The 143,297-nt window shown below is 46.0% G+C and overlaps 2 protein-coding genes across 5 annotated transcripts; one reads left to right on the top strand and one right to left on the bottom strand.

Annotated features, from left to right (window-relative positions):
- The first annotated feature begins 53,381 nt into the window (after positions 1-53,381).
- Positions 53,382-105,626, top strand: PRDM11 (PR/SET domain 11). 4 transcript variants are annotated; one of them, XM_037393887.1, is made up of 8 exons: positions 53,382-53,882; positions 72,439-72,557; positions 73,110-73,213; positions 74,138-74,400; positions 75,389-75,456; positions 91,315-91,502; positions 94,630-95,232; positions 96,046-105,626. In XM_037393887.1, the coding sequence occupies exons 2-8, from the start codon at positions 72,442-72,444 to the stop codon at positions 98,208-98,210; spliced, it is 3,507 nt and encodes a 1,168-aa protein (XP_037249784.1). In that variant the 5' UTR covers positions 53,382-53,882; positions 72,439-72,441; the 3' UTR covers positions 98,211-105,626. The 4 variants fall into 4 exon arrangements, with proteins under 4 accessions (XP_037249784.1, XP_037249783.1, XP_037249785.1 ...); XM_037393886.1 differs by lacking the exon at positions 53,382-53,882 and adding an exon at positions 53,896-54,375; XM_037393888.1 differs by lacking the exons at positions 53,382-53,882; positions 94,630-95,232 and adding an exon at positions 53,896-54,375.
- Positions 105,627-114,363: 8,737 nt separating this feature from the next.
- SYT13 (synaptotagmin 13) lies at positions 114,364-130,104 on the bottom strand. Its single transcript, XM_037396082.1, has 6 exons — positions 129,604-130,104; positions 124,260-124,482; positions 122,232-122,366; positions 120,283-120,596; positions 116,123-116,252; positions 114,364-115,848 (listed from the first exon to the last, which is right to left on the bottom strand). The coding sequence occupies exons 1-6, from the start codon at positions 129,784-129,786 to the stop codon at positions 115,544-115,546; spliced, it is 1,290 nt and encodes a 429-aa protein (XP_037251979.1). The 5' UTR covers positions 129,787-130,104; the 3' UTR covers positions 114,364-115,543.
- Positions 130,105-143,297: the final 13,193 nt, after the last annotated feature.

The following is a 143,297-nucleotide window of genomic DNA, read 5'->3' as shown; positions in this document are numbered from 1 at the left end:
ACTGCCAGGACTATGCAGGCTGCTCTCCCACTAAGCAACAAGACCACTTTCGGAGGCATAAATCCCATGGCATCATAAATCATCCCTAGACTGTAAAGTAACCAGTTTTCAATACAGAGGGTGATCAAGTTTTTTGTTTTTATGGTCTGTCTCATAGGACCTCAGGATACTCTCTGGGCTGGCTGCCCCTGTAGAATACCTCTGTGGTTTGAATGCATGTTTCATTTATATATGCAAAGATAACAGCTGCCTTTCCCAGGCTTTCTTCCTCTTTTTTGTCAATGTAGAATTATTTTTCTTCCTGAAGAATTGCAACGAGGAAGAAAATGGCCAATTTAGGCTCCTTTCATATTTTTTTTAACTGTGACATACATATAGCTTCCACCAGCACCTGCTGTATGGTTGTGTTTCTCCTAAATGTGCATCTTCTCAGACATGTTCGTTCTTTTGGGAAGGGAAGAGAATAATAGAAAAATTATACCAATGTGGCCAGGAAACAGGAGAATAAACAAGGTTATCTCTGGTTCTCAGCTTTTTCTCTGCTCTCCACACCAGGGAATGCTGCCCTTTAGACCACATGCTGAGGTCTGTGGCATGTGAATGCCATTCAGAGACAGGGACAGGTGACAAGGATAGGCCAGGGGACAGGCAGAGAGAAGGGCAGTGAAAGAAATGGCAGCACAGCAATGACCTTCAGAAAAAGTAGATTTATTTGCAGCTTAAATGTAACACCAGTGGGGAAGATTACTTTCTCTGCAGTTCTTAAAACTACTCACCTGCTGCCTTGAAGAAAACACTTCAAAGCATGCAGTAGGTCCTGCCTTTTCTCACAAGACCACCCAGAAATGCCTGTTGTGGTTTGACAAGGCAGCATGTGTCCCTGCGTCACTAGCAGCTCCATTAAGGGTTGAACTGCTGGCCACCAAATTGCTCTTACGTGGGCTAACACACAGGTCTCCGATGCAGCAATTTATTGCTGTTATTTATTCTAGGCTGACTTTGAATGAACCATCTTTACACAAAAAAGCTTTGTACTTTGGCCTCTCAACTGCTGCTCCGTAATAGAAAGCCAGGCAATACATTGAAGTGAGCAGAGCTCAATCATGCTTTAACTTTGTGTAAAGCCACAAATCTACAAGGGCCAGGGCTGGCAGCAAACCCAAGGTTTCCCAATATGTAAGTCTGCTTTGCCATCTCCTGCCATCTGGAAGACTTTTTTTGCTTTTCCCCTGGTTACAAATATTCCACAGATTTGGGTTCTGGCTCCAAGGAAACTGTCCTCTTCCCCCAGCTCCAGTTGTGGGTGAAGGTTTCCTCAGCACCAGCTAGCACAAAAGCTTGCTTTATACTCTGGCATTAACTCCAGCAGTCACAGTGCTGTGCGAGAAGGCGTGCAGCCTGGAGCAGCTCATGTCTCTTAAATTAACTGGCCTCATGGCTTTACTTTTCCTTTCCTGGTCTCTGTACTTTGTCTCTTTTTGCATTCCTGTCCCCAGGCCAAGATACTCTTTCTTGTCAATCTGTATATTTTGGGTTTAGTTCAACATTAGACACACACAGTTTGTCACTGGTGAAGCCTCTGCAGGATGGGTTACTCCATTTAGAGGAGTCTCCCGGGAGACAGAGATGAGATTTATTTCTTGCAATATCCAAACTTGTACCACTTGTACTTTGATCATGAGGAAACAATCCAGTAGCAACGAGTTTGATGCTGACAGGTCACAGCTGAAGGCTGCTGACTGGGCAGGCTCCCAGCCCAGGTAAAGCAAGCAGGACCCTCAGGTATAAGCCCTCTCCTGCCTTTCTCAGCATGAGCTCAGATAGCAACTGTGAGCTGTTTTGGTTCATACAGAGAACCAGCAGAGGAATCATCAAGAAAAAGAACATGAATATCTAGAGACAGTTGGTGCTCATCACATTAAAATGCTGTATTTGAGGAAGATGAGTTTGGAGGTTTTCCTATCTAAATACCAAACCTATTTGAAGATCAATTCCAACTTTTTTAAATTAAGCCCCCTGAGAGTGGACAGAAAGCTGCAAACAACTCCTTGAAGGCTGCCTTTCTCTGCTTCTCCCTCCTCCTCCGCATCCTCAGCAGACCACCAGGACTTCCCCTCTAGCAGGGACATGGGAATCAGCCCACAGGGTGCTGTCAGCTGGGGACTTTCAGCTGCAGGTTGCTGAAGACCAGCAATCATTACTAACCCAATTCACATCTTTGGGTTTCTTTTTTCTCCCTTCCTGCTTCTCAATGACACAAGAAAGAGGTAATGATATAAACAATTAAAAAATAAGTCTCCCCAGTACATCCCAAATAAGTCTTTAAGAAGGTGCCAGGTGGAGATGGGGTTGACAATTAGTGAAGGATATAAATATTTTACCTCTGGGAAGGCCCAGCCTGGACAAGGATGTCATACAGAGTGTCTGCTAAAAGTCCTGTGCTAGCCCTGTGCTAAGCCAAGGTCAGCCTGGGCTGGCAGCTGGCACCTATCAGCATGACCTGCAATTCCCACACCTCTGGTGGTCACCCCCGTCCCCTGATACATACCAGGACCCTTTTCAGCTCCCCAAGCACCTCAGTTATAGTTTTGTAGCTGCATTTTGCCTCCTGAATGGGCTTTTATGGAGAAAAGCTTGTTTTATAAAGGCCCCATAGGTTGCAAGCACCTGCAGTATGCAGTTCCCCATTTGTCTGGTGTGGTACCCTCACAGCTTTGGTTGTACCTGCAGCAATGCCCCCAAGCGCACCGGCAACGCTTCAAGCAGCACACGGGCAACCTAGACCAGTGGGTGCTGAAACCCCCATACTGCCTGATGACACTGTGCGGTGTTGCCACAGCAGGAAATTACAGACCCTGTCACTTGTTCAGATTTTTAAAAAGGATTAAATTTTTGCATGGATGGGATTTGCATGTGAAATGATACTCATTAGGAAATAATTATGAGATAAGGCCATTGTGCTTCAAGGCAAGGCTGATTTCCATCTGCATCAGGAAGAAATCGCTGCCCTCCCACTCTTGGAAACACTCTGTGATGGTAAGGTCATGCTTTTGTCACTGGTCATTGAGTCAGAGATGGGATGTCCTGATTCAGCAGGACCTTTGACTTGTCCTTAAACAGAAGTAAGACATATGTGAGGGACCAGTGCTTTCCTCTGGTTTGGAGGCGAGTTAAATACGGGTAGCGTTGCACAGTCTCCAGGCTCCAGTGCCTGTGGCTCTAGAGCTCCATGGGTAATGGCTTTAAACTGAAAGAGGGTAGATTTAGATTAGCTATTAGAAAGAAATTCTCTACAATGAAAGCTTCCCTCTCCCTTTCAGAGGGCAACCAGAGGAGGCAAGCCCCCCTCTGCCCAGCCCCATTGCCCTGCTGCAGAGGGCAGAGACATCAAGAAGGAGCAGGCCAGCTCCTCTGGGTCTGCTTTGGCAAATGCATGCACACTCCTGGCACTGCAGTGTCACCAGGGACTGGCTTTACAGCTCCCTTATCCCTGGGGCAGAGCCAGCCACTGAGAATGATTCATCTCCTGCTTGGCCTTGCTAACAGTAGAAATGGTAGCCAGCTTGATGGCTGAATCAATTAACATTTCCATTTTGATCCCCATTAGGATCAGGGTCCTGGACACATTGGGCAGGTATGGGCTTTACCTGCACCTCTTAATGATGTGCCTTCCCCTTCAGGCTCCAGCTTCATGCAAGAAGAATGTAAAAAACTCCAGCTTCTCCCTGGCAAAGGGCTATTGCCTGCCTTTCACTTGCTCCCCAGGTTTGCAGCTACAAGGTTGCCTTGAACAAAGATCTCCACGTGTGCTTGCAACAGGCTTTCATAATGGGATAGATGATGGGAATGTGGGATGAGAGAAATAAAATCTGTTTTTTCCCTGTGTGTTTGCTAATGATCGAAAAGCCAGAATCTGAATAATGTCCAATTCAGCAACACTTCAAATGGCATGGGATGAACAATTTGGCATGGGCTGTGAATTCCAGGTCTGATTCATGAAAACTTGGATACAGAAGGTGCACCGTGCAATGAAAGCTAGGGAAGGCAAGACAGCATTACATCAGACAGTGAGCTGAGCAACAGGGGTGGTTCACCTCTGCTTTACAGAAACATCTGCTAAGAAACACTCTTTTAATGTGACTGACATTGCCAACGGCCCTGCTCTTCTCTTGTGGACATTACCTGCGTCTTTGCAGCAAAATGCAGTTTAGGTATAAAAAATTTCACCTTTTGTGCTAGTGGCAATATAAAGAGCAAAGCAATATGGAATTTGGTATGAAGGATTCATTGAGTAATAAAAAAATGGATTGCTTTTCATTTGAAGCAGATACATTACCATGACAATGCAGCAATGAGGCAGAGGTGTAGGAGCAGCCTGACAATGCAGAGAGGATCCTTCTCTCTGGAAGAACTTCCCACCCAGCATCAAAGCACATGGCTGTATAGTGAACACGAAACCAGGTTCCCATCGCAGTGGTTCGGACCATGGTGTCAGCACCCCTGCTCCTTTCTCTGCCACCTCTTTTAGAACAGCCTAAGCTGAGAGTGTTGAATCCCTGCTCTGCCAGGGAGTGAGAGTCAGGGCAGCTGTGGTCGTTCCGGTGGTTATGGGGTCAGTGGGATGGTCACCTTTTGCTCCAAACACATTACTTCTGCTCAGACACAACTGGAACAAGGCCAGGCAAAACTAACATTCCTTGTAATGAGAGGAAAAGTCTTTGGGGTGAACCGATCCAGGACCTTACGTCACAAAGGGAATTAACTTGCAGTACTGGGAACAAGATGCCGTGAATGACTTCTTCACATATTTGAGACTTTGCTGTCAATAGGAACCTGCCAACAAGCAGTCTGAGAAGAAGTAAAATGGTTAGGATGTCTCTAAGAGAAAAGCAGATCACAGCTTGGCATGAAGCTACTTTGGTTGGCAGTGCATAATTGATGTGAAATACATTACAAGCCAAAAACCAGATAAATCAGCCTGTTCTTTAGGGCACTGACTCTAATGGGGGTTGAACACTTTCTGTTTCTGGCTGAATTATTCTGATGTGTGAAGTGTGACAGATTGAATTGCTGCCCAGTATCTTATTAGGTTTATTTACTAAAAGGCAAAAAGCATGGGAAGACAAGATAATCATACCCGAAGTCTGCGTACCCCTCCCTACTGTCTCCCTCACCCGACAGTGCACCAACATGCTATTAATTTTATTAGAGATCCATGAGAAATAGGCGGCGGGGACTCCTGGCAGACAGACCATTGGACCATGACACTGCAGCATTGCCAGCACATTCCCTGTGGCTGTCCCAGAGGCTGGTGGCCCCCACACAGAAGCTTGGGGCGGGAAGCAGCCTGTACCCCATAGTGTGACTTGGGAGGCACAGCCAGGATGCTGATGCTCTGCCCTGCTCAGGCGCTGGGTCTCGCACTCTCTTGGGTAGCGCTTGTTGAAGCACATGCAGTCGCCTTTGGGGGAGGCAGAGAACAGGGAGGGGGCTGGAACACGACCAGCTTTTCCGCTCTTTGAGAGAGAATTCAGACTAATCCCTTCTAAAGGGGAAGCTGTTCCCCTACATACTCAGCCCTTCCCATCCAGAGAGTCCCCAGGCATTTCAGATGCATTCTCACAGCCACACTCTGCACATGAAATTATATCTGTATGTGAACCCAGAGCTCCAAAATGAGGAAATATGCTTATTAAAAACATATTTATTACTTTAAAGGAATCCTCAAGCAGCATTGTTATTAGCCTGTAATACTGCTGTTTGCTCCCCATTGCCTGTAGTGCTCTTTCAGGAGTCAGAAAAGAACATTTCTTTCCCTGCCAATTTTCTTTTTTTTGGCTTCACTAAAAATTTAAGGGCTAGTAATGGTTCTGTTCATGCCTGCATTATTTTTTAAGAACTCAGCACTGCAACAGGAGCAGCACTTGTGCAAGTTCTCAAGTGATGCTCTTGGCAAGTTTTGTTCCAGGCTGTACTGAAAAGAGATCCTTAGCCTGCAAAGAAGAGACAGGGGTTTTCCTACCCTGTTTACAGCTGCTGTAACAGGAATATCCCCAAGAGTGACTCCTGGCAAGGCAGGCCACCCAACCTATGCTTTAATCCACAGATGAATTGCAACTGGACCTACTCTGTGTGTGTAACCTGCTGGCGGAACAGCAACCCTAACCCCTGATTCACCTCCCCACCAGAGATGGGAGCGGAAAACAGGACTGCGCATCTTTGCACTCTGCAGCAGAGAAGGAAAAGAGCTGGCAAGAATCTAACCCAAAAGAAAAATATAGGATCCTTTCTTGAAAATATAAAAAAAATACATTAAAATGTTTCATCTACTCAAGACTTGCACCCCTGTGCTGTTCTGAAAAGACTCCATCTTACATAGCTAATGAAATTCTGTTGCTCAGTGTATGTGCTTGTCTCAGGGAGACTAATGCATTACCAGTGTAACTGAGTTTTCTTCAGTTCTTGGATTTACAGGCTCAGATCTGTCATTTCATCCCAGTTATGCCTGCTACAGGATTCAAGTGAGCGTGCTTTTGGATGAAAGCAAAAGAACAAAGCTGGCTTTTTCCTCCAGCTGTCCTTCAGCCCCTGATCCCCTAGTAGACATCAGATCTCAGGTTGCACTCAGCCTATCCTATGCCAAAACAAATATAATTAAAAACATCGGCCACATAATGAAGCAGAAAGAGTAAAGGTCTTAATTCTGGCTTGCCCATACCTGAGATAAATGCTGTAAACACTGGGCTGCTTTGATACTTTTGTAGGATTTATATTTCCTGGCTGTGGGTCGTCTGGGGGAGGGGGTGGTGTTATGGGTTTTATTTTATTCTTTAAAAAAATAAATAAATCTTTCAACAGTTCTACATTTGTTCCTTTTTTAAAAGTCTTTCTTCCTGGTCACCTCTATTAGATAAATTGGAATTCTTCATTATTAAGTTACAAAAAAACCCCAGAAGAATGAATTAAAGGGAAGGTTAAGGTGAGCAGTGAAAAGTAGCAATATTTTTAAAAGAAGGGAGAGCCCATTTACATCAGTGGATTTGGGACTTTTGGTCACTTTTATTTACCTAAAGGTTAGGAATGTAAGTTTAGATGCCTGTGTTCAATCATCTTTTTAGCATGCATTAAGAATATTCACAGTTCTCTTAAAAGCCATGTCATCTTGATATGACATCAGAGCGCCAGAGAATAATTTGGGTTGGAAAGGATGCCTGAGAATCATCTGGTCCCAGTCCCTGTTCAAAGCAGGGCCAGCTAAGGTCAGGTTATTTGCCCTTTGTCCAGCCAAGCTGTGTGTATTTCCAAGGATGGAGATTTCACAACTATTTCAACCAGGCAGCCTGCTCCAGTGCTGCACTACTTATCACTCTTGTGAAACAGCCACAACAGAAGTTGTGCATTCACCTCAAAAATTCAGCTCTGGTGCTCTAAATGTAATCCATTTAGATTCATTTAGGATCCAGGCTACCAATCCCTCCCCTAGGTCTGGGAAGCTTAAATCCCAGGAGACTGCTGTTCAAATGCCACCACTAAGGAAATATTTCAGGCAGGTACAGAGGATGATGTCCCAGTCCATAAGTGACATCTCAAGATGTGCATGGGGTGGATTGATTGTGTTTGGTTTCCTCCGTCCCTGTCCACCCCAGAAGCTGATTCAGGAGCAGTGACTGCGTGTGTCCTGCTGGCAGCAGGGCTGGTGTTTGACAGCCAGAGAGTGACCTTTGCCTACAGCTGGTTCAACCAGAGGATTTCTGGTTGTTTAAAATTCCCTGTGACCCTTCCTGCATTTAGAACACTCTCTTCTCTTGCCAGAGACTGGAAAGCAGCTAATGGGCACTATCACATATTAAGCAGCAGGAGAGTGGGATGCAGCTGAAGGCTCAGTGCAAGCCTGTCTTGATTGCACGTACAGCCAGCCCATGTCCCAAGAAAATACGAAATAATTTAGCTGCCGGATGGAGTCAGTGCCCACCACTACAGTATGTCTAGCACAATCCAGGCATCCAGCACAATGAAGAAATAAACAAGTGTTTAAAATACTGTGCTACCCTGGATGGTCTTCGTCTGTCCAGAGAGAAGGCATCCAGCTAAGCAACCAAGAGATTCCCAGTAAATTCTGTTTTGCATTGTTCTCTATTTATAGCTAAATATAAGGTCTGAGGGAGGAAATTCTCCAGAGATCTGCACCTACTGCAATGAGTTTGGCAGCTGGCATCCCTTGTGCCTCATGACAGTGTTGTCATGAAGAAAGGTGACTGATGAGTAAGCCAAGATCTCAGGATTGTGAGAGCTCTTGAACTGAATCTACAAGCGTTTGGGCAGCCACTGAAGTTCAGAGAGGAGGAAATGATGCTTTGTGCCTCTGTAGCACTAGATAGCCTCTTCCCTCCCTGCTAACTGAAACTTCTAAGAGACCTTCAAAGTCTGAAGTTGGGCACAACATATTCATATTACAACCCAGTAGCCTGTCTCAGCCTCACTGCTTTGAGGGAGGCAATTGATTTGGGAATAGAAAGGGATATTTGAGGGTCATCTTCCCTGCTCTGAGTTTCCACAGGTTTCCAAACTCAGGAAACTTGACATACTGTCTCTGGAGCATCCCAGTGCATTCTGTTTATGAAGAGAGAACTTAAACTGCTCTGTATGTGTAGTTATTGCCATACAGCCTTGTCTGTAAGGGCTGGGGAGGCAAATCTGGAATCTTTTAAACAGATTTTGCCTTAAACTTACATTTCTACTATGTTAGTTTACCCACATAGAGGCAGTGTTGATAACACATTTCAGATCTGCCACCTATCCCCACATTAATGTCTCTTAGCCTTTCTGGTAATATTTTAAGAGCAGAGGAGATCAAATACCTGCATATAACTATGAAGCTAAAAGCCCACAGGAAAAAAAAAATCCACAAAATTACTCTACAACATTGTTGGTGGAATCTGGATTAGATCCGAGTGAAACTGTCACATTCACAAACATATTCATTCACTAGTTTTGTTGGTTGTATGTGCAAAATGGTGGGGTGGCAAGGGGAAGTAGAGGGCCATGTTATCTGGTCTCACTCTGTGAAAGACCAAGTAGCTGTGGTTATTTGTCCAAATGTCTTTCACATGGAAAAAGCAAGATCAGGACTCAAACCTGACCCCTTTTATATTCACACAGCATCGCATGGGTAGGCAGCACTAGGGGCATTACTGTAACAGCATTTTCCAAAGGTCAGGGTTCAAGCCCTGCATCCAAGTTTTGCAGCTTTTTTGCATGCGGGCACACGTAGGCTTAAGATTACTTTTCAAACCTAAGAGCTGAGACTGAGTAGAGACAGCCAGTGATATTTCTCCAGCAAGGAGTTACGCTCCGTTTTCATATGATTTTGTGAGCCTGGAGAATTACCCTCTTCCCAGAACAGCTGCCACTTCATACACCAGGAAATATTTCTTAATAATTTAACTCAGTTAATGCGGCTTTTATAATAATTGAAAGCTATGGCATAGGTATCCACCTGAAAATTATATTCACTATGGGTCCCCCATTGTATAGGCTAATTCCTCATTAAAGAAAGGAACTGAAGAAAAGCAAGTGCCAGTGGTTGGGGATTGTGAGCAGTCAGCACACAGTGCAAAAAAGCAGTCCTTGTAATTACAGTGCCAGCCTGCACAGCTGGGGAAAGATTGCTGCTACTGCAGACAAATAGCATTAGTAATATCTCATTTCACACAACGTGGTGAAAGGCTGCTAGTGACAGAGTGACAAATACAATTAAAGCCTACCTCACCTTATCTTTTATGATCCACCAACAGCATATGATCTGGTCCTCAACACCGACAATGAGTACATTGATCAAGCCATTTTTCTTGCGGGAGACCCAGATTTACCACTGGCTGAAACTAAAGGTTGTGTATCTTTCTTGTGCCAAAGGGGAAAACTTGGATCACAAGGATAGCATTGTTATGAACACGTTGAAGCATTCTTAACAGAAAAACACCTTGCATAAACCATATTGTTTGCTGAGCACTTTGTTACTGCAATCCTGAACATATTTATGACAAGTCCTTGGTTGGGGTGATGGTGGGAAGCAGAACTGGTGGGAACCAGCAGAGTCACCAATCAAGGAAACTGCAATATTGTTAAACCTGCAAGGGCTCACAGTCTGCTGACCGCTTGAATATGCCCTAACCTGCACCTGAAAGTTGGAACAGTTCTTGCAATGGACTCTGAGGACCAGGAAAAAGTGACCAGAAAAAAATTAGAGGTAGCGGATCTCAAAAAGATATTGCTGTTCTGAAACTAAAATTGTTGGTAAGACCGTCTGGCTAGGCTGCTCAAACAGGTTGTCAGGCTGAATTGGCCTTTGCCTTCTGGGTTTAAAAGCTTGGAGTCTATAAATATAGAGAACAAACAGTGTAAGAATTATTTCAAAATCATAGGTTAAAATTAATTATCCTTGTAGCAGAGCAATACTTTGCTGTCTTATCTGCCGCAGTCTAATCAGATTACTTGCATAAGAAACTAGGCAATAAAATGGCACAGGGAAGCAGGACCCAACGTCGTGCAGAACAGTATGGACTCATTCCAGAAAGCATTCAACTGGACATTAGGGCTAGAGTCAACCATCATGGTTATTAATGCTGCCATAACTTTTGCTGAGCCTAAGAACAGCTCCGGCTCTGAGAAAACCAGGCATGTCAGGGTTTGTATGAACCGAGGTAAGAGTCTGCTTTGACTTCCACCAGCCCATTTTCTGAAGCAAGTGCCAGCTGACTGCAGACAGATTTTCTTTGCCTGCACTTGGTTCAGTCCTGTTCAGTCATCTCCCTGCCCTGAGACACCTCACCCTGGGAGGTATTTTTTGCTTTTTCACCTAAATCTGCTTCTGTTGCTATGGTTCTCCCACTGCCCATTGTACTGCTTCAGCCAGCCTGCTCTCCCTCCTCATTCCTTATCCCTATAGCTTGCCATGGCACATTTCTCCTTCCACTATCCTCATGGAATTTTATTATGCAAACTTCTTTCATCTTTCTTTCCACTTACCCAGCTCACTGATTTTTGTCACTGCTCTTCTCCAAGGAGCATGAGAAATAACTGGTTTGCTGACAGGGCCATTATGAGCTACTGTGAAATTTATTATTTTTAAAATCAAGAAATAATTTTAATCATAAAAATTCTTTGATGTAAGACACTTCCAGAAATAGTTATGTCAATCCCCTCGCAGCAACACAAACAGGGAGGAATTCCCAAAGCTAAACAAACAGCCAGCTGCCAAATGGTGCCAAATTTTAAGGTTGCCTCCTCGCAGCTCCACCCCAGCTCCCCCAGATGTGTCCCTGCCCATGCCGTGGTAGAGCATTCAGCACAGCCAAGATGGGGCCTCATCAATCACCTGCTCAGCTGCTGCATCCTCCAGGGTGTAAGGAGCTGCTTCAGCATATCTGATCTGCCCAGGTTTAAAAATTATTTAGAGTATCTCTTCATGCCTCTCCTTTCCCCCCACATGCACTTATTCCATGATCTATTGAATCAACCATCCTGCTGGATGTTGTTAGGATTTACAGAGCAGCACTGTTAGTATGCTGGGAGAGCTGTGAGCTCTGGAAAGAACAAAGGAAATGGCTTGTGATTGTGGGTGCTGCTTTGCAAAAGCCCCTGAAATTGTTGCTACTTCTGTGCATGCAGCCAAGCTCCTAAGGTCTCCTGAAGTTTGGCAAAACACTCACCCCATCTGCAACCCACAGATGTGTTCGGGTGAATCCATCCCCCATATATACAAGCCGCAAAAACCTGTTCATCGTGAGGCAGTTCAGTGTCTACTGGCAAATTAAAGAAGAATCTTGTTTGCTGCAGCTGCTGGTCTGATGGAGGGCTTAGAAATGTCATCTTAGGTCTCTCTCTCTGAGTCCAATGGTAGGGTCTTTCTGCTGTTCCCATGCCAAAGATAAAAATGGACTTCCTCACACTGTCAGAAGGTTCCTGCTGGCAGAGAGGCCCTTTAGGCAGCCATAAGATGCACCCCTGCTTTAAGTTCCCACCAGCCTCGAGCAGAGGCCTGGCTGCCAGTGAGGTAAGGAGAAGAGTCTGGCCCCAGGGTGCTGCTGGGGCTCAGTGCAGAATTTGTTTCAAGCTCTTCCCCTCTCCTGCCATTGCTAGATCTCAAAGGCTGTCATGCTCCAGGGCAGGTAAAAGAATTTAAAGAAAACAGTGACCCTTAGTGTCAACACACACCAAAGGTGCAGGCAGTCTTTTTTCTTTCTGCAATGCCTGTAATTATTTTAATCACATTAAATATAGCATTTGCTGAGCACGGAGTCTGTGCCTCGGTTGCTGTGATTATTCAATGCTGAAGTCCTGCTGAGCTCTCCAGCTGAAGCAGGGCCAGCACTGAGCTCCTCCAGATCGATAGGCTTATGCCTGGCCAGTGTCACTTTGTGCCAGAATCCTTAGCACAGGGAAAACCGACGGCAGTCCCTGCTGTGTTGCCAGGATTGCACCAAGCCAGGCGCCTGCCCTGCTGTGATGCTGTGCTCTGCAGGGCCAGGCAGCCTGAGGGGTGGTATGGGGCAGCAGTGAGGAGATGTGGGGCTCTTCTGAGTTATGGGGACCCAAATTTGTGAGCAAGACCTGTGTGATGAGAAGATGAGCTGATAACTGAATGAAACCTGCTCCACACAGCACAGAAAAACTCAGACAATTTCATGGAAATAAAGGTCCAAGAAGCCAAGCATGTGCCAGGAAGGGATGAACCAGAAGCGTTTTCTCAAAGGAAGTGGAAGGATGAGTCCCCAGGGTGAGCTGGAGTTGCCTTTCTCCAGAGAGATGCTTTACTATCTTCCAAAGCTGACAGAGCCAACCTGCTACCCACCCACCCGTGGCTTACACTCTGCTCTGGGTGGGTGAAAAAATTCCTTCACTTATTCTTACGTCTGGGGCCATGTAAGAGAGAGCCTGTGTCGGGGGTTCTGCTCAGGATGTTTCAGTAAACAATCCCTCTTGGATCAGGGCAGCCAGCGGGAAGGGGACTAACCAGATGAGTACAATGAGAAGAAGCCTTAGCTGCCACGGGCTGAGTGTGGAAAGGGACGCCAGCCCCACCAAGATGAGTTTTTCTGACCTTAACCAAACAAAAGAGAACAGAAATTTGTAATTCCTAGAGATTTTCCCTCTCAAAACAAATTGCACATACAAGTCTTTTCTGCCTGCGGTGCAAAACACCCCTCTGGGTGCTGCCTGCAGCAAGGCTGCTGGAGTCTCTCCCAGGCGGCAGCAGCACGGCCACCCCAGGCAGCTCGGCTGCACTGGCTGGCATGGTGAAGTCCAGAGGGATACATGGTCCTCACGAGGAAAAGAGAGCAAACGCTGCAAGGATGGGCCTAAGGAGGCCGAAGGGAACCACCTGCATTGCTGGGAATGCAAGAAAAAAATGGCAGAGACCAAAAGAGCAATTCTAAGCTAAGCTGCTGAATTCCTCCTGGGGAGGATACGCCTCCCCAGGAGAGCTGGGCCATAAAATATGTTTTGGTTTTTTCTCTTCCAGAAGGTACTGGCTAACGTTTGCCAGCAGGAAGGCAGCCTCCCAGATAATAGCACAGCCTGAATTCACACGGAGAGCGGAAGCCCAGCTGGGTGGTTTCCCTTTTCAAGCAGATTTCTCTAGCACATGGATATTTTTTCACCACTACCATCACTGTTTAGCAAATGACAGATCTGCTGGAGTGCTTCGCAGACAGTTTTGATTCATTCAAGGCCCAGCTCTGTTTCCCAGAACCATAGCTGCTAGGGACAGAAAACTCCATTTTCTCCATCTGTTGGGCACAGAAGGACTTCTTTTGCACCCAAGAATAAAGTCTTCCAACATTTAATTGCTTTGTTTTGTAATTGCTAAGTTTTGTAAGTGATGAGGATGTCCCTACTCCCCTGTGGTCTGTTGTCAACACCTCAGATGCATCTGGCTTTGCCTAGCCCTAAAATTTCCAACTTTGGAGAAGTTCCTCAGCCACACATTTGTGCCCCTTCAGCCAGTGCTGCTCTCACCAGGTGCAGTGCTGACACCTTTATATTGTACCTCTCTAATTCTTTTGCACCCCCTAAGATTTCAAAGTGTTTACTGGACTACAATTACATGTAAGCCACTTGTGGATTGTTGAAGTAACGGTATACCGTAACTCTTTCATAACATTTTTCTGTATGTCCTGCCTCCATTTCAAAGATGAGGGTGCCAGCTCTGTCTTGAAGGTGGTGAAGTTGATGCATAAAGATACCAGAATAGTTTTCCTGAACCCACACTGTCAAGTCCAGTTCTTTGAATCCTCCAGGCACGCTCTGTCCCTCTGACCCTTCCCCAGGCCTTGGGGACCTGCTCGTCCCTCATGCTAGACCATGATACTCCTCCGTTTCCTCACTCTGTGACAAATGGTGCTAATCTTTGGTGCTACCTTTGCCCATATCATACATAAATTTGTCCCAGTACCAAGCCTGCTGTTTGCACAGGCCATTCATTAGGGATAAGTAGAACAGGGAGCCATGAATGTTGCTAATTGCATATAATTACAGATCCTAATTCTCTTCTTATGCTGTATGTGTGTGTCTGTTTATAGGGCAATTAAGCAGTAAATAGGATGCAATTAGAGTGATCTATGCTGAAGGGCTGCACTTGTCACTGAGTGCTGAACTGGATGGACTCCAAATGGGGATGCCAACTCCTTTCACTGGAATTCCCCCAGAATCAAGATCTTGTCAGGTTCTTCAGCTTCAGCCCTGACCATCAAAGGTAATTTTCACAAGTTTGTCTTGTTCTGCTGCCACTGTGGCAAACAAATGTCTCAGTAACGCACTGTCACTGCTAACTAGCCCCTTCTCTTAGTTTTCCTTCTTCTTCCGTTCCTTTTCTCTTGGCTTAAGCATATGTACTACCCAGAAACGTGTCACAGCTTTAGGTCAGGGTCCTACTAAAACAGGATTTTGACAGCAGCCTGAGTAGGCGGTGAGTGATTAGCTGATACCAGATGTTCACACTGTTCCCTGCATGAAATGAGTTTCTAGGTCTTGGTCTGGACAGGAAAAATCCACTGTATGTAGCTGCAGTTAGACTGGGAGCCTCAGGGGAGTGAAAATTGCTTTACTCTCCTGGTCCTGCCTGCTAGAATGGAAGACGTTATCTATTTTTACAGTGCTCAGCAGAGGGAGTGTAAACTGGTTGGAACACCTGAACACGGCTTCTGTACAAAAGTAGGTAATAAGAATGAAGTTGGCAGGGAGTGCTGCAGAGGAAGCATTCCCTACTGCTGCCTTTTCTCTCAGTTCAGTGAATAAAAAAACCTCAAGTCCCCACAGTTGTCAGTCTAGTACTTTTTACCAGAACTGGCATCTTAAGCAACACAGATTATGTTGGGTCAATAAAGTCACTGCTAAGAATAGCTGTACAAATATTGCTTTGGGCTTTCTATAACATTTACCTGTGAGCTTCTCGCATCCTGTCTACAGAGGTTACTCAAACAGTCACATTGTTGAATACAACCAATTTTTTGTCTAGCTTTGAAAGCAAAATCTGACTTCAAGTTAGACTTCGTATGCACCAGGTAAATGTGTCAGATGAACTCTGATTGTGAAACCTTCCTGGCTGTTCCTGAGGTTGGATAAAACCATGACGCTGTTTCAAGAGATCTTGTTTTCCACTCTGAACGTTTACTGTATAAGTCAGTATCTCATTTTAGTTCCTAGTGCAGAGGTGCTACTGCTGGAAAACTGAATGGCACTGAGATTTGGAAAGCCAACTATGACAGAAAATAAAACATCACATTTTGATAGTTTTCATCCACAGCTTGCTGGTTTTGCAGAGGATTTCTGGGTTGTTCGGTGCAGTCAGTTTGGGACTGCTTAGCACAAACAGTTCTTTAATGACCTCCACAAAGAGGATCAGGAGGAAAAGTCCCCAGTTCCTAACATCCCTCAAGTCAAAACTAGCCCAGAAGGTCACTCAAAGGAAAGATCAGAGATTAAAAAGCCTTTAGGCAGGCCTATCCCTCACCTCCTTTTCAGGGAAAGTGAAAGTCACACCAGAATGGGCAACAGCATGGGAGACGCACAGGTATTGCTACTTCTTGGGTACATCCATGCTCACCAGGCAAAATGAGTTCTAGATCTCAGGATTTTCAGCTTTTACCTTTAAATGTTGGACAAATAAATCCATACTTCCTTGAGCTTCTCACCAGGCATAGAAGACCTCTGCTCAAGTAACCTGCATGTCCTTCCCTCCCATCGGAAATGGGAGTGGGACAATGCCATGCCCATTCCTTCATGGTGAACTTGTGGAGACTTCCACCTTTAATGTTCCCTTCATAGGAAAGGACTTGAAAAGGAGAGAGGTCCCAGGGTTGTTAGCCCTGGTGATGACTGTCAGACTGGCCTACATTTGGTCTGGTGAGAAAGCAAAATGACAACGCTTGGCAGAGCACCCATGGACATGGGAAAATCCAAGACTGAAGGAAAGCAGCTTTTCTGTTAGATGTGCAAGTGGTCTCCATCTCATTTTCCATTGAAAAAAATACCTGAATGATGCAGCCTTGCCTGAGTCCATTTAAAACCCAGGCATCAGCTGCTAACTTGGGACTGCTAGGGACACCCTGGTTCAACCACTTCATCTCTGGAAAAAGAACTGCAGAGATGCATAATGTCCCCCAGGCATAAATTCAGAATTTGATCACGCGTGTAAAAGCTAGAGCTGGACAAGACTAGCACCCTTATACTTTCATAGGTGTGAGCAATCCCAGCTTCTGGGAGTGAACACTTTGAAACTGTGGGAGCTCTGAAACACCTGAACTGGAGAATGCAGAGTGACCTCTTCAGATCTGCACAATCTTGACCTGAGTCAAGTCTGGCACAGCAGCTTGCCATCTTAATTCACTAGCTTCTCAGCTTGTTCCTTCCTGCTCCCATTTGAAAAGGGCTTGTTGATCTTAATCCACCTACCTCAGACAGCTCAGCACAGCTGGAAACTTCCACCACACACCCTGCTAGCCCAAACGAAACTGCCTGACATACTGAGATTACCTGTGAGATTGCTTTTAGCAACTAAACGGCAAGCCCCTTCCTGCCCAACAGAAAGACAGTGCCTTGCTTTCCACAGGGAAAGTTTCTTTCTTTTGTAAGCATGAATGGCTCTTGATGAATGGCATCATTCAAAGATTTTCCTAGCAGGAGAGAAAATAAAAAGCCATGAAGGATTGCATTAGAGACTGAGAAAATCCTACCAAAGATACTAGGAGCAGGTTCACAGAAGGACACTAGTGCAGCTCCTGTCATTGTGTATTCAAGAATAGGAACTGGATTATTGTCACGTTAGACCAGCTTTTCTCCTTGAAACTCTCTTGACTGGAAGTTTTCTATCCCCATCCCGGGTTGAGTTGTTGTAGGGAGCACTGAAGTTCATCTCTATGATATCGTGTCTAGAAGAGCTGGACATAGGCTCCATGGATGTGAAAGATTTATGCTTTAGCTGGCAAATGTCCAGTGGGGGTGTTAGTCATGAAGCCTAAAGCAGCTAATATCCTTTTCCAAGGAGCTTTTATTCACTGGTTATAGAGGGATGCTGAAGCAGCCAGCTTTCTTATCCCACCTGTAGTGTCCATGCTGTCACGATTTTAGTGATTCAAACACTCATCTCCTACTGCAGTGATGCCTTCTCCCTTGCTGCACAGACAGCAAATAATTATCTGATCAGAGCCACTTTGACACACCTCATCTAGACTGGAAATGGCAACTTGGATATGAAAGAGTTCATTGCTCGTGCCCAGCAGTGCTACTTTCAGCCCTGGTGTGTGCCCAACGGCACAGGTGAGCAGAGCAGGCTGGCGCGGAGAGGCTCAGTGAAAGAGCTGCAGTATCGCTGTGATGGTGTTTTCCTCTGAAAAGAGTTAATTCCCTACCATGGCGTTCCTGATACCTTCATCTTTTTCCCACAGATATTTGAAGCACATAAAGAAAAGTTTGTCCACGGAAAAATGTCATGCATCTATTTGTGCAGGGCACATTCTCACAGCTGTTCTAAAAACCTTGGGATGGGGGGGAGGGGAGTGATGTGGGCATCATGCTTGCCTGGGAAGAAAACCAATGGCACTCCCACATTCCCACAGTGCAAGTATTTGAAAATCATTAATTGGCACGGTTAGAGACCGTCCATTTGAGATTGTCCCCACTGATGTGTTCGCAGGACCCATTTAGCAAGCATTTCAAAACAGGGGGAAAAAGCATTTCATTTTTTGGTGTTTCACAAATCCAAAAGGAAACTAAATCCTGCCAATAAATGGATCTTAGAAATTACCTTAGGCTGCTCTAAGCCCGTTCAGCTTTCTGAGTTTATTATGCTAGGAGGTTAGGAAGTGCCTATTTCACAAAAATTTCACAATTTTGGAAAGAACTTAGAAGAGACAGATTTGACAGAAAGGGCTGAATACAGTCACCCTGAAAGTGAAGCCCCATGAAGCTGTGTTTGCTAGGAGTCCTCACATTGTGGGTCCCTCCAGCAGCGTGACCCCTCTTTGCACACCCAGCTTTGGCCACCCACAACAAACAAGGGCAGCAGCATTTGCACTGCATCACTGTCAGAGCAAGCCTCAAACCCACCTCACTGGTGAGCGTGAAGGGAAGCCCCACAGTGCCACGGAGCAGCCATGCAGGGGTTTGCACCTGGAGTGCAAAACCCTTGCTTGGAAATGGCTGGTGGGGAAACTCCCTCCCACCCACTCTCAACTCTTCAAGATTTCTCACAGATTTTTCTTTGCCCTGGCACTGGTGCTGGCAATTGATCATGTCCCATGTCTCACATGCTGGCCCTGTGTTTAATTTTAACTCTTTTAGTGGGCCTAAAAACAGTCAAACGTAGCACTGTATTACAGAGGAAAGTGTTTATAATCACTAGAAATAGAACATTATATGAATATGAGTAGTGGTTTACCATGAATGAGGAACTATAACAGGCATCTTACATCATCTTTGCTCTAGTTAAGCTATGTGGAATTTAAGTGATGTACAAATACTGGAGGTGAGAAGACAGAGATGAGTCAGGACTTTCCATGAGAAAAATGTCAAAAGATCCAGCTTGCTGGCAAGGACCAACAGACATACTATTCACCTTACTTAGACTAAGATAAGATAGCAGGAACATATTTAATTAGCTCATCTGGAGTGCAATATTTTGTGTTATTAAGATCATAAAAAAGGGGTCTTATATTGAGACTGAGTTCCTCTGACCCATGTCCCTGCAGAGGCTCTCATCTGCAGCAGCTGATCCCTTCCTAAAACCTCATCTCTGAGTGTAACTGAGGTAAGCCTTTCTTCCTTAACAAGGAATCCCTTTTATGTCTTTGAATTAAACCTTGCTTGTGATTATTTCTACATTTCTTTCTTATTTTCATTATACAGCCACATAGTCTGCATTTGCATCTATTCCCAACAGACAGGCACGTGAATTCGCTGTATCACATCCATGGTGTGTTGTCCTTGGCTCCTCAGCGTGCTGTGTGGCCGGACCACTAGCTAATCTTCTACTCACCTGTTTCCATGAAAGCCAGTTCTCTTTGAGGTGGCTTACATGAACTTTTGTAGCTTTCCAGCTAATATCTGGGGGTTAACACATCTCTCCTCTGGAATGCCAACCTCCTAGAGGCAGGAGACGGGTCTTAAAACACCAGAGACTGAGATAAGCACACAGCTGCATGTTTCTATTCATACAGACATTCTGTCAAATACAGATAATTGGATATTGATCCATACATTTGCATGAGGAATCAGAGAAACTGTCTACAGAGACCCTGCATTTTAGGGGCTAGCTTGGATCCCTTCTCCCTTTAAAATGTCGGTCTCCAGTCACTTCCCAGAAGGTGACTCTGTACCCAGAGCAGTTATGGCTGCAGATTCAAGCAAAAAAAGTTAATTATGAATAAAGACAATGGAGGAAAGAAGTCTGTTCTCTGTCCTTTTGGCCTTAGGCAATTGCTGCCCAGCTCATTTCAGAGGTTTACACTTTTTTTCATTTAGCAGTGCCTGGCTAATTTCTCCTGGTGTGGAACTAGAGCATCATCTACTACCAGTATTTACCTTCTCGTTCAGGAGCTCTCTTTTAAACCTTGTGCTTCGTGGCTGCCTCTGGTACATATGTTTAATAAATATTTAAATTCTGGAAGGACTTTATACTCTGTGCATCTTTTAAAACCATGTTGTCAGAATGCCCCTCCCATGAAGTGCTGGTGGCAAAGTGCCTTATCTCCTCTGAAAGCTTTTTTGACTCTCAGCTGTACTCTCTCTTGTTTTTTAGCCAGGCTTTGAAAATGACATACACAAACAACCAGCTGCTAGATATTTATGTGGAACATTAGCATTGCAATTAAAGGGAGAGAAAAAGAAGCTCTACTTTGGGGTCCTTCAGAGTTTCATTACTGCCTGTTCTGCTCCATTATTGCATTTCTTTGAAAAGTGAACTGCATTAGGGGGCCCAGCTGCAAGCAGGTCCCATTGATCCCCAGCTGCCTAAGGAATTATCCATGCTAAGCCAAACGACTATAGTCATGATGAAGGTTATGAGTGACTCCCCATCCCTATCCATGGCTTCTTCCCTCTGGTCAAATAAGCATGGTGAAAAAAGGTCCCAGGCTGGACGTAGATTCCATCTACAGACACAGAGGCTACACTGTCATCATTGACTTACTAGCAGGTTGCTTACTATGTCCTAGGCAGGAGAAGCCTGCAGTGTTGGTGCCTCCTGCTTGGGTCGGACTGATCCATGCTCCCAGTCCTGCCATTTAAGCCTGTATTTCTTCTGGACAGGCTTTAGCTGGCTAAATTTCAGCCCATGCTGTTGAAAGCACTTTTAAAGTGTTTATCACTCAGTCCTAACCAAGTTCTTGTGGTCCCAGCAAGCAAAGGTGGAAGGAATGAACCTTGAGGACAGAAGATCCTACAATCTGAACTGTATGCCAACCAACTAGGGAAGGCTTTTTAAAAAAAAAAAAAAAAAATAGATTGTAAGGATTAGGATATTTTTTAATAATCTTGTGGTAACTGTATTTGCTGTGATGCTGTAGCTGAGGGATCAGAAGCAAACGCATCCCAAGCAGTGGAGTATACTTTGATTTCAGAGAAAGCTACTGGGAGAGGGAGTGCTACTGCCCTGCCAAATACACTGTCTCCAGTTGGTGAGCAACCAGAGCTAGGGAGGAAAGGGATCAAGTTGGCAGAAGATCTCCAAGTTGGCAGAAGAGCTCAGCCTGCTGTTGTGCATCTAGCAAGCAAAACGGATTCTCCCATCTGCCACACAAGGATACTGGAAAGGCTCATGAAGCATTTGTGGCTTAATAGCCTTGTGGCTGGCAGGAGTTCATGGTGGCCAGTAAAAGTCAGAAATGCTAATGACACATTTCCTTAGGACAAGAGACTTGAGGGAGCATTACTCTTCACTGTGGTCAGCAGAGAAGAGGAGCCAACACAAGAGCTGAGGGTGAGGAAGGAAATGTTTTCCTTCCAGCCTTCCAAAACATTTCACCACCAAAACCTCACGATGCTCCTATGGTAATTTTATTATTTCCATTTCACATATGAGGAGAATGGAGGGCACTGTGGCACACAGAGTGAAAAATAAGTTTCCCAATTTCTATTTCTAGCTCTGTGTCTAGCCATTTGTCTGATTTCCAAACCAGATACTTACCCTGATCAACAGCACTTCGGTTTATCTCTGCAAAATAGGAGTAAAAAAGAGCTGCTTATAGGGGGACTGAGAATATTCCATCACTGCTTTTAAAGCAGTTCTTGATCTGTTTTGAACAATGATGTGTATATGAAAATAATGTTACTATTATTAATTTACACTTTGTAACTAGAGATCTCACATGGCAAGTAAATGCAGTCAGAAAGCCCTATACCCGCACTCAGGATCTCACACCCTTTGACTGGCTGCTCTCTGCCTAGATGGAGAAGTAGTTGACGTTTGCATTTCAAGAGTTTTGCCATCTGACAGGATTTAATTAAAATCTGCTTCTACCCATCAGGGTGGCTGTCCCCACCCTGCCAGCACCAGTCCTGGCCACAGTGCTGGTAGGAGAGCTGGCTGCACAGGGCCGTGCTGGGGCTAGGGTTTTGGCTTCCCTTTCTCCCTTGGTCCAGGGCCAAGATGTCTCCCAAAATGCCTGACAGCTGCTGAAGAGGTTCCTCACCTGCAGCAAGGCTGGCAGCACTAGTCAGGCTTCCCTCTGAGCTGTGGATGGACAAATAGTGTTGACAGCACAGCATCAGAAAACACTGCCTCACAAAAACTGAGGTATCTTGGGGGAATACTTGTGTCAGTTTTAAGAAAAATGTTGACCAAAAGGGTTTCATAAGCAACTTTATGATTTCGTTTTGGTTTGATTTTTGTGAACTACTTTGCTGTCTTCAAAATGTTTTGGCTATTAGTTTATTTTGATTGCATACACATGAAACAACACATATGAAAGTATATTAAAAATGACATTACATTTTTACCTATACTATGATATGTGTTTACATTATAGAAACAAAGTATTTTGATTATTTTTTTTTAATTAAAGATATTTCTGTGGTTAGAAAATGGGACAGCTGGGTTTTGCCTTTCTACAACAAATTTTGAAAATATGTTTTGCTCCAGTCCAGATCTCCAGCTATAAAAGCTTCCTCTGTTAGGTAGCTCTGCATTTAACCCTTTGTCTTCGACAGGTGGGGCTTTCAAAAGTGATCTGTGATTGTGAGGGTGTGACAAGCACAAATCAGGCATCCAAATTCCCACAGGTTTTACTTCTACCTATCTGATCTACCCTCTTGGCTACAAAACCTTTATGCATGTTGTGATGCTTCCACATCCCTGGCCCACTAGCCATTCAGCTGGGGCAGAGAGACTGCACGCCCTCCAGATAAGACTTTGGTGAAAAGCTGAAGGAGTTTTTAGCAAGTGAGTTTCAGGACAGAAATTGTTCTGTTTGGATTCCCTTCACTTTCTTTCGAAGTGATTATCTCCAATTTGTGTGTGGAAGGCAAAGCTTCTAATTATACACTGCAACGAGTGCATTTTTTATAAATAGCACCAATTGTTCTGCTGGGACGTTCTCATCTGAAATCAGCTCCTATTCAGCTTCACAGCTTCTGTCTTCTGTGTGCAAGAATATTTTTTACTAATGAAACCCAAGTGGATTACATGTGACACAAGGGCTAAGGCACTAGGATAGGATTTGGGAAATCTAGATTCTGTTGTTGGCCAACAATGGTTTCACCTGCTGTGTCACCCTGAAGTTGCTTCACTTCACTGTAATTCTGCCCCTTTGACACTCGAGTCCCTGGCACAAAGCCCTCTGGATTAGGGTTTCTGCTACCATGACCAGCCTCACTGCACCTGGAAGCATTACTTTAATACAAAAAAAATAACAATTTCAGAGGTCTCTTGACTGTGCTCCCCAGCTGTGTCATCCAAAAGCAGAAGTTCACATCAGGGCTGGTAAGCAGCAGGCAGCCCTGAAAGATTTGAATTGGGGGGTGCTTTGCTTCTCACCCTCCAGGAAAGAACATTTTGCATGACCCCTCGCCAATTCTGCCTGCTGAGAGGGATGCTGCTGAGCTAGCTGGGATCCCCAAAAGTGTGCAAGAGAGGTGGCCACTTTGAAGTGGAGGGATAGGATATGAGAAAGAGGATCTAACCAGGACTAATTTGGGAGATAATTCAAGACAAGATCACAGAGATATTCGTGTTTGTATTTTGTATTAGTATCTTCCTTGCCTACAACCTTCTTCTGATTTAACTAGCTGCATCCTCAGCTGTCATCCTCAGCTTTTCTCAAGAAAAGCCTCACGGCTCCATGCAGGGAAGAGGGGGTCTGGACACCCACCCAGCTACACACAGGTTATTAGCAGAGGGCTTCTTGCATGCTCCCATGGATTCTTCTCAACCACTGCCTGAAGGCAAAGACCCTGGTTGTGTTCTGCTACTGTGTGGAGCTGCAAAGAGAAAAGCACTTCCCAGCTCTGGTTAGAGGGGACACAGATGCCTGTTTTCACAATAGGGACTGTTTTCACCCTTTCCTCTTCTCTTCCTCTCCTCTCCTCCCCTCTCAGACCAGACCAGACCAGACCAGACCAGACCAGTAAGGCCTCAGTGTATATAACTGCTCTGGGCTTTTTCTCTGAAGATTATGGATAAGGTTCAAATGCCAAAACAGACAGAAGCCCTGGATGCACAGCAGTAAATGTTAGTTACGCTCTCCTCATCAGCCCCAGAGCCTCACACCAGCTCTGGGGCCCAGATCCAGCTGCCAGGGTGGGAGCTCATCTGCAGAGGTCAAGCCAAGCTTCCACCAAGAGTCCATCACATCCCTCCGGCCAGCCACCGTGTCCCAGCTGGGTGCTCAGCAGCACCCATCCCAGCAGCACACCCAGCTGCACAGGTAGGACTTGCCCACAACTGGCCATGGCAAGAGACTGCATGTACAGCAGAGGGGACACATGTCTAGAGGACATCACCCACGCCCCAGCAGCCACTGCACTGCCAGGTGCCAGCTCTGCCCCTGCAGCTGAGGGCAGGGGGGAATTGCCCAGCCTGGGGCCAAGCCCACCTCACCCTGGCAGGTTCCCAGAGCAGCTCTGGAGAGCCCCAGCTCTGCTTGGAAACCAAACCATGCCTGATGCACTCCAGCGTTGGAAGCTGTGTTTATGTGGCAGTGAATATGTCACGGAGATGAAATCTCAAGCGTGCTTGGGGCAAGCAATTCGCAAGGCTGCTCAGCTTATGAATACAGCTCAGCCAGGAGCGCGCGTTTAATTGCTCAATGTACTGTAACACCCATCGCTTGCTACATTATCCACTTGCCCCAGCACTAGAGCTGCCACCTTCTCAAAACAGTCATTTCATAAAGTGAATTGCCTTTCAGTGATTATATTTTTATGCAATTAATATTTTCTCAGCAAATCACATATCACTCTGCTTCCTCAATATCTAAAGCAATTAATGAGCCCCGGCTGGCAGCCATGGCTGAATGAGTCATTCTGCTGGAGAAAAAGATATCATCATTGCATATTCTCCCCTCGTGCTGCCATTTGCTGGCTGGTATTTCGGACTGAGTGTATTTGTCTGTCATTCCTGTGATGGAGCTGACCAGTCCTCCAAACCTCCAAATCAGGAGGTTGCATGTTCAGAGGGCTCAGTCCCCTCTCCCCACCCCTCCTGGCCATCACCGCTGCCCCAGCTGTGGCTGGTGAGAAAACAATGCTGCAGGCTCACTCCTGGCCAAGCAATAAGTGGGGAAGGTGTCTGCTATAAAATTCATAGTCCACTTGACTTCTCTGATAGAGTTTATGAAGTTCAGAGATCTGTTTTGTGCTCCATACTTTATGAATTGAAAGCATTTTTACATCTTTCTTTAAGAAATCCAACTGGGACATCCCTGGGGCAAATTCTGAGTAATTTTTTTAACTTACATACATCAGCTTTACATGCCTTTCAGCACATTCTTCCATCCCATTACTGTTACAGCCTGCCACAGTTAGCTTTGCTGACCGAGGTCAAAAAGGCTTTTTTGAACTGTCTGCAATGACACCTTGGTATCTTCCCTATCTGACAGAGCTAATGTGGAAACTTTTACAGTGTACAAATAGTTGAAGTGCCTTCCTGCATGAGCATTTAAAGAAAAAAAAAAAACCACAACAAAACCACTGAATTTCTTTTGTTGCCATTTACCCATCAGATTCTACATGAAGTTGTTTTGAGTCTCCTTTCATCTTCCCCAACTAGAGAGACAGTTTGTCATCAGCACTTTGTTTTGTCTTTCTGTTCCCTTACCATCTTTCCAAACAGCAAGAAATGTGATTTGTGGGGGCCATCTGAAGGAGATGAAGGCTCCTGGCTTAGCTCAGGAAAGCAATTGTATATGTATCTCAAGACAGCTGGAAACATTGTACATTTGCAAGAAGCAGACAAGCAAAGTGTTTAAGCCAGCATCGCCAGCAAAGAGGACAGCCAGCCTGATAAGTTATGGTTGCTGATGAGTGGGATAAACAGAAGCATCAGAAGCCCTGGAGGTAGGGGTCAGGATTAGGAATTTGCAATGGCAGAAAACGGGGCTGTGGCAGGGAACAGGCAGCAGGCACAGGACAGAAGAGGAAACTAAGTGTGTCTGGAGAGTCTGGGGAGAAGCATCATGCAGGCATTAGTAAAGCCTGAGAAGGAAATGCAGCCAGAAGAGACATGGGTTGCTTGGATGGCAATTTAGCTGGCAAGCAGAGGAAAATCCAGAACCAGAAAAAAATAACAATGGAAAAAAACAGAAATCCAACTAATGATGGTTCAAGTTCCCTTCCTGACTCGGTTTTGTGTAATTTTTCTCCTAAATCATAGTGACACCTCTCCAAAGTAAAAATGGAAGACATGCACATAAGGAGGAGGTGGCAGTGAGCAAAGCACCCTCAAAAATCTACTGAACTACACCATTCATGTGCCGAAGCTTTGTTTTCAGTCACGAGAATGCTCCAGATCTGCCAAATTGTTGCGTGGCCTTTAATCTATAACTGTAGACATTATTTTAGGCAGTAAGCAAAGAAATTCCTCTGGATAGTTTGTAGAATATTTTTGCAGATGGGATTAGTGGTAAATCCAGCTATATTATGGTTTCTTCCATTTGGGAAGCTCTCCTACAGACCATCTCTCTGTCCTATACACAACAGGGCTCAGGAGGCCCTGTGATGTCCTTCCCCACATGCCTTTATTGCTGTCTATTGAACCAAAGACATGTAAGAAAGATGCAGACCATGCATTAGCCTCCTCCTCTCCCCAGCATTGAACAAGATCCAGCAGAACAGTACAGACTTCTACTTCCCACATGGCCCTTCCAGTTAATGTTTCTTTTGGGAGGGGAGAAAATCAGCCCACCATTATTATTTATTAACAACACTTCATGCCAGATCTGAATTTCTGACCTACATTGTGCTTGAGTAAAGAGCTCATTGAAGAAGAATTTTGCCTAGAGTGAGGACTTCAAGTTTAGGTCTATTAATAATTAATTGCTCTATTTATTTATTCAAAAGCCCCGGTGAAATGGGAATATTAGCTGTTTTCCTTCCTCATGAATTCATTCTCTTGCCTGGTTTCATCTGGCTTTGCACATGTTCTTCCCCAAAGAAACAAATCTAAAACTATTTTTGTTTTATACATACAAAAAGTATATTTGTGGAAGGAGAGGGTCAGATCTTTTGCCAGGCAGGTCAGGGCACAGTCACACTTACTCTTCTCACACACTGCTTTGTAGAACAACAAGCTGGCAGATAGAATGAAATATTAGCTTCATTTCCTGAAGATCTGATTTTTTTAAAAAGCCAAGGATGGAAGAAACTGAGTTTAGAACAACAAACGCCAAAGCTACAGAGACTCTGCCAATCAAAAACTCTTTCACTGTAGTGATTTATTAATTTAGAAGATGCTATAGAAAATCGATCCTTTTCCATCAAGACTGTTCACCTATAAGCCTGTTGGGTTGTTCAAGGTTTGGATGATGTATCTGTGCCAACCAGTGGCACTCATGCCTTCCCAGTGTATTCTGCACCCATTGTGTTTTCAGTTTCTTGATAACCCAAAAGAGCAGGAGTCCATAACCTTCCCTTTTGTGCTTTTCTTCACATCTGCAGCAGGTTGGTATGTCCTACAGCCAAGCCAAGGAGGTAGTGGGGGAAAACAACCCTCTTCTGAGCTGCAGAAAACAGCCATAGAGAAAGAGCCTCTTCAGCCCAGGTGGGACTGGGAGCAAACACTGGCTGGACATCTCTGTGAGCCCAGTGCTCCCACTGAAAGAGCCCCCGCTGTGCAACTTGCACACTGAAGAGAATAAACAGCTGCTTCTGAGCCAAGGATTCAGGGACTACTATGAATATACATCACAAAATAAAATAAAAAGACCACATAGAACAGGGGTCCTCAAACTTTTTAAGCAGGGGGCCGGCGCGGATGAAGTGGCAGGCAGCCATCTGCGGCTGCTTGGTTCCCCCCCCACCCCCCCGTGTGTGTGTGTGTCTGTAAATACCGGGGTCCGGATTGAGGACCCTGGGGGGCCATATCCAGCCTGCGGGCCATAGTTTGAGGACCCCGCCATAGAAACAAAAACGTCTGGGCACTTTCAGGTAAAAGGTGCAAAACCACACACCTTGACAGAGCTGTAGTCAGACCTGCCAGGCACCCAGGTGTGAGTATTCAGATGGAACATATTGACATTTGCTAACTTAGACCCTTGACATCCACAGACATTCCTGGGACACAAGTGTTATATTCTCGTACTGCTTAGTGTCACCTACAAATCCAGGAAGAGTAAAGAAACATTTCTGTGTCTGACTGAGTGTAACTTGATTTGTTTTTGAGGCAGGCAACCTAGCTGCAGGCTGCTGGCCTTCTGACACTTGTGACGTTGCAGGCATCAGTCAGAATCCTCATCTTTCTTCTCCAAATGGCTCATGAAACATCATCCAGCATTTCAGCCCAGCATCACATATGCTCCTTTATTTTGTGTTCAGCAGTGAACAATTGAGGGCATAGACTTTTATTTGAGTGCACTATATTTCCCTTCCTGTGAAGGTCTAGATATTGATGCTGCATAAATCTGTCCCAAGGGCTCTCCCTAGCAGCTCCTGGGATAAAGTTATTTTCTTCCTCACAGGTGTTCCCACACTGAAGAAATAAACATGAGGTTTCTAGCCACAGCCATTTGCTTTTTTTTTTTTTTTCTTTTGGGGGGGTGGGGGGTGTTCTGGCAGCTCATAAGAGAGGAGTTAAGAAAGTTGTCCTCTCCTCACTGTGCTGCCTGGCAGCCTGAACTTCTGTCTTTCCTCTCCCTGCCACGTCCTGCAATGTTCTTTGACCCCAAATCCCACCAACTGCTCCATGAACAAGCTGTTTGCTGCCTGTGGCTCAATGTGTCACCATGTTGTTAGGAAAAAAAGGTGGAGACACATCCCTTTAGCAGGCTGCTTGTTTCAGTGTTTTAGCTGTGCACAGAGGTTCCCTGCTTAGGTTAAGGGATTACATCCACCACCCAGCAAGAGTGTGGATAAAGCCAGAATTGCAGGTAGTGGCAGTGTAAAGAGGTGTGGACAGGGCAATAGACAGGAACTCCATTCTCTGAAAGCAAAGCAGGCTAATAATCTTTTGGGGCTACATCACAGCTCCAAACATTTGCCTTTTTTGGAGGTAGGTGAGGCAAGTGATGTGGTGGGAGCAGGTCTGGGAGTAATTGCGGCAAAATGCCTCCAGGAGAAGCATGTTTTAGAGGGCTGGCTGGCAGCCTGCATGCTACCCACCCGGGCAGGACCAGAAGCACTGTGTGTAGTGGTGGCAGGCCTTCTCCGTGATGGGAAAAATGAAACATCAGAAATCTTCTTTTCTTGCGGGGTTTCCATTGTTTTGCAGAGATGTATCCATTTGAGCCAGTTCGGGGAGATCCAGAGAAGTCTCAGAAGCAGATCCTGGCTTGTTTAGTGTCTAGGCACAGAGCTTGTTCCCTTCCTCAGCTGCTGGCTGAGCAAGCAAGGCTGCCGCGGTTGAATGTCTCTGCTTGCTGAGAGCTTGCTGAGATACAGCAGGGGACTGTGGAAAGGGCAGCTACCAGCCATCTTTCCCTCCCACCCACCTCTTCCCCACCCCTGCGTGCCCATACCTTCTCTCACGTGTGCAAACTCAGTTTCTCTCTTGATCAGTGCAATTTCTCCCTCTACCCAGAAATCCCCATCAGATCCAGAATGCAATTAGCAGTATGAGGGAGCAGGCAACTCACCCAGCCACTGAGTATGCAGCTGTAATAAACTGCAAACAGAGAAATACAAGAGGTATCATCCATCAGAGCAGACAAGCCCCTAATGCCTGATGCAGGCCTGTGCTTCTCTGCTTTAAACCAAAGGCAGATGATTAAAACATGTGAATGGCAGTTCCAGTTCAGACCTATTCTTGTTTCTGAGAATAACAGCACTCTGCATAAGCATTTGGCTGAAGAATTTCCAGCCCATCACTTCTCTTCAGATTGTCTTGCTTCCATACATTGGTATTTGTGACTGCGGATGTCTAACTGGTCAGTAGGTGTTTTTTCCTCTCGCTGATTGTATGCTTCAAATGTTTAAACTGGAGAATAATGACTAGCAGAATGTAAATATTGAATCTCGTGCCTCTGGTATCAACTTCCAGGCAAGTAATAACTCATGCTAGATATAGTGGATCTCCAAGAATGTCTAAGTTTTTTCACCACATTATGCTCAAAGATAGAATTGCTTGGGCTTTGGGAGTTTTGGTGGGGTTTTTTAGGGGTTTTTTTTGTTCTGAGGCATCCATGTTTCACTCAGTAGTTTTCAGGTGGAAAGCAGAGGTTTGGAGTTTTTCTCACCACCACTACTACACAGGTCTGATTGCACCTTCTACAAACTAAATCTAGAAAAATTCCAGATGAAAGTAAATTTCTTTCACAGGATTTTTAAGGTAAATTTATGAGCTGTTCTCTATGCATGCACATGCGTGTGTGTATAAACATGCAGGGAAGAGGCCAGTGGGCCATAGGAGCTGTGGCCCATGTTACATGCAGTGGTCCATGTGCAGTATAACCATGTAGGAAAGCAAATGTGATGGGGACAGGGAAGCTGAGTTTGCTACACCTCAAATGCAATTTTTCAGCAGGCAGGTGTTTGCAGGACTCAGTGTGGGCTACAGGGAGGGGGAGCCAGGGAGAGGGTCTGTCTGCCTCTGGGGAACACCAGCAACCCATGGGGAGCTGCGCTTTGCCAGGGGGCAGGGAGTTCCTGGAGAAGAATGGGCTTCCTCCTGTATGGCATTAGCTCCCAGCTCTGCTTCAGCGGCCTTGTGTCTAAGGAGAGGCCACAGAGTTTCCCATAGCAACATTTTTAGTAACAGGCAAAAAGAGCATCAGCTGCCCCTGAAGACACCAAAAGAAGGTCAAGCTACAGGAAGAGTCTTCACGCTTCACCCACCTCACCTGTAACTTCTGCTCTCACAACAACCCATGGCCCAGCTCTGTCTCTTGTCCTGGTTCCCATCTCATCCCTTTACACGACAGCGACAGCAGTGTGTCAGTGTCGCTGTGGAGGGGAATGAGCCTGGCTCCTCTGAGGAAGGAGAGCTTCTTGCAGTGCCCTTCTGCAGCCCCAGCAGGTGATGAGGAGCAATCCTGCAGCATGAGCATTGCTGCAGACACTTCCTCTAGTGCTGGGTGCCTGAGGAGGATGTGGAGGAACTGTGCACCTTCCCCCAGGGCAGGGTGCAAGCCTCAAAGCACTGAGGTGAGACACTTCCCTTCACACTTGCTCCACCCCCTCCACCTCTTGTTCATCCCCTATTTCTTCCATGGCGTATGCTCACTCCTCTTTCAAAGGGAAACAAGGGCTGAGCTCAGTGCTGACGTGTCCAGCACTACCCTTCCAGCCAAGCACTTGCACTCAGGGATTTTCTCACCCTTATTTTTGGTGATGCCAACACTGGCTGGCTTTGTTGAGTTACTGCTGGGTGGCCCTCAGGGACCAGGAAAGAAGACACCAGGCTACTGATGCCCATGGGGCAAATGCCCTGTCCCCCCTAGTCTGTTTCCTGCAGCTGTTCTCGAAGGCAGCAGAAGCAGGCTGCTGGGTAAGGGCCAGAATAGCACGTTAGATCTGGATGGTACCATGGGGAAAATTAGGAGAGTAATTGCAACTGCCTGGGCTGAAAGAGAGCAAAATATAAACCTCTTTTTGTTCTTCCCTTCTCCTTGTATATGTACTTTGCATTTTTAATAAAGACCGACTTATTAGTAATTGTCTTCTATTTGTTTACTAAGCCTAAAACTCTACAGAAAAAAAATATGTTATCCAGACAAGACTACGAAGTGCTGTCGGCTGTATTTATAGCCCTACTACCTTTTGCTGAGATATTGCTTTGGAATAGTCCTGGCCCTGAAGAAGCTGTTACCTTGCCCAGCAGTTGCAAAGGCAAACTTTATTGTGCCTCTGCCTGGAGGTGCTGGCACTTGCAGAGGGAGGACAACTGGCATCCCTGAAGAAGGATTCTTTCCCTAGTCCAGTCTGTCACCCATATACACGTGCCCTCTTCCTTTTCCCCAGGGAGACATTGTGCAGACATTGAAGGTGCTGGAGTGGATGCAAGAGCACATGGAGGAGAGGGAGCCCTGAGCAGAGGGTTATTAGATGCAAACAAGCATCTTGCAGTGGCTATTAAGTGCTACTAGATGAACATATAATCACAAGCTTGTCAGGGCTCGATTTATTTTGGTTATCTGCCTGATGCTAAAAATATATACATCTGTGTCTGAAATCACCACATGGTAAAATGCCACTGCCCTCACCCCTGATCTTATGGGAAAACTGATTGACCTCTAAAAAGAAACTCAAGGCAGGCAGAGACCACGTCTTGCAAACTCCCTCCCCCTGAGCTGCAGTGGGAGGCGAGGGATGTAAGGGTGAGCAATCCTCAAGTGCACCCAAGGCTGATGAGATTGCAAGTGTGGATTGAAGGATATGATCTTTCCAAAGTCCTGGCCTGTCCAGGGGCCTCCTCTGCATCCAGACCCTGAGGGCAGGGCAGTCAGGTGCTGCCTGGGACCCCGAGGGTTACAGGACTAACATCCATTATATTTTATGCATTGGGTAGGAATGGAAAAACAATCACAGAGGAAACCTACTGCATCAGCATGCAACCTCCCTTTGTCAGGGACTGAAACTGAGACAGCCCTACTAGGTCCCTTCTGGGCCACTTCCCTGAGAAAAGCCCGCGGGGAGGTTATCTCTTCCAGCCCATTTTTTCGGATGCTTTTTCAGTCTTACTTGAAATCTGGCTTCCCACCTTATCCCTGTGATACTGTCTCACAACCACACATCCAGCATCCATATGTTCCTTCCTAAACTTCCTTTTACTTCCCTGCTTTAGCTCTGTCATTTCCAGACAGAGGTTCCCCTTCATTTCAGCTAGGTGCTCTCCCTCCTCCCCGCTGTACCATAGGCTGATGGATGCTGCACTGGCACTCAGCCATAGCTTACACAAGCGTTGGAACTTCGCCCCTTTTCATGTCACTTCATATGTCCATCCCTGAAATGCTTTTGCAGCTGCTCTGTAAGCTCAGTCCAGGTTGCCAGAATCCTTCTGATGCCACATGTCTTGGTATTGAGGCAGCAGCCCTCATTCTCCCTTCCCTCAAAACAGTGCCCAGAGGCTTTAATCTGGCTAAGTCTAAGGAGGAGGATCTGAACAGACATGCATTAGCCCTTCCCATGCTGGGGGCAAGGCAATGGGAATGCTGTTGGCTGCCAGACTGATGTGACACATAACCGATAAACCCAAAGACTGAAGACATTATGAGCAAAGGGTGTTAGCTGGAAAGAAATCCTTTATGGACCGGAGGCTGCTCTGTTTGCCTGTGTGTGATGTGTTCTATACTGTGAGATCCTGCAGATATACAGCTTGTTTGCCACCATCTAACACTCACAACATAGACATGCAGTTGCTGCTTTGGGCAGAAGGAGCCCAGAGCCTCCCTGAAGCTTGAGGAGGGTGTGTTGCTCCTCATGGAGCATTGCCTCTTAATTACTTCTGTTAAAACAATTTAAATGAACCCTGCCACTTGTAGAGGCAAGAGGCTCCTAAGGATGCTGTGATGCAGACGTGGTCAGGGAAATATTAAGATAGCAGCAAGGAGAAATGACACATTCCTGCCTGGAAGGGAGAGAAGAAAATAGAGAAACAGAGCTCCTGGAGGCAGCTGTGGTGTAGAGGAGAGGCCACTGGCTGTGGGCACACACACACCCTGCAGACAGAGTCATCACCCATCTGAGGGCAAAGCATCTTCCCTCCTGTCAACCCTGCAGGAACAAGGCAGGAGGTGCTGACAGCCAGTCACACCTCCCCACTGCTGCCACCGACACTGCACTTCACTGTTAGATGCTACCAGGCACAGAGCCGGTCACCTCTCACCAGCGCAGCAGAGGGAGGTAGAATTGGAGCTTTGATAAGTTTCCCCTAAGCATAGTGAGGTGGGGCAGGGACAAGGACCACCGCCAGCAGTGCTCCTCGAGCAGCACTCCCTCACTGCAGGCTGCCTGATCAAGGAGCTTAATTTTTTTAGATGAATCAAGGCCTGAAAGTTTCAAAGCAACCTGGGAATACGGCTGTGTCTCATGCAGCAGTTTTAATGGTAGCTGTGCGGTTAAATCCCCTGGACCACTTTGAATATCAGAAGAAAGATCTGGAACAGTGAATCATCGAAGGGCTTGTTATATTTCCTACAAGAATTAATTGTCCACTGAGAATTCCAGATCAAGAAACTACATTTTGCTTCCACTTGTCATGTCAGCCACATGTGAGATCTAACACATGCTCTGCTCTGAACCTCTGCTGGGTATTGTTAGCCAGCTGCTGTGATGTGCTCCAGCTGCAGAGGATGAAATAGTGCTGAGGTATCTCTTACTTTCCCTTCGGGATGCTGAGGCTTTGTTCTGGCAGCCTTCTTCCCACCGGTGAGCAGTTCCACTGAAGTCAGTTTGACTACCCAACTGCGGCAGCAATGCTCTTGCAGCTCAGCCCAGCTCAGCAAATGACTCTAAGCTTCTTCAGGCTAAAAACTGCTCAGGAGGGGGTAAAATGCATTGCTGTTACTGCTGCAGGTATTTTTATGAGTTGCTTCCGCTAGAGCCCCATCCCCTCCTATTATAGTCTCCAGGACACTGACAGCAATAAATGCCTCCCTTTCCTTCCACCTTCCGCAAGAGTTTCACTCAGCAGGAGCAACGCAAAACTGCTTCTAAATCCCTTTGCTGTTCATGGAAGTGGATTACATCAAAGATAACCTTCCCCTCCATTCCTGAGAAGGAAATACTATCACCCTGCAGACTGGCTCCTCCTTGCAGTTCTTGAAATCCTCAAAGAAAGGATCACTTTTCAGTGCTTTCCACACAGTGTTTCATGTTTTTTCTACCAGACCTGATCTGTGGTCCCTAAATATCTTCAGTTGCCAGGGCAAAGAGCTGCACAGAGAATATAGGCACTGCCTTGGCTTAATTTTCCTTTGCTTCCTTTCAAGGGTCCCAGAGAACTATGAACTGCCACCTGCTTGCAGACTACAGGCAAAAAGGTAAACTATCCTTGAATGCAACAAACGGTAACTTGGATCATAACATTAGCAAGCTTCTTCACATAGCATATCCAAGCCTGTTTCTCAAATAACAGGGCACTGTAAAGGCTAAAATTTATTTCCATTTTAATCCCATCATAATTCCAGTAGGAGACTGTGAAGCAGAAAAGAATGGTTTTCTTTCCATTATGGCAAGCTGAATAATTCAGACACCTTCTTTAGGTCTCCTCCTCTCTTCCCAAAATAATAATCATCCCACATTTTAGGGCTGCCACAAAACCAGCCACACAGAGATTCATCATATTCACTAGGCTTTGTACTGACAGGAGGAGAAAGCACAGATCCTCTTGCTGTTGGAGTGAAAAGAGAATTTTATTTGATTGCTGGAACATGAGGCTTGTAATGTATTTGTGCATTTCTGCCTCCCTTGGAGGATGGGCAGGGGTGGGTACCCACATGTACGGATATCTGCTCACACATCAGGGAGGATGTTTATGTAGCCCAAGACTGGGGACTCAGCTGAAATGGGAAAAAATCTTGCTGCAGATTTCCTCTGTGATTTTGGCCACATCAATTTGTCTGTCTGTGACTCATTCCTCCACCTGCAAAGAGAGCAGTGAAAGGACTGCCTGCCTGCAGCTGGCAGTTACAAGAAGCAGCATATGCAATGAGTGTCAAGGACTTGATGATCATGGTGACAGGAAGTGTTAAAGAGTTATTCTTCATCCTGTGTAACTTGTCCCAAAACCTCCAAACAGCATTGCTGCCCTCCTTGCTGAGCCCTGCCTGCAGCCCGCACCGTGTGGATCAGGCTAGTCAGGTTCTGCAGTGGCTGCCCTCACTCCTGCATCGGGCTTTAAACCTGCATGGCTGGAAGTGAACACGGTGGGCTCCAGCCCGGTGCCCTGTGGTATACCTCTCTATATCCCTGAAATGGGAAGCCTTGTTCTGAGAAGTACGGGTTAATGTAGCTGAGGAGATGACAGTTTAGGGGCGGTCAAATTATCTGTGATCAGAACCAGGTTAAATTTGTAACAGGCATACAGACTACAGTCTTTACCTGATAATTTCAAAACAGGTGATGCCTTCAAAAGAAAGCAATTATGAGGAACAAATGATGAACAAGGGATAAGTGGTAATTTAAGACAAAAGCACACCTTCCCTTGATATTACAAAAGCTAATAGCTTTACAGTAACTAAACAATATTTGTTCCTTTAAGAATATCCTGACAGAGGGGAGCTCTACAGACAGACAATTTCAGTAATACATATATAGGGAGTCTGCGAGTACCTCTGCAAATACATAAAAAAGACATGAAAAGGCTCTAAAGGGAGCTGGAAGAAGTGGTGAAAAATCTATGACTCAACACTATCGAAACAAATAATGTGGATAAAAATGTTCTGAGAACAAAAGAAATCATAAAATTGTTATAGATCTTTTATCAGATGAAGTTAATGATTTAATATTCCTGCCAAAAAAAACCCCAGCATTATCCAACAAATATTTATCTTCTGTATTCTGAAAGAAAATGGATGGCATATTAGTATCCTATGACATTAAAGCATTATTCAGCACTGCTGAGGCCGCACTTGGAATACTTGTGTCAGTTTTGGTCCCATCACTTCAAGAGGGATGTAGAGTGATGGAATGTGTCCAGAGAAATGCAAAGAAGCTGGTGAAAGGTCTGGAGAACAAGTCTTATGAGGAGCGGCTGAGGGAGCTGGGGCTCTTCAGCCTGGAGAGGAGGAGATTCGGGGTGGTGACCTTACGGCTTTACAACTAAATGAAAGGAGGCTGTAGGCAGGTGCGGGCAGGTCTCTTCTCCCAGATAACAAGTGACAGGACAAGAGGAAATGGCTTCAAGTTGCCCCAGCGTAGGTTTAGGTTGGTTATTAGGAAAACATTTTTCACTGAAGGGTGGTCAAGCATTGGAACAGGCTGCCCAGGGAGGTGGTGGAATCATCATCCCTGGAAGTGTTAAAAAAACAGGTGGATGTGGTGCCTAGGGACATGGTTTAGTGGTAGACTTGGTAGTCCTGGGTTAATGGTTGGACTTGATGATCTTAAAGGTCTTTTCCAACCTAAACAATTCTATGATTCTACTCTGCTATGTTAACAACAAAAGTTGTTGAATGAGAGAAGTATTTCTAAATCAGGACACCTAAATAACACTCTATGAAGACCCCTGTAGATAGTTAATATAAATTTCTTAATACAATTTGGGAAAACTGAAAATTGCCTGCAAACTATAAGGGACGCATCATTCCATTAGCACTTTTAAAGTATAAATAGGACAGCAAGGGAAGACAGAGAGAGAGATAAGAGGGGAGATGGAGGTTGTCTCCAGCCCATCCCCTAGGCCACTAGCCCACTGCTGGGGAAAGGGATGTGAGATGGAGACAGAGGCACATGCAGCTGGGTTATTATTGCACAGGGCAGTTTACAGAAGAGAGATTGCAGATACCATGAAGTTGTCTTTGTCTGAAGCCATTTGTAGAAGGGGGAATCGCAAACGTGCTTTTGTCATGGAGCAGTGCCCATAACTAAACTGGTTAAATTACACCCCATCACTGGTGCTGACATTTCTTGCTTTGCAAACTGACTAACTGATAGACCTCAAAGCATTTTCATAAACCAGGAATGGTCAACATGATGTCCACTATCTCAAGAGGTTTCACAGAGCTGCATGCCTGACCTACTGCTCTCCCATAATGCAGCAACAATCCAGAAGGAAACCTAAATTCTGTGCCTGCAAACTTCTCAGCTTCCCCTGTCTGGTAGGCTTGTAAACAATGAAGATGACTGCATATTTACACAGGTAAATTTTGGTTACACTGGCACAGAAAAGACTGTGGTCTGGAGAATAATATTCCTGAACAGCATAGTGGGAGCATGAACACACACAGTGTAACAACAGTGGGCTGCCAGAGCACTGCTATGACCAGAGGGAAAGCACAGTCTTTGATACACAGGCATGATCCTGCCGAGCAGATGCCCTTGCTGGTAATCCTGCATGTGTCTGTGCAAGATGCTGGCCAGGCCTGCAATTGCTGGGAAATGTGGGCATCTGAAAAGATGGTAATCTTTCTCCTAGACCAGCTCTTAAGAAAAGCTCTCCTTGCCTTAAGATGTTCCTGAGGTGAATTTGAAGACGACAGATTTTTTTTTTAAGCATTGAATGATCTGAGCCAGCAGAAGAAACAATCTGTGTCTTGGGAAGGACACGGGAATGCTGACAAGTTGGGAATTTGGTCCTCTATTACCAAGCAAAGCTTAAGCAGCCTGTGTTGATGTGCACAGTCTGCTGGCTGGAGAGCAACCCGTGCACAAGCACCTCTTGGAACTGCCATAAAGTTAGTGCTGCAACTTCCTTCAGTATTAAGACTTCCTCTGGTTATTGAGACTGTCTACTTCTCAAGCCGTTCAGGGGTCTTTACCCTTTCACATGGTCCTTCTCTTCTTGCAGCCACCTTTCTCATAGGTATCTGACCTTCCATGCTCCCTCATAAAATGGACTATCTGGACCTGGGCCCAGCGGTTAAACCAAAGATAAATACAGGTAAATATATTACTTTTGATTTCACTGCCTAGCCTGCAACTCCAAACAGGTGAGATTAACCCTTGCCTGTCTCTGTCCCACTGTTTGAATCCCTAGTGACCATCCCCTCTCCTTACTCAAAGGTTCTCAGATAGCATATGGCTAGCATGGATTCTGCCACAGAAGAGGCAGAGACTATGCACTCAGACATGAGAAAAAAGATGGTCCTCTCCTCATTTTTCTGTGATGCCAGAAGTAGTTTTTGCTAATGGAGGAAGAGCTAGACACTTGAAAAAGCTACACGTAGAGGTATACTAATGCACTTGCACAGAAAAGAGAAAACATCAAGTTTCCTAAGCACTGGGAGGGGTGCAAAGAAATCGTGTGTGTGTGCGCATGCATGTGCGCGTGTGCGCATGAGTGTGTGTGTGCACGTGCATGTGTGCACGGCACTGCCAGAGAAGATGCATTGCTGTCATGTATGTGTACACTTTCTATTTCTTCTGATACTTGCTCTTCCCAAGCTCCAAATAGTTTTTTCCTTCTGAATGCAGTTTCCCTGCTCCCTTCTGGGTATGGTATGAGAACTGACTTACCTACCTGTTACACCAGCTTCCCCAGATGGAGAGATAAACACAGGCCTAGGGAAAAAACTTTGTCAGCTTTTGATGGAAAGATTAAACGCAAGCCATTACTGAACCTAAGGCAGCACTGGTCCCCAGCACATGAATCTCCATAAACAACACAAATCACTCAATTTCGGAGGCACCAGTTGAGTGAGAAATGTATCCTACTTAACAGTGGCAATTGGTCTGATTCCCGGGGAGTGAAGCTCAGTCAGCAACAACACTCCTTATTCTCTTGCCCTAAGTATTGTTTGCACGGTCTCTCCTCTCTCAGCAGTTGCTCAGGAAGTTGCCCTTTCTGGGGCTCTGGAAAAGTAGCCATTTGGTCCAAGCTATCTCACCGATGGGAGAGAGAAGGGTAGGCAACACATGCCTGTGTCCTTGGATTTGATGCTGATGCTTTCCAGTGCAAATGGGTCACCAGGGAGCTGGAAGGACACAAATCAAGTTAAAACTGAAACAAACCTCCCACAAAATGTTGCTCAGAGTGGGAACATCCAGAGCTTTCACAGTATTCACTGGTATCACTTTGAGAGGGACTGTTGCTGCTCAGAGGCTATGGAGGGCAGCTTGCTGCTCAGAAAGTGAGAGGAAAGATATCATCCTTCACTACCAGTGTCTATGAAATTGTGCTTAAGATACAAATGGGATGTGTTATGCCACCACAAGTACGCAGGAAGCCTGTAAATGCATAAACGGTAATGAAAGAGGAATATGTTCTTTTCACACTTGCTCCAAATTCAGCGGTCTTTGATCCAAACTGGTGTAAATGATAGCATGGGGGTAGCATCAGAGAGCAGCCTGTAGACGTATCTTCAGCATTCATTTGATTCAGTGCTTCTAGGTGGCTCAGGGATGCGCAGAAACATGCACACACCGGACTTAAACAAATAGCTTTGCCAAGAACCCAGCAAGCCACGGTGCAGTAGCTTCAGGCTTCAGCGGAAGATCTCCCGTGCCCCTTGCTGGACAAACAGTGCAATAACAGAGCTCTGGGCAAAACTAAAGTGCAGAAGAAAAGCCAAGTACATCATTAATCTATTTCCCCATGGATAAAAAGGTTGTCCAAAACTCATTTCCAGTAGTAAAAATTAACAAATAAACCCATACAACTTAAAATGTAAAACATCAGGGGCCTGTCATGTTTTGGCATTATATGTCTGATGAAAATACAGTGCATATTCTCCTGTTTTTACAACCAGAACACCACTTCAGAGATTATGGTACATGGGAAATCATATTAAATGTTCATATGACATAGAGGAAGATGGCACAGAATGACTGTGCTGTAGCATAAAGGTACTGAAATTATCTTCAAAATAACTAGCTAGTGATCTGATAGCCATTTAGTGGTCGGCATCCTGTTAGCCCACACTGGGCTCTGCATTGTCACAGGCTGTTTCCATTGTGAGTTAGCAAGCTCCAGGCCAACTCAGGATCCTTCATTTGGCACGGTGTGTAGTACTGTGACTACAGCATGGAGATACCCAAACCTTCCAAAAGGCTCTTGCACAGAGCCAGCTAGTGGCAGGAGAACCATAGAGAACAAATTTATTCAACAAAGACAAATAAAAGGTTTTGCACCTAGGAAAACATAATCTAGGAGTGCAGCACAGGCTGGGATCTACCTGGCTGGGGAGCAGATCTGTGGAAAGGGACCTGGGTGGACAAGCAGCTCAACATGAGTGAACGGTGTGCTGCTGCAGCAAAGCAAGCCAACAGGATGCTGGGTTGCATCAAGGGCATCACCAGCAGAGATAAAGAAGTCACTATCCCACTCTACTCAGCACTTGTCAGGCCACACCTGGACAGGCTGGAGACAATCCAGGGAAGAGCCACAAAGATGATCAACTGACTGGGAAGCCTGCCGTATGAGGAAAAGCTGTGAGAACTGCATTTGTTCAGCCTTCAGAAAAGAAGGTTTAGGGGAGACCTTATCACCATGTTCCAGTATTTAAAGGGTGGCTACAAAGAAGGCAAAGACTCCTTTTTTTACAAAGAGTCACGTGGAAAAGATGAGGGGTAATGGGTATAAGTCACTCCTGTGGAGATTCTGACTGGACACCAGAGGAAAATTTTTCACAATGAGAATGCAATAATAACTCCAGGGAAGTGGTGGATTCCCCAGTATTGGACACTTTTAAGATTTGGCTAGACAAGGTGCTGGGCCATTTTGTCTAGACCATGCTTTTGCCAAGAAAGGTTGGATCTGATGATTCTTGTGGTCCTTTCCAAACTGGTATTCTATGATTCTATGACCTTTAAAAAGAGAAATGACTTTGACTTGCTGCAGTTTTGTAGAAAAAAATAATACTACATTAACATGAGACAGCTGTCCATGTGGGCAGTTTCAGCTCTGTAACTGCCATCTGGAAGGCTTTGCCATTAGTTGAAGGATCAGCAGTGCTGTGTAGAAAGGAGCTTCACAGGGTTCAGCATTACCATGCAATGTGATGTGATAGTTTTATTTCCACACCCTACGCTCTCCTGTCTGTGCTGTGTTTCCCCCTCTCCTTCGTCCTGCACTGTTTTCTCACTGGTACAGTGCCAAAACACCTTCCTGACAATTCCCTCTTACTCTGATTTGGTTTCCATGCTCAGGCATGGAAACACCTTCATTGGAAGCAAACTTGGGTAGGAAAAATATGGAAGATCCCATATTTAGGGACAAAACTGCGTTCACAGATCAGTTTGTACCTGCTGGTTCACCAAATGTAAGAGAAACAACACCACCCTTTGCAGAAGGAATACTACACTTTACTTGCTGTGTTTCAGGTGAAGAAGAATCTCCAGAGAAAGCCTTGCAAGACCCAGCTCTAAAGCTGCTGTTCTGTCTGCATAGTCTTCAGGAAACCTGAAGTCCAGTTTTGTTTAAAATATCTTTCTTTTTTTTTTTTCCCAAGCATTTAGCAAACATTTAATGTGTTCCTAACTGAGCATGAAGTGGACTCATCTTTTAACATTTCATTTCCTCCTTTATGCTTTCCTTGTTGGTAGTGACGGCAACTGAATGGCCCAGAGGGAATTGGTGATTAAATTTCTGTAGCAACCCAAACCAAATTGTTTGTAACCTAGGTCCTGCATAAACGAATGACTAATTTTCTGACATCCTTGTGTTTAATTCTTAATTTTCCAAAGTTGTAAGCAGCCGCAGCCACACATTTCTGACAACTGCAAGGGTGAAAAAAGATTTTTACTCTCCAAAGAAATTTCTGTATTCTGTAAGAAATTATCAGATTTTCTAGTTCTATCAAATAATAATAAAAATAAATAAACAAATAATAAAAACTTTTCTCTGGAGTAAGTGTATAAACTAAGAAACTAGAAAGGAGAAAACATGTTTTTAAATGGCATTGAAGACCAGCTAGATGCAAAGGAAATAACCAAAAAGAAAATGCTTAGAAACTGCCAGAGATGTCTCCTGCATAAATTGTTTTAAATCAGTATACGCCGATCATGAAAGAGGTATACTCCCAGGCATGGGGTATCCACAATTCCTTTGGGCAACCCATTCCAGTGTCTCATCATCCTCATAGTAAAGAATTTTTCCCTATATTTAATCTAAATCTACCCTCTTAGTTTAAAACAATTACCCCTTGCCCTATCACTGCAGGCCCTGGCAAAATGTCTCCCTCCATCTTTCCAAGTCCTGTTTAAGTATTGAAAGGCCTCATTAAGGTTTCCAGACCAATGGGCACAGAGCAATGGAAGTTACAAGATGATTACACCTGTATTTTGTAAAACAAACTCAAAACTTGGCTATTTTTTGTTGCTCACATCAGCACTGCTGAGGCAGCTGAGCCCCCTGATACTCGTCCTTCCCTGGCACAAGGCAGCACGCTGGGGGTGCAGGGTAGCTGCAGGGCACCTCTGCGTGCTGCTGGGTTTTGGGCAGCAGGTGCCTGCCAGGTTGACATGGTTTCACACAGAATCACAGAGTTGTTGGGGTTGGAAGGGACCTCTGGAGATCGTCTAGGCCAAGCCCCTGTTAAAGCAGGTTCTCCTAGAGCAGGCTGCACAGAGTTTTGAACGCCTCCAGAGAAGGAGACTCCACAGCCTCTCTGGGCAGCCTGTCCCAGTGCTCTGGCACCCTCAGGGGGAAGAAGTTTTTCCTCATATTATAAGGAATTTCTTGTGTCTCAGTTTGTGCCCGTTGCCCCTTGTCCTGTTGTGTGCTACTGAAAAGAGCCTGTTCCACCCTCTAGAGACTCCCCCTCAAGATACTTGTATGCACTGGTGAGATCCCCTCTCATTCTTCTCTTCTCCAGGCCAAACAGGCCCAGCTCTCCCAGCCTTTCCTCACAAGAGACATGCTCCAGGCCCAAGCCATCTTCGTAGCCCTCCGCTGGGCCCTCCCCAGTAGCTCCCTGTTTCTCTGGAACTGGGGAGCCCAGAACTGGGCACAGCTTCGGCTGGGACAGAGTTAAAACCACGACAGAGGCCAACGCCGCCTCGTCCTCACGCCGCCGGCGCCCCAGGTCCCAGCAGAGGGCGGGCTCTGGCCGCGCAGCAGGGCCCGGCGCCGCCAACACGCGGGGGCGCTGCCCCGGCCTCGCCCGCCGGCGGGGGGAGCGCGGCACCGGCCCGCGGCGCGGCAGCCGCCAGCGCGGCAGGAAGGTCCCGCGGCGAGGGACGTCGGGAACAGAACATATGGGGGGTAGCAACAGAGCCCTGGGGATAAAGACTTGGAAAAGTCGGGGCTGGGTGCGGCAGCGCTGGAGCCCGTGCCCCAGCGAGCGCCTGGGAGGGAAGCGCCGGCCGGGCCGGCCGGGGAGAGGCCGAGCGGCCGCGGCGGCAGCGTGGGTTTTGCTGGGAAGGAGCCAGCCCGCGTCCCCGGCCGGCGGGGCGGGAGAGAGGAAGGGGGCTGGGATGGAGCACTCTGGCGGGCGGCCCGCTGGCAGCGCCCCGCGTCAGAAAGTGGCGGTGAATGAAGCCAGCGGGTCCCTCGGGCTCCGCCCGCGCCCCCCGGCCCCCGGCGGCAGAGTGCCCGGCCCGGGGCAGCAGCGGGGCACGGCGCGCAGGCCCGCCGGGAGGGCGCCCCGGGCCCCTGGCGAGCCTGAGGGCAGGGGCTTCGTCCTGCCGCCGTCTCTGCTCAGTGCTTCTCTAAAATACGAAAGACCCACAGGAACAGGGGAAACCGCCTTGGTGCCCGTACTGGGGAAACAAGGAAAGGGAATGTACACAATGTACGTTCATACATTGTACATATGTATATACGTACTATCATATCCACCAAGTTCATTGGGGAGAAAAAAACCCTTTCTGCTTACTTTTTCCTCCTGCTGGAAGGGCTAGTTATAAAAACATGAAACAAACGATTTTCCGACAACCCTGGATGAAACTGATTGTGGAAATTTAAAATAAAATAAAAACATTCTTAGTAGGAAAATCCACTGAATCTGCCTCATACTTTTAAAGCATTTCTTCCCCTGCACGTTCTTCAAACTGATCAAAACATGAAAATCCATTTCGGTGAAATTTTTTGAAGTGTTGAAGTTGTTTTGATTTTGAAACAGTAAAAAAAAAGAATTGCAAAGCTTTTACTGATTCCATCTTCTGTTTTTATCTTTTTTTTAAATTGAAATAGTTATTAAACCCACTTCTGATATTTTCTGTTATCTAAACAGCCTTTTCTTTGATAAGCCAGTCATTAACAATGTTACTAGCTAAAGGAAAATAGCATTCAGCCTTTGGGGGAAACTAAATCTTCCAGTGGGCAAAAACATGGTATTTTAGCTCCGCTGAAAGACAAAACTTGTGTTAAAAAAGATAAGGTAAAGAAATCAGAAAAAAATCTTTTCTCATTTTCAAAAAAAGGTGTTTTTTGAAATATCCACACAGGTCTTACCTGTGGAAACACTGTTTTCAGCTCAGGGGGGCTTTTTTGATGAAGTTCTTCTTCTTGAACATTGTTAGTGTTTGTGCTTTTGATAAAGTATTTTGATTTGCTCTAAAAGTACCCTGTACCATAGTCATCATTATTACTTGTATTAGTCATTATTATTAGTTGTATTAACGGAAGATATAGCAACTGTAAGATGGCCCAGGTGCTACTCAAACACAGAATACAAAAAAAGGTGGTTCTTGACTTAAACACAGTCATTAGGCAGGAGTGCAGGCAGCCTGCATAGTTTGGGGGGGAGCGAGCCACTGAGCAGGCAGATTTAGCTTTAAAATCACGACATTTAAAGTAATAATAAAAAGGTGGTTGCCTTTTATTTACTTCTAGCTTAGGAATTTTTAAATACTTTGTACATAAGCTCAGGCTTTCTACAACCTCTTAGCCAGAGGACAAGAAAGCACTATTTTTAAAATGAAAGTTGAGAAACCCATGTAATCAGAAGCTTTAAGGAAAATACCAAGTGACATGAGACTTGGTAAGTCTGTAGTTCCCTACCACTATTTTTCTTCAGATCCTGTTTTTAATGCAAAATTAAAGATTATTTCCCCTTATGTTCTTCAATACCATAGTTAAGTGCAATGTGTTGCTCTTTAAGTGAATGCTTTTTTTGCAAAGCAATTTGATTACCTTCAATTATGCAATTATCAACAGCTGAGATTCATGACAAAATCAAAGGTTTATCCAATTTTCTTCTCATTACTTACAATAAGGTCTAGATAGTCATTTTGATTTTTGTTTATTATTAGCTTCCAGTTACAACCATTTTCAGACTCTGCTACATTAGAATAATGTGCAGTGGTTAGAATTGCAAAAAAACCCAGGTGACAAATTACTTGATACAAAAATCTTGTTCTCTAGGACTTCAAAACCACACAGAAGTATTTATTTTATGTAGATTAATTTGGTTACTTTAAATAAAACTTTAAATCAGAGCTAAATGTGATCAACACGTCTTTAATTTGGAAGAGAGAATCCTGAGATTTATAGATCATGTTCTCATGATGTAGTGCTCGTAACATAATACACCAGTGCAGCAGTGAATGGCAGAGGCCCCGCCTGTAAAAATCTGCTGGAACTATTTGCTTTGGAGCTCTCTGCTCAGGTCATGAAGTTGAATTAACTTATTTTAATAAAATGGTCTTTTAAGGATACCTTTGGCTAGCAGATAACTGTAGCGCAGACTGTCTGTAACATACCGTGTTAGCATTTGTGGAAGTGCAACGCTCCTGCCCCCCCCTCCCCCTTCCCCCCAGTAAAATGAAATATAATGAAATATTAATAAATTTTGTGTGCAAGAGGCATTCCATCTGGCTGTCTTAAAGTCAAACTGTAAGAGCTGCCTGATGAGGGCCATCCTTTCATGATGAAGCAAGCAGCAAAGGGCATCCCCCAGCCTTCCCAAAAGCAGCTGCGACTCCCTGTAAGAAGAGTGGGTAGAGCATTCAGCAAAGGTCAATGCGGAACAAAACTACATCAGGTACTGCAAGAGTTGGGCTGGAGCAATGACAACCTCTCTCAAATTATGTCCCCTGCTCAGAAGCTCAGCCTCAAAAGGTACTGCAATAGATAAAAAACTAACTAGTAATGAATGGATAAATATCCCCAGGAGAGGATATACAGCCCGAGGAAAAGATGCAGCAGCATCTGGAGCTCCCCCCATGCCACAGTCGATGCTGTGGATCTCAGGAGGGAGCTGAAAGTACTCCCTGCTCTCAGTGATGTGCTGGTCCTATGGTACAGAGCAGCAGAGGGTACTGGGGTCCTACCAATTGGGATGCAGTTGGAGGGAAGCAAACATTGGCTCAGTGGGCTGTCAGATGGCACCCAGCACCAAGCTGGACCTGCTGTCATGCGCTGGGGCTAAGCCCAGGCAGTTGGCAGCCGGGTAGGTCAGGCAGGGCTCCGCTATGCCAGCTGCATGGAAGGAACTGCCTTCAGAGAGCTGGGGTGCACACTCAGATTTGGTGTATCCTGAATAGATGAAACCCACGTTGCTGCGTGTAAAAGAAGAATTATTTTCTCTCCAGCCTAGAAGCCAATGCCAGGAGTTTGTACCCCTGGAGTAGAAATAAACTGCCTATTATCAGCATTACAGAAACCTGGTAACTTAGTACTAATGACATTTTAATCAATCCAGAATAGCATCGTTCATTTTAATAACACACCCTTTAACTAGATTAAGAACTGGGTCCTTTCAGATCTCAAATCTAAATTGTCCATGGAGAATCCCCAGCAAACAAAGACAGTGATGTGGCAAGACTTTCTGTATTTTAATCAGTGACCAGAAAGTTAAATATAAAATTACTGCTGATAAAAATCACAGGTGACATCAAGATTAGCAAACTAGGGAAGAGGAGGTGTTGCACTATCTGATCTGAGAGTGCTTGATGTCACAGGCACGGGCCCATTCCCAGACAGGGGTTTTGCGGGCAGTGCCATGCACGGCGGTGCAGGCACAGGCCATTCCCACGGAGTGACAAAACATCTCCCGGGTAACAGCAGCTCTGGAAAGGGTAACAGTTCATGGGGAACTTGCAGTGTCATGACACGAAGAAATACTAAGGTGATCCTGAAAGCATAGCTGTAAAGGAGACATCTGTACATATCTGTGTGTATTTTTGGTTAGGTGGACCCTAGATTGCCAGGGGCAGTTCAGGCAACCATATTTTAAAAGGGATGTTGAAAAACTGAGCAAGGGTTCACAGGAAAACCAGGAAAAAAATGCCAGGACTGACAAAAATGTCTTGAGAGGTTTAAAGAGATCAATTTGTTACCTTATCCAGAAAGAAATATTTTGAGTTGACTAGACTACAGCATAGCACCCAAGAAGAAAATATCAAAAATGTATCAAAGTATCAAGAATGTATCAAAGTATAAAGAAAAGCATAAAAAGAACTAGTGGCTAGAAGGTGAATGCAGCCAAATCCAGAGAATTGTATCCCCTCAATACAGAGAATCCAAGCCCATGTTCATAATGAGGAGGGTGAGGACAAAGGGAAAGATAAATTCTTTATCTCTCTATTTCATCAGATCAGAACTCAGTGTCTTTCTTAAAGCCAGCTTTATAGTTAAACACAAGTTATTTGGCTCAAGGCAGGGTAGCTGCTTGTGATATACAGAAATGCACATTCCTATGGACTGCCAAAACATGTGACGGATGCCTAGAAAAAAACCACTGAATTTTGAAGTGCTTGTGAGCAGAGACATTCCTCGCTTTCCAGTCCTTGGGCCAGCTACAGAGAGGCCATTTCATATGCAAAAGGAGTTCTGATTATTCATCAAAAACATACCAGTGCAAATTCTCAAACCCCAGTGTTTGAAAAAGGCACTATTTGTATGTGCTTCCTCTAGTCCAAAAGATTTCAGGACTGGTCTTGGGCAGGTGATCTAATCTCTGAGTTTCTGGCTCATGGCTTGAGTGCTCATTCCTGCTGCCATCCCCACAGCCCGAGACACGGGCGCCGATCTGGGTAAAAGGCAATCCACATGCATGCACTAATACTATGATAACTAAGCAGCTTTCTTCTTTTTTTGGTGGATTATTTTTAACTCAGTTCAGCTCTCTGCTCCAGTTCATGGCCTGCACGCAGCCTTGTCACCGTGGCTGGGGCTGGGCAGCCATGGCAGCATCCACCGCAGAGCAGGAAACCCTAAAGCCAGCACTATCTTGGAGGCGCAAGATGCAGAGGCTGACCCAGTGGCTCGTTGTTGCCATGGGAGTGGTTAGGCTTTCCTCTGTGCCCCCCAACAGCACGGTCCCACCACCGCCTTTTGCTGGTACTGGCTATTGCCTGGCTAATTCTTTGCTGGGTTAGCCAGCCAGCTCAGAGAGGGCAGCAGTACTAGCCTAAGGGACTGTGCCTGCTAAAGTGGCTCTACCTACCTGCTGCATCTCAGCATCTTTTATCATCAAACTATACCCTCAAATTCCCATATACTTCTACAGCATTCCCAGGGAGGGCTCCCTGGCTCTGTACACTGATCTAAACCTCAGGCAGGACCATCTCACCCTCCCCACTGTCCCTAACAGTGCCTCTCCCTCCACTCTTGTTAGCATCAGAGCTGCCTTGGCCAGGGGATGAGCAGGCTCGGGTTAGCTCTCAAGGTGGGCTCAGCAGACAGTGGCACAACTGCCAGGGTGCAGAGGAGAGAGGAAGGGGGAGAAAGTTGCACCCAGAAGTTTCTTGCTTTCCAGCTGAACTCAGCAATGTTTATCTGCCTCCTTAGAGGGCGGTCCATCAGGCTTAATCCAGTGACATCCATAAAATTCATGGAGAGCACTGCATTGCTAAAGCATTCATATTGTTCTACTGGTAACGGTGAAAGACTCAGATAGCATGATGAGGAAAAAGACACAGCACTGTTGGGTCAAGGTCATCGCCACTTCTATTGTACAGCAAAAACAAACACAAGCTGCAGCTCTGCACAGTTACATTCTCTTCAAAGAGTTCTTCCCCCATGCCTCTTTCAGGGCCTGTCCCACCCTGCCACAGCCATTTGTGACTATAGGTTTCTGGCTGAGTTTCCTTCTCAGTCATGTAATTTCCTTTTTCTTTTGTGGGACATTTTCAGATTCTCACAGGGAAAAATCTGTATTCCAATTCACCATCCAACAACATATCAGCGTGGAAGAGAAGTGTCCCTGATTTTGGTGTGGCTTCTTACCAGTGTTTTTAACACTAAAAACTGGTTAACAGCCTGTTAAAGCCAGCTAAGTACACACTGATTGAGAGCATCAGCACAGTGAACCTGCAGATTTGAATCTTTTCCCTGTGCAGGAAAGGTGTTGTTTGGGTAATGGCAGTAGGACTTTCCTTTCTGCTTGCAACTGAGCAACCTTTCCTGGAGGAAAAGGCAGTCTGCCCCACGCAACTCATTCCTCAAAGCCTGGGAAGCAGACACCAGCCTCTTGGTACTGATGTAGTTATGTAGGATGTTGAAATCTTAAACGAGAGAATATTCAGTAACATGACAGCTGCCATGCACAGTGACTTGCAGAAGAACCCGAATGCTTTTCTACCTTTCCTTGGGCACCTTGTTGAAAACAACCAGGCATCCTCAGGGCACGCAGCCCACCCCCCCCACACTTCCTGACTTCACCCCCTATTTGCAGTGTTCTGTCTGAGCCACCCAGCATTTTTAGGGAAAGACTTGCTCGTGCAAAATACATCCAGGCTTTGCAGCTGATGGAGGTACCGCCTGACTCCCAGCATCTTGAGCTCTGAAGACCTTTTAAGGGTAGTTGTTGACAAGCTGGATTCTGGTTTACACACTTTTGTGCGCATTATTTTTTATACCATTGACTAAAAACTCAGCATCAGTAGAAGAACCCTTTTGCATCTCCAGGAGAATATCAAGCATTTCATGCAGGAACAGATTTAACAGTCTAACACCAGAAAGCTGGCACCTAATTACCTCATTCCTAACTGATGCTGCCGTTTGTAAAGTTTTTCCCAAGAGCCCAGGAGACAGAGGGGAATTGCTGTGGTGATGGAGCTGAAGCACTCATTATAAAAAAATACAACCTAAGTCTTCTTAATAAGTGAAGAGGAGATTTGCTGAGGAAGGGGGAGCCTTTCCAAGCCCCAAAGGTAAGATTTTGCAAAGGGAGAGTGCAAATTTGCACTGTGTTCCTTCTGTAAATGGCTTCTAGACAGAAAAGACAAAATCTTCTTCACGGGGATTTCATTGCCTGATGTGGTGGCGTGACCCTGGCTGGATGCCAGGCACCACCACAGCCGCTCTATCGCTCCCCTCCTCAGCTGGACAGGGGAGAGAAAACATAATGAAAGGCTGGTGGGTCGAGATAAGGACAGGCAGAGATCACTCGGCAATTACCGAAGTGGGGAAAGCAGATTTGACTTGGGGAAATTGTTACCAATCAAATCAGAGTAGGATAATGAGAAATAAAAAGCAAATCTTAAAACACCTTACCCCACCCCTCCCTTCTTCCTAGGCTCAACTTCACTCATGAATTCTCTACCTTCTCCCCGACAGTGGCACAGGGGGATGGGGAATGGGGGTTGGGGTCTCTGCTGCTCCTTCCCCCTCAGGGAGAGGACTCCTCACACTCTTCCCCTGCTCCAGCACAGGGTCCCTCCCACAGGGACAGTTCTCCATGAACTTCTCCAACATGAGTTCTCCCCACAGGCTTCAGTTCTTCACGAACTGCTCAAGTGTGGGTCCCTCCCATGGGGCACAGCCCCTCAGGCACAGGCTGCCCCAGCCTGGGTCCCCCATGGGGTCACAAGCCCGGCCAGCAAACCTGCCCCAGCCTGGGCTCCTCTCCATGGGGCCACAGGTCCTGCCAGGAGCCTGCTCCAGCATGGGCTTCCCAAGGGGTCACAGCCTCCTTTGGGCACCCACCTGCTCTGGTGTGGGGTCCTCCAGGGGCTGCAGGGGGAGACCTGCTCCACCATTACCCTCCGTGGGCTGCTGAGGGCACAGCCTGTCTCACCGTGGGCTTCGCCGTGGGCTGCAGGGGAATCTGCTCTGGTGCCTGGAGCGCCTCCTGCCCTCCTCCTGCATTGACCCGGGTCTCTGTAGACCTGTTGCTCTCACATATTCTCACTCCTCTCTCCTGCTGCAATTGCCGTTGTGCAGGGTTTTTTCCCCCTCCTTAAATACATTTTCCCAGAGGTGCTGCCACTGTCACCGATGAGCTCGGCCTCGGCCAGTGGCGGGTCTGTCTTGGGGCCAGCTGGTATTTGATCTATTGGACATGGGGGAAGCTTCCAGCAACTTCTCACAGAAGCCCCCGTTGAAGCCTGCCCCCCCCCCCCCCCCCGCCCCCCGGTACCAAAATCTTGCCACACAAACATACACCTGACTATTAAATGTATAGAGATAGCAGGCACACATTAAGACAAGGCAACTCCCTCACGATAAATTAGCATGCCTGTGACTGCAAGAAGACATAATAGCTGTTATTTATATTGCACTTACATATTTAATTTTTTTATAAATAAAAGCTTTATGCCTCCCTTTGAGCCTGCTCTTACAACCTTAGACTACAACAGCTACAACAAAACTATTACTCCAAATTAGCACGGCAATCACTGTGCATTTGTGTTACTTCCATGATTTTTATTGTTTTTTTAATTACTATTTTTTCTCTTGGTTCATTCATCAATCATACTTACAAGCCCATTGTTGTACTTGCTGCCAGTTCAGTGTTCTCACACATTTCAGCACACAGACAGAAACTGCAAAGTAGGGCAGCTCTATTAGGATCTCTAATATTTCTGAGGAGTCTGAAGGTGCTGACAGCTTATGGTATGTCTTTCCCAGGCAAGTGCAAGTGCCTCAAAGTCCATCTATCTCTGCAGTTACTGGAAGGGGTAAAATTACACAGCATGCTTACACTCTGAGTAGGAATCCTCTCCCCAGAGATTAGAAATGGGGAACAAAAAGCACAAAACAGCTGGGATCTGGGGAATGGTACTCATTTGAACTTCCGAATAATCATTGGTGCCACACTGGCTGCCTTTGCAAAGCAAGCTTGTTTTGAACTCGAGTTGATTAGCTTCCTCGTTGTTTTGCCAGACAAATTATCTTTTGCTGACTTAAGTGATGCATCGAGACCTGATCCTGAAGTACTGCCCCCCCTCCCCCCCCCAGCTCTCAGTGACGGCAGCAGAAGCAGCTCAAGGATGGCAGAAGCAGCTCAAGGATGGGAGAAGCGGGCCTCAGTTTTGCTTGGGCTGCATCCTTTTTCACTGGTGTCCTCGCCAATTTTTCTTTTATAGCAGGCACCTCAGGGTGGAGGGTATTAGGAAAGAATTGTATTTCTTTGGGCTGCAGAAAAGGGTATTTCTAGGGCCACAGAAGAAGGGAAGTGTTCCAAGTGTCCAAGCATGCACATTGTCACTGCAGCCCTGTTTGCATACAAGCCCATTGTCAACTAAAGGAACTGGAAAATTATGGCCATTTATCCATCCCTCTCTTTACCCCCTGCTGTGCCTCTTTTGGCAAAGCAGCTGAACAGTTTGCATTGTTTCAAATTTAATGCTTGCAGATGGTTTTATTTAGAATTTGTTTTATTGGTGAGACATGCTTCCCCCGTTTATTAAATTATGCCTACTTTTTGCCATCCGTCATGTCTCCCGTAATTTCTGCACAGCGCTCGAGGGTAGGGTTTGTTGTTGTTGTTCTGGTCGCTGCTGGGTGGGTTGCTTTTTTAGGGGGTAATCTGAAATACGATCGAGCCCGGAGAGCCAGGGAAACACCGCGCCTCCACATTCACTTTCTGCTCGCAGAAGGGCATGGGGCTGCACACGGGCGGCGGGAGGCGCGCACCGGCGGTCCCGCCGCCGGGAGAGGGGCCCGCCCCGGGGCCACTCAGGCGGTGGCCTCGGCCGGTGAAGGAGCCCCGGGGCACGTCCCCGGCCGGGGGGCACGGCTCTCCGCCGTCCCCCACAGGCGGGCGGCCCCGAGGGTGCGGCCGGGTCCCTCTCCGCGGGGCGCCGCGGCGGCTGTCGGGCGGCGGCAGGTGGTGGCCGCGCCAGCGCCCGTGGGGAGCCCAGCGGCTCCGCGGGGCCGAGCCCCTCCGGCCGCCGGCTCCCCCCGCGCTATGGCCGAGGGCATCCCGGGCGGTTTTTGTCCTTAAGAGCCGCCCCCCCCCCCGCGAGCCCCTGCCCGGCCGCAGATCGCCGCCGGCTCCGCGCGGAACTCGCAGACTCCGGAGCAGGAGGTGGGAACCGGGGGCGGTTTGGGTTCGCTCGGCTCCTTCTGGCTTTTTTCTGCCCCCCCCTGCTTTGTGCGGCTTTTTGGCTTTGCTTTTTATTATTTTTCCCCCGCCTCCTCTCTTTCTACCTCGGGTATTTGCAGGGCAGGCAGGAGTGCCGCGGCCCCGGGAGAGCCCTGGCGGGCCGGGCCGGGCCGGGCGGGCCGGCGGCGCCTCCCCCCGGTTCGGGGGGTCCCCGGGCTCGGCCCCCGAACGCCCCTCTCTTCCGTTCTCCATGTCATTTCCTGTGCTAATAAGATGGTGGTCACGGCCGGGAGGGAGGGAGCCGCCGCCGCCTCCGCCGAGCCCGGCCCGGCCCCGGGACCCGTCCTCGCCTGGGACTAGCCAGCGGGGCCGGCGGGGAGGGAGGGCGCAGCCAGCCGGGCTCTCCCCTCCCCGCTCCCCGGGCGGAGTGGGGCCCCCGACGCCGAGGCGGGCCCCCCGCGCCCGCAGCGCCGAGGTGAGTCAGCCCCGCTGGTAGCCAAGGTGGCCACGAAAATGGCTGCGGAGCGCAGGGAGGGGGGGACACGGCCCAGCCCGGCGGACGCGGCGCGGGGGGAGGTCCGGCTGAGGGGTGCCGGCAGCGGGCGGGGCGGCGGCGGCGACGACCCGCGGGCACAGGTAGCGGCACCCCCCTCCCCGCTTTCCCCTACGGGGCGGGCGGCGCCGGGCTCGGCTCGGCTCGGCCCGGCCCCGCCGCTCCCCGCCGCGCCGCTCCCGCCCGCGCCGCGGCTGTGGCCGCCCTTCCCCTCGTCGTGCCCCCCCCGCCGCGGCCGTTAGCGTGGCCGGCGAGTGACGCGGCCGGCGGCCAATCGGCGGCGGGGGCGGGCGGGCGCGCGCCACATTGGAACGCGGGGGCGGGGCGGCGCGGGGCGCTCCCCGGGGGCGGCGGCGGCGGGAGCCCGCGGGATGCGGTACCGGCGGGTCGCGGCGCTTCTGCGGCGGGGCCGGGACACGGGCACGGGCACATCGCCGCGGGGCTCCCCGGCGGAGCGGAGCGGGGGGCGGCGGGAGCCCCGCGGCAGCTGCACCCGGCTTGCAGGCACCGTGCCTGTGGCGCCTCCCGGGTCCGCCGCAGAGTGCAGCGGATGAGTTGCCCGTGCGCCGCGGGGCCAGCGTACTTTGTTGACTCGCGTGGAAAAACTTCACCAAATGCACATTTCTTTTGCCTTCATTCCGAATGTTTTGGTGTTGTTTTTTTTTAAGTTCTTGAATCTTTCTGGATTCTTTGCAAACGCTCCAGAACAGCGTGAGTTTTATAGATATAGATTATATTTTTAAAACCTCGTTCCTGTATCCCTTGGTGTATTCCAAAGGGAAAAGGAAGATGCCTCTAGCGTCCCGTTTCAGATCACTGAAAAAAAAAAAGTTGGCCTGTGGGCAAAACTGTTGGCTCCCTGTTGCTTCCTCTTTTTCCAGTGATTAATGCTTCTCCTTAATGGGAGGAGAACTGGCAGAACCAGCTTAAAAAAAAATACTGACCTGACCGTAAGAAAGGGCTGTTTTCCAGCGCTGCAGGTGTGTGTGGCATTTTGTTGAGCAGCGAAGGAGCCCTCGCCCCAAATATCCAGCAGCCCCCTGGATCCGGTGCTGCCAGCAAGGTGTGTTCCCCATGAGACTGGCAAAGCTTGAGCACGGTGCCTGGGTTGGGCTTCTTGTTCCCCAAGTTTCTGTTTGTGCAATCACCGAGGTTATAAGCAATGGAGGTGGAAAGGGAAATGACTCTTTTAACTTTCTAATGTATTGTGTATAAACCCCACAACAGATAGCTGTGCATCCCTGATGGGGACAGTGTGTTTTTTGTTTTCAAGTGCAAGTTGCAATCAGAAAGTATTCAGGTGATGTGCGCTTGCTTCTTGCAAGGGGTGCTTCGACCAAAGGTGCTTCTGCTCTAGAAATAATAGTTTAGCACGGGGCTGAGCGACGCAGGGCTCTTGAATCACGTGCAGTCTGCAAAGGGTTCAAGTGTGGGGGCTGTTGGCGTAGCGGCGGAAGGACTGTGCTAGCAGAGGAAAGGCTGGTTAGCTGAACCACTCACCCAGGAGGGTTCAAGGTCACTGCAGGAGATGCTGAAGGTTGTCCTGGCTCTTGGCTACATGCTGAGTTGACTGATCCCATTGCACTGCGGAGCAGCAGGACCAGGGGAAGCTGCTGTTCCCTCCTGCCTGGGAGTTGTGTCAAAAGCTGCTGCTCCTTCTGGCTGTCCGTGGGACGTGAGGGAGGACCTGCAGCTCCCAGCTCAGTGCTGGCTTTAGTGCGGAACTTGCTGGTTTCAGCAGAGCAGCCTGTTGCTCCTCTAGCATCTTTGTGGACCATGCATGCAGCACCGTGCTTTCTGTGGCAGTTTATGGGGGACTCTGTCACTGTGAGCCTTACTGATTGCTGGTAGCAGTTACTTCCGCTTTTTTGACAATTTAAGGGGGAGGATTATTGTGAGGGTAATACCTGATATTAAATAATGAGGACAAAAGCAAAGATTTGTCTGAAACCTTACTTTTGATGTATTGAGGCAAGGTCAGTCAGTCTTACTGGGATGGTGTGGGGGCAGGTTGTTCGCTCATATTTCTTGCTGGAAAGCAATGGACCTGCTCGAAGTGTGTAGGACGTGGGTAAGGTTGTGTGTCCATGAACACTGCAAGAGGACCCTGAAGCGGGAGGGCTGCTCTGATGCAGGATCTTTGCAATCGGGGGGCCACAAGTATTGCAGTGAGTGGAAGGTGCTGCCCTGAGTCAGGAATCAGAGTAAAGTATGTATATTGAGGAGAAAAACGACAAGTCCAGGCAAGAGAGGTCTTTGGTTTTTTAATAAGGAGTACCATGTATGCTTTATCCTTCTGATATCTTTTTTAATATTCTTTTTTCCTTTTGTAACTTCTGTCTCATGTGGGTTAATTCCCAAGCAAAGTCGTGGGTTTTTGAGTCATGTCCTCCCCTTTCCCTGTGTCCTTTTATGCAAGAGAAGTATGTGCTTTTACATTTCTGTTCTTAATGTTGCTGTTAGCAGGGCCTCTCTCTTGCTGGTTTGGCTATATATGCTACTAACCATTTCCAGAGCTCTTAAAATACTGCCTAATGTTCATGACATTTTGGAGTAGCATATTTAAAATTGTTATTGCCAATCCAGTGTTGTTGGCTTGTGTATGAAAATTTACATGGAAAAACTAAGCATAGTCCCAAAGACAAAATACGTTGTTGGGGGTTTTTTTTTTGTGTGTTTGACAATCAAATAGTAATACCGTAGATTGACTGGGGGACCCTCAGAAGGAAGAAATAACCTGCTAAAACTTGATCTGAAGATACGAGGCCAGGTAGATGTAAGAAGCAATAAGTCTTGTTCCCAGTGGCATGAGTACAGGTGGGAACTTTTGATGCCTACTTTGCACTGTGAATGTGTTTCTGAGACCTGTGAATCATAGAATAGTTTAGGTTGGAAAAGACCTTTCAGATCATCAAGTCCAACCATTAACCTAGGACTGCCAAGTCCGCCACTAAACCATGTCCCTAAGTACCACATCTATGTGGTTTTTTAACACTTCCAGAGAGGGTGATTCTACTACCGCCCTGGGCAGCCTGTTCCAATGCTTGACCACCCTTTCAGTGAAAAATGTTTTCCTAATAACCAGTCTCATCCTCCTGTGGTGCGACTTGAGGCCGTTTCCTCTTGTCCTGTCACTTCTTATCTGGGAGAAGAGACCTGCCCCCATCTGCCTACAGCCTCCTGTCAGGGAGCTGTAGAGAGCGATATGGTCTCCCCTGTGCCAAAAGGTCTCCCCTGTGCTGCCTTTTCTCCAGGCAAAACAATCCCAGTTCCCTTAGCCAATCCTCATCAGGCTTGTGCTCTAGACCCGTCACCAGCTTCCTTGCCCTTCTCTGGACACACTCCAGCACCTCAGTGTCTTGAAGTGAGGGCCCCTAAACTGAACGCAGTATTTGAGGTGTGGCCTCAAACCATGAACAACCGGTTTTCCTAAGAAAGCCAAAGCAAGCAAACATCGGTTTTATTCCGCAGATTGGATTGCAGTTTTGTGGCCTTTTAAGAAATCTGGAGTCACTTGGACATGTATCTGGGTACTCTTGATGCATCTTCTTGCATCAGCATTGAGTTCTCTGATTTGGGCTCTCACCTGAGCACAGGTCCTTTGGGCTCCAGGGTTGAGAGCTGCTTGAGACACAGGCATCGCTGGTGGAGGAGGGTTGGCCAAAGGGCAGCAGTCCTCCCAGCCTGCCGCTGGGCAGCCCTGCCGTGGGATGCTAGCTTTGCTACTCGGCATCTTGCCCCCTGTCATGCTTGTGGTGTATTTCATCGCAAGCGCTTCTGTACAGCGCTTCTACCTGAAGCCCTGTGGTAGAGGGTGAAGTTTCTTGGACCAGAGCTGTGCAGCTGCAGACTGTTCTGGTGCATCCTCTTGCACTGACCTCTGCAACAGTGAAGTAAAGAAGGCTTTAATTTCACAGGCTTTTCTGTTCTCTCTGTGACCTCTTCTCTGCTGCTGAAGGTGTTTTTAAATAAAGCCTCTAGAGCAGTGGTCCTTCTAAAGCTGCGTAGTGAAATCTTGCTTTTCAGGAATCCTTGCTAGTTAAACTTGCCTGTGCAAGTGGATTCCAGTAGCAAGTCTAACCTCCTAAAGAAAAAGCAGAGAGGACAAGTTGAAAGGCAGGTTTGTGTCACCTTGCATGGCATCTTTAGAAACAAGGTGAGGGAAAACTGCTTCAGAAAGGGCGGAAGTTTGCAGGTGAAAGGTCAAACAAAGAGTGATGGAAAATGCAAGGCAGTCCTGTGGCTTCATTGTAAGGTGGGAGCAGCCAAGGTCAGTGGAGAAGAAACCTGGTGAAGAGGGCAACACAAGCATCCCATGCTAGAGAATTTTTTTTTTTAATAACTGCTATGTGATAGGCACTAATAGAAAAGACGGGAGGATTGAGAGCAAGTAGGGAAAAAAAGCAGAAATGAATGTGGTAAATTTTGACTTGGCATCTAGAATCACGTTTACAATGTGGGTTTTCCAAGGTCTAGTCACTGTCCTCACCGTATAGGCTTTGGACTTCGGCTAGACTCAGTGAGGGTGGTGCTATGGCGTTTTTCCTCCTTCCATCCCAGACTTTGCACATAAATGCAAGAACCTGTGTTTCTGCTGAGAGACTGTCAAGCAATTAAAAATATTGACACTTCAAGGTTTGCTGTTGTGCTTAGTGGTCCGTTTGTGTGGATGGCTTGTATCCTTGGGAGCTGTTCAAAGGCCTCTCTCTGCAGCGCAGGGAGGTAGTACTCTGGCGTTTCAGACTGAACTGTTTCTCTGCAGTCAGAAGGTAAAAACATTATATGTATAATTTAAGGTTTAAGCTGCAGAAACTGGCAGCCTCCTGAGAGAGATCAGTAATGCATACTGCAGAAGACCGCTTCAGTGCAGTCCCTTGGTCACGGACAGCCATCAATAAGGGGCCCATCAGAAGGGTATCATAAGCAAAGTTGTCCAATTTGAGCACACTCTGATAAATGGATTCGTTTCTCTGCTCCCTTTCTTTTCTCCTCCTTAAACTTAGGCTTTCTTCCAAGGCCAGTTTTCCTTCAACTGTAGTGACTCCTCTTGGAGGAGGGGCTGCTGTTCCAAAGTCAATGTGGGTGTCGAGCCCTGCTGCTGCTGGCACTGCCGGTGGCTCAGCAGGGCTGCCTGTGCTGCCGTCAGCTGGTGGATGGCTTTTGCCAGTGGAAGCTTGACCATGAGTACTGGGGGTGACATATGAGGATAGAGTGGTGAAAGTGTATGGGAGGTGATGTGAGGGATTATCTCATGTGGCAGCTCTAGAATTGCTTTAATTAGCTAGCCCTGAGAACCGGTGGTGCTCGTGCCTTGTGCAGTGGGGAGCCAATGCACTGAGCATCCTTTGCTGGTCCCTGAGCCAGGTCATCCTTGCATACTGCAGCACACTGGTTCCAGGCTCCTGAGTGTGGATCAGGCCACCGTGGGCACGCAGCTCATCTGGTCCCCTGCAGACACCCCTTCAGGGTGTTTCAGAGTGTTGAGGGCCGGTAATTGGAGCTAATGTTGGTCAGGGACATCAGCTGTTTCCACGCTAATAACAAACATGAAATGTTGTCCAGTACATTCCTTTTCAGTACAATTAAGTTTTATTTTGAAGTTGTATCATACAAACTGTGTCATAATATGCTGAGTGGAGTTAAATGTGGTCCTTCAACTTCAGACTCAGAACAGCTGAGCAGTATAAGTGTACATAGCATCTTCCTTGAAAGATGTCATAAGTTTGACTGAGGTTACCTTTCCACCCCTAGCATGTTCTTCTTCACACCCTTCATTTGGATAAACCTTAAATTCCTCATTGTGTATATCAGGGAATTTAGCCTTTTTCGTTGTTTGGTGCTTTTTGTTTGTTTGGGTTTTTTTTTTCTTTTGCTCTGAGGCTGCTGGAATATTTCATGTGGTCTGCTGCTTTTTTTAAATTTGAGACCTTTTACTTGGAAAGGCTAATGTGAATGTTAAATATGCCAGTTTGTGGAGACTAGTCCTTTTATCCCTTCAGAGGAAATTAAAACATTTGGAAACTGCTGAAGAAAAAATCAATACTGGTGACACATGAACATACTTTTGTGAACAATAAAATATGTTCTAGAGTTGTCATGTGTGCACACCTATGCATGCAGACTATCTTTTTTGAGCTCAAGTGAGATCAATTGGCTTTTGAAGAACAGAAGCTTTTTAATTACTGAATTTCTTTTCGCTTTGTGATTGGGAAGAGAATTTATGTATGGTATATGTGTACGTTGCTTTGCTCCTTAAGAAATTTTTCCCAAATCATGTAGTGAAGGTGCACTGGTACGTGACCCTCAGTGCAGAATCCTACTAGCTAACGCTGCATTGCTGTTGCAAAGGCAGTACCTCCAGAAAGATGGATCCCCTTACTGTATGTCCTAGACGTGTTGAGAGCTAGCACCAACTAAATCAGATGCTAACATATCCTCTTTAGGTCTGACAGACTTAACTGGTTGTTGGTTGGTGGTTTGGTGGTGGGTTTTTTTTTAGCTAGGTCTCGTTCTGTAGTCAGGTGTTGAAATGCTGCTTTTGAATTCTCTTAGGGTAGCTGGTGAACTTCTGTAGGCTCTCAGTGACCTGGATACGTGAAGTCACTGTGACGTGCTCCTTGGTTTTGGACTAGAATCGCATGAGTTCTTGGGCTTTCCATGCTTCTGCTAGTAAGTGTTTTTAAAATGTGCGTAGGGTAGGAGAACCAGGTATTTCTGTGCAACCCAATACCTTTGTGCAGAAGACACACTTGAGGAGTGGGGATTGAAGGAATGGGCCAGAAGTGCTTGGCCTCTTCTGGAAATTTTTTTCGTAGTTCACTGTGTTAGGATATACAGGGTCTGAACACCCCTCTCCCTTTATGGAAGGGAATGTGCAGATCAAATGGTGGTGGTGGTGAATTCAGCACACGGATATCTGATTTCTTGGCAGATCTGACATTAGGAGTATCTGGACTGCTGCCTGCCCCAAGGAAAAGGGGGTCGGTATGACCCATGCTCAGCCAGCACTCATCCAAGTGTGTAACATGAGCCCCTAACCCGCAGACAGATTTCCCAGCCCTGAATAATGTCCTGTTGTACTGTGAGATCTTATCTCCATAATGGACTGCAAGAGGGTACAAATGAGGAGAAATAAATATGGCTGTTCTTTTTGCTTCCTCTGCATTTTGTGGAACAGTTGATTTGTTCTAGTTCGGCCTGGTGTGTGTGTTTGTGCTTTTAAAGGACTGAGCTAGTTTATTAGAATTTTAGGAACAAATGAAAATACAATTTGCTCCTACCATCTCATATCCCTCCCAAGTATTCTTTCCCTTTTTACTGAACAAGTAAGAAGAAAGAAGCTGCTTGAGTGTCCTGAAGCCCAAGTACAGTGAAACCACTGTAACAAAAAATACCCCAAAAAAATTTACAAAAATGAAAAATTACGAGGAACCATTATGTACCATCCTTCAACAGCAATGAACAGATGCCAACTGGACAAATGGTACTGAAGCAGGATTTTATCTTCATTTTGGATCTGTACCCACAAGTCCCAATTGAATGGAGATCCGCATGCAGCTGAGACTGCCTGCCTAGAGGTATTGGTGCTGCTGAGGCTTTACAATTTGACATTATATTCCTGAAGCCTTTGAGTTGGGTGGTGGGAAGGGGCACTGCTCAATAATCAGAGTCCAGAGGTCTTTTGAAGAGGTGGGGATTTCTCATCTGCCTTTGGGATAAAGGGCTTTGGGTTGTGATTTGGAAGTATGCGTAAGAAACTTTCTGTCATGTGGCTGTATCAAGGGCAAAATTGTGTTTTGTTGTTTGTGCTTTTTATGTTATAAAATTTAAGGTCAGTCTTAGAAAAAAACACCATGTTTATAAAGGCAGACCAGCACTTGGTTGTCTCTGTTGAGTGCTTTGTTGGCTTTGTGCAGGGGAAGGTTGCTCTGGTGAAATGCACTGAGCTTTCTGACTTGGTGGGGCAGTTTCAATTTTGTGTGTAGCTTGGCCATGGATTACAGATGTGTGTGCAAGCCTGTCCATCCTGTCAGTCCATCCTGTTGTGTCCTCTGACACCACTAACATTCACCAGTGGAAGGAGACAAGAGTACTGCAGGTAATCTTTGGGTTTTTTTTTTAAAAAAAGGAAAGGCTGTAACTTCTAGAAGAGCATTGAGTGAAAGGCCGTCTTGTTAAAAGATGGATGTGCTCTCTAGAGGGGCTAATTTAGACACTAAGGAAATATCTGTGGAGCTGATTGCTGGCTGGGTGCCAGTCACTGAAGGGCACCGGAGGCTGAAATGCCAGGCAGCGCTGGTAGTGCTGGCACTTCAGCCCATGACGGTTGGTTGTATGAATTATCTCTCTGCCTTCCAGCTAATTTTATCCTGTTGATTTTTCATGAATCATTTCCCATTTCTGTGGGTTAGAAATTAAAGTGGAGGTTTGCTGGCCAGAATAGCCACATCTGCTATTTAGAAAGTAGTGTCTGGGGTTTGCTTCCTACCCACCCCCACACCTTCCTTTCCCTTTCCCTTTTTACCTCTGTCAGCGTTCAAGTACGTGAATCACTGGTGTTGCTCACCCACAGAAATTTTTAGGCTGGCCAGCCTACACAAGTGCAGGGGTCCTCTGGATGCACATGAGCTCATGGTGGGCAGCTGGGCGGCGGCGGTGGTGGGCACAGGTGGGTGCTGAGTGCTATGTGGCAGGGCACCGGGCACACGGTGAGGCTGGCAGGACTCAACTGGGGAGTCTTGGATTTCCTGCATGTGCCTTATAAAACATTAAAGGCACTCCAGTGTTTTTTCTCAGCACGGCAGAAGAGCAGGAGTGCTGTGGTGACCCTGCCTGCTGCGTGCCTACCAAGTGCTTCCTCACTGCAGCTTTTTGTTTCCCCATGGGTAAGAGCAGGTCATTTAGTCAGTAAATTCACATCTCTGCTTTCTATAGAACTATCTGTGTGATGAAAAACCTAACTTTTTGAGACCCAAACATAACTTACCTTTGTGGAGCTGTGTGTGCTTGTTTGCCATGGAGGTTGCCATCTGGGCCAGCAGAAAGGAAAGGCAAAATTGATAATCCAAAAGTTGAGCCCTATAAGTAGGTATCCAGGGACCCACGTGGGAGTTGCGTAGCATGAGTCCTGTGGGTAAGCGAAGTCTTGCTGGCAGCTCTGCTTAGGAAAAAGCATGTTCTCTTGAAGCAGAGTGGGTACTGGGTAAACGGGAGGAGGTCTCTAGCTTGCTGATGTTCATTTTTAATCAATCTGGGTGGATCACAGCTAATCCAAGAGACTGGAAGAGTGATTGTTTTGAGATGGTTCTGAAAATTGCTAAGTGGATGGCTCAGGAAATGATAGGTTGGGTAGCATGACACCAATCCTGGGTAAATAAAAAGTAATTCATGTTTGAAACTTGATGTCATGCAGAGTGTCTTGTACTCCTCAAACAGGTCTGATTTTGTTCTTTGACATGCTTACAGTTGGTTTAAAGAAAGATTCATAGACATGATATACTTAGGTATATAAGGCAGTTGACTCAGTGCATGAGAATCCAATTAATATCTAATGCCAAAGAATATCAATAAAATACAAGTGGCTTAGGAAGTGAAGGTAGTGATTGATAGAGTCAGCATCCAATAAATAAACTGAAGTGTCAGTATAAACAGTAAGGAGGATGAAGGATACTCTAAGCTAAAGGACAGTATTAGCATGCTAATAAATCAACTGTTTGTAGATTAACTTCAAGATGAACGTAGAAAATGTTTTTTTCAGTGTCAGAAGATCAAGGCTCTGGCACTGCTGCCTTAGACACGGGGAGCAAATAATTCAGCTATTTTAAGCTAGAGCTCGATCATTTTACAGAAGACTCTCCGCAACATGATATGTGGAGACTGTGTTTTCAAAGAAGTAGACTCGATGACCCTTCCCTTCAAATGAGGGGAAGAGAGAAGCCAATTCTGCCTGACGCTTACTCAGTGATGCAGAAGAAAGCATGACTCACCATTGGCCAAATGTGTAGATGAAACAAGTTTGGTGAATTGTAGCTATTCATAGGGTGGAACGAAGTAACACAGTTTGTTTGGTAAATGGAACCATTGAAACAAAATAATTTTCATGCAGACAAATGGAGAGTTATAAACCTGGAAAGGCATGCCCCGAACATGATCTGCAAAGGGGGGTTGTGTCCCAACCAGTCCTGTGTGAGAGAATGTGGGGATCAGAATGGGCAGGCAGCTCTGGGGAGTTTCTGTGTCAGGGCCTAGCTGGGAAAGATAACTATGATTTGGACACGTAACTGGAGAAGTCATGAATAATAGGGGTGAGGAGGTAGCTTTGTGCCTGTAACTCTTTACATTTACTTCAGACTCAGTCTTACATCAGCATGGCTTTCTGGTGCCAGCATCTTCAAGTAATGTAGCGAAGACTAGAAGAGTTACATAGAAGGATGTTGAAAATTGTTGGAAAGGTGGGAAAATAATGCATGGGTGCATATCCAGGGCTTTGCTATCTCTGTGTTTTTATTCAGTGCTTATCACTATTGCTTTCGGAAGACCTTTCAGTAGTGTCTTAAAGGAACAAGGCTTACATCTGCCAGTTGGTTGTACTCTTATTCTATCCTTGGGGAGAAAAATGTTGGTGGAATAGCATGTTGGTTTAGTATGAGGGTTTTTTATCTGTTTGTTTTAACTTTACAAATGTAGGTATATATTTATGTTGAAGAAGCCAAAGGCAAAAAGTGCAGCTGGCAGTCCTGACCAAAGATGGTGAGGTTTGTTACAGCCATTAACCTGGGAAGCAATTCTTTCCATTTGCTCAAAGCAGTGTCCCAACATGCTGGGTATTTCAGCCTTTCTCACCGGATTGCAGGGCTCTTTGAAAGAACTGCTGCCCAGACCGAGAGGTTCACATACTCTTTGTCCGTGACGGGGATTTAACAATTGAAATGTACTCTGAAGTGTTGGCTTCTCTTCCCCTTGCTAGGCTCAGATGGAGATTTTTTCCTGTTTGTAGGGTAAAGGTAAGGGCATGTGACATATAGGGGATCAGCCAGGTTGACCTAATTCTCCTTTCTACCCTTAAACTGTGAATCTGAGATGAATGCAGGGAGCCAAATGCAGCAAAAATTAGAACTTCCCAGTTTAAGGGAATTATTTTTAATATATTTAAAAAATGCAAGTCACATACTCTTTTAGCTGCAGTAAGTGGCTGCCTTGGCTCTGTGGCATGCTGTACTGTTTCAGAGGCTTTTAGGCTCTATGGGAGCTTTATGTTGTCAGCATCCTGCTGGGTTGAGTCCTTACTCAACACTTAACGTAGAGAAGTTGTGCCAAATAATGCCCAGTTTGCAGAGGCTTGTGCTGATCCATACTAGCTTCCTACTCCAAGATCAACAAAGGGCAAACGCTCCTGACTGATCATAATGTGGAATTTTGTGTCAAATCCTGTAAAGTCAGCAGCATTTTCCACCTTCACTAGAGGCCACCAAGACAATTTTAAGGGATTATTTCAGATGTCCTTTTCCTCTTCTCCCTCTGAAATGTGTCTGTCACGAAGTAGATCATGGCAGGTTTTGATGACGTGTTTTGCCAATGAACCATGTAAGAGTGACAGTGTGAGCGCATCTCACATCCATTTGAAGTGACAGGAGGAGTTTCAGGTTGGCAAACAGGAATTTCCCAGTCTCCAGCCTGTCTGCAAGCAGAATGACACCAGGAAGTTTGTGTTGTGGCATCCCAGTGCTGTTTGTCATGTCAGTTGCTGGTCTTGAGCAAATCTTTGAAACCACTGGGAACTCTCAGCCCGCCCTGCTGTAAAATGGGTTTAAGTCTCGTGATTTTGAAGCTTGTGCTCCAAGTTTCTTCAGAAAGCTGCAGCAAAACCGGTGGTGCTTTCAGGTGTCTTTCTTGTAGTCCTGGCCTTCCTCAGTGTCTTCAGAATTCAAAACTCAGAGAAAATGCTTCATACTTCTCTTCTGGTGAATTCATGGCTATCGACTGTAGTGGTGTAATTGACAATGATTTAAACAAGTCCTAGTTGCAGCCCATGCTGCTCAAATCCTGCATCATCCATGCCCTGTAATTTTTACTAAGTTTGAATTTGTGACTGCTCCAGCTTGTCTCCAGCTGTGCAGGCTGCATTCAGCACTGCTCTGTGGTTGTCAGAGAAGAGCCCTGGCCTTGCATCAAGGGAGGCAGGTCGTCAGGTCTTGCCCTGCCACCAGCCTTCACCATGCCAGGATGCTGCTCTGCTGCAGATGGAGGACAGCTTCACCCATGGGAGTGTCATGCTTTGGAGTGGGGGAAATTAAGCCAGTGTTGTGGCAACTGTCGCGGCAAAAGCAGTTTCCCCAGTCGAGCATGGGGTTAGTATGTCTGTGGACAGTGGTCCTCTGAGCAAACTGGTTCTCTCTCTTATTTTGTGGGATGTTTCAGTGTTTGCATTGGCTGCCAGCGTGAGCTGCATAGCCAACTGGTACTTCATAAAGTGACTTGAAATGGTTGGCATGGCCGAGGACCTTGGTAAGGGAATTCATGTCGGGAAAAACAGTCAGCTTGGGTCTTTCGTGGCTATTTGGAGGGGAGCTCAGAGCCTTGAATGTGCTGCTTTATTCCCCCTTCTCAGCTCGTCAGTAGCTGACTGTTCTGGATTACTAGTTCTGTTAATAATATGCAGCTATAGAAAAAGCGTATGAATTCAAGTCCGTCTTTCACCATGGGCCTGTACTTCAAAATGTGGTACAAGCTATGCAAGATCGATCTTAAAAGAAGAGGGGATGACCTCCAGAAGGCTGGCAGTGAGAAACTGAGTGAAGGAGCTGTGTGCTGAGGAGGAGATGGATTCCTATACAGCTGCTTCACATGCAAGAATGTCCCAATCTGGGAAATGTGCCAGTAAAATGTAAAATTAAAGCTCTGTTTTGGAGGCTGATCCACACAGATAAGAGTCTGTGGCTGTTAACTAATAACTACAAGAGGGGCAGTGATAAAGGTGGCATACTTGAGGATGGGAATTCACAGGTTCATTTGTGCTTAACCCCATTTGGATGTTTTTTCCCCACTTTAGAGACTGACAGCTCAGATATTCTTGTGTTTTCTACTTCTCTGTGAGCAGTATGGTAAAGCCACTGGAGTATTTAGCATGTCATGCAGAAACATGGCAGGTCCTTGCGTACTTTGTAAAGAAAAAGGAGAGGTTATATGGCACCACTTGTGAACCCAGGGATGCCTCTTGGGATTTGTAGTGGTCACATTGGTGTCTTGGGCCTGCTGAAGACCTTTGTGCCTCATACCATGACTGCTTTTGCTGTCCAAAGGACTTGATGTCGTGTGCAGACAGCGCCGGGATCTTCACAGCATCCCTCTCACTTAGGGATTGTCCTTTCTGACACCCTGCCAGGACTTTGCAGTAGGCTCTGTTTGCACTGACATTGGGAGGACTGAGTGTCCTGATGGGCACAGGGACATGCACATAGGAGGTCGAGTACCCCCTTAGAATACCCTCAGCAGTAACTATGGAGTCTGCTCTGCTTATGCTTACATGGTGCTTCTCCACATCATCTGAAATCTTCAGAGGATCATCATATTTAGGTGTTAGAACAAACAGAACTATAAAAATTGCCCAATGCCCCCAAAACAATAAAGTGGAGGGAGTGAAAAGTGCAGAACGTGAACTAGACTCTTGTAATTGTGGAAAACTGAAGCAAGAGGAGAAGGGGCAAGGGCGAGAAACTAATGGGTGGTGAAATTAGGAAAAACTAAAAGCAGCTTTAAACACATCAGAAGCTAAAATAATCCTAAAAGCAGAGTCATCTACTGATGTCTGGAACTGGAAAAATGTCAAATACTTTTTTTCCTGTAGCTGGTGGATGGTACCAGTTACAGCAGCAGCATAATGCTCTCTGTTGTAGTAGTAGCATGGGAAATTACCAAACAGCAGCTACTACAGCAGTACATTTTTAAGTTTGCTGTTCTTGCTAACTTGCATCCAGGGATTTTAAAAGAACTGGCTGAGCAGTGCTCTCTGAGCCATAAATGCTAATTTTAAAAGAGTATATGTAATGAGTTAGACTGAAAAGAATGCTGTGTGTTAATCATAAACAAATAAGCTAATATGAAGTCTAATCTGGACAAACTAGAATACTAGGCTACTTTCAGTCTGATGTTGGTGTCCAGTAAAATAGTGTAATAGCTGATAGGGATTGGATTGGTCATGATTTAAGGGGGTGTTAATTGTAATAGCAGTCTGTACAGATTTTTTTTTTTAATAGGTCTTTTTCTAACATGGTGTGGTTTTCTGATGTTGCTATAATTTTGCTTGATAAAGGTAAAAGTGTTGGTGTATCTTGTTTGTTTAATGCACTTGAAGGTGTGCTACGTTACCAGGATAAGCAGCTAGAATGATTCAATGTGTCACACACTGTTGGAGCGGGTCTGGAGGAGGGCTGCAAAAATGATCTGAGGGCTGGAGCACCTCTGCAGTGAAGAGAGGCTGAGAGAGTTGGGGTTGTTCAGCCTGGAGAATAGAAGGCTCCAGGGAGACCTTACTGCAGCCTTTCAGTACTTAGAAGAGGGCTTGTAAATAACATGGGGGCAGACGTTTTAGTAGGGCCTGTTGCAATAGGACAAGGGGTAATGGTTTTAAACTAAAACAGGGTAGATTTAGACTAGATGTTGGGAAGAATTATTTTTTTTACAGTGTGGGTGGTGAAACAGGTTGTCCAGAGAGGTGGTAGATACCCCATCCCTGGACACATTCAAGGTCAAGCTGGATGGGGCTCTGAGCAACCTGATGTAGTGGAAGATGTCCCTGCTCATTGTGGGGTTGGACTAGGTGACCTTTAAAGGTCCCTCCCAACCCAAACTATTCCACGATTCTAGGAGTAAGTGAAAGCCTGACTAAATGAAAGGTCACAGTGTGACACCAAAAGGGAGAGCCATTGCTGATAGTGTATTTCTAGTAGTGTCAGCTGGGAATTGTTTTTTTTTACTTGATGCTAGTCAAGATGTGGGTGTTGCTCTTTTCTCCCAAGTAGCAAGCGACAGAATGAGAGGAAATGGTCTCATGTTGTGCCAGGAGAGGTTTAGATTGGATATTAGGAAAAATTCCTTCATCAAAAGGGTTGTCAAGCATTGGAACAGGCTGTCCAGGAAAGTGGTTGAGTCACCATCCCTGGAGGTGTTTAAGGGACATGTGGATGTGGTGCTTAGGGACATGGTTTAGTGTTGGACTTGGCAGTGTTAGGTTTATGGTTGGACTCAATCTTAAAGGTCCTTGCCAGTCTAAATGATTCTATGATTCTAAGGTTGTCAGTGTCCTGGAGGAAGACACAAAGTTAATTTGGATTACGTTTGTGGGCAATGCAAAGTCTGGGCAAATCGCAAGTAATGAAAAGAGGCAAGTTAGTGGTGGAGTTGCGATCGTGTGCGTACTGGCTGAGACAACAAAAGAGTTGTGTGAATGTTTTAAAACTGGGCACCTGGCTGCTGAGCAGGTAGGAGAGCTGGCAAGGGGTGTGCAGTGGCCTGTTGCAGGAGCTAGAGCTCTTATGGCAGCACGGCAGTTCACCAAACGCTAAACCCCAGCTGTGCACAGTGACCAGGAGGTAAATGCAGTACTTGGATGCAAACATGGAAATCCTGAGGAGGGGCAGGGAGGTTGTTGTCTCTGTGCAAGGTGCTGCTGCTGTCAGTGCTGGAGTGCTGTGGCCTGTGCTGTGCAGGGATGTTGCTGATAAGTTGGAGGCACTTCAGGGAGAACCATGAAGGGAGGGCTGCAAAATGAGCCATACAGTAAAGTGAGGAGTTGCATATGTAAAATAAACACTGGATTTCTTTTTTTTTTTTTTTTTTTTAATTTTTTTTTTTACCCTTGTCTTGGTGGTGGTACACTGTAACTTAACCAGGAGTTCACTGAAGGAACCCCCGTGGCCTGTCTTGCATAGGAAGTTAGACTGCACCATCATAGGGTCTCTCTCACTCTGTAATTGAGGAGTCTCCACGAGGAAGGAGTGGGAAAGGAAAAGCCACTGTCTCCTCAGAGACAGATGTCTCCATCTCTTCCTACTGAAGCTTTGGGGATGTGGGTGTTTTAACTGCAGGTGCCCTGTCCTTCAGTTTTCCAAAATGGGTGGCTTTTATGACTGAGAACGTCTGCCCCGAAGCCAGCATCTGCCTATCCTGTGTCAGCTCAGGCCCCACAGATAACCAGCTCTGGGGCAGCACCCATCTCTTCTTGTTCCTTAACATCTTCCCCCTCTATCATATCAGCTGCTGCTTTTTCCCTCCTGAGCTCCTCTACTGCAGACTTTTCAGGAAAGACTTTTCCTTCTTCTCTGGTAAAGGCAGGTAGCCTCTGCCTGTAGCACTAGCTGGTGCACGGGGACAGGCCTGGAGAGCTTCCCTCTGGCTCCAGAGAGTGCAGACCAGAGGCTCAGGCTGCCAAAATAATGAGCCCTTCCTTGCCCTTAATATTGCTTTCCTTCTGACTGACTGTGGGAATTCTGAAAGAAAATGTGTCTTGTTTTGGGCATCTTGAAATGGCTTAAAAGTGTGTATGTTTGCATGTATCTAGTTGTACTTAGGCTGAGGCTTGGCTTTCAGAGAACTATATGAATATTAACTAGTGCTTTCTTGATACAGGCTTGATAAAGGTCTTTCAGCCTGCACATTGGCATGTGAGAAGTCAGGCTGGAAAAATTAATCATTTGTCCCCTGGCACAAAGAGGAGCCACAGAGGCTGGGAATAATATTCCTTCTTGCTGTAAACAGGCACAAATGCAGACCAGACTTCCGTGGTGCTCAGTCCCATACAAGCATGTGTGTAATAAGAAAATTCCTGTTGTCAGGGCTTTGTGACCTCAGAACATGAATTTTGGGATGTCCAGAACTGAGTTGTGGTGGGGATGGGCTCTTCCACCAGATCACCTGACAGAAGGGGTCTGATTAGCTGCTGAGGCCGCTGTGCTGGGCACTGTGAGTATGCAGTGTAACAGAGCATGCCAGTGGACAGCGGACATGGAAAGGGGGCTTGCAGGAGATTTCGTCGGGAGCAGTTGTGGGCCTGTCTGATCTGGTATGGTGCCTGAGAGCAGCCTGTTTGTGTGTCTTGGGGGAAGTCTTAAGATGAATGCAAGAAAGAGATATGTGATGCTCTGCTTTATTCCTTGTTTCAAGCAGGGATGCTCTGAAGCTTAGCAGCCGTTCCAAAAATCCTAGTATTAATTAAACCGATTCTGAATTATCATTTGCCTTACCAATATTTGGTCTTCAGCACCAACCTATGATGGGGGAAGGAGGGAAGTACTATTGTTTTGGAGCTTGCTGTCCTTGGACATCATTAAGTGGTTCCTGGCTCTTGTGTTGAGCTGAGGGAGAAGCATTTTCACTACTGCGGCTTGTGTGCCAGAAGGGTGGTGGTAGTTCAGCTCTGGTCTTCGCAAGAGATGGAGAGCATGACTTGTGCAGTTGCGGTGGAGTCCTGCAGGTGTTTGTCAGGTGTGTCTGGGGCACACAGAAAGCTTCATCTGCAGGGTTGTAGTAAACTGCGCTGTGTTCCCAGATGGAGACTGGCATATGTTATAGTCATAGACAGATCCTGATTCATGCCACAGCCTGCGTTCCTCTTCCTTGTCGTTTTATCCCCAGAGACCTACTCTGAGTAGTGGTGCTCCATGTTTCCATTAACACGTCCCACCCATCCATCTTAAATTCCACGTGCAAGGTTTCTAAGGGGCACTGTGGAGCGTACTTCACATTCCCCGTGCCTCTGGTTGCTCCATGTTGTCTCATGCTCTTTACCTGACCTGCAACTGAGCTGTTCTTTCCTTCTCAGCACAAGAAAGGGGTTCCACATGCGTGCGGTGTAGGCGCCCTGGTGCATGATGGCGGCTCGTGGTGCCGGGAGGGAGCCTGCTCTGCTGGCCTTGGCCTGGCCTGGGACAGGAAGGTTCTGATTTCCTGGCTGCTCATTTTTTCCTCCTACCTTCCTTCATTTTTTTTCAGAACATGAGTGAAAACTTGAAGGACTGTTTGATCCAGACCCAGGCTTCCTTAGGGGAAATGGTGACGATAAAAACAGAGACCTGCTCTCCGTGCCGGGACCAGGAGTATGGACAGCCTTGGTACGTGACTGATCTTCAGCCCAGTGTACTCCAACCCCCTTCTCTCCACCTTCTCCCCAGTTTAAAGTTGGTTTTGAGAATTATATGTGCAATTCTCAAAGCTACTACAATGCTCCCCTGTGAGATCTGCCTTGAGGCGTGTGACAAGGGTGGTCATGGCTGCTGTGTGCGCTAGTTCATGTGAGGTGCGCAGTACTGGCCTGCCTTGTAGGCAATGCCTTGCATTGACGCCTTGAGCAGCACGTTCCTTGGGCTGTAGCAGGGAAGCCATGCCTGTCTGCTGCTGGGAGTCACCTCTGCCACTCTTGTGCTCAGTGTGGGACATGCCAGGTGTGGAGGTGTTCCAGCTGAAGCCACTACCTGCTGTAGGCTTTGGCATGAAAACTTCTCAGGTACCAGCTTGTGGCAGGTTGGATGGCGAGTTGAATCATTTGTTTGCTGCTGGTGTAGGGACTAAAGGAGTTGGTCAGGCCCTGCTGCCTCCGCTCCTCTCTGCATGCGGTCCCAGTGTCTTTGTAGGTTATTGTCATTTTTCTGTTGTTCCCTCCCCAGCTTTGGAAGGCCTGACCCACAGTCCATGGAGGTGGAGCCCAAGAAACTGAAAGGGAAACGGGATTTGATCATGACCAAGAGCTTTCAGCAAGTGGATTTCTGGTGTAAGTGTTTTGTGAGTGAGGGAAAAGCAGCGCTACTGCTTGTATAGACTTTTGCTCGGCACCCTGTCAGTTTGGGGTGGGAAGCTGGGAAGAAAACAGCCAGGGACAAATTTGTGTGCTCTCCTGAAAAGACCAGCACAATTGATATGGAAACTGTTGTACAAAAGCAGCTTGTCCATTGTGGGGCTATGTAGCAGCAGGGAGGGAGGTAGAAAGCGTGCTGGAAACGTGAAAATGTGCATGGGAAAACCCCAAGGGTTTGCAAAACCCCAAGGCTTGAATTAAGAAACTGTGAAGGGAGCGTTGCACAGATCACAGCTCTTTCCACGCATGTTCAGGGAAAGAAAACTGGTGCTGGTTACATTTGCATACCTACAAAATACCAAATTGTAGGCCCGAGTGCCTGTGTGGACACAGGGCAAGTGCCTGAAGATGCTTGTCTCTCTCCCAAGCACAGAATGAAGGCTGTATGATGAGGGTATTTGTTTTCAGGGATGCTTTATTTTAGTTCCCATCTGCTTTGTGGGGAATCAAACATTTTGGCTTGAGGATGTTCCTACAAACTGGGGATGTGCAAGGAGCCCCCAGCCTCTGTCTCTGCAGACAGTGATGGAGCCTTTCCCTGTCCTTGTAGCTGTCAGTGGTGAATCTGTGTAGGGTACCAGGGCTCATGCAAGTACAGGCATTAGGCAGGAATGGATTGGGGCAGGCCCTTGCTGAGAGATGTGTGGCAAAACAACTGAGCAGTCGGTGAAGTGCCTGTGTGCCTGGAGGTTGGGCTTTGGGGAGGGGGCTGAGCCAGGCCTGGGGGATACTGGGGAGCTGGGGCATGCTGGCCTTTGTGTTGTGCGTCCTATGAGCTCTGTGAGCCTGTACAGGCATCATATCTGACCACTCTAACTCCTGCTTCCCTCACACCCGCAGTCTGCGAGTCCTGTCAGGAGTACTTCGTGGATGAGTGCCCGAACCATGGTCCCCCAGTGTTCGTGTCTGACACCCCGGTGCCCGTTGGCAACCCTGACCGAGCAGCACTGACCATCCCGCCTGGAATGGAGGTGGTGAAAGAGCCCAACGGGGAGAATGATGTGCGCTGTATGAATGAGGTGATCCCCAAAGGTCACATCTTCGGGCCATATGAGGGGCAGATCTCTAGCCAGGACAAGTCCGCAGGATTCTTCTCGTGGCTGGTGAGTGACATGTCTCCCCAGCAAAGTGATACCCCCGCCATGCAGCTCAGGGCTGGGGGACTTGGGGGCCTGTGGAGCCAAACCTCAGCAGTCTTCCCCCTTCTCTGAAGATCTTCCGCTGACCCACAGGGGCAATAGGTGAACATTGACCTACCATAATTATTAGCAGCATAAGGGTATAGATAGATGAAAGCAGACTAGGTGCCATGGCACCTGAGTTTGGTTCACAGCTGTAGGAAGCAGAGCTTGCTTCTCCTCTCCCCCTTGCTGTGTCTTCCATCCGCCCTCAACCTTTAGGGCTCCTCCAGTACCTTTCTCTGCTCTGGTCATCATTTTGAGGACAGAGGAAGGATTGTATCTAGAGATTGCAGAGCTCTGTTGTGGGCCTGCAGCAGTCCTTCCCAGCCTGCTTGAGCAGAGCAGGTGGCCCAGGAGGCCAGGAAAGAGGAGATCCAGTCCATCAGGAACTGATCTACATGCAAACTCTAGCACCAAACTCTTTATTTTTTTTCCCCTAGTACTACAGGCCTTGGTTAGCCTATGAGATAGAGATGTCACTAGACCAATGGATATTAATTTTGAGAAATGAGATGTGGGACTTGAGTTATAGGTGGGAAAAAATCGAGAGCTGCTGATACAAAATACTGGTCATGCTTTCCTGTCTGTAAAATAAATGTGTGTCTCAGCCCTGTCCTGAAAGGGAAGTTCATCTTGTGTATCTCAAAACTGCTAACAGTCCTATCAGCTGCATCCATAGTTGTTTGTTATGGACATTTGTACATAGGAAAATGCCTCTTAATCATTTCAGAGTAACTTCCACACACACGTCCGGGGTAGCAGTCTGTAGTACTAGGAAAGCTGAGATTCATGGCGTAGAGTTTCATGTCCTGACTTAAGGCTGGAACTGAAGCAGTGATTTGAGAGGCATAGACCTTCTCCTGTCTGGACCAGCTAGCTGACATGCTTTATCTGTTTTCTTGTTCTGCAGATCGTTGATAAGAACAACCGCTACAAATCCATCGATGGGACAGATGAAACCAAAGCAAACTGGATGAGGTGAGACCAGTTCTCTTCTGCCTTCCCTTTTGCAGCTCTGTCTTCCAGAGAGAGGCCATCAAACACTCCTTGTTTTGTGTGACAGAAAAACAAACCAAAACGCCACAACCCCTTCTGTAAAGGGTGTATTCGTGCTCTTTCAGTATTTATTGTGATGAGAATCTTTGGAATCAGATTCAATATAAGGGACTAAAACGAGGATGCGTGTATGGAGGATGGCTATTTTCTGGAATGAGGACAAATGATAAAGATGATCCTATTTATCCACTCTTACAAACACTGACAGGTCTCGCTACATTTATTTTTTTTTAATTTACTTTATGTTCAAATATTTGCAAAATGCTTTGCATAATCCTCAAGGTAATATTTGATTCTGGTTGGGTTTGGTTTTTTTTTTCCTTTCCCATTTGACAGACAGTGAAAGAGGTGATTTTTTTTTGTTTTCTTTCTGGGCTTCACTTGAAACAATTGTCTGTGGTGGCTCATTGGTAGCATCAGCTTTACTGTGTTAGGAGAAACATGGAGGGAGTTGCTGCAGCTGTGAACACAGAAAAGATGCATGTGCTTGCACTCCCTCTGCCGGCACTGGGACTTAGTAGACCAGAACCCAAATACCAGTCAGTACTAAACCAGGAGTGGGGCTGGCTCTGATCTGTTAACTGCGGTAGTAAGGGAACATGTTTAACCATGATGCAGTGCTTCAAGTATTGGCACATATCTGCAAAATGTAGGTCAGTCTTGCGGCCTCCTGAGGCGGAGGCAAAGCGCTGAAGTGCCCTGTGTGTATGGGGAGTCACCAGAACGGGGCATTGCTGCATACCGAGGCCTGTCCCATATATGGACCAATCCTGCTTTCAGGAATGAATTTGGGAAGTGGTTGCTGTCAAGAAGGCATTTCATACAAGAGTAAAGCAGCATGGGGATTAACTAGTTTGTTGGCCTGGATGTCTAGGATTTTCAGTTGTCAGTCCTAAGGGAAGAGAGAGCACGAAGTACAGGTAGATTAGATGCAAAACTGACCTAGATGGTCAAATCTGGTTGTACCATTTTTGCTCTGTTTGAGTCTTCACATGCATAGCAGCTGTTCTGACACTGGAGTTCTTAAAGTTCAACGAAGTATCTCATTTTTCTGTAAGAAATCCAGCTGTTACAGTTGTTCACTACTGGATGAGAGAAAACACTTGACCTGGGCTGAGGCTGGAGTTCTTGCTTCTAAAAGAAGAGTGGTACAGTAGACAGATAGGTAGGGGGACACCTATCTTGAAGTAAAGAATGCAAAGGTCAAAAATTGGTGCGATTTTTTTTTTTTTTTTCTTAGATCTGGATCTTTATGTGGCCTGGATGACAGTGAAACTGGGGGGAAAACACAGTCCTGAAAGGCAAAAATCCTATGATTAACTCTTCTTCCTGCTGCCATGAACATAAGCTTGATGTCTGGATTTAAATGGGCACTACTTATGGTCCCAGCAGCAAAACCAGGATGTTCTGGTCTAAACTTGTATTTGCCATGGTTAAGTCTTCAGACAAGTGTGGTCTAGGCCATTCTGTACAGCCTTGAAAGGCAAGGAGGTTACGGTTTTGTGAAAGGGGGATGTTTGCAGCTCTTCTGGGGAAGGGTGTTATCAAAGGACCTGTGCAAGCTATACCAGTCTTGCTGATCTTTCCAGTTTTACTCTTGAAAATTGCTTCTAGTAGCAGTATTGTGTAGAGTATGACTGACAGTTCAGGTGGGAGATAGTGGTCCTCAAAAAGCCTTGGTTTTTTTGTTAGCAACTTTTAAACTGAGGCACGCTCAATATCCTGTGCTAGGACATTACCTGTCGTGGAGATTACCCAAAGAAACTATACTTCCAGGACGCTGTAGACAGCGCTCTTTTTGTTTTTCAGATGGTGCTCTTTGCCATCACTCACAGATGGAGTGCTTTGCAAAGCAGATCTACTCACCCTCTGGGTAGGTGGGTATGGCATGGGGACGGCAGCTTGGGCTGAATCCTCTCTCTCCTTGTAGATCTGGCTATTGTTTTTGTTGTTTGACTACCACATCTGAGTCCATTTTCATGTTCCCACTGAGGACAATGTGTACACTGCACCACTTGCTGGTTTAATTTCAAGTGACTGTTCATGCAGCGCAGTGGATGACAGGGAGGAAGGAGTATGAAGCGTGGCAGATGGCATGGCAATGGTAACATCCTCTTCCCCTTTCCCTCATCAATCAGTCAGTCGAGAGAAACTCCTGATACTGGGAGCATGTTCTCCTAAGCAGGCTGCTGGCACAAGGATAATGCACCCTTCATCTCTGTCCAGAGTAAAGCGTTGTTATTTCCAGTACTTTATTATAACTCCATGGCTTTGACTTGCAGGGATTTGTGTAAACCTCTTCCTCTGTTTTTAGTTTTCTGGGGGCTCAGGGTAACTGATTACCATGGATTGCAGCAAACATCAAGCAAAATCGGTGCTTTCTTGGACACAAACTGTAAACTGCTGCTGATGGGAGTTCTTGGGGCTTCTGAAGGATTGTGCAGAACCAGCCGTTGTTCCTGGTTACCTCTGAGTTGTTGGGAACCTCTAAAAAAAATAAAAATAGATCTGTCCTAAAATGAAAGTAATTCAGGAAGTCCAGGAAACATCCCTCTGTGTATGTACCACTTGGCCAAGACTGAGATGCAGGCTAGGAAGTACCAGCAAACTGGTGGCACCTAGCTGAATTTGTAGAGTGAGGTGCCTCACGTGTGGGGTTTCCAGGCTAGTCTGAGCATCTATAATCTGTATCCCTTCTTACATGTGAGTACCTGAGTTCTCAGGCTTTTGGCACAGTTCAAGTTCATCATTTCCCGCAGCCCGTGTGAAAAGGCTGGTGCAAGACTCCCTCACTTTGTTCTCCTTTGCCATCCCCCTTGCTTCCTTTCCCCTCCAAACATAGTAACAAAGAGGTCATGGGGAGCAAGACTGTTCGTAAGTCTTCCTGTATCTCCTGATAATGGAGATGTCTGCAACTTGATCTTCATACAATAATTGAGCTTGGAAGGGAGCTTTAAAAGTCAGAGTTACTATGTCTGCCCATGTGTTCAGGGGGAGTAAAAGCCACCAGCCTATGCACAAGTCATTTTGTTGAACTTTGTAAACTGGTCTCTATTATCCTGCAGCACAGCAAGTGGAGCAAATGTTCTTATCCGTTACAGACTGAAATTTATGCAGAGCAAAGGGATCCTGAAGCACTGCAGAACTGTGATCCCTGTAAAAAAATAATTCAGAGCTATGGGAAAGGTTCTGTACTTATTTCTCAGAGGCCAGGAAAAGTGGCGTTGGTTGATGTCTTTGATCTTTAAGTGCCCACTGTTCGCATTGTTTACAACATCACACGTGTTTTTAAAGAAACTTCTGTACCGTCTTGCACTTCCAGATTGACCTGGGCTGAGGTATGAATTCACAGTGTCATAGCTGGGCTCCTCTGGAGCTTGGTGAAACCCACACAGCATCCCCAGAGAGGTACTTCCAAATATCAGTGACCACTCCTAGGGATGTACTGTATGCTAGAAGAAACACATGAAGCGGATCTTTCTGACAGTAATACTGTCTGCATTTTTATAAGGAGGAGGTTAACGTGTCTTCTGGGAACCTAACATTAATTGAATTTGTGATTAAAACCTACCAGAACTCATTACTCTGTGTCGTGAGTTTGCTATCTTAAAATTATTTTGTCCCAAGTCATGCTGGTGCAAATGAGTGGAAACTCTGAAATCTAAATATTCAGGTCTACTACAGGTTGTCCTAAGTGCATTTGATGGGATGTCCTGTCTGGGAATTGCAAAAAAGGCTCTAAGTCCCCATTGGTGCAGCTTTGCTAGGCACAACAGCCGTGAGTTCAGCAGAGAAGAGGGGATGGAGGTTTCCTGACCCCACCAGCAGCTCTGAGCAGCTGTGGAGACACTTGAGTTCTGCAAGCTCACCCCTTCCCCGGGGGCACTTTGCAGAACACTGTTACTTGTTTTCACCAGAGCACTTTGTCAGTGGAGGTTTGTTTCTACCACATGGAGACACTGACGGTACTGTGCCGTCCTGGGTACCTGTGGGGAATACACATGAAGCCCAGTTCTGCTGAATGTGATAAAAATCAGACCATAAATGTTCCCTTGCTCAGTTACACATAGCCTTTTCCCTTCTTCCAGTGTTCAACTGGGAGTACTCCTTTTGCCTTTTGAGTTTGGTTTGTTGGTTGTTTTTTTTCTTGAGGTCAGTGTAGCGAGTGCTTTGCTTGCTTTCTGTCATTTCATTACCATCTTCCTTAAACACTTCTTCTGTCCCTCCATAAATGAAGATCCACCAAAACAGTGTCTCAAGGATGTGTTTTTTTGTCCCAGTGAAATGCATCTGTGCACTTAGCTCCCAGCTGTCCCTGTATGTGGCCTGGATTTGATCTCCGTTTCCTGCTGGTTTTCCAGCTTTAACCAAGATTAACGGCTTCTACCACTTACCCTGATGGATGGCAGCAGTGACAGTAAGATTCATAGAACATCAGTGTAACGGCACTTAAGGAGAAACTACAACATCTGACAAGGGTCACTGCCTTTCTGTAGGTTTTTCTTAGTCTGAAGCCCACAAGCACCTTTCACACAAGCGCACTGCAAACCAGCTCTCTTCTGCTGGGCCACCGCAATGCTGGAAGGAACCCATCTCTGAGGAGGTGCCAGCAGGGCCATCACAGACATGGGGCAAGTGAGGAAAAATGCTGAGGCCTTTGCTTATACCAACTTTTCAGAAGGTGTTTTGGGGTGGCTAAAGTCTGCCTGTGAGAGATAGGGCATTCAGCCAAAATTGTAGGATTAAATGTAATATATTGAAAGAGGAGGGTCTGAGCTATCCCAGCCAGGGTCTATTCCCTTCCCATGGTGTCACTTCAGAGTTACAGTTATTAGGCATCGTATCTATTAGGGTGTCTTATTTCTTGTATGTTACATCTTAATATCCTTTTTAAGCATTTATTTTCTAGGCTTATAGTGACAGCTTTTTGGGACAATTTATATTAACGCTGAAGCCTTCTACCTCAGATGAGGGTTGTGTTCACCATAACTCCGTGATGATGTAGATTTCTATGCAAGAACTTCTGTTTAAGATACTAAGAACTATATGACGTGAGCACCAAAAAGGCTGACCTTTTTCAAAAAAAGTTCCTGACATCCCTGCTTCTAATTGTTCAAAGATGTGTAATCTTTTGTAATATGTAGCACTAGAATAACCATTTTGGCATTTTATTTCACTCTGCTGTAATTCACATCAAGGCAAGTTTTCCCAGCAGTTCTGCTTCTCCATGGTCTCTGATCTCTTCTGTGCTTGTCTGCATGTTTATACATGTGTGATCATTGCCCAGGCTGCGGATTATTCCCTTGTCCGCAATCGCACTTTGCTTATGTGCAAAACTGCATGTTCACACAGCCTGTTTCCTCTTTCCTTGTTGAATAGATCTGCTGCCACCTTCCCCTCCCCTCCGCCCCCCCCCCCCCCCCCCCCCCCCAGTAAAATGCAAAAGTTAGGACTAATGTTTTGTTTATTTTTAAAGTTTCCTTCAACTGTGGCTGGAAAAGTTACCACCAACATCCCCCTTTGGACAAAACCGCTCATTCTCAGGATGGCTGCCTCTTCTTCTCAGTGGGCTGAGGCTACAAGTTATCATTTGAAGCACCAGAAACTGGGTGCAGGCTCCTGTCAGCAGCAGTGACAGCAAAGCCTAGCCAGGAAAAACAAGTGGGTGGCCTCATTCCTTTTGAGAACAATGGGAAACAGCAACTATTTCTGTGTGAAATAAGAGCTTACTGTGAAGCAGATGAATTCTGGATGTGCAGTACCCCTGGTGCTGAAGAAAAGACATTTCCTTATGAAAAAAAAGTTGCAGAAGTTGCCCATGAGACTAGTCAAAATCTCTCTCCCCTGAAAAAGATCCAATTTGATATAGCCTTTGCATGACATCCTGCAAGTCTTAACAGAAAGGGTGATGTAAAAGTTTGCGTTGCATGTTGTGCCAGGCAGAACAATAAGGTATGTTTCAGACTTCTAAATTTCCTCAAGAACACATTTTTGAGCAGTGTCACCTTAGAAGCTAATTTATCACAGTGATTGTGAATTCTCATGCTTTTATCTGTGCACAAGCTGTGGCAAGTGATGTGAAGCTGTACTGAAATTCTCAGACATAAGTCAGGGCATCAGACGAAGTGTAAAATTTCATTTTAACTGTAAAGCTGAGAAGGCTCCTTCACACTAGTGTCGCTTGGTGTTTTTTTTCTTAAGCTTGAAAATTGCCTCTTAAAAACAAAGTGGCTGCCTTTTCCTGGTCCAATTGAGGAAAACGGAGAGGTTGTTGCGGGTGGGGGGAGCTGGATCCCACCGAACTCCTCTGCCCCAAGTGCTGCACTGGCCAAGTGGTTGGATGCAGGGGGATGCTTTGCGCTGATTTCCTTTTACCCAATTGTGCTTTGTGGGATCTTCAACCCAAGGAACATGGCTGAACGAAAGAGGAAGCCCAAGTTTTCCAAGGAAGAACTGGACATTCTGGTCACTGAGGTGACCCGAAACGAAGCCATGCTGTTTGGGAGGGAGACAGTGCGTCTATCCCATGCTGACAGGGACAAGATCTGGGAAGGCATAGCCAGGCAGATCACATCAGTCAGCCAGGTCCCCAGATCTGTAAAAGACATTAAACACAGATGGGACGACATGAAGAGAAGGACCAAGGACAAACTGGCATTCATGCAAAGGTCCCTCTCCAGCCCCAGCAGCACGGGGCGGCCCTCGGCCATTGTCCTGACCGCCCACGAGAGAGCCATCGAGTCAACGCTGCATTCGTCACACCAGATACACAGCTTCCGGAGAGCGGATCTGGACGTGGTTGACAGCCTGTCAACAAGCTGTAAGTATCACTGCCTTAACACCTCTTTGTCTTATGCTTGCATATCACAGTTTGACACCAGAAAAGTGGCGTGTGTTTTTGTGAGATGCTGGGTTGCCTGTAAAGTCAGGTCCTACTGCTGTGTTTGGTTTCAAGACAGCCTGCTCTGGTGGTCATGGGGTGTTCAGATGGATTGAGGGAAAGCTGTAAGCTGTTACCAAGTGAACGTCATCTTCTTTATCTGTTTATCTAATCCATTTCTATACTGTCTTAGTTCTAAGGGTAGATACTGTTCAGATTCTACTTTCCTAACGGGTCGTAAGTCTGAACTAATCCTACAAATGAGGGAACATCTGTAGTTGAAGTGCAACTACCTCATGCCTGTCAAAAAGTGTTTGTAAAGGATTAGGAGTTCTTCATCTTGCATGTGCTCCAGTAAAGCAGCAATGCTGTCATGCTGAGAATCATCTGCCAGTCACTAGGGGATCGTTGCATGGTAGCCATCTTCCAAGAGGGCTGTTGCGGGGGCTCAGTCATCACAGGTGTTATGCTGTGAGGCCAGGCCACTACTGGTTTCTCACTAGTGGTCTGAAGGCTCAACACAAGTGCTATGAAAAAGGTAGATGATAATGACTTCCTTCTTCACTGTTTTTTAAGAAACTACTGGCCGTGCTTTCTAAGTTAATCTTCTTAGAAACCACAGTTCTCGGGCACCTTACAGTGCTGAACCACAAGCTGCTTTTTGCAGATTCTTTCCCCAGTTGCATACATATGGCTTTCCTCTGTGGAGGTGCAGCTTCTTGGTCTGTGAGCTTTTAGGGATACAAAGGAGAGAAAGAGGGGATAACTTCTTCAGAAGTGAGCTAACTAAAACTTCATGGGTGGCACTGTCCTACCACATTAGGTCTTATCTCAAATCTGATGTAATGCTGTTAGTGGGAGAGCAAGGACAAAAGGCTTCAAGAACTGACAAAGTGGGACGTGGTCATTCTTTGCATCTGTCTTGGAAGCCAGTTGTGCTATTTCGGAGGTAGAATGAATGCAGCTTGTGCAAGGAGATAGTGGGCAGTTGCAACAAGTATCATCTCTTCTTATTCTTGGTGTGCCTGTACCGGTGAACTGGCACATCACTAGATATTTATCAGACTAATGAGAACTTTCCCATGGTGTTTTGCTTTGGGTTTGGCTTTGCATCAGGTATGCTTGCCCGATTACTATAGGGTCCTGTTGCTGCTATGCCTCAGTCTGGTTACCTTACTGATGCCAAGCCACACAGTGGCTTTGCGTTATAGACTTTGTGAGCAGCAGATACTGCATCTATGCTTTTCTCAGTAGAGAGGATGTAGAGAAATGACATGGGAGCAGGGTTTTGGTATGAGGAACCAAATGTGTTAGGGTGTTCCAAGACTGGACCAAAAGCCAGGAGCCTTTGTCCTTCCAAAATATTGGAGTGTTCTATCTACTTATGGTTTTGGGGAAGGGAAGCCATCCTACTGTCTGAAATGGATTTGTATTCTAGTCATGAACAATGCTGTATGCAGGATACCATGGCAGCTTGGATTCCTCCTCGGCTGACTGGGTTTGCCCACTTTTGGGGCCTCTTATGGCTAAGCTTGTCACCCAGATGCTAACGTTGCAGCATGTGCATGTTGAGTTATGCATCAGGAGCTACAGGCTTGTCTCAACTGGCAGACTGGGGGAAGGGGAACCCCTTTTTCCATGTGTGTTGAGATACCATGAAACAGAAGTCAGGGTTGTGAGAGATTTCACGTTAATAATTCATGCTTCCTCTTCTATTTAAGCTGACGAGGACGAAGAGATGCCAGGCACTTCTCAGGAACACCGCTTCTCATCACTGCAGAGGGCCAGTGCAGGAGTCAACCAGCTCTCTGGGCCCTCCTTCCTCCGCAGTTCTTCCTCATCAGACCATTTGGAAGCTACCAGCCAAAGGCAGGAACTGCACCGTCCATCCCCACGCACCACCACGTCCTGCAGACCCTCGCACCCCCGCGCAAGGAGCCCACCCCTCTCCAGCTTCGATCACCAGCTTCTCCATTCTCACACACAGCAAACAGACCTGTTCAGGCAGTTCTGCCAGGAGCTGGTGGCTATTCACAGAGACATGGCAGATAGCATGCATGTCATCAGTCAGAGGATGGCTGACCTCACCAGCCAGGTTGGCCAGATGTGCCAGACCCTATCGGAAATCCGTGATGGGGTCCAGGCTTTCCATAGGATACAGGATCCTAGCATCACGCAGGGGTCTCTTCTGCAAGCAGCTTGCTCAAAACAGCCCCCTGAGCCCAGTGCAGAGTCTAACCAAAACCCCTCAAAACAGACTCCTCCTGCACGGACTACCAGGTCAAGAAAGAGAAAACACCATTTTTAGTCTGTGTCATAAAAAGTAAAGAAGGGTGCACCTTCCTGAGCTGCTGTATGCTCACGTGGCCTCTCCATATGTAAGAGTACTCTGTGGGGAAGGTCAACATCTGCCCCAACCCGTCCATCCCCCTGCTAGCTAAACAAGCAGTATGAATTATGGCAGCTGAATAGTAGGGTTGGCCCTGTGCAACGGCAGAGAGGAATCTTATATCTTATAGAGCTTGGGATGTGGGACATCTTTTTGTTCATAGAGATTAGGAGTTTTCACTGACTTCCCCGTGCTTTGAATACTCTATAAGCTAAGAGATGCAAATAGGAATCATTATCTTGATCTCTTCTCATGCCTGTGACATGTTATTCACTAAGACAGTGTCCTACAGAGCTCCCTTTGCAATCAGCCTGCAGATTTACCCTGCTACTGCCTTCCCATCATCTTCCTGCAAATTAGTATATGTGCTGTGCAGACATACATCTTTACAGCTCTAAAGACTTACTGATTGTTATTTTTATCTTGTGTTCAGCAATAATGAGCATTCCAGGGCTTGTTGTGATTTACACACAGTTTGGGGAGAGGGGTGTAAAAGCAGAGTTTGTGCAAGGGAAGGGAAGAAGGCCGAGGACAGGAGGACAGGTTGAGCACTGTGGTTTTAGACTGCTGAGAAGGGCTGCTATGGCATGTGCCTGGATTCTGCAGTACCACATGCACTTAAATCAAAGAGTTTAATTTTCATCTACTCCAGTCTGAAACCCCTACCTACCCTTCACAGTTGCAATTAAAATACAATTATTTCATAATATAAGAACATTTATAGAGAACTATATAATTATTTTCTTGCATGCTATAATCTTCAGTTTTGAACCCCCTCACCCTCTTCAAAATGTGAGAGACTACACAGGAACAAGGAAAGATACAGGGCCTGCTTCTGAACTTGGGAACAATTCGGTTTTATATCACTGTAATTCTGTCAACTTCAGTACAATTACTTTCATTTAGTGTTATTTAGGGTGGGATCAGTACTGTGTCTTCCTTTCTTGAAGAGTTTACAATTTAAGTTCACAGCTATATAGGTTAAAATAGTAGACACGATGGTTTTGTACTGCTTTCTTTCCCCGTACAGATGTAAGAAAGAACTGTGTTACATTTGAATTGCTTTAGTGCTGCATGAAGTTCCCCTGCACAACCCTGATTCTGAAACTAGGCTTTAATACTGTCACCTCAGGTGGTTGTAACATTACGTGGCAGCTTTTTTACATGTCTGTCCTGATTTGCACTTCTGCACCTACCATGCTACCCTCATCTCTGGAAAAATCTGGGCCATTGCATGATATGCTTCAGCAGGGAAAAGGGCTGGGGTGTTGCCCACATACAGTTAGCACACCGCTGATCTCCAGGCTATCCTGTTGGATGTGGATGTGGGTTGCAGGAAGCTATTCAAGTTAATATGAATGTGCATTGTCATGCCATGTCTGGGCTACGGACTTGGCCAAAAAGTTGCATAAACTTCAGCAGGAATTGAACATAGACAGTGCAGTATAACAGAAGGATGGCTTGTTTTATGTGATCTTGAAGGATCTTTAATCTCTCTGGCCTGTCCTTTGAAAACAGTGCACTAGTTTCTCTTCTGGAAAGTTCACTGTATGTCTGCTATATCAGGTATTCCTGATGTGCTTTTCCTTTTTTCTTCTTAATTGTTCTGTAATTCTAATTCAAGTAATTTATTTTAGTGGTGCAGTGAAAGGCCCTTGCTCAAGAAAGCAGAGGTCTGGCAAGGAGAAAGAGTCCTCTCTGAGGAACGACCCATGTCGGTTTCATGCAGAGGGTGTTCCTCATAGTGCTGGTGCCAGACCAGAACAGTACTTGCTCACCTTCCTCTGAAGATGTCATTTTACTTCTGTTGTAACATTGTGTACTGCAAAAGTCACAGTCTCTCTTCAGATGAAGGGAAGATTGGGAAATCTGATAGAAGTGGATCTAATTTATGAATTACAGAGAACTGAAAAAATAGTGATATATTTTAAAGGCTTTCTGAGTCAATATAGTGCTGCTGCTATATAGAAGTAGTATTTTATATTTTTATAATTTGTCCCTGCTGATGTTCTTCCGTGGATATACTGATAGGATTAGCTCCTCTGATGTTGTCCAGGGGCATCCCTTCTGGGAACCTTCAGATCTGCAGAGGAGACTCCTACAGGTGCTGGGCACTGGAGGGAGTTGGCATCATCGCTGCCATCAGGTGGCCCACGCTGATGTGTTTAGAGAGAAGCCTGATGCAGCATGCGCAGCCTTGGATACAAACCTCCAAAAGCTGGGCTCTGGCTGGGAGAAAGGACCTTGTACTATAAACTGCCTGATGTCTCCCCCAGTTTCCTCTGTGGACTATTACAGATTGGCTCAGATCTGGGCATGTATCTCCTACCTGTGTAGACCCCTCGGTGGAGTGGCTTTTCTGTACTGGCTCACAAAGGTTGATGCTTCTTCCTGCGCCCATCATATTAACTGGCTGTTGAAGTAAGTGCCTGTGACAAAGCAAACTGCTGTGCTTAACCTCAGTATCTCCATGTCTTGTACATGCTGAAAAAATTCTCTCTTTAAAAGTATTTTTGTTAAGAATGCAATAAATTTATAACTCTTTTAACACAGCTGTGGGTGAGTCATTTGTTTCTCTCATACAATTTTTGCCTGAGTCGGTAGCAAGCCTGTCACAGATGCAGGACCTCCTGGAGGCACTCGGTGTTGGAAAGCCGAGGCAGGGTTTGCAGGTACAGCACCCCGTTCTGCCTGGGCTGCTGGCAGCTGACTTGCATGGGCTCTCCTGCCCTGGCTCTGTGCCTGATGCTGATTTGGGAAAGGCCAGTGGCCTTTTTCCCTGTGGTGCTCTGCCCTGGCAGGGTGTTGGAGGAGCACCTCCAGGGCCAGCCGGAGGGTAAGCGATGGAGGGGCCAGTGGGCAGTCGTGGGGTATGGGGCAAATCCTGCAGGGGGCTGAGCCTCCCTCCATCTGTGGGGCTTCCATCCTCCTTCCTGTTTCTTCTGGCTGCATTATTCCCCTCCTGGGAGGACTGGTCCCTGCTGCCAAAAAATGCCGTGACATTTTTCTGTGCATACTCACTGGACCATCCTAAAACTTGGCAATTTAGTGTCAGGAGTGGGTTGTGGCTTAAAAAAAGGGGAAATGAGGATGGTTGGTTGCTGCTAGCTAGCAAGGCTATGGGAAAGGTGGCCCTGTGGAGCAGGGACCTGTACCTCTAACAGCTGTGGGGTTGGTCCAAGCCCCAGTAGCTGCAAAGGGGTCATAAATGGTCTCCATCAGTGCAGTGGCTGGTTCCGAGTAGCCTTGGCAGAATCTGTGGTGGTGTTGAGCCTGGCCAATCCCAGGGACCAAGCAGGACATGAAATGACCCATTTGCAGCTAGTGCCAATGCGTCTGCAGGAACAGGAACAGCTCTGGGTGGCTGGGTCTGCCCCAGTGGTAGTCCCGACCCTGCTCCTCCTCCGGGGATCACAGTCCCTTGGGAAACCCGCTGCTGCCGTCAGGGCTGTGCCCGTGTGTGCGCAGCACTTGTGTCAGCCTAGCCGTGCCTGTCTGGGCATCTAAACCGAGGTACCCTTCCTGCTTCAGTCTAGCTTGAGCGCTTGGCATCGGGAGGCGGACTGGCTGCTTTCCAGCCTTCGCAGGGAGGGCTGTAAGGGCTGTTCAGGATGTGAGCGCTTGGGCCTCGGGAAGATGTGCCAGTGCAGGCAGATTGTGAGTCTCTCCTCAGCAGGCAGTTTGTGCCCTCGCCTCGCCAAGCAGCTCCTGTTTCGTGGGCTGACTTCCTCCATCCTTCAGGGAAGGCGCCTGCCTCTGGCCTGTGGTGTGCAGCCACACGAGATGTCTTAGACCAACAGATGGAATTTGGGTTTTGTGCAATCCTTTGTAACGTGTCATTTGTGTCTTTGTGGTCACGGGAGCCGGGCTGGGTAGCTGGTTCAAAAGCAGTTCATTTATATGGATGATCTCATCTCCATTTACATTACCTCAGGGAAGTATCGCAGATGTAAAGCTTCCTCTCTAGGAGCGTAAACCAGTTACTAGCTGCCAGCAGCTGTGAAGAAATGTGTTTGTGACTGGATTATTCCCCAACTCTCTGTTAAGGGCTTTCTTCATACCTCCTGGTGAAATCAGCAGTGCGGGTCGCTGCAGGATGCAGGATGGGAGCGGGTGGCACGGCGGCGTGTTGCAGGGCTGCAGCAGTACCGCAGCTGCACCCTCCAGCCTGCGCTCTCCTCCCACCTTCCTGCTGCTCCTGGACATGGCTGGAGCCACAGGACGTGGGGCAGCAGAGCTGAAGGATACTCTTAGGCACAAACTTGTGAGGCTTTAGAGGCAGGAGGGGAGCAGCGAACAGGAAAAGCATTCTCACGCTTAATGAAATAGTTGATAATAAAAGTGAGCCCTGGTGGGAATAGTTAGCCAGGGTCTCCCCTTCCCACGCAAAGTTGCCGTTTAGAGAATTCTCTAAATCTTGCTGTCAAATGCAGTTTGCTGGGTGTGCACCGGATTGTCCTGCCACCGCCCCATGGATTCCTCAGTGCCACTAGCTGTGGGGCTGTGTCCCCTGTATGTTGTATTAAGGAGCTGCAAGTGACTTCAGGGTAATAAATCTTTGCAGGTAACCAGGCTGCTTCACAGGGCAGCCTGATCTTGTCATTGCTCTGGGTGATGTTTAGCAGTGGGATACAAAGCAGCTGCAGGAATATGGTAGCACTGCTAAGAATACTTAGCAAGTGCTAGGAAGCATCCCGGCATTTTGCTTGGACTGGGGAGGACATCCTCTAGGACCTCCTGTGCTGCAGGGCATCAGACTGGCTGCAGCATATTGCTGTATCTCTGGGGTTGAGTATCTCATGGCTGCCTGAATGCCTGATAACACCTTTTGTGGAGTGATTGCTAACACCCAGAAGTGACAGCCTGGCAGCACTAGCTGTGTGTCATTTTCAGGACCTCCATCCTACCACACTGGCCCAGGTCGTTCCTTCTGAAATACTCAAACTGGTTGTTTAAAAGTACTTTTGTTTTGTGATCAAAAGTAAAAAAAAAGGGTTAATAAAAGCCAATGTTTGGCTAATTTTGGCAGTGCCAGAGCTTGCTGTTTAAATAATTACTGAAGACTGCAGAGCATCCTGGGTGGCATACATTAGGAAAAACAGCTGATTGCAGGCACAGGCACAGTTGCTTAACATGAAAGTCAGAATTGCTGGAGCATCGGGCAGTCTGAGACACTGCAGGCTTGTTTTCTGTGCTTCGCGGGAAGTTTCACCAATTTGTGACCGTATCTGTGTTGGGTTAGTGTGATCACGTGCAGGTGAGGTGGGCTTGTGTCTTTATCTGTACATGCATATGGCTGGAGAAGGGGAGAGTGTTCAAGGGAAAATTGATGGGTTTCTTAAGCCAGAGAAATACCTGTGAGCTATAAGGGGATGTTTGAGCAAAGACTAGTAGCAGCAGATGTCAGAGGAGCCATATGCCACTGTCCTTCATTGATGTCACTACAGCAGGAAGTGCTGAATAATAGAGGCAAATGGCATAGAAGAAGAAAAAGCTTTTAGCTATGAACTGTTCATATCTGCTTTTGGGTCTGTACGTGCAGTGACGGAGTCTCCTCCTGGTCCTAGGCAAGTGTTACGAGCTCATGTTGGTGGCAGCTGGAACCAGTATTACCAAGCCTTTTTCATGTCCTCTAGCAAGAACACGAGGAGTGTGAGAGCAGATAATATGATCCTATCTATAGATCACTGTCTTAGCAAGTTGCACAGAGGGCCAGTTGCTTGGAGTGGGAAATTAATACATTTCTGCTGAGTGGAAATTTAGCTGGTTTAAATCAGGAAAATAAATCCCATGCCCAGAAAATGATCTTTCTGTCAGCACTGCCAGGAGACACCCACAAAGTGGTGCTGGGGTTTCCACTTGCAGGGCTGCTTGTATTTTTGTGTCCCATCCCACTGAATGCCCCAGCACCAAAACTGCCAGTACTGGCATGTCCTTGGTCTCCTTTTGGATAACCAGCGAATACCCTCATGCACATTAGGTGTCTCTGTTTCTGTCCTGGGTAGCTCAATTCTGCTTGCCTGAGAGGAGAGAAGCAAGGAAATCCGGTATCTACTAAAAAGGAAGATGATGTTTTGGGGAAAGAGACAGGCAGAGGGACCCTGCCGTATTCTGGATGTTCCTGAGAACAAGGGAGGAGGCCTTGGGATGTGAATTGGTGGTGGGGAGCCCAGGTGTCCTTCTTTCCATCACTAGGCAAAGGTTTCTGCCCATGAGAGTCTGTGTCACCCCTACTGGCAGATACTCCTTCAGATTGGATGTACGTTGTTGTTGTCCCTTCCCCAGCAGAAATGGACCCACTGGCTTGGTGTTCCCTGGGTGTCCATGCTTGTTGTCCTGTACCTCTGGCAATTTGCACACCATTACTTATAACTCCATGCTTTCCAGCCTGGCTGTGTTGATGGCTCTCTCTGAAGGTCATTCTGGCTTCATTGTGGTTGTCATTCTGGTACAAGAGGGGGCACAGGAGAGAAGTTTGTGCTTGACACCTGCCTTGTCACCTCACCCTCAGGTATGTGATCATCTCCCGGGAGGAGAGGGAGCAGAACCTGATGGCCTTCCAGCACAGCGAGAGGATTTACTTCCGTGCCTGCCGCGACATCTGCCCTGGGGAGAAGCTGCGGGTCTGGTACAGTGAGGATTACATGAAGCGGTTGCACAGTATGTCCCAGGAGACCATCAACAGAAATCTCACAAGCGGTGAGTGAGTCCCCTCCCTTTCCACCCTTTCCCTCGATGCCCCTGGGCTGCCACACTTGTCTGACCAAGTGCAGTGGGTGTAGTAGGTGGCGCACAGGCTGTGTGAGGAGGGCTGCGTTTCTAGAAGAAGAGCACCTCTGGATGAGAGCCCCCAGCTCTGTGTGGTGTGGATGGATGAGTGTACAATATATAACAATGATAACCACTGTCAAAGAGATCACGAAAGAAACATTTGTGCTGTGTCGTGTCATGTCATGTGTTGTGTTGTGCCGTGTCGTGTGTGCGCTGCAAGGGCCTGACGCAAAGCCCAGGGATCACCGAGCTCCCCCATCACTAGACTTTCTGGCCTGAAGATTGCCAAGCTGGTGATCCCACAGACAGCATTAGGTTTTTCCTCTGAACGTGCTGCTTTTTCTGGCTTCTGTGAGCAGCCTGTTTGAGGGAGCTCCGGCTGGGTTTGTGTGCATATGAAAGAGAGATTTCCTTGGTGTGTTTGTATGTCCATTTTCCTCGCTTAATTTATTTCCTCTTTCTTCAGAAAGATAATTTGGGATCAGCGCGACATCAGCTAGAGACTCCTTAGTCTCACAACCTTAGAGTGCATGTACAACATACAGGAGGCTTTGTTAGGCTGATTCTTCCCTGGATAAAAATTATTACCTTACCTTAAGAGTAGCCATGCTGGAACAAAACCAGCAGTTCTTTAGGTCAATGTCATGTCAGCAATATAGGAAACTTCAGAGGAGGGCAAAAATTCTTAATGCATCTATTCATCTATACAATCCTGATACCTGAATTTAATTAAGGGCATTTCTTTCCAGGCCTAGCCACAGAATGGCAGGGCCTCAGAGGGGCAGCCACACTAAATATAACTTTCTAATTAAGATTCCCGTGTATATTATTACACAGCTGCTATTGCTGCCTTGACTTGGTAAAAGGTGTCTCCTCTTTAATCATGGGGTGGACAAGATGTCCTGAAAAATCTGGTTATCCTCTACCACCTTAGAGTTATTATGCACTTCCAGTGTTACGTCTTGATGGCTGTACTTGGGCAATTCCCACTTCTGAATTGACATCGGTATGAATGTGCTTTTTTATGTTAATGAACAGCACTGAGTGATAGGTACAGGCTGCAGTGATTTTGCTGTGTAACATGCACGCATTAGTTGTCTGGATGGCTTAGTACTTTCTGAAAGTACGGCAAGAGAAAGACTGTGCTCTTGGAGCAGCTGCTCTGGAGGGGCACCAAGGCTATGAGCTATTGCCCTGCTATACAGACATGCCTTTAGTCATGGTTTGTCATGGTGTCATGGTTTGTGTGAGCTGGAATGGTGACTCACAGCCTGCTCTGCACTACATGTGTGGTGAACATCTGCCTCTGGGCTTCTCGGGACCTGCCGTAGCCTACCACACAGTCGGGTTGAATCCCATGCGGCTGCGGAGACCATCCTAGAAACCCCCTGACATCCTGATGGGCTCATCCTGCGGCAAGCTGGCCTCAGCCTGTGTTTGCAAAAGGAGTGCAGAGACGTTGTCAAAATGGAGCATCACTTGGGCTGTTGTAGACTTGTGAGAGACATTGCAGCCTCAGCTGGGAGGGCACTGGGAGGTGGTCAGCGAGGGGCACCAAAATCTGTTGAGTCACTTTCAATTTAAAAGATTTGAAATCCCCTGCAGATGATTCTGTCGCGTGACGTGGCACACTTCATTAACTCATGGAAAAATAACATGGTTCCTGGGTTTTGTTGCTGTCGGTAGTTTCTGACCCGCCTCCTCAAGGGAGTTGAGACCAATAATATGAGGGATTGTCTTGTGATTTCTGGCTTTTCCATAGGGCTGAACCACTCAGTTGGTTGGGGGAAAAAATCACTGAGAAAGAAGAGGAATCCATTCTCTAAATTGCTACTTCTGCCAGTAGCTGTTACAGTCCATAACAGGGGAAATACTAAGGCAGAGATTCAAAGCTTTGCCCATAGGAATTCTCATCAGTGTGTTGAAAATGAGATCTGTTGTTATGGATTCACTCAAGAAGTGGCTAGATTTGCCAGCCAGCATCCAAACCCAGTGCAAAATCCCTGCCATTCAGGCCAGCCCTTTTTACGGTGCCTTACTCTAACTGTGTCGAGTCTTGCATCTTTTCTGCATTCTTAGCATTGCTCTCCTTAGAGAGGGAATGGTAGCTTTTGCTCCGTAACTCTTATGAAAGCATGAATACACTTTAAAAGCAAACAACCCCAAAAAATCAGCATAAAGCAGCGTCTTGTTTGGGAAGCCATCAATGCTTGAAGTTATTTACAAGATAGAAGAATGATGGAAATTGAGCCAAACCTATCGTCTTTTGAATTTCCAGGTAAGGAAATCTGGCTATTCCCTTTATTTTAAGCAATTAATAATTTGTCTGAGGTTGCTTTTTTTTTGCCTTTTTTTTTTTTCTTAAATCACTGAATGGCCACGCTCTTAGACTCCATTGGGACAAGCTATATGTTCCATTCTTGGAGGGCATTCACCTATTGTAGCTCAGTTAACAATGAGTACCTTGGGGTTTAAGAGTGCAAGTTATTTTTACTCCTTTACCTTTGCATTTCTGGAGCAGCCTCCAAACTGATGACAGTAAAGAGGCTTGCAAACTTTGTGCTGTAGCGTGCACAGACGCTGGGGTTGTCATGAAACGGTCCGAATCTCTCGCTGCACTGCTGTACACTTGATACCTTTTACCAAGTCAAAACAGACACAGGTCTTCCAGCCAGCCAAAATGGCGCTTGGGCTCTGGGCGTTAGGTTCCACTGTGATCAGTCATTCACCTCGTAGTCCTCTTCCAGCACAGGTTGGTTATACCTTCAGGTTAAACAAGCTGCCTGTAGTTTCTCTTCTCTTTAAAGCGTGTGGGTTCTACTCTGCTGTGGCTACCCAGGACTGTCTCTGTTTTTGCAGACGTGCCCATTAGCAGGGCTCCTCCTCTCACAAGCCTCGGTTTCCACTGAGTTGTGTCAGTTCCCTGGTTCGTAATGCAACATGCAGACCTGCAGGGATTCAGCCTGCCTTTTTGTTCTTTTTTCGTTTGAGTTTTAGATTGAGGGATGTTGCTCGGTTCCCAGTGATAATCCCCACCCCTCGTTTTCCTTTCTAGGAGACAAAAAGTCACAGAGGGAAAAGTCAGAAAAGAATGTGGAAAATCAAGAGGACGCAAGGGGGCCGCTCCAGCTCGCCACCTTAAAGCAAGGGAAGAGCCCCTATAAGCGCAGCTGTGACGAGGGGGAATTCCACCCCCAAACAAAGAAAAAAAAGATTGACCTCATCTTCAAAGATGTCCTGGAGGCTTCTTTGGAGTCTGCCAAATTCAAAGAGAACCAGGCTGAAGACATCTTTGAGCGGTGTAGCAGTGCCATGCAGCATGGCTCCCTGAGCCTCAGCAGAAACCGGAGTGAGGGGGAGTGGAAGGTCCCCCACAGTTCCTCTTTCAGCTCAGCCAAAGAGGTGGGCATCCTTGAAGACGAGGAAGAAGAGCCCCTGTTACTCAAAGCAGACAGCCCAACCGAGCTGTCACTGGCCTCTGCACAAGGCAACTCCCACGAAATCCCCACCACCTCCTTCTGCCCCAACTGCATCCGGCTGAAGAAGAAGATCCGGGAGCTGCAGGCAGAGTTAGACATGCTGAGATCTGGGAAGTTACCTGAGCCACCTGTGTTACCGCCCCAGGTACCTGAGCTCCAAGAGTTCTCAGACCCCACAGGTAAGCCTTGCCGAGTAACAGCATTCTCCAAACCCTGCCTAAGGAGAGTAGTGAGATGCCTGTGTGCTGTGTACCCATCTAAAGTGTTTTACTCTGAGTATTCAGGTGAACACGTGGTTCCATGGAAGGTTCATTCATGTGGTTTTGTGACTGGGTGGGCCAGGAGCTGATGCTGTGGGCACAGTGGAAACCACTGTCTGGGAAAGACTCTGTATGACAACTTGCTCTATTTGTTGCCATTGTAATCAATAATGCACTGCCAATAAAAAAGACATTCCATTGCAGACAGTTTGTTTGCTGTATTTTTGATGCACTCTCTTTCAGCGGAAGCCCCTCCGCAGTGCCTCACATGCTACCAAGAAAGTCTGAATGACTCTGTGGTAACACTGAAATGTGTGCTCTTTGTGTATGAAATGATGTCCTGCTGTGTCCCTTGTTGGAAAGGCCCTCTCTGTTTCCTCCACTGCCTTAACACAACCATGTGTCCCTTTCTGAAGATACATTTCATTTCCTCCAGGAACGTGCTGTCAAGCAGCCAAGAACCTTCACCAAAGGGAATATTTGGGTCATATCATGTAGTGTCCTTTCTTGCTGTCTGTTGTGGCATGTTGGAGACAAAGTTCATATGTAGAAACACTGATTTATTTTCCCTTCAAAAAGCCATGATTCAAATTCTACCCATAGTGCATTGTGGGCAGGAGAGGGCAGGTTGTGGCCGGCTCATCAGGCAATGTTCTACGGTCACCAGTAGCTTAGCAACTTTGTAAATACCGTATTTTTTTCCTTTTTTTTTCTTTTTTTTTTTTTTTACAGCTTCAGAAAGTATCATCTCTGTTCCCACGATTATGGAGGACGATGACCAAGAAGTGGACTCAGCTGATGAATCGGTTTCCAATGACATGATTGCTGCTACAGACGAGCCTTCCAAGATGTCTTCTGCGACAGGCCGGAGGATACGGCGGTTCAAGCAGGAGTGGCTTAAAAAGTTTTGGTTTCTGCGGTACTCCCCAACATTGAATGAAATGTGGTGCCACGTCTGTAGGCAGTACACAGTGCAATCCTCTCGGACTTCAGCCTTCATCATTGGTTCAAAGCAGTTCAAGATACACACAATAAAGCTTCACAGCCAGAGCAACCTCCACAAGAAGTGCCTGCAGCTTTACAAGCTCAGGATGCACCCAGAGAAGACAGAAGAGATGTGCCGAAATATGACCCTACTCTTCAATACAGCCTACCACTTGGCCCTGGAGGGCAGGCCCTACTATGACTTTCGGCCTCTGGCAGAACTACTGAGAAAGTGTGAACTCAAGGTGGTGGATCAATACATGAATGAGGGAGACTGCCAAATCTTAATCCACCATATCGCCCGGGCTCTTCGAGAGGACCTGGTTGAACGCATCCGACAGTCTCCCTTCCTCAGCATCATTCTAGATGGGCAGAGCGATGACTTGCTTGCAGACACGGTCGCGGTTTATGTGCAGTACACGAGCAGCGATGGGCCTCCGGCAACTGAATTCCTGTCTCTTCAGGAACTGGGCTTTTCTACAACAGACAGTTACCTCCAGGCATTAGACAGGGCTTTTTCCAGCCTTGGAATACGATTGCAGGATGAGAAGCCAACAATTGGTTTGGGAGTTGATGGTGCTAACATTACTGCCAGCCTGAGAGCCAACTTGTTCATGACAATCAGAAAGACCTTGCCCTGGCTTCTCTGCCTGCCCTTTATGGTGCACAGGCCACACTTGGAAATTTTGGATGCAATCAGTGGCAAAGAACTTCCATGCCTGGAGGAGCTAGAAAACAACCTGAAGCAACTGCTCAGTTTCTATCGTTACTCTCCCCGACTCATGTGTGAGTTGAGGGTGACTGCTGCCACTCTGTGCGAGGAGACCGAGTTCTTAGGGGACATTCGAGCAGTGAAGTGGATCATTGGGGAGCAAAATGTGCTCAACGCTCTAATCAAGGATTACCTGGAGGTTGTGGCCCATCTCAAAGATGTCAGCGGCCAGACCCAAAGGGCAGATGCATCTGCCATTGCCTTGGCCCTCCTGCAGTTCCTGATGGACTACCAGTCAATTAAACTCATCTACTTCCTGCTGGATGTGATTGCTGTGCTTTCACGCCTCGCCTACGTCTTCCAAGGGGAGTACCTTCTTGTGTCACAGGTGGATGATAAAATAGAGGAGGCCATCCAGGAGATCAGCCGGCTAGCAGACTCGCCTGGGGAGTACTTGCAGGAGTTTGAGGAAAACTTCCGTGAAAGCTTTAATGGCATTGCTGTGAAAAACCTACGGGTGGCTGAAGCCAAATTCCAGTCGATCAGAGAAAAGATCTGCCAGAAGACCCAGGTGATCCTAGCCCAAAGGTTCGATTCCCGTAGCCGGACATTTGTGAAGGCTTGTCAGGTATTTGACCTCGCAGCTTGGCCCAGAAGCACTGATGAGCTCATGAGCTATGGGAAAGAGGATATGGTACAAATATTCGAACACCTGGAGACGGTCCCATCATTTTCCAGAGAGGTTTGCAGAGAGGGGATGGACACCCGAGGGAGTCTGCTGATGGAGTGGCGAGAACTCAAAGTGGATTATTATACCAAAAATGGTTTTAAAGACTTGCTCAGTCACATTTGTAAGTACAAACAGAGATTCCCCCTCCTAAATAAAATAGTTCAGATCCTCAAAGTCCTTCCCACCTCATCGGCCTGCTGTGAGAAGGGGCGCACCGCCCTGCAGAGGGTGCGCAAAAACAACCGCTCTCGGCTCACGCTGGAGCAGCTCAGTGATCTTTTGACGATTGCTGTTAATGGGCCACCTATTGCCAACTTTGATTGCAAAAGGGCGCTAGATAGCTGGTTCGAGGAGAAGTCGGGCAATAGTTACGCGTTGTCAGCCGAAATGCTGAGCCGGATGTCATCTCTTGATCAGAAGCCAATGTTGCAGAGCATGGACCATGGCTCTGAGTTTTACCCCGATATTTAGGAAGGAATGCCTCAGATCAGAAAGCTGTTGAATAATTTTTTTAATCTATACTCTAAACTTTGATATATTATAAAAAAAATATATATATAATCTATATTAAGGAAAAACCCACACTGAAAATTTAAAAGTTTAGACGATGTGCGTCTGATAGAAGCTAAGCAGAATTTTAAAGATTGAGACAATGTTTAGACATTTACTGGTGTCTCCAACCATGGCAGCTGCAGTGTAGGTGGCAACATTTCATTCTTTAGAAGCATGTGCTGGGGCCATACTCTACATGTTCAAACCTAACTATCTATAAGCTAGATGACGGGTCTTTGTCAGCCTCAGCCTCCCGGCGGTTTCCTTTGTATGTGTGTTGTCGGTTTGTTGAGTTGTTTTTTTGTGTTGTTTTGTTTCGGGGTTTGTTTGTTTGTTTCTTTTTCCCCTTGGTTTTGATCTCTGCCTCTCTTTCCGTTGTTCAGTCCAGTTATTGAGCCACTTGAGCCTTTTGTTGACAACCGTCAGATTTCTGATTTCCGACAGAGCATCCTGTGCGTTTATGTTGCCCCTGGCTCTCCAGCTCCACCCAGTTCTCTTGACTGAAGTGGGAGCTTTCCTTACAGAGATTACTGGCAGGAGGGAAAGGCTGGGGGTGTTATTTTGGTTTTTTCTTCTGATTTAGAAACAAATGCCTCCACTAAACTGTGATGCCCCTTTCTCAATTCTCCCTACTTTTGGGCTGTAGAGTAATACTTGGCTTTCAGCTCCTTTTATGATAACCATAGTACCAGTCTATCATACATATATTATTACATGGTGTCATGTGCAGACTATAAAATAGCAAAATAGAGAAGGCAGGGGGAAATTTTTGCATTTATATTTTTATATTGTAGGAGATAAATATATATATATATATATATATATACAACTATTCATTCAAAACCAGGGCTGCTGTGGAAGCTAGACAGCCAATGAGTCAAGAGCCATCTCTGGGCAGAGATTCAAAGGCTTAAAAATTATATTCTAATTTACATTATTTATACTACGTCTTTATAATCCTAGATTGTTGTGGGGTTTTTGTTTTGTTTTGTTTTGTTTCGTTTTGTTTGGAATGACTGAAAGAAAAACCTGCCACAGTTTGGTGGCAGGAGCTATCAATGCAAGATTATCTTGGATTATATTCATGTGATGATGTCCTACAAAGGTTCACGTATTCTCTTGTGACCAAGGTAACATGTTCCACAGCACAGCAGCCTGATGACAGCAGGAAGAAGGGATGCTCTGCTTCTTCCTGCGAAATGTTTCTTCCTTTCTTGAAGAGATGCAGAGTCCAGCTGAAATGTGAATGGGGGACTTGCACCTTCCATCACAAAGAGATTGTTCTGTGGGCTTGGGGTTCTTCGTTGTTTTATTCTTTTAAAGTAAATGAGCTCCAGGCATTCACACAATATCACTTCAGGTTAGAAAAGCAAAAAAATAAAAAACAAACAAACAAAAAAAAACCACAAAAAAGGTGCAAAAACTCCACAGATGCTAGTGCCTTGCCCTGCTGATGTGGCATGGACAGCACCAACCTGACCAGACCATCATGGGAGTGAGAACCTGTTGTCCAGAAGGTGTCCGAGCCAACATGATCTCACTTCCCAGAGGGATGAGCTTTGTGCCAAGCTGTGTTGTTTGGAAACATGATGGTGGTATCAGCAACACTGAACCTTTCCTTTCTCCTGTTACCCCCCTGCCCTTGGTCTTGGTGCTAAGATATCTCTAGAACCGTTGCTGCTAGTTGATAGCTTTTCATTTATATAAATATATATATATATAAAAAATATTATTTTATTTTTTAAACTTTTTTGTTTGTTTTCAATGGAGATGTAGCATGTTTGGAACCGATCTCTTTTGGAGTCACTTTCACTGCCAGGGTTCACACACTGTCTTCCCCGGGAAAACACACACTTCTGCCTAGGTCTTGCTCACCTCCCGCTAACCACTTTGCCCTCAGCAGAACCACACAGCCAGCACCAGGCAGAGATGTACAGCCAAGCCGCTGTGGACTGGCTCAGCTTTCAGACCCCACAGGAACAGCTAGACTGGTGTTGGTCAGCGTTTTGGGAGTGTTCCCCTTCTGTCCCTGTGGGACTGAGAAGGGACTGAGCCCACCTGAAGCACTAGTGTTGGTCCATCCTTGCGTCCTGACTCTGCACTCTTTGCTGTAAAACGGGGCTCTTTGGCCAGAGAGGCCAAAGGGAGCAGAGCAGACCCCACGAATGTAGCAGCAAGGGCTGGGCAGGCGGCATACCCTCCGTAGCACTTACTCCCTGTCCCCTCTGCCTTACCTCAGATGGCATGTGCAGCCTGCCGGCTGGCTCGGGCAGTGGGGGGCACCTGCACCAGGGCCTGCTGCTGAACCACCGGCAGCAGTGCAGGCGCTGGGCGCTTCTCCCTGCGGTCCTCATGGGAACGCCACAAGCTAGGTCAGGTCATTGCGCCGTTGCAGCGCTGGGGTGTCAATATGCAACACCTAGCAAGCAAAAAAAAAAAAAAAAAGGCTTTGTTTGCATTTTTTCCTGTCTTTTCCAATAAATGATGTGATCAGATTTGCATTTTTTCCTGTCTTTCCCAATAAATGATGTGATCAGATTTACCCCCATTCATTTAGAGGAGTGAAAATTAAACTAGAAATCCCCCGCCAGCTGTGCAGACTTGGGTGGTTGTTTGCCTGACCATAAAATAGGGATCTCTCCACAAGAGGTGCTTGTATAGCCCTTCAGGCCCGGCAACTCAGCTCTGCTCAGGGTGCTGCCACAAAGGTCGCAAAGCTGCTCCCTGCTGGGGAGATGGCAGGCTCCCTCCTTAGTTAGAATTTTTGGAGATAAAAAAAAAAAACAAAACCCCACCAAAAAAAAAAACCAGGTAGAAAAGGTAGAAGAATTGCTGCTCAGTCTCTGACCTGGAAATGAGCAAGGTGAACGTAGATGTTGGAGACAAGAAGTGAATTGATGCACCAGCAGGGAATGGGCAGGTGGGGGACAGTCTTCCTTGTCGAGCATGCACACAGCAGGCAGTAGAAGCAAAAGTAACAAAGATACTTGATGCAGGCTGCCGTGGTTGTTGGAGAGGCTGTAAAGACAGTTTCCGTCCTCCCCTTTTTTTCACTTTCCTTTGCCGAACTCCATAGCTCTTTGTGGGGGGAACTAAAAAACACCTGCCTTTCTGTTTGCTGCAGTGGAAGCTCCTTTGCACATGGCTCTGTCACAGAGGCCCGTCAAAGTGCCTGGCCTACATGGAGGGAAGGGACACTTGCAGACAGTCTCCAGACACCTTTGCAGACAGGAGTGCTCCCCCAGTGCTTGTCCTGAGCACCTGAGAGGCCTGTTTACAACTCCTGCTCTGAGCCTCTTTACTTTTGCCACTGGGGAGAAAATGGTGCCTTGCCTTGTCAGCGAGGTTAGAGCTGCCAGAGCCTTGTTCAGAAATGATTCCTCTAATTTGTCACTCCTTCCCTTTGGTGCGTTTGCAGATCCCACTCTCATCAGTGACAGCTTTCACTGGCTGCTCTTATTCCTGATGGCAAAGCGAAATGCACAGCGAGTGGCTTTTTTATCTGTGCAGTCAGGTGGCAAGGGGAAAGTGCTGGTTTCTTTTGCAAATAACTGCCTGCACCTGTGAGTGATGTCAGTAGGAAGTGTGATTCCCTGCCATGGGATATTGCAGATACCCATGATGGGAAGGCTCAGAGACCCCTTGCATTGGTGATAGGGGGGAAATGAGTGCTTGGCGGAGCAGCCGGCTTGGCCCAGCCCAGCTCCCACAACACAAACAATTCCTGATTGCCCTCAAGTCAGAAAATAAGCCCAGCTTTTGTCCTAGACAAACACAGGTGCTTTGAAAGCTTTCCCTGTAGGTTTACCCACCTATCTCAGATCTGTAGCTATTACTGCCATGGATAAACGTGACTGCTGTGACTGCCGGCATGAGCAAGATAGGGAGGAGGGAGGAATACCAATGCAAAGTGCCCCTGGCTTCCCAGTGGCCTGCCTGCTGAGCCTTTCCCGGGAGCAAGTGCTTTTCTGTGCCCTATTTGCAAACCTCAGGAGGCAGCGGCAGGCATGGGGAGGGCTCACTCAGCATGGCAGAGAGGGAGGCCACCTTTGTTCAGAGATAGCCACGCATCAGGTTTAATCCATGCCTTTCCTGCTGCCCTGAGTGAGCAAGAGGAGGTTGTTTTGAACACGTTCACAGCATCTTGAAGTGCTTCAGCTGCAAAGAGAGAAGGGTTTAGTTTTTCTCAAATGAGCTCTTTATTCTCTCTTTCCCCCTGCGCCTTTGCTATGGCATCTGACTGTGAATAATGCACACTTCTCTAGACCATTGGGTTTGTATTTCTAGCCCATGGGCCTTTTGGTTGCCATTTTCTCTCCTCACTTTTTGCTCAGGCTCCTTGCCTCTTTTACCCTGCTGTGAAGCAGAAATCCATGAAGCACATTCAGACATGTCCTTCTGCAGGGCTCACCAGTGGCTGCAGAGGTCCAGACCCTCCGGCCACAAGACTGAACTCAGCAGGGATAATCCTCACAAGAGACCAAAGGTCTTCCCATACCAGCAAAAGTATGCAGATGCCACAGGAGGTTGTGAGGGGATGCAGTGGGCAGGGTCCCAGTGTGTCATCTGCCTTGGGTCTCGAGCTGACCACAGCGATGGTCCCCTGTTCTGGTCGCACTTTTGCTGACATGACTCCTTAGACATGATTCAGGCTCGGTCCATCTCTTTCTCACAGCACAAACTCAACCAGGTGTCCCGTGGGGTCTTCAGGGTCCCCTTTCTTTCTTATCTCATGAAGACTGGTGTTTGTTTGACCAGTGGGTAAGACAACCTAGACAGCCGGCTTGCAAATGAGCAGCAACAGCATCTGCTTTTGCGTATTCCCCTCAGCCCTGTCGAAAGAGGTCTTAAAAGCAGAGAAATGGTACGTTGCTCCCCCAGCCATTGTATTCAATGCAGTAATGCCTATGCAATTCCTGTCTCCCTTGGAGACACGTATGATGTGTGTGCATGTAAGCTAGTGTATGTATACAGTACATACGCATATGGTCTATATATTGTATATACGCACATCCCAGTACATATACACACAGTACAAAAGATTAAAATCACATGCTTATATATCTATAAATAAAATCCTATATATTTATATATTTCTATGTTTTCGATAGATATAAAGATATAATATAGAGATAGACTCAACCACCCTTGTGTAAGGCTGGCCCTGTGTTCAGGCACAAGGCATGTAACACTGAAGACTTTGGACTTTGGGATAGTTTTAGCCATACACTGAGGCCTACATTTACGTGTATAGCACTCTATGGAGAGGGGCTTTGCTGTGGTTAGGGCAAGGGGTTTCCTTGCTGGCATGTTAACCAAGTGCTAAATAAGATTTGTGTAATAGGGGAATGTCTTGGTGGGGGGAAAATGATTGAGTGTCCTTGTCTTCTCCCGAGTAAGCCTCTGGCTGAGGTCCTGTGGACAGGCTTGGACAGATACATATCCCACCCTCATATGCACTTTTCTCTTTGCATGGATGCGGTTGGCAACTGCGGGTACTGGTGCTGTGAAAACGTGGCTTTCTGCTGTTCTGCCCGGCATTCCTCGGCAGTCGCCGGCACGCTGCCAGGGAGACCGTGTGCCAGCAGGCGCTCACACCGCACCAAGTGAGAGCGTAGGTTTGCTCACGGGCATCAGTCAGTGACACGGCTGTGGTGCTGGGGTAAAGGCAGCAGGAAAGCAAAGGCGTTACTGCGTGGAGGGAGGGTCGCTGCTGCACGGTTGTTGGTGGCAGGGATGGTGTATAGAGCTGGAGCAGCACAAATGAGAAGAGGCCGTGAATTCGGAGTGGTAAGGATGACAGTGTGCAAGCCCCGCTGGTGAGGCACGCGCAGCTCTGTTGCTGGGTCAGGCTGGCTGCTGCTCTGCTGCAGGAGCTGCTCCGCTCCCTCAGGTCTCGCAGCTGCATCTCGGCTGGTGAGCAGCCTGCCTGGCTGAGGGCCCGGGTGTCTTTTCTGGAGGAAAGGGAATGATGTGGTCACGCAGAAGGCATGGTCGGTGGCACATGTGTGCCTTTAGGCCCTAACACACGGCATGCTGACCTTGCCAGACTAGAAGCACCAAAGGGTGCATCCCTCTTGCCCTGCCCATGCAAAGAGACACCTGTTTTCACCTGACAGGTGTTTCTGTGCTTTGACTGGGGGTGGATCAGCCTTCCCTGGGTGTCTGCCAATGCCTGCAGGATGGACAGCCACCTCATCCCTCCCTTCACACAGCCGCTTGTAGGACAGTGACCCCACTGCAGGGTGAAGCCCTTGGTGGGCACCTGGGGAGACCTGAGAGGCACCTCTGGCTGGGCTGGCAGCAGGTGGTGGGTCACTGCACTGCTTCCCCACAAGAGTCGAAGGGGAGGCATGGAGGTTTGGCTTTGCAGCTCCACACCAGGCCTGGCAACCACTGCACTCCTCGCTGTTTTAGTTGTTGGCTTCGGTTGGGAGGAGGGTGAGTTGTAATTCCGACGACCAAATAACTCGTTACACTGGTATTGCATGAGCAGACGCTGTGCAAGCTCCCCCCAAGCCCTGTCACACACCTCAGCACCCTCTCCCAGGCCTCTCTCCTCCACACAACTGGTAATCCACCTCAGCCGCAACCCACTTGCCAGCGGCTCCCCACTCCACTGCAGCCCCTCAGTCGCGCAGCGCCGGTGGGGAGCTCCCTGGCACGTGTTCCTCACAAACCTCAGAGACGGTTTCCTCACTCCCAGCCCCCTCCTTCGGATGCCACTGACACTCACGTAGGCTCAGCCCGCTGCCTCACTGCCCACCCGCCCATGCCGACAGTGCTGCTGCCCGGCGAGGGGCTCCCATGCACTGCACCTCATGTCAAATAAGCTCACTGGGCTACGTGGGGGAACCATGTCTCATATGCTGTAATGTCCTGAATGCTATAGGAGGGCTACGGAGTTTTCTGCCAGTTATGGCATCCTCATAGACTCACCTGACTGTTGGCAAAAATGTATTTCTACTTCCAGAAGACAAGAGGTTTTGTCTCAGACCTCTCCACATCCACATCCAAGCACAGCCCTGCTGAACTGTTTCAAGCAATCTCTCACCCACCCCACCACCACCCACACCCACACACACAAAATGAGAGAAAAATATCTAGACGTCTATTACTACATATGTATTAATATGTTAATATCACTCTTTTGGAGAACATTAAAATGTTATTACTTTACAGACTATGCTTTATAGTACCTGTGTGAAAGGACCTAGGACACTGGATACGAATAGAGCTATGTTGATATATCATAGTATGTACACGAGAACCTTCCTTTTGTCATATTATCCTTGTAATGTAAAATGATTGTTAATAAAAAAACATTTAAATTTATCAAGTTGGGTTACTAATTCTTTACATTGGTCTTGGAGGTTAATGTCATTTCGCCAGAGCAAGGGCGTGTAAGCTGATGCATTTCCTTTTCCCCAGCCCACAACTGTAAGGAGCGGGTCCGGTGCTATTTTATCCAGAAGGGTTAATTGCAGCCCCCTGAAGCGCTCTCCTGGGTGACTTGCTTCCTCCCATGCTGGGCCTAACTGCAGCCCCTCAACGCCCTCACCTTGGTGAGCAGGTCCAGCATGTCTTGTGATAGAGCTGTGTCATTTCACCATGGGCTGGGTTATAGCAGTGCTGTGCCAGGGCTGCAGGGGTGCAGAGCAGGAGCTGCCACCTCCCAGCAGCTCGTGGCTGCCAGGCATTGGCACCAGCGCAGGTATGTCGGCATGTGCCGCAGTTGGGGAGGGTGTGGAGTGGGTGCCCTTGCAGCCTCTGGTCTCCCTTTCCAGTCAGGTACAGTGGTGGTATCGTTGGCTTTGCTGTGGTGGGCTGTGCTTGTAATGCACGTTGACAAAACCTTGCCTGTATGTCTGGTTTGGTTTGAAGGATGGAGAGTCTTTTCATGAACTCTGTGTACTGCAAAGCCAGAGGAAGTTGGACTTTTTCTACCCTTAAAAGAATGGGCTGGTTTAAATTTGGTTCTTCTTCGACATGAAAATTTTGATTGAGGTTGGGTCCACAGTGGATTAACTAAAGGTGCAACTTTTAAAACAGTTCAATGAAATAAGAGTAATTTTGTATGCAGGAGTTCTTACATCTGCTAAATCGGCGTGGGTGAGAGAGCCAACCCCTGAAACAAGTACAAGTGTCCATGGTCTAGCACTGGGCTGTGAGTTGTGCTTTTGGACCAAACAGCTGTCAAAGCTGAAAACATTGCCTCCTCAGGCTCTGCCTGGCTGCTGCGGGAGATACGCCCCACCGTGAAGGCACAGCATGGACTTATGGGCTGTCCTTCCCCCGCTACAGCGCATGTTTGCAGAGCAGTGCATGTCTGCAGAGCAGTGCAAGCAGTGAGGGCATTGCAAAGGTTCAGGCCAACCCTGCTACAGGGTGGCAACCACAGCTAAAGAGAAACACAGGCAGAAAAAAGCCCCTTACAGCTCAAACAGTTACTCGCTCAGCTGAAAATGTGTCTGTGTGTCGGTGGGAGGAATCGGAAAACAGGAGGAAGCTGTGCAGCTGACTGTATGGATCCTGTATATTGCACTGCATGCTGCAAGTGTTGATACTGATAGTATTGCTGAGCTTCAGTATGTAGAGGTGAAAGCTCTCATAAAGAGGACTGGCTTTTTAATTAACTGGGTCTGGAGGGATCTCAGTTTTCCAACTGATCTTGGGTATGGATACCTGGGAATGGATACCAGTGGATAAGCCAGTGTTACATGAAGTGGGAAGCAGTTCAGCCCTCTAGCAAATGTTTAATGTGATGGATGCATATGGCATAAAAAGTTTTTCGCTTCCCCTTTGAGGCTCCACTGTCATATGGATGCTCATAGTCTTGGATGTCAACCTGATGCCTGAGCTGTGTCCCACTGGTGGCTGTTCTGGTTGCAAGGTGCCAGTGCAACACAGCTTGCTGGTCATCCTGAAGGGAAGGAAATGTGGGTGGAAATTCTGGCCTTGAGGGAGGTTTGGGCTTAGAGGGCTCTAGGCCCAGGGGAAGCATGCGTGCAGATGTGTTGGTCCCCACAGATGATGGGCTGTGCAGAAGCTTTTGTTGTTTCAGAGTGAATGCCGCCCAGTTTTAACCAGGGACAGTAGCCACAGGGGCTGGAAGCAAGAAGCGATTTCCAGACTCAGAAGTGAAAATATCCCAAAATTAGTGATCAAATAGAAAAGGTTGCTTTTAGTGACTTCCTGGAAGACATCAAGCAGTCGGAGTATTACAAACAATTTGCCATTCTCTGGCACCTTTCACTGCCAGTGATTTAATTGATCAGTAAACAAGCCCAGCAAAATTCTGGTGGTTGTCCGGGCTTAGCTGCAATTTAACAGGCTCCAGGTTTGCAAGGCACCTGGCAGCCAGTGGTGGAAACATCATCTCTGGGGTTTTGCCCTTGCTAGTCAATTAGCAGCACATAAAGCAGGACAATGCTTCACTTTCAGCAGCTCAACTGTGTGTAAAGAACCAGAGCAGCTTGTAAAATGCATTGCTGACTGTAATTAATTTCCTAGAAGTGGCTTTGTGCTGTGGACACTGCCATGGTTGGCAGTGATCAGCCTCCTTGCAGATAACTTCAAACCAAGGACTTAAAAGCAAGAACCCTTCAAGCAAAGTGCATGATCTGAGCCAGTGTCAGGAAGGGAAGCCTGCACAAATTTATCTGATCTAGGACTAAAGGCACCCTTCATTTTTAGGACCTCTGATTCTCATGTCAATATGAGTGAAAAGGAAATTGAAAAATTCCTCTGTGATGGTTGTCATAGCATTAAACCTGGTGCACTCCTCCTCCTCAACTCTGCTGGTGTCCAGGACATCCTTCACAGAGATGGCTGTTAGCAGCTGGCACTTAAAACTTGTTTTAGCTAAAAAAGCCAATGTGTTATTTCTTCCTGGAAAGAGGAGGACTCTGGTGCTTGCAGTGCTCAGGGCTTGCAGGCATAACCAGAGGGGGGTTGCAGTGCTTCCTAGGGTCTGTCTTCCCTATCTGCCTCTCCTGCGGCAGGAGGGAAATTGGGCAGCCAAGCACATCAGTGGCTTTAGGCGGGTGCCCCCCAAGCTGTTTAAATCAGAGGGCCCAGGGCAGGCATTGAGGCAGTGCCAGGTCCAGCTCCATGGTGGCACAGAGCAGTGGGCACAGGGGATCAGAGGCTGCTTCTCGCAGAGCTGTTGCCACACAAATGGAGCCACAGCTCATTTACAAGGAGCTCTAAAAAATCTGAAGGATAATCAAAGGCTCCTGCAGAACAGCATATGTGCTAACTAGACTTCTCAGCTCTCTGAAGTCCCCTATTTGAAGTTGTTTTGATTCAAGGGGAAAAACAAGCATCCTGTCTGCACTGCTGTCAGCTGCTCCATTTCTGAGGAGATTGGTGTTCCCTCTAGAGGCATGCAGGGGTGGGAGAACAGCATGGAGATGACACTTGGGAAAGTGACTTTCCAGGTGACTACCTCGAAAACTGGGTAGAGGGTAGGTTGCAGGCCTAAGCTGCCTTCTCAGGGGCTTCTTGGAGCCCCTTCCTTGCTGGGTTTATTCCACATTCAGCAGTCACTTAAGAGTTCAGGGAAGTGGAGGAACTGGCTGCAAACCTCCAGGGCTAGCACTGGTGAAGGGTGCGACACAACTGCTGGGTTAGGTGTCACCCTCCTGGCAGACAGAGGATTATGGGCCAGTCCCATTTTAAATTTTAAATACAGTGGCAGGGGAAAGGCTTCTAATAAATCTGAAGTGACAATGATCAGCAGGGTTAATAGGAGAATGGTTCTGTGGCAGTTATTGCTGCTTTTCAATATGCCATGCTGGAAATTACTGATTGACCCTGCACTAATCCCCTAGGCAGGAAGGATTGTCCCTGGCAAATGCACCACTCATGTTCAGCTCCCAGTGTGGCAAAACCACAGCTACTTTCCCTCCATGTCCATGGCAAATACTTCAGTAGAATCAGCCTCACTGTGCAGCTGACAGGTTGGTGGCAACGCTCTTTGTGAAGCCAGCAGCAGCCTGGGGCTCCCGCAAACTCACTTTGTTGTTTCTCCTCGTGCTTTAACACTGACTGTGATGGGTGAGGGAGTGCCCCCAAACTGTCAATGAAGTAAATACTTCCCATTCCTGCCCCAAAAATCTGTTTTCTCTTACTTTTATGTGCAGGTTTTGATCTCTGTGTCTTGTTCAGAACGAGCTAATTCCAGTGATGGTATCAGGTCAGCTAAGTAGGTATTCCTCCTTAGAGATGCACAGTTTACAGAGTATCATCAGCACCACCTTGAAAGTACAGAGATCAGCAAAAAGACTGAATCCAAACTCACTTCTTTGTTTTGTTTTGGAGATGGAGCCAGTATTTGTGAGGAATCTGATTCCCGGATCCTATTCCGTCACCTCCCTGCAGCTGCAGGAAAGCCTCTACAGCTTTGTTTAGCTGCCACCTTGCTGAAAAAGCCAATAGGTTTTCTACGCTTGGCCAGGATGGGACTCCGTTGCTGAGTGCTCACCTTCTCATTGTACACTCATCCCTTGATGACACCCTTCCAAGGACCTTCTGATGTTGGCTCATCCCCGTGCTTTGCACCCCTGACATGAGCTGCAAGCAGAGGGGTCTTATCCTAGAGTAAACAACGCAGACACACTGTTGATACAGGTTGGAATTATTTACTTGTGGTGATGTACATGTTGTGCTGTTAACATTAGACGCAATGGCTGAGCCTCATGCTCTGTTTTTGTGCTTTGGACTGTGCAAACAGTATAGACTTGACAAACAATATCTGGCTCTGTACAATAAACACACTGGGACACTAAAGGACCAAGTAACCTTCTCATGCTGGAAGGCTACAAAGCACTATTTCACTTTGCTACTACTCTAGTGCAATTTGATTATTACCAACAGAAGAAACAATAAAAGTGTGAAGTATATTTACACATCATGCTTATCTTTCAGCAAATGAATGAAATACATTTTTGGACATAGTTAAATTCTGAAACACATAAAAAAATGCTGCCAAAGCTCTGCCCTTCAATTCAATTAAACTTCAAAGTGACCTTCAAAACAGTGCAAGAAGCGTGGTCCAAGCCTTCTTGTCTCCCAGCCCTTACTAAATGTCATTGTGCGCAACTCATCTCAGGCATCAGGAAAATTTGGGCAAAACCTTGAGCTGTATTTCTAGAGCCCAAATTAAAACCTCTGGGAAAAAAATGGGTGTCTTTGGACACTACTGCCAGATAATACTGATGACAGATGCTAGCAAAATGCAAAGTACTTTTGTTCAAGGTGTTGAAAGCACAGTAATGCTGGGGAGAATACTTGAGCTTGAAAATTTTCCCAGCCCTTTTGAAGGGAATTTTCCATTAATTTCTGATCTATTACCTCATAGCAAAGTGAACATGGTTCCTATCACCATGCAGGGATATCTGGGACAAGAAGTGAGGGGAAAACTGTGCAGTGAAAAAGTGTTACCCTTACAGAAGACCAGCTGCAACTACTCCCCCTTACAACTGGGGCAGAGGATTGAGGGTGGTGATGAGTCTAAAACATCCCAGAGATGTTTTAGTGACTATCAGTGATCTGTGCTTTTTAATCTTGTCTACTGTAGCACAAATTGCCTAAAATAAAAATTTCTCTGGGAAGATCTAGATCTGAGTGCAGGTTGAGGCAAAACAGCATGGTTATAACCTATATTTTAACCAAATAACTCCTTAATGTAGTCACAAGTTACTTTCTCTGGCCTCTGAACAGAGGCCACAGCAGGAGAGCATCTCTCCCATGCAATGCTGGATGCGATGTCGAAGCGGTTTCTCATTTACAGTAGATATGTTGTTCGGGTTTTGTCACAGGACGGGGGACTGCACATCCCTGTCCTTAAATTCACAACTCTCTGGCCCTTTGTGAAAAGGATTGTTCATTCCACCAGGTGGACTGCCCCCACCCTCTGGGGTTTTTATTCCTTTCTCCCCAAAGTCTCTTGACTTCCAGCTTCTTCATTTGAACACGTTATAGTAGGCAGAATAATCAGCGCAACCACCAAATAGCCATTGGAGACCCTAATGGTTGTTTTTGGTCACACACGTAGCTAAAGAACATTAAGTGCCATAACTGGGGTTTTTTTTGCTTCTTCTCTTCTGATGCAGTTTATAAGCAGCACCTTTTAACTTAAAACATGCTAGTGGTGTTCGCTGATGCTCCTGTATTTACAGCTTCAGGAGCTGAAAACCATGGCTTTATTTCTCTGGACTTACTGCACTTCAGTGATACTTTAACAGCTTCTGTTTCTGAAGCTGCTGGATATGATGGGACTATGCATTTGCAAATACTTTGCATTTATGTCAATAATGTTGTCGTCTACCTACCACAACAATTCCCCCCAGTTTGTCTGCTTGGGCCAGTTCAGCACCTCCAGCCCTTTGGATGCCGAGGCTCAGGGGCATACAAGCATTGCTAAACAGGTGATATAGGTGTTCAGAGGGATAAGGGCGAGGCCCTGGGCAGGTGCTGGAATGCAATGACAAACAACTCCTATTAACAGAGTTCAAAAGGGCCCTGGCTGAGCATCCCTGCCCCTCCAGTACCACACGTAGGCAGCATTCCTCCTGCTTGGGACAGCCAGCACCCTTAACTGTGCTTGCTTCTGACCCCAGCATAGCAAATGGCTGCCTCCTTAAATAAACACCTGGCAGCCTTTGTTCAGGCTGAGCTGAAATGCAAGAAACATTCTTTCTAGGCTAAAATGCCAGACAACAAAAATGATCCAGCCGGGAAAGATGCATGTGTTTTCACTCTTCCTCTCTTCCCCATTTAAATTCCGTTGCAGCAAAGCAAGGAGCAACAGTTTTTTAATGCTGATGGCACCACTTTGCTTGTAAGACAGATTTGTTGTTAAGTAGTGTGTATACACATATTTTTCTGCTGTAAAAGAAGACATTATTTTGTCACAGCAAAATCAGATTGCAAGTGGCTATGCCTTTAGATGCTATAGGATTGCCATCTAATTACAGGGTGTGCCAAAATCACCAGGGGCAGAGGCAGATAATGCTGTTTACAATCAGTCACCAAGATGTTATAAAAGGCTCATTAAAATAAGCAGAAGGCAGAACTAGAGAAACCTCTTGGCAGCAAGGCAAATATTTGGCCCTTCAGGCTTTCCTGTGCCAGCCAAATAGCATCGCGCCACATACCATGAAGTTATCCTTCTTATCCTTACCCTAAAAAGAAGGAAGAATCACGGAACATATATGTAGAGTAGGCCAACATTACAGTGAATTTTGCACTTAAAGGGAAATAATTATTCCAAATCTACAGGTATATCTACAGGCAAATCATGAACACAGAACTATTATAATTCACTGTCAACTAAAACCCTGTGCCTAGTTTATTCACAGTTTCCTAGAGCTTTTTGTTAGTAAACAAAAATCCATAGAGCAGAACAAAAAGTCAGTTTTCTTTTTGTTTAAATACCCTCTAGCCAGTGGAGCAATATCAGAAATTAAAACACTGGGCATACTTAGCTTTTCTGTTTGCTTGCTTGCTTGTTTGTTTGTTTGGCCAAAACGGTCCTGTAACTCCTGGCTATAGCATCTATGAAGAAAATAGCAGCATAAAGATAACAGAGTTTTCAGTGTGCATCAACCTTGTCAGTTTCTTAGCAGAATCACAACATCATTAAGGATGGAAAGGACCTCTGGAGATCATCTTGTCCAAATCCACCCCTGCTCAAAGCAGAGTAAACTAGAGCAGGTTGTTCAGTGCTGTATCCCATCAGATTTTGAGTGTCTCCAAGGATGGGGACTCCCAACAACCTCTCTTGGCAATTTGCTCTGGTGTTTGACCATCCTCACAGTAAAGAAGTTGGGGGGGGAGGGTGTCCTTTGTTTTTTTCATGTGTTCAAACAGTATTTCCTGTATTGCAGTTTGTGCCCTTGCCTCTTGTCCTGTCACTGGACACCACTGAGAAGAGTCTGGCTCCATCTTCTTTTCTCCTCTCCCAGATCAGGTGTTTATACATATTGATAAATTCCCACCCTGACCCTTCTCTTGACCAGTCCGAACAGTCCCAGCTCTTTCAGCCTCTCCTCCTGCAGATGATGCTCCAGCCCCTTAGTCACCTTCGTGGCCAGCTGCTGTACTCTCTCAAGTAAGTCCATATCTTTCTTGCATTCTTGCCCAGAATTAGACACAACACTTGAGATGTGCCCTCACCTCACCAGTGCTGAGTAGAGAGGATCATCCCTGTCAACCTACTGGCAATGCTTTTCCTAATGCAGCCCAAGACACTGTTGGCTGCCTTTGCTGCAAGAGCCTGTTTCTGGCTCATGTTCAGCTTGGTGTCCACCAGGACACCCAGATCCTTTCTGGAAAGCTGCTTTCCAGATGGTCAGCCCTCTGCCCTGCACTGGTGCATGGGGTTGTTCTTCCCCCGGTGCAGGACTTGGCACTTCTCCTTTTTGAACTTCAGGAGGTTCCTGTCAGCCCATTTCTTCAGCCTCTCCACATCCCTCTGAATGGCAGCACAACTGTCTAGTGTATCAATCCCCACTCCCAGTTTTGTATCATCTGCAAACATGCTGAGGGCTCAGTCTGCCCCATTGTCCAGGTCATTTATGAAGATGTTAAACAGTGTCAGTACCACTACCAGCCCCAGCCACTGCTAGTGACAGGCTTCCAGCTGAACTTCATTCCCCTTTTCATAACCTTCTGTGCCTGGTGCTTCAGCCAGTTTTCAGACACTGGCTCTGGCAGTTGCCCTTTGCCAATGGGATGGCAGCCTTCACATGACGGTCTGCTAGGCTTTTCTGACCAAGCCACCAAAATAGGATGGATACTAAATAAAGCCTAGCTTAATATTTTGAATTAAACAGAGGGTCAAGCTGACCCTGCAATATGAAGTTCTCTGAGTTTTTCAGTGCTACAAACTATATGGTTCTATTTTCAGATTTTTGGATGCCTTGTTCCCGTGGAAGTCCCTTAAAGCTGTGCCTACTACTTGAAATAAAGTGGTAGGACAAACTGTTCTTATGGGGTTATAACATCATCACTGCCAATGCTAGAGTTTCAGTCCATCTAGACACACACACAAAAAAAAGAACAGTAAACAGTAACACATTTAAGCCACATCAAATCCTGAAAGCACCCACAGAAAAACAAGCCCCGGAGAGTCTGTCTGGTCAGTGAATTCCTTCTGCCTGGAAGTGATGAAATACATGGCAGTTCTTAAGGGTTATCTTCAAGTAATGCTGGTATGAGGATTTGGATGTGATAGTTAACTGTCAAACCAAAAGCATCAATCAACTGCTAAGGTATGAAATGATCCCACTTCTTTTACCTAATCTTAGATGTTGCCTGGAATATAATTATAGTATTTGAAACTTCCTAGCTCAGAAAAACCAAACAGAAAAGGTGGCAGTAAGCAGAAAGATTTGGTCCAAGTTTCTGGAGGTAACATCAACAATAACTTTTTGACAATGTTTAGGGTCTTCTTGGGTGACACTGTAGAAAGATAGAAGATACAAGTATTCTGCTAAAGGATCCTGAAATATGGATATTTTCAGCAGTTTTCATGAATCCTAAATAAAATGTACCAAACACTCCAGGAAAAAAAACGTAAAGGAAGGTATTTGACTTCTTGTTTGGCAGTGTTTGCTTCAAAGGCTACACAGGATGATAGCGTTGACTGCCTCACACTCTCTTCTTCCTCTGTTTTCTCCCCCAGTTCTGTATCTTTTTCTAGGTATCCATCTACTGCATGTTGCCTTCACTTTCTTTCATACTGATACTTTGTGTCTGCAGTGAAAGTTAGGTTTGTGATCTTCATTTCTCACCGCCTTGTAAAGTATTGTGAAAAACAGTGACTGGTAAAACATCTGCTACATGTTTATGATTGTGGAGCCAGCATTCATCAAAGGACTTGGGTGACAGTGCCAGATGCCACAGAGTGGCTCATATTTCCATGATACCATTGCTCCTCTCTGCTCCTCTGCAGAAACAGGGACTTTACAGAAATGTCAGTGGGCAGGCTAATGAAATTAATTCAAATCATCCAGGCAGCCAAACCCCTTGTTTGAGAGAACCACTTGATTAGGTGAGAGATTGTTCTTTAAATACATTTTCCAGCCAGTTTCCTGGACTAGGATGAGACAGGAAAATCAGAGAAGGTGGTATGAGAAGAATGCTGTGCCAAGCAACTTTGTGGAAGGTGGAAGGTGAAATGCAGCTTATTCCCACAGTTCAGAGGCCTGCTGGAAATCTGGCTGGCAATAATCATGATGAGCCTACATGTGGAGCTGGTGCCACATAGCTATCTGTCTCCTAGGGTTCCTCAGCATTTCTTCCCAGTGGTTTCTCTCCGTGCCTGTGACGTGTAAGCCCAGGCTGCACTTGCCAAGCACGTGGCTCTGCCCAATACTATCCTGGCTCAGCATTTCCAGCTCCACGCTGGAGGCATGCAGGAGATCATGAGGCACCTCAAACATGATCATCTCATTCCACACAGGGTTGATCTTGTGTTTTGCATGTTTGGTCTGCTTCTTCTTCAGCTTCAAGGACTGATGCCTCAGTGTCACCTTGACAGAAACATCTGTATAGGAAGTGGAGAGGGGCACTGTATTAATGAGCATACAACAAAATGAATGCAAGAGAATTTTAACTGGTGACACCAGACTGAGAGAGAGAACATAAAAAACCTTGATCTTGAGGAGTTTGGTTTTCACTTTTTAGAAATTATTCAAATATTCGGCTTTCTAAGCCAAACATCTGGGGTTTTTCTGCCAAACTCCACCCTTCCCACTTTCTTTTCCAGATTTACATCACAGCAGAAACAAAAGTCTCTCTTTTCTTGCTATTCTACTCACCATTGCCAAGTAGATCTTTCAGCTGCTTGGAATGGAGATTTTTAGCCTTAATAATCACCACCAGCAGGCGATTAGCTGCTGGCAGGTAGCTGATAGAGAGCAGAACCTCCCCATGGCCCGTAGATGGCTCCTGGAAATGGAGACACAGGAAGGGTTAATCTTTTATACAATCTTGGCCATAATATTAGGACAGCTAAATAGTATAATGATGGGTGGAAGGTCGTGGACCGACCAAGTTGTCTCCATGTCTTTGTGTAGGAGATCTTTCCAGTTACACTGGATGAGAATAAACCTGGCAAAGATGTCTGAGTTCGTTCCTCCATGCATAAGGCCCTGATCATGTGAGTGATTGCTTTCTTTTTGTCACTGGAAGGTAACTGCTTCCTAGTATCTACTTTCAGTGAAGTAGTTAGTCAGAAGAAGAGGATCTGGGGCTGAACTACATGCATGCAGTCAGATACTCCTTTTTTGAGAGATAATCTAGCTGCCCTTCATTAATGTCCCCTACTTCCATTACTGCATTTTGTAATTAATGCTTCATTTCAGCTGCTCTTTTTGTCAGGGGGTGCTGAGCAGATGTGGACCCTGGCCCACGGTGCCTAGCAGGAGCGTAGGGCTCCCTGGGGAAGAGCAGGTGATACCCGGGGCTGTGCCACACAGCCAGACCCTGGAGCTGGAGTTGGACCTTCTCTGACACCCTCACTTGGCATGGGGGAGAACCCAGCCAGCTTGAAATCCTCCGTGGGATCGGCACAGTATTCCACACTTGCTTCCTGGCCTGTCTCCCCTCAGGCCTGTGAGCTGCTCTCCCTGCTGCCCCTGCAGAATTTCCTCCTGGGCAAATGCTCTGAACCATCAGACACCCACTTCAGGGGGCCACGGTTATTTTTTTTCTTTTTCTTTTCTTTTATTCCTTTCTTCCCATTAGTGATTGGCCTCTTAGCCTCCCGACCTTTCTGCCTTTCCTTCCCACCTGCCCTGGGCAGGCGGCCGCGGCGGGCAAGCGGAGGGAGGTCCCCGCCAGCCCTCGCTCCCACTGGAAGAGCCCCCCGCTCCCTCCTCAGGAGCCCTGGGAAGGAGAGGTGGCCCACACCACTGGCGAGGGGCTGAAGGGGAGCAGTTATTCTCTCGGTGAGTAGGAGCTTGTGACAGAAGTCTGGTTTAGTGTGAGGTTAATGACCCAGAAGAGTCCCAGAAAGCCAATGGCGATTCAGCAGACTCCCTTTGGACTCTTTATCATGATCTACACGCCTTAGGACAGACAACCCTTCTCTGGGCCATTTGTGTGCTCCGCACTCGCGCTTCTAAGTGAGCCATAAATATTTCAAATTAAGTTTTCATCCGGTTACTTGCAACAGGCAAGGACAGGCCCCTGTATGCTCCCCGTGAGCTGATTGACTCTCCAGAAAACATAGCTGTCATCGCTGTCTGGTTTGAATGACTTATTTGTCGTGCACAAATCAAGTGGGAGGCCATTAGCAAGGAAGCCTGAAATTCAATCCCAAATCAGCCCAAGTAAATCTTTTTTTCATGCGCTCAGGTAGCAACAAAAGACTCCTATGCATTTCACTTGCATAAATCCTGTCCTAAATCTAAGTGGATCTTAAAAAAAAAACACCCACACATAAAACCAAACAGAGACCGATTCAAATGGCTATATGTCCACTACGGAAGAATAGGTGTTTGTACATGGAGGGACAAATACAAATACCTCCTCAATAAAAAAATGACAGTTTAGGCAAGTCATAAGCTGCTTTTGTTTATTTATTCCCTCTTTATCTCACCAGGTCCCACTCTATAGCTCTTGGTTAGAATTTGGTTCCTGTAGCTCCAGGCGCAGACAGATACAGTGGATATTGCGGGAGGGGGCGGGGTAAGAAGTGGCAGGGCTCTGTAAACGTGCACACACGCACGCTCACACAAACACACACATTGTACACACATCTCTCATCTTGTGCTTATGGCTTTGTAGCTCCTAACATTCTGATCAAGTTTTTGATTAGCCTGTATCCACCTGAAACCAAAACCTACCGTGGTCGATCTCTGCGTGAAGAGACAAAGCCAGAGATCCTTCTTCCCCTTCCTTCTGGGTTTTGTTTTTTTCTTTTTCTTTTGCCTATTAAATCCATAACCTGCACTTTGTGCTGCAACCTTTCAAATTCACACAACCACCAGAGCTTCAGCCTTCCTTTCTGTGCAATAAGGGTAAGAAGCATCTGGTGGTCATCAATGAATTACGTGTGCATAACAAAGAGTTAACAAAAGGGAAGGTGCTATGCAAGGAGCCACTATCATCACTGTCATTAGCAAAGCAGTGGGAGGGAAGGAAGACAAGATAAGGATATCAGTCTGCAATATCTATGCTTTGCATTGCTCACAGGACTCCATGAATTCCTGAATACTAATTACATTACCAGGTAAGCTGTAAGCTCCCCTCCGAGCTCTTTCCCTTGTGTGTGTGAGAATTACTAGGAAGGTAGGAACGAAATTTCTGCCCCTGATGGCTTTTGAAGGAAATGTCAGACTTTAAACAAACCCCAGTAACTTTGTTCCTGGATGGATGCTGTCAAAAATAGCTCCTTTTTTTCTGATCAGCTCTCCCTCACTCCCTCCTGCTCTGGTTCTCAATGAATGATTCAGGATCTGTATATAAGCTATCTGTGCAATGGTTGGCTCTCTCAGGTCCCAGATGACGCAAATTCAGCTTTCACTGCACATCCTCAGCTCAAACTGGGGCACTGAAGAAATGAATGCTGCCCTGCTTCTATGCATAGTTGTGAAGCTGGACCAAGGCAGAATACCCAGAATGTCAGGACTCCATCAGGGGTACCTAAATGACAACTGACCATTGCTGTGAACAGGTTGTTCCTCGGGTGTTGCTTACAAAGCAGATACTACAGTAGATTGGGGTGTGGAGTGGGGTCCATCTATCTCAGTTTTGGAATATAAATTATTATATTGGAATAATTTCTCATCTTTTTTTTTCAGCGGTGGACTGGAATCTCAGTTGAATTTATAGCTATTAAGCAAATATTTAGCCTTGTGCTTGAAGTTTATTAAGCTGATTTCAGACCACCCATTTGTTTCTGTTGCCTCTCTCTCTGTCAGAGGTTTTTTAGAGCAGCCAGCCCTATTAGCATTCAAGTGGCAATCAGATAAATTAGCAGTATTGGAAATCAGAAGTGCTAACTCTGTACTGTGTGTATGTGGCCAACTCAGTGGAGAGCCCTCACCCCTAACGGTGACAGGCAATAATTTATTTCAGCATTCTTAGTGACAACGCTAAGCATTGGTCACCCTATACCATACTGAGTACAACAGGTACCTATTTGTAGTGATGTACTAGTAACAACAATAGTAGAGCCCTGCTGTCATGTTATTAAGTGTATTGCTGCTAGAAATCTGGTTCATGGCAAGGAAAAGAGTCCTGAGGAAATGTGCAAGAAGTTAGCGCACATGAAACATTACTTCAAGTACTGTTGGAATCCTTCCCTCCATTTTCCCTGTCTGTGCAGCTGGGAAGGTATGGATAAGGAAAGAAAGGGAGGTTTTGATGTTTGAGAAAACCAATACAATGCAATGAGGAATATTTTGACATCTCCCAGAACGAATAACACTGGATTGATCCCAGTAAGGATAAGTGGCCTTCAGTTCAACAGTTCAGTCCCAACCATGTATTTCACTCCCAGCTTAAGGCTCCCCAGGGGTGCCACCATATGCCCTACCCTCACCCAGCTCTGCGGAGTCCCTTCGTTCTGCTCTATAGGCACTCTGGTATTTCAGCTCTTACCACCACTGTCCTGCATCGCTAATTCACAAAAACTCACATAACTTTTTCTAGTCATAGGCTTTAAATTACATATATCACTGTCAGATTGTCATGTAACTAAGGGAGGAGAGGGAGTTTTGACACACCTTAACTACTGGCAGCTGTAGATGGAAGGGCTGTGTTGATAGGCCTTTGCTTTCTGAAACAGCTAGCTACAGGCCAACACACAGCAGTGCTGAGTGACCTCTGCAGTCACACATCACCCCTCTAAACCTGGCTTCAAACAAACAAAGCCACACACTGACATGCAGCCATCTTGGAAGAGGGCTTCTTTTGTCTGGACAATTAATCATTAGAGTTTCCGGACTGCTGACACAGACTGAGGCCATACCTTCTCTGGGGTCTTTAGCCTTTCACACTGGGTTATTCCAAAGGACTCCTCCATGTTAGCAAGGGTCAGTTTGAGTTCACCCACAATGCTGTGCCTGGAGAACTTGTCACAGTTTCTCAGGGTGAGAGTCAGTGTCCCCTCTGACATCTCCTCCTGCGTTAGCGGGAATCGCAGCACCTCCTCCCAGAGGGTGTGAAGCACCTTCTTCTTGAGCTCTGTCTGGGCCTCAGCAATACCAGACTTGCTCACCAGTGTGCCCAGTATGTAGCAATGGCAGCCAGCATCTTGGTCCCCACTCATTCTGCCATGCATAGCTGGAAAAGAAAGATTGATTGTAAGGAACTCCTACAAAAGACAGCCCTGAAATATCTGTGGCAAAATTGCTTATTTAACAAGAACCATAAAATAAAACAGCTGCATAGACATTGACCCATGTTCCTGCTTGTATGGGGCAGACTAAGCTGTGAGCCCATGCTGTAGTGCTTTCCTCATGCTGCACAATGTCCTTGTCCTTCTGCCACAGTAGAAGGACATTATTAGTGTTTAGGAGAGCAAAAGCTGAGTTCAGGGAAACATGCTCTTTTGAAAGATGTAGAGCAGCAAAAAGATGAGACACAGCATGGCACAAGGATTGGCAACTCTTATTTACTTTTACCTTGGCGCAGAAAGAAAACTTCTTACAAAGGTTTACAAAGCAGGATGGTCAGTCACAGACATCAGAGGTGGAAGAGACCTCCCTCTTGGCCCACATCCATTTCAGCAGGCCAGTGTGGGGTATGTCTATGGGTTATTACATTCTGCTTGTCTAACCTCTGCTAAATGAATCCTACAGAAACCATCCCACAGCCCAAAAGATCTGTGTCAAGAGATATTCATCCCTAATTTTATATCACTTTTATGCCAAAAAGCCTAGAGTGAGAATGGCATTTCACACTCCTCTTCAGTTGCATCAACAAAATTGTGCTGCTTTCTCTGCAGCAAGAAAAACATGTCTTCCTCCGAGGGGTCATAAAATAGCATGTCTGTGTGCTCAAAATTTTTGTCCTTGCTGCAGCCAGTCCAAGGACAGCTGCTCCTGAGCTGCCAGGTCCCATGGTTCACAGGGGTCTCCTGGTTTCTTGAGGGAGCAGAGCTGGGGAGCAGAGCCAGATCCTGCCTGGGTGGCCATGGGGCACCCAGGGAGGAGCACACATGTAAGAGAGCCAGGATGACAGCCAGCAGGCATGGGTATCCACCCTGGAAGGGAGCTGTAGGCTTTCTGCTGGCAGGTGGCCCACATCAGCGGCTGCTGTTTAGCACCCTTTCATTTCTTACTTCAGAGGGTGTGATTTGATTAGGTTTCCACAGAGATCTGCACTGTGCATGAATTATTCAGTCAGCTTATTTTACTTTCCCAGAGGAACTGATGATGCTCTATCCTTGAGCTGAGAAACTGTTACAGTTGTCAGTTCCCGCTTCAGAGAGTGACACAGAGCCTGGCTGCCTGGTCAGGCACAGCCAGCAGGACCTTCCTCAGTGGCCTACAAGATAAGTCTGGTATCTCCAGCTCAACCTTTGACTTGCTTTGACAAGAAGCAGTAGGAAGTGGCTCAAGTTGAAGAAAGAAAGTTATAGAGAGGAAGGAGATAGCAACCCCCTGACCCCAAAGGCAAAAGTAAAAAGAAGTTACTTTGTACCATTGTACCACATTTGGAGCTGGAGGAGCCTATTTTGCTTCCTGACTTCTGCTTTTGAGCTGTGCAAACAGTCGTCCCCAAGCCATGCCCTGCATGCTCACTTCAAGCAGTGGCATTGCCAGGTGTTTCTATTCTGCAAGCCCAGAACCAGTGAAACATCCAGTGGTCCCAGGGAAACATTGATTTTAAGGTAGGAGGGGGACTCTATAAAATCAACAGGTGTCTTGTACCCTCCAGAGAGAGAATCACCAGTGGAAGGTCTATGCCCCTTACCTTCCAGAAGGGCCACACGCAGCTCAGCTTTTTGTTGATCATATGCAAGGCAGTAGCGCAGTTCAGGGGCCTGGTTGCAGCTGGCTGCCCTCTCGGGGTTCAAATGCTCTGTGACACAGATGTCTTTTACCACACCTGGAAATGAAAGAACCCCTTTAGCAAGCAGGCATTCACTTTCCAAGGTGAACAAATCCACCCTCTTGTGACCTTCACTTTTCTAAATGTCTTACTATTCCTGCACCTTGTATGCAGGAATATAATTTATGTTCCTTCTCCTTCATCATCATATCTCCTTTTTGCTGTTTTCTCACTTTCAGCTCTTTCTAGAGCACTTGGACAAGCCTTCTGCTCTCCACCACCTTGTGCTCCAACATGGTTCACACGCTTGCCTTTTTATCTTGTGCCTAGGCCAAGGTGTCTAAACTACACTCATTACTTGTTATATTGTTTTATATTGGTTTTAACTCGCTTTGGTGAATTAAAACTTGTGTCTTTGGAATGAGAACATGATTCTGCTTTTGAGCTGCCATGCAACTCTGCATTAGTTCAGACATCTCTAAATATTTTTTGGTTTTAACAATACAGTCTTTGTCATACAGAAGACATCTGCTTCCATAGTGCTTGACCACATTGAAGATAATGAGCTCAGGAAGCTGTGAGGCAGTTTCTCCACATGTGATTTTGAAGTATGCATTTCATACTGAAATAAAGCAAGTTGCAAGGCTGAAGGGAAGCCACAGCTTTTTGTCATCAAAAGCTGTTATCTGCAAGGACCATTCTGATTCACACAGAAAAACAATAGTGGGACATTTCCTCCTAAAAGTCTCAGCCACAGTCCAGACCAGTTCAATGTGACACCAAAAGGAGAATGCAACAATTCTTGCTTTATTTCAGGAATACTTGAGCTATGAAATCAGGCACAGCAGGAAGCAAACTTGCTTGTGCCATTAGCAGTGCAGAAAGGCTCTTACACCAACACACTTATATAAAGCTTTAGCCTACATGCAGCCATCATCCTTCAGCCTCTCCACCCTATAACCTCCCTGACAGCTAAGGATGTGTCTCAAACAGTCTTTCTCCAGTGCAGCTGCTTCCCATGGCACTTTCTTTTCTATACTCACAGGTCTCAGGGTGGAGGGGTGAATGCAGCAATTGTCCTCCCAGAAGGACAAAAATAAAATCTTGAGCAATTTTAAAAAACTAAAGAGTTCTCTTAAAAAAAAACCATGACAGATGGCATTGTGTCTCTGGCAAATCTTCAGGAAGGTTTTATTAATGTGCTAACCATACGAGTCAATTATCCTGTTAAAATACAGCTGTGAAGGTAAAAATCAGTATGGATGGGACCCAGACATGCTGCCAGATGTATATAATAACATTGCGTTTTCTCTCAGGCTCCAAGAATCCTATGCTCCAGGTTTTGGCATTCTACCCTTTGGGCTGGCTGGCAAACAAGAATTCTGTTTGGCAAAAATGCCTGAGGTGTCAGCTTTTGGTTTCACTGCACATTACAACAAGCTGAGACCATCTCACCAAACTGGTGGAAAAAAGCAACACAGAAAATAAAGCAGAAGCTTGAACCTCTGCTGCCAATGTCCCTTGCAAGGACAGTTGCTGTGCAGCTAGCATTTGTGCTGGAGCAAGTACTCTGCCTAGTTTTAGCCAGATATTTCAGCCATACTCTGGCAACTGCTCTCAGTAAAACTACACTTAAATACATGTTTTTTCTACAAAATGTCTGCCTCCAGTGAGCCAGGTTCTTCCACACAGAAGATGTTTAGGTTAAAAAATTTACAATCAGACACCAGTACAGCTTTGTTACCTGAATGTCCTGATGAGCTCCGTGACTACTTTCTATCAAACACATGCATTAAGGAGAGAAGTCACAATGCTCATGATGAGAGCCAAAAGCACCCCATGTCTTCATTTTCACATTTATTTCTCTAACTACAGTTGCATTATGCTGAGAAGAATTACAGATGTACACCTAAAAAAGCAATTGTTAGTCTGAAGACCCAATGTTCCTACCGTTTTGAGGGAGAACAAACAGCTCTTCATTGACTTGTATCTTCATCCTGTTCTCATCCAAACCAATATGTCTTCCAGCAGCTGGTTCTTCTGTTGTCTTCAGGGAGTACTGCGTGTAGTTAACAATTTCAGGTGAAGTTACTACTGGTTTGGGGCCATAAATGTTGGGAAACTTCAGGAGTGCTCGGGGCTGGACTGGCTCTGCAGTTTTCTTAATGTTGAACTGAAAATTAAAACCATGTTTATTACTTTGCACTAATTAGACTCATTCTTCTGATTCTGTCAATGTTAAATGAGCCGAGACAAAGGGAGAAAAGACGGTGCCTCTGGTCATTCTTACCATTATTGTTTCTTGGGTTGTAGAAACCACTGCCTATATGTTTAGAGATTTTCTTGCCAAAGCTGATACCCTTTTACTTGGTGTATGTCTTTTCAGTTTTACTCCTCCACAGATGTTTTGTTGCAACAAGATATGCTCTTATTGTTTGATTATTCCAGCTGTTCCTGTACCAGTTAATCCTTCTTTCACAAGCCTGTGTTTTCTCCTAGCACAGAAATCAGCCATGAAGTTCATTTTGCTATAATTGAGGTATGGTGGTTTTTATTCTGATGTTTGAAGTCAAATCCAAGGTCAGGAGACTATAGCCACCCACAGATTTTGGAACATTTTACGTGAGTATGTAGTAAGCATTAGAAAGGCAAAGGCATGGATCATACAGTCACTTGGAGCACATACGACCATGGTGTAATAAGACAAAGGAGAACCAGTTGAACAAATGAGCCCTGCAATGGCATTCCAAGAGTAGTTGATTCAGTGGTCATCCCAGCCTCTTGGGATATCTCTTGGCACCATGGACCAGAGCTCCACCTGACCCTCAGACACACTTTTCCCCTTTATTGTACTGGGATTGAAATTTGGATTTATGTCCAAATTTCTCCTTAACATTTCAGTTCCCTGATGAATCATGAGCATGGAATAAGCCAAAGAACCTGAAAGATGGTGTAATGCTCAGGCAGCACAAGCAAAGGTTGTCACAAAGTCATTACTGTTATCCCAAAACAATGAAGGATGTTTTAGTGGAATGTAACAGTCCTCTTTTCCTTATGTCCCAAGAAAGAATCCTGTCTGCTCACAACTTAAATAATTCCTCATTCATTTATATTTTGATTCATCAATGGGAAAGAACAAAAGCTGACTAACAAATTACCTGACCCTTGCAAAAGATTTTATTAATGTTTCCAAAACAAGAAAAACAAAAAGCAGAGGTAAAACTGCCATTTCAGTTGATTATTGTGCAGTGGGATTCTTTCCAACTCCACTGCCTGCCAACCTATTCTGTGTTAAGTTTGGGTCGAGGGTGAGCCAGAAAATGTTCATAATTGTAATTAAAGATTTTCATTAGTCTCATTCTTTTCTGTTAATAATGAATGTAGAAGATGCCCTGAAGCACTTGTCTGTGTTGGGACTTTGTGGTCCCAGATCACATGTCCTGAGGGAGCATACCTATTCCTCAAGAAATGGAGCAGAAGAAAGGGAGCAGTCTTGGACTTCAGCTCTTCAGTCTTACTCTGCTTAAGGAGATCATAGCATTACGGTTACATGCACCTGGCACTGGTAAAGTACTAATTAGGTCAGCGACTCCATCTTCTCAAGGCAGTCAGTGCATCAGTGTTTAAGAAGTCTGCTATGTAACAGAATTTTGTCTTCTCTAATTTTAATGGCTCTGAAAGATAAGTGGGTTGAGAAGGAAAGACGTCACTGTGTGCAGTCCCCACCTAGCATTCAGCTGAGTTTATATGTATTATGTAAGTCATATGGTGTGGGTCTGTAAGTGAGATCCCTCTTTTAGAGATGTGAGCCTCATCAGTCCTAAAATACATAGGAAATTTGGAGTTACTCATCCAAACCTTAAATGCAGTTTTCCTTTCTTCTAAAATTAAAGCAGACCAACCAAGCAAAAGATGTTAGGAATCATTAGACAACAGCTTGAAACAGCAGGTTGCTTTCGTTCTACAAAGGCATTACTTCTAACACGCATACAGTCTCTGCCATGGTGGCCAGTCTCTGCTGTTCCTTCTCTCCTGAAGCCACTGTATAAGGCTGCTGTCCTACCAGTCACTGACCACCACACCAGAGCAGTATGCCTGCGTCGCTGTGTGCTGCTAGCATACGAAGCACTTTGGGATCCTTTGAGATAAAAACACCTAAGCAAATGTGAGGTATTGTTAGTACAATCTTTTCTTCCACTTGCTAAAAGCGAGACATTTAGTCAGGAAATCCATCAGCACACAGCAACTAAGAGCTCCACTGGGTCTAAATATTCCTCTTGTCTGTCTGCTCTGCAGAATTAGAGATGAGAGACATATGCAGGCACAGTGGGACCAGCCCACCCCCTCTTCCAACTGCATCTGCCTCTGTTTATTATTTTTGCTGCCAGCTCTGTTCCCAAGTGCTGTCTGCTAATCCAGTTACATAGCAGTGCCCTATGGAAGTTCACTTTGCAAATCAGCAGCAGTATCTTAAAATAAAGAGATGAGGACAGGAGTTCAGATAGTTCTGCATAAAATGCATGAAAGCAAAGAAACCAAAAGTGGCAAGGAGGCTGCAACTGACGCTTCTGGGTCCCTGCCCAGTGTCACTCAATGCACCAGATTGTTGCCATTGCTGGATTTGTTTAGGAATCTTCATTCTGCACTCTTTGCTGAGACTTTGCACATTTACAGCAGTTTTTAATTGTTCTGTAGATGTATCTTTGTGTTCAAACTCCTCCTCCTCCTGTATGCAGGGCATGTCCATGGGGAGCCTCTGACTGTAGCAAATACAAGTATCACTGTCATGGGACACATGCCAAGTGAATAAAATGCGGTCTTGCTTCATCTTTCTTCTGTCATCTCTGTTTATCAGAATCAGTGGCCCTGACAGGCTTCAATAATTAAGTATGTCAAGCACTGAGTAGGACATACAGCTTACTAATGTAGTTGGAAAAAACTCCCAACAGGACAATTTATAAACATAGACACAGATGATAAAACTTCACAGGCTCAGAACTCAATTTGAGATTAATTCCTTCAAGGTATACAGACTGATTCTGAATCAGTGACAGCATAGGAGAATGCATGTTCCTGGCAAGAAAACTATTTTAATTGGAAAGGATTGTTAAACATACGGAATATGCAAACTAAGAACATTTTGCACTTTCTGTGACAGAATGTTCATTCAGCTGCTTTAATCTGGCCAGATTTCTTTTAAAAAAACCACAAAACCAGTAACATTAGAAATAATACTTCTAATTAAAAAGTCTTCAATGCTAAAAGAATACAATCACTCAGGTTATAATGATACACTGAGGGCAGGTTGAATAATTTGATGTGTCATATTGAAAATTTGTGGGACCAATACTGGATTAAGTTGTGGCAAAACTTGATGAACATAGAAATATTGTGAGGACTATAACCTAATATCTGCTGGGTATTTGAGGCTTAATTGGACCTCACAGTGACTTAGAACTGATTTCAGTCATGCAAGCAGGATGACACCCTAGAGGACAAGCACCAGGATGGATTAACACTTTCCCAAAAGGCTGTAGAAAAGAAAAATGTCCGGTCCAAGGATGGACTTAAAGATTTAAGAGGTTTCTGAGCTAGAAGATTACAGCAACAAAAAGTCTGTTGTAGAAAGAGAACAATGGTAAAGTTGTCTGTGAGTAGCATTGTTCCAGACAACAGGTAGAAAAAATGCTATGCAAAGTGATACAACTGTCAAAGTTACACATTTCTCATTCATTTTAACAGTAAACTTGGAAAATCTCAGCGTTACTATACATCCCTATATACAGGAGTTGGCACATCCCCTGTATGGGTTAAAAAAGATAAGAAAGGAGCCTGGAAATGACATGACAAGACTATCAAAAAGAATAGCAGGAAAAATTAATCCTAGGAAAATGCAAACAGGTACTATAAGGTATTCGCCGTGCTTATGGATGAATGCTCAGAATTAGCAGCAATCTCTTGGGAAGTCCTAAGCTCAGTGCAGATGTTCATCCATGGTTAGTGGAGCCATCCTCCCACCCCCCAGCAACCAGAAGCTCTGGTAATGCAATTCTGTTTATCTGCACCAGATCTTACAAGTAGTAGATTTGGTCATGTTTCCTCAGAATGAACTGCAACAGGAGCATGAGGATTCCAGGGCTCTTTTCTCCCGAGATCCTAAGAGTAGCCAGAGAGAGACTGAATTTGTAATTACAAACATTACAGAGAAGTTCAGTTAGGAATCCTGCTACACTCTTTAAGAATACAAGAATAATAGGCAGCTCAGATAATTAAAAGGCAAACAAAGACTGTTACACAACGGATCACTGGCCTTTGGAATTGGCTGCTATGGCATAACATTTGGTTGAATAGTCAGATGAAAGTGAAAAGGACATAGGCACATACAAGCACCAAAAGCAACAACCAACAGGTAATACTTTCAGAGACTGACCAGTGCTATAGCTCATGCTAAAGACAATAGTCAACCAAGGAAATCAGTCAAACATTTCCCTTTGAAGGGGAGCTTCCCATTAATAAGTATATTAGAAGGGTCTTATAATTCCCCTTGCTCTCTTTTGCATTGACCTCAGGACTGTATCAGGGATTTTGGATTCTAACAAGAAAGACAGACCACACAGGGATGCCTAACATTATCCATACCCTACATTACTCTTACAGTAAGTGAAAAAGCAATTCAGTGTGATGAGATTGTCCAGTTATCACACTCTGGATCTTCATTTGCATTTTGTTATCATTTCAATGCCTTTTTTTAACTTCAAACATAATTAATCCACTCAGTTAGAGGGGCAGAGGGAGGAAGAGGGATAGTTTTCACAGGAAACCAGCTGTTGACAGGGAACTATCCTGCAGGAACCACAGGATCTCGTTAATCTTATTCTTTTAACAAGAGTTAGAGAAATAGCTGCTATAGGAGATCTCAGCAGTAGCTACCTCCTCCTTACAGTGCTGCATGCCACCTGATAAAGTCCAGTCTTTGCTCCTCAGGAAATCATTTCCCTTGTGATCAGCTTGACAGCTAAGCAGCATTTCCAGTCCTTCTCCCCTAGTTTTGCCGTTAGCAGCTTTCTCTTTGACAACATAGCAACTGTCTCCTGCTTCGGTAATTCTGTGGGTCACCCACCCCATCTCTGTTTTTCCCTCACACCTCCTCCCATTAACATGTTGTTAGATCCTGAACACAGTGAGCAAATAAATAGGCAGCATAAATCACACGCTGCGTAGCCTAAGAAAGAAGTTGCATTCCCACCCTCTGCATTTAAAGAAAAATCACAGAGCAAATTAGAGACTGTCTTACTTGCTGAACTGGCTGAAGCACACTGGGCTTAGTATTTTCCGTGTCCTCCTCTTGGTCCTTTTCTGAGAGTCCTTTCCCAGGTTGCTTGCATTTGCAGAAGCAGGTGAGACCGCAGAGGGCGAGGATGCTAGTTGCAGTCCCTAAGGTAGCCCCCAGGGCTATAACTGGGGCAGATAAAACCATTGTCCTGTGCTGCACAGGAACAAAAAGCAGAAGAGCTGTGACTCCTTCTCTCTGGGAGAGCAGCTCTCCCACAGCCACTCCTATTCCTAGCCTGGCTTCATTCCCCTTAGAAGTCTGAAAACAATTCACTTGTGCAGCAAAGAAAAAGGACCAATCTAGAGACAGAGATAAATCATCCCACCTTTGCTAGGCAACAAGGCTACCTTTCTATCCTGATGATGGAGTTTCTGCTCCAGGCCAGGTAGAGGAAATAGTGATTGTGGTGCCTGCAATCTCCATATAGCTGCAAACAGGCAGTTTTCATTGAAGCCTGTTCTCCAGCTCCACTGGGAAAAGTCTGATGTGTGATAGAGAGGAAAGACGTCAGCAGAAGGGGCTGGGCCTTGCTAGCTAAGTCACAGAAAGTGCATCCAAATGTTTGATCAGCTCTCTAGCAATATTTCTGAGGACTAGCTTGCTTATTTGCTCAAGGTGTTGAATTTTTCTGTCTCAAGGCAAAGATAGTAATTGCCAAAAAGTGCTGGCCTGAGAAGCCCTGTTATGATAACATTGCATGATAGCACTATAGTCAGAGTAAATAAAGCCTGTGTTTAAGTCAGACAAAACTTTCCCATTCTTCAGAGGCTGGGAAGCAAAGACGTGCAAGAATTAGGCACCGTCCCACACCTCACCAGCTTCCCCTCAAAGTGCAGGATCTGAACCTTTTGGATCTGCTTTCTGAAGCATCATTACAGAGCAGCACTTCAATTCAAAAAGACAGCAGAAAATCTATCAAATAAGACACACTGGTGCATGTGCTGCTTCCTCTGGAGAGGATGAGAGAGCAAACAATTTATGCTAGGTATTAGTCATACTGCTTACTACACTGGTGTCCGGCAGTGGGCTGGTGAGCACAGTAGAAGAACTGACATGAATAGACCTGAAGGGCTACATGTCCATATCAGTTTTCTCTTGAGGTGATGGAGTGACTAACTTTCTCTGACTCATTCATTTTTGCCTTCTTTCTTAGACTGCCCAGCTTGGGGAAGAGGAGAATAAGTGTCTTCTTTTGATGCGTTTCTTGTGACATACAACCATTTTCTGGATACTTCACAAGGAGTACCTAGTGGCTGGAAAATTATAATTCTGTGTCACTATATATCTGGACCAGAGTGAAACTAGTAAGCAAGAAACAAAATATTCCTTATAAGGCTCTGGAAAAAGTACCCAGTTCTACTGGGAGTTTCTTTGTCTTTCTATTTTGGAGTACAGTTGTTGTCTGTGAATCAAGAAAAAAATGAACTATGTACATAGAAATGTTTAGAAATTAAGTTTTTTTGATCTTCCTGCAGCTCAGGTTTTGCCATGGATTTTTCTTGACTTTTTAAAAATGTTTCATACCTTACTAATGATGACATACTCAGCCTTTGTTCCATTATAGATGATATGTTCACCTCCTTAGCACAAACCTTCCCTCACACATCCAACTCTAATCGTGAAAGATTCCTCTTTAACAATGCAGCATCCTTATGGGTGCAGTGCAGATTCTGTCTTCTTGCCTTCTCCTCACCCTACCAGGCTTGTCAGACATGTGACTTGCCCTCCACTTCCAACCCTCCTGATCCCCTATCAAGAGGAGAATCATGATAGACTCCTTAAGCAGAGACAATCTCCCAGTATACTGCTGAGTCCATAGAAACTGGACTTTTGGCTCAGCACACAGAAGGAAAAAGGTGAGCTGCACCAGGCTGGACCACTGGCACATCTCTTGCTGTGCTCAGAGGTAGGGAGAACAATCACATAGAAGGGATTGAGAAATCTGACTAAGCACTCCCTTGCTGCTTGCTCTTCATGGCTTAGGAGCTTCCAAAGCCTTGAGCAGCATCCCTGTACTTACCTCTGCTGATCTGAACTTTCTCTGCCACAGGTAGACTGTTGCAACCATTTGCTGACTTAACTAATAGCTACTTCATTCAGTCTGTAGTTGAACAGGTAACATTATAATCATAGGGCCACGAGGTCTTACCTTGAATTTGAAGAATGTACCATATTATTATGGACTTCCACCACCAGTCAAGAGAACCAGAAGAGAGGAGAGTCTGAAAGAGGACAGAAAGGATGGGCACACTGTTTAGATGTGTTTGGTTTCCTCCGCAGGACGGGTTCTTCCTCAAGGTGCTAATGAAATCTAACACAGCTAGATCAGAGCCCCAGAGATCTGTAAACGATACGGATACAAAAAGGAAGAAGGTGCTATTAAGGGTAGAGCACATTGTCAGAGATTTGGAGTGGGGAAGGCATTCAGTTCATCCATAAGATGCAACCTTCATGTGTTTTTTACAAGCTGTTCTGAAAATTATATAAAGACTGCTTACAACAGGCTGTGGAAGGAAGGCCACATCAAAATATCTCTGCAAGACAATAATTTAATAGGATACCTCTCCAAGATGTTTTCTAGCTGCTCATATATGAAGATTAAGTTTTCCTTGCCAGAAATTGTATATGCTGTGAAATGTAAGATGTACAGAATCATCATCAGATATCATATTTTGATAATCATAGCCAGGCAGCAGCCTTTTGCTGCTATTGCTAGGAAAATAAAACAGCTCTTGCTAAACATTGAATATTAGCAGTATGTGAGCTTCTACAAGGGACAGGCCAAAAATTTAACATAATTTAACTGTAGCTTAACAGCATCACTGCATCTATCTGTTGTGGTTGCTTATTTTTAACACATCCTGTTCCAAAAAAAAAATTGGACCATAAATGTATTTCAAAGTCAGCTTTACACTTGCTTGTTTTAACACCCAATAATAAAATTGCTTCTTTTTCTTCAAAGTAGTAGTAGGCTAAAATGGGGCCAGACTAACGACCTTTCTCACTGGTCATTCGCACTGATATTGTCCAGAATCACATAGCTTTTTTATGCGTCACATCTGCCATTGGAAAGAGACTTGCCAAGACAGAAAGATGAAAGCCTGTTTTCGCAAGCTAAACTTTATGGGCAGGTTCAGGCCTGGCAACATATTTTACAGTCACTTTATCTACCCATTTTCTCCAGATTCTGATACAACACATGGATAGGAATGGCAAAAGCATATACGTGGTTTTCAGCTCCTGATACTTCAGACATGAACTTTCTGTGATGATGAAATAGAAGGCAGTGGACAACCTTTGGTGCTTATAGATTCTTTGATCCTTCTGTGAGATTTTCCACTGATGTTTTGGGCCTTTTTATCCATTGGCTGTATTAAAGATGCTTTCTCTGAATGGAGAATTGGTAGTACAGATCACATGGAGAATTACAAGAGCTTTTCTATTGCCTGGCTGTAGTTCATGCCCTACCAGGAAAAAAGCCCTTTAACGCAACTGCCAAAAGCTTGAATAAGCAGATTAGGGATTTGCAACTTTTATTCTGGCATTAGAAGACACAAATTAAAGTTCTAGACTCCCTCATTATCCCAAGGAAAAGCCAGCATACATCTGAATGAATGATGGTTGCAGACTACATTCCCTGACTCAGCCCACTCTGTCAGGGGCTGGTGTTTGTCAGAGATACTCTGATTCTCACTGAGACATTTCACCAAGCAGAAGTGTGAATTAACAGACAGAAAAGGGAAAGAGAGGGTTTTTTGCAGGGAAATCCTTGTAACAGTCAGATTTAGCCTGAAGGTGTAAGCTCATGTTTTCATTTGTACTGACTTGTTATTAGATTGTGAGATTCTGTGCTACAGAAATGAGACAGTTTGAACAGGATGATGGTCTAAAATAGCTTGGTAGATCATAGCATGGTGTTTACACTACCCAACTTTGGGTACTGAAATAGCCAGTTAATGACAGAAGACCACATAGGGCTGTCATGCATTTCCTTAAAAAGTAAAGGAACCATGCTGAAAACAAAAATGAAGGTAAAAGGCTTGTGCTTACAATGACTACATCTACTTCCTTATGATTTTGTATGCTGCTGCCTCAGGTTGCAAATGCTTTAAGAAAGAGATTTTTTCTTCCTGCAAGTGGTGAAGTATTCCTCCACCACATCGTGAAGTAGTGCAGACAACTGAAATAACCTTTTGCAGTGCTATTAAGAGAAAGCAGTTGTCGCCACATAGTCATATGCCCCCCCCCAAAAAAAAAAATGAAATTTATGAGAGGAATGTGGGCTTCACCTCTCCGTCACTGTCACTGAAACAGATGTGTAGATGTAAATCAAGTAAATTAAGTAATTAAGAGAAGAACAAAGCATCATTTTCAAAAGGAAGATATACAATGCTCAACCTCAAGAAAATGAGCTTCAAGCTGTGGTGCTTCAGCTGGTGTTAATGGATATAGAGCTCCTGAAACATTCAGACCTGCAGGAGTACCTGCCAGCTGCATATGTAGCCTTTTGCCACTCAGGATGATTATAAGGATTTAGCACACAAAAGGATGCAGCTAGTTGCACGTGTGCAGTGTGCAGGTCATTGTTAATGATTCTGTACTAGGATACTACACCATCCTGATACCAAGATCTGTGGAATTCAGGAGTTCTATGGAAAAAATATGGCTGCGTACCAATGTCAGGAGGCTGCAGTGTACCCCCTCTTACCAGCAACCACTGTAAACCTGGCTGTGGTACAGCTTCTGTATCCCTTGCGGCAGCGCTGGGCGAATACTTGCAGAGCGTGGGAGACAACAGTAGGAAGCAGGGAGGAGCCAAAACCAAAAAGTGGTCAGGGAGGGTAGTGTGATCTACAGGAGGGTAAGAGGAAAAACACTGGGTAGGAATAGGAATGGTCTGTACTGTGTGAATTAGCACTGGTGTGACCACTGTAGAACAATGCTGCACCGCGCTGCCGGGCAGAGCGCCAACTCGGGCAAATTAGAGGGAGTTCAGGAAAGAGCCACATGAATGAATAGAGGGCTGGAAGGCAGTGGATTGGAGTGTGACTCAAGAAGGTCAATCTGTTTATCGATGAAAAGGCTAAGGGGTGACTCGGTCAAAATCCTTAAGTACCCAGCTGGGGAATAAATCTTTCATAATAGAGGTCCTCTTCTGTTGAGCAAACAATGCGTTACCAGGAGCTAATGGCCAGAAGCTGATGCCAGACAAACTCAGAGTAGAAACATGTTGCAGATTTCCAACAATAGGCATAATTTTGGTGGGAACAATTTCCAAGAGATTGTGGAACATCATGGGTAGTTTTTGAAATCAAGACTAGTGTTGGGCAGCTTGTTTTTATGGGATCTATTTTCACTCAGTTAAAAGTTAAACTGATATTTAACCACCAATGACACCACCAATGTAGTGTCCTCTGTTGTTTCATGTTTACATAGGGTCTGCTTGGGATGTTAGAAGAGTATTAATGTGTGAGGCAGTTTTTCAAAAAACCACAATTCTTCTGAGAGCATCAAAGGGCTATCTGCAAAGAGAAAGGCAGCCGTGCTTTAGGTCACATCACACAGCAAAGCCCAGCAGAAGAACAGGACCCGTGCTTCACCAGGTGAACGGCTTTAGTGTGAAGTCTTAGCACCTCAGTAATGGAGACTGAGAACAAAACTTTCAGCTTCAGCTCAGGACAGACCTGGGTGAAAGAAAGGAAAAAATATCGCTGGACTGCAACTGGAAGTGTCGTTAAAAAGTAGCAAGTGCAAGGTTAAGCATGTTCCCAATGAGCCGGTGAAGTTAAGCAAATGAGCAAATGTTTTCCGAAATGGTAGAGGGTATCTTGCTGAGAGCAGATGAACAACCCAGATACTCTGTTTTTCCATTGAAATCTGCTAAATTGCTATTGAAAACTCAGGAAAACAGGGCTCATTTTGTGCCTATCTCCATTTCATCTGGGAATTGGCTCCTGCTGGCTGGAGAACCAGAGCTTATTTTTGCACAGGTTGTTCTGCTGTGAGTGTATGTTTATTTCTTTTCTACTAGATTTTTTAAAATAATGACAGATTTGAGAAACTTTAAAACCCGAATTGTCAGAAACTAGATTATACATTGTGTATTTGCAATAAAATGCTGCCTCCTAGAGGTGACAATGTTTTTCTTACAGTGCCTTTTAAGAATTCGTTAAGCCGAGTTCCAATTTCTCAAAACGCCAATGCTGTAAATGATATTTTGCAGAGAAAAGCATTGGGATCTCATACTTTTAGTTACAGTTATATCTCTAGCTATGTTAAGGCTGAAAATCCAGGAAATTAAAGAATTATATAAAGCCGTAGTTCTACCTACTTACATGTCAGTTTTGTTTTAATTTAAATCTTTAAGTACAGGATGACATTCCAAATGAACTCTTAAGATGCACTCTTTTTGGGAATGAATCAGGGTTACATACTGAAAGTAGCTGTTTTTTATGTGTGTGTCCCTCCAATGAAGCAGTAGATAAAGAAAAATAAGACTCTACATTGCTGGCTGATTATGTGGTTTAAGCAGCTGGAAATATATACAATAATTACACGTTTCTTTCTCATTATCAGTACACCCAGCCTGGTACCTTGTGGTCTGATCTACACAAGAGCTGAGTGCTTGCGTCTGCAGCAAAATTGCATGGGAACCATGCTGCAGCATGTACTGTGTGGTATTAAGCATTCTGAAAAAAATAACCTACAACAGGTCTTTAGGAGGCTGCGTTAGGGGAGAAAGCCCAAGGAGGCAAGCAGTCCTTCTGGATTTGCAGTAGGGCTTGGAAGCTGTCTTCTGCCTTGCTGCATTCCTCATCCCACTGCCTGTCAGACCACAGATACCACTGTCACTGCAGAAGAAACTTTCAGAGAAAGAAAGGGAAGATTCATAACAAAGGCTGTCATGTTTTTCAGTGCAGTGCAAGAAGCAAGCTACCAACATATTGGCTGAAGCAGCACCTATTTTTGTACAAGTCAATGCTGTTTTGGGAGCAGATTGCTTTTCCCTTAAATGTTATGTGCAGCTCTTGCCTTTCTGGTCTATAAAAGGATGTCACCAGACTGAAAAAAGTTCATGAATCAGAAAGGTTGACCAAAGGTGTGGAACACCTTCTGCATAATGAATGAACCAGCAAGTTATAACTCCTTAGCCTGGAAAAGAGATACTGCATGGGGAGAAGAAAGAGGTCTCTGGAATCCTGAGTGTACTGAGGAAACTGGCTAGGGATCAATCTCCCAGTTCCAGTATAAGAACTAGAAGGAATATTCAACCAGGATCCTGGTTCCAAACAGACAAAGGGGAAGTATCATATATGTTTGCCCTGGTTTTGTGTGCTTTTCTAGGCAGCGTTTTTTTGCCCCTGTCAGAGAGAGGACACAGGGTCAGAGAAGCCTGTTGTCTAATCCTGGGTGGTGATTCTAGCAGACATCACATGCTGTGCAAATTCTGTTTCCCATGTCTTTTAGGTAAAACCCTGAGAATTAACTTGTTTTTTGGAAATGTTATTTTGAGTCACTGACTCAGGTAAAGTAGCAGTTTGGTAGCAGCTCTTGGCCTCTTATTCATTCTTTCCACATTTCCCTTGAGTCTCAGTCAGACTTTTCATGTATTCCCTCCCTCTGTCAAAGAGGCACAGGTGGGAAATCACAGTGAAAAGACTTTGAGCTGATCTGCTCCATCTAGCTGCGCACTGTGTTTATTGGGGTCTTTTGCTAGGTACTCCCATCAGCAGAAGCTGCAAGTACCTCAGCAGCGGTAATTCTTGGTGCCATATTGTAAATAACTTTTTGCAGAGATTTTTGTATTGTTACTAGTATCAAGAATACCACAGGAACAGCTTTCCTAGGACAAAATTGCTTGATCCTGTTCCTTGACATAGGGACAGAGAAAAGAGCAGAGGAAACCGTTTCAGGTAAAGTCACTTACAGTTTCTAGTTACAGAATTGAGAAATTATGTTTCTGTCTCTAGCAATTGCTTGTGACCTACAAGTACAAGATTTCATCTGGGTTCTGAACATTGTCTATAAAACTGTCATTATACAAATTTCAGTGAGTACTCCAATAAAAAGAGTTGGTGCATAGGACTGTGTGCCTAGACATTCCAATCAAGAGACAAAGAGACCTTACAGACACCTTCTACAAAAACAACCTTTTCAGAAAACAGCCTCCAGCTATCAGGACAGATGCCTTCCACCAAGTTTGCTGAACACGAGTTAAGTGCAAAGAGTGGCATGGATCCATGCTTATGATATCCTTACTGCTACACTGCTGTGACCTGCCTGACCTCCATGCCTGCCTTTGAAATAGTTGAGACTGGAAATTGGTTTTGCTGTCTGCAGAAATATATGCTATGTTTTTGCTTTTCAGATTGAGATTACAGTGAGATCTGACCTTGTCCTGGTCAAATTTGACAGGTAATTGCTACTCAGAATCAATGTTGTCCAGTGTGAAATAGAGCAATAGGTCTTTCATACTCCGCACTCCAGACAGCACTGTTATTGACAGCTTTGCTGTCTAAATGATCTTGAGAAAAGCCACTCATCAGGATTTAGGCACTTCTGTAGTGGAAAGCACAGGGGCATTGCCCCAGAGGGCTGTACTTGCTTTGTGCACAACTTTCAATCTCCAAAGTAGCCATGGCAGAACCTTCCTCTAACATGAGACTGAAAAAGTTATATCCAAATTTGAAAAGAGACCTCCCGTGTGTGTTCCAGTAGCTCTAAGGGACTGTTTCCTTCATTTTCACAATTGCCCAAATTATACTTCAGAGAGGACTGTTCTCTATCCAGTGGGCTCCCTGTGTTGAACCCCTGTGTCCTCAGCTGTTCCCTAGGCCCTCTCAAAACTCCTGAGTAAATTGTCTTCCAACTGCCAAACTGCAAAGTGGGTCAGAGGGTGTCTGCTGGGTAAAGTAGGAGGAAATCTGCCACAGTTATGGTGAGGAGTAAATTATTCCAAATTCCCTTACTTGACTCAGTTGTTTCTACTCCTGTTTCCACTCAACTGCTGTGATTACACTGGCCAGCTCACTCTGTCCTTTTTCCCTGGACATATTCATGACTTTTGAACCTCAGTTATATCCTCCCACTACTTCCATAAATCTTTGCCTCCTCTCTTTCCCCTTACTTTTTTTTATCTCTTCATTTCATAGGACATCTTCTCTTGTCCTCACCATATGAAAATCCATTATCTATTGGGAGAATAGATGATTATTCTTCCTCTACAGACCTCTGAAGATCTCCACCTGATCTTTTCCTGATCCATTCCCACTGTCATATTTCATGAATAGTTTACAGACCCCATACCAACATCTATCTGACTGGTCTGTCTTCTTACAATGTGAAATCTCAGGTTGACACCAATATCCTCTCCCAAGAAACTTCATATGAGATTGTCTAAGATAGTCATGCTAGACTCATGATTTTCCCATCCAAGTTGCCCTTACCATCCAATGTCTTCTTTCACACCACTAGTAACATACCAAAAAAACTCATCACTCAAGCCTGTACATCTTGGATGTCCCCAGTGTGACATACATATCATAACAGCAGCTATTTGCGTCTTCTTGGACAGTGCCAGGCCCTTCTGGCAACTAATTCCTCTGAAGAACCAATTCCACTGAAGATGTTTCATGGCATTATCAGACAAAAATATGTGATTAAGATTAAATCACCCCAAAGCTATGATTTAGGAGACAAAGGCTTTTTATTCCAAGAAGGTTTAAATTTTGCATTTCACCTAAATTGTGGCTCAATACATGAATCTTGTGTCAAAATTGTTGTTCAAAGTTGAGACACGGTTGGTACCAGACAGTAGGAGAGAAAGGTCACCTCCTGTCTCTAGAATAGAATCAGTTGTGTAATCCTCAACAGTTGCATGGCAAGGTATTGTTATGGTTTAACCCTGGCCAGCAACTAAGCCCCACACAGCTGCTCACTCATTCCCCCCTGGCAGGATGGCGGAGAGAATGGGAAGAGTGAAAGTGACAAAACTCATAGATAAAGATAGACAGTTTGATAGGTAAAGCAAAAGCCACGCACACAAGCAAAACAAAACAAGGAATTAATTCACCACTTCCGCTGGGCAGGCAGGTGTTCAGCCATCTCCAGGAAAGCAGAGCTCCATCATGTGTAATGGTGACTTGGGAAGACAAACACTGTAACTCCAAATGTTCCCTGCTTCCTTCTTCCACCAGCTTTAGATGCTGAGCATGACATCATAAGGTATGGAATATTCCTTTGGTCAGTTCCCTCCCAACTTCTTGTGCACCTGCTCACTGGCAGAACGTGGGAAACTTGAAAAGTCTTTGATTTACAGTAAGCATTACTTAGCAACAACTAAAACATCAGTATATTATCAACATTATTCTCCTATTAAATCCAAAACACAGCATTGTACCAGCTACTAGTCGGAAAATGAACTCTATCCCAGCCAAAACCAGGACAGTATATAGGAGAGGTGACTGCCTACAACTTCTTTTCCCAGTTTGGCTAGCTCTGCACAGATTGGGACACAGAAATGATGGGGTATTTATAGACCAGAAAGGCAAGAAACCACACCATGATTAGATTCAGGGGCTAATTCTTTATTTAAAACAACCATGTAGGTGGTTTAAGCATCCTGAAAAACTTTGTAGGGTTGTTCCAGCCACAGTGGACTACACAGTGCCTCCTGGGTCATACTAACGGACTCTGGGAGGAAGCTCCCAAACCCCCTTCTTCTCATGTTGCAGGCAGAGAAAAGACAAGGCAGAAAGACACTTGTCTCTACAGCGTGGTGCCACACCCACCCACCCACCCTTTAAAATGCTGTACTCTGCAGCAATGCCCAAGTAGTCTTCTAGGTAAGGAGTTCAAATGGACTCTCTTCACCTAAAGCTGTAGAAACTGTAGCTTGATCTTCTAAACCAGATGCCTGGCATGTCTTGAGAAAGAAGAAAAAACTTTTGCCTCTGTTGTCATAGGATGAGATCACTTCCAAACACGGCAATGATCTTTGTCTCTGGCAAAATCAGAAATTTAGCTACTAGAGTGATCATAAGGGTAAACGAGGCTACAGCTACCAGCCAGCAAATATTGCCAGCCCTTTCTCATGCTGTATTACCAGCACATGATAGCCTCTCGCTGCTGCCTCTGTCCAGTGGTACTGCTGATGAGTGGGATAGGGTGCTGAGCACAGACCTCAGCTAGGAGTAGGCCTCCTTCCCCATGCCCTGCAACATAAGGAAAGATGAGGAGCAAGGAAGGCAGATGAGAAGAAGCTACTCCCAAGATGAAGGTAAAGAGATGGTGGTGACCCATTTTCTCCCCAGCTTTCTATCACTGCCCTCCAGACCTGGCCAGGTGAGTACATTTAGACATGAGCAGAGGGCTACAAACCCAGACAGTTATTCAGTATAAGGAACAGCCTGGTGTTCGCCCCTCCTACACAGTTTTACTTAACAGAGAGACATGCAACCAACTCCAGGGGTTGTTTGTCCATCCCCTGGAGTACAGGGCTCCAAATGTACTCAGACCCTCCTTTGCAGCTGCTACTCCTGTTGCCAGGAAGAAGAGCTGCAATTCCTTGGCAGCTTCAATGGCACAGAGCAGTGGAAACCATGGAGAGAGGTGACTGAGACCCTTGACTACCAGCAGGAACCAGGACAGGAGAGTTGCCTGGGGAGAATGAACCATTCTGCTGTGATTCAAGGGGAAACACACTCCAAGTGTGACAGCACCTGTTTATCACTCTGGAGGAACACCACTGCTTCCCTTTTCCTAGGCTTGGTTTGTTACCCCTAGCAGGTGGCTAATAGCAAAGATCTATTGTAAGCAGCAGAGCGTGAGGAATTTAAGTTAAAGTAGTGCTTAATGAAAGGCTACTCTGAATCACCCTGGGGTAGCAGTCGAGCCATCTGTTACAGTAACCATGCACTGGGGTGTGGAAAAGATATCATTGTCTCATAACAGTTCATAATTTGGGCCAATTGCCTTCACTGACAGCAAAAAACATCCCCATTAGTGCTTTAATCAAGCCATCAGCAGAGATGCATGTGATCCTTCTCCTGTGATTAGGCAAAAAATGACAAAGTTTTCCTGGTTAATTGGCTAAAAAGATTGACTTGATCATTTGACATTTTTTTTTCTATTTGCATTTTAGGGTTTTTTAGTTATTTCGTCACTTCACCAGACATCAAGATACCAGAATTACAGTGGTCCAAGGGTAGAGCCATAATTCATCTAAGTGTAGGCCACAGAGACTGCCTCTATGGCCCTCATCCCTCATAAATTCTTGGAGAGATGAACTCTGCATTCTCTTCTCCTTTTCATGATTGTCCAAAATGAGTAACAGATAGTTACAGATAAAGAAAGTGATAAATACTCCACCCTTCTCTCCTTTTCAGAAACCAACTACTCTGAATATTCCACATCATCCACTTCTTCAGTTTCCTCCAAAAATAATTTACTTATTTAAAGGAGGAATAAAAATATCCTCACAGATCCTGTTTATGACATTCCTTATCAGATAGAAGGCAGATATGCATGTAAAGGATGAGAGCAAACCTCTAAGTAGAAGCTTCCTCAGAGTGCCTTGCCCTTGATTTGTTGCTGAACTCACACTGTATCATTTCCAGATCCACAACAGAACTATCTCTGTAAGAAACCAGAGCTGCAGTTCAAACCTTCCAGTACAAATAAATGGTTTTCTTGCATACAAGCCTGTGAACCGAGAGAGAAAGCTGAGTCTACTGAGCAGAACTGAAACTACAGCAAAGACAAATCTGAAGCCAAAAAGCTAGACTTGAAAGCCCTCAGATTAAAGTTTGGCTGTGCATGCTTCTGTCAGCTAATTACATAAATCTAAAACAAATGAAATATGAAAGCATAGCTAGGCTTTTCTCTTGCCAGCAGAAGGTCTGAAGACAGTCTTTCTAATTTATTTCAACTGCAGGTTCTTTAAGGAGATTGGTGTGTTCTTTAAGCAACAGAGGAAACATGGTAAGTGCTTGGAAAATAGTAGTCGTAGGTAATGTGGCAATGTCCCTTTAATGTGTTCAGTAACTAATGGCAGAGTCACTGCAGATGAGTGGAAAAGAGAGGCCCCCTTGGAAGCCTTTTCTTTAATGTAATCACAGCTGTAAGCCAAGGTTAATGTAGCCACAGCTCCCCAGGGAAGCATCACAGATAAATCCACCATGGTTCAGGTAGCCATCCTCCTGCTAGGTTCCCCTCTTCCCCAGGAGAATGGTGAAGGCATGGACTGGCACCCACCTCCTCTGGGATTCTTCCAGGTCCTGTGATGGGAAATCCTGCAATTTCTGGGTGACATCAAGCAAATCAGTGGTGGGAGAGGGAGAGGAGTGCATGCACATGTGTAGACATTCAGCTTCTCCTGCTGTAAAATGGGGAAAACTTATTTCCTTTCCAGGTGGGAGTGCTGGAAGGCTAAATCCAAAATGATTTCTGGAGCATTTGTACATGCTGATAGCAGGAGCCCTAGCACAGCACAAAGAAAGAGGCAACCTTCTGCTCCTTGAGGAACAGTCAGCCCTCAGAGACTGAAAGAGGATGAAGGGGGGTTTCCTGTGAGAGATGACATGGTTAAATCTTGAGTTGTTGTTGTGGATTTTAAAATGGGAATTATTTCCTTGTAAAAGCTAAACCACAGCAAT

The sequence above is a fragment of the Falco rusticolus genome, chromosome 7 (genome assembly GCF_015220075.1).
Source record: "Falco rusticolus isolate bFalRus1 chromosome 7, bFalRus1.pri, whole genome shotgun sequence".
In the NCBI taxonomy this organism is placed as follows: domain Eukaryota; kingdom Metazoa; phylum Chordata; class Aves; order Falconiformes; family Falconidae; genus Falco; species Falco rusticolus.
This window is presented reverse-complemented; position numbering and strand designations above follow the sequence as displayed.

Coding starts and splice junctions, on each gene's coding strand:
- PRDM11 (XM_037393886.1), top strand. CDS start 54,151: ATGTCATTTCCTGTGCTAATAAGATGGTGGTCACGGCCGGGAGGGAGG. Junction 73,214..74,137: donor TCAGCAAGTGGATTTCTGGT/GTAAGTGTTTTG, acceptor TCACACCCGCAG/TCTGCGAGTCCTGTCAGGAG. Junction 74,401..75,388: donor CAGGATTCTTCTCGTGGCTG/GTGAGTGACATG, acceptor CTTGTTCTGCAG/ATCGTTGATAAGAACAACCG.
- SYT13 (XM_037396082.1), bottom strand. CDS start 129,786: ATGGTTTTATCTGCCCCAGTTATAGCCCTGGGGGCTACCTTAGGGACT. Junction 120,597..122,231: donor GCGTGTGGCCCTTCTGGAAG/GTAAGGGGCATA, acceptor TTTCTTTTCCAG/CTATGCATGGCAGAATGAGT. Junction 116,253..120,282: donor GGCTAAAGACCCCAGAGAAG/GTATGGCCTCAG, acceptor CTCCATTTCCAG/GAGCCATCTACGGGCCATGG.